The 144,179-nt window shown below is 33.6% G+C and overlaps 2 protein-coding genes across 2 annotated transcripts; one reads left to right on the top strand and one right to left on the bottom strand.

The window, feature by feature from the left end:
- Positions 1-1,394: 1,394 nt before the first annotated feature.
- LOC102806481 (nuclear receptor subfamily 1 group D member 2-like) lies at positions 1,395-36,609 on the top strand. Its single transcript, XM_078008837.2, has 8 exons — positions 1,395-1,555; positions 2,591-2,679; positions 27,322-27,466; positions 28,108-28,673; positions 29,386-29,544; positions 30,698-30,827; positions 31,375-31,485; positions 31,946-36,609. The coding sequence occupies exons 1-8, from the start codon at positions 1,531-1,533 to the stop codon at positions 32,617-32,619; spliced, it is 1,899 nt and encodes a 632-aa protein (XP_077864963.2). The 5' UTR covers positions 1,395-1,530; the 3' UTR covers positions 32,620-36,609.
- A 909-nt stretch (positions 36,610-37,518) lies between these two features.
- LOC100370954 (nuclear receptor subfamily 1 group D member 2-like) lies at positions 37,519-115,612 on the bottom strand. The gene is made up of 6 exons (XM_002734274.4): positions 114,801-115,612; positions 53,248-53,336; positions 51,399-51,540; positions 48,815-49,995; positions 47,263-47,719; positions 37,519-46,240 (listed from the first exon to the last, which is right to left on the bottom strand). The coding sequence occupies exons 1-6, from the start codon at positions 115,090-115,092 to the stop codon at positions 45,990-45,992; spliced, it is 2,412 nt and encodes an 803-aa protein (XP_002734320.1). The 5' UTR covers positions 115,093-115,612; the 3' UTR covers positions 37,519-45,989.
- Positions 115,613-144,179: the final 28,567 nt, after the last annotated feature.

Consider the following 144,179-nt stretch of genomic DNA (forward strand, 5'->3'; position numbering starts at 1 on the left):
CAAATTCAGTTAAATGGCAATGAAATGAATTATTCCTCTATGCAGTTTATCTTGTATTAATCTATACAACAAAGAAAACAAAATTCCAAAAAAAATTACTTATTTATATCCTACTGCAACCAGTAGTGAACAAAAGAACTGTTCCTTGAATTCTTCTTTGCTGTTCCTTTACGCGATGACTCATAATAAATACTGTAGTGATTTGTACACACTATTGATATGCTAATTAATGTACACCTGGTATGCCAGTACATCTGGCATGCGCTGTTATAAAAGATATGTAATTCAATAAACTGTTGTCAGTATTCTATAAGCCTTGGTCGTGTTTGTCACGGTGTCTTGTCATTATACTGTGTATGTGCGTGCTTTTGCTACGGGTCCACCCCAGAATACCACAAATACATAACAGCAAATGGATATGATTTCAATAAAGTAATTATGATTATTATCGTCATGTGCGGATTACAACTTTCCAACTCGATATTTCAGGATGTGCTGAGATCCCGTAACGTAAATTTCCCCGTGAATCGTTTCTACACCCCCCGCCTGCATCGAAACGACGCTGTAATCAGGTCACCAAGGTCAAATTCAGATATTACGTAATCACCGTATACAGTCAAATCGTGAACCTAAGTTCCATGGTCAACTTAAATAAAACGTACACATTTATTCATTTAATGAAACATAATACACATGCTATTAGTGATGGCGCTGTTCTCATTCAGTGGATTCAGTGCTCGCTTTTCTGCTTTCCATGAAGTAGGTCAAAATGTCACGGTATGTTTTATATGGAGGTCCACAACACTCAGTGTCCTTTGTGTTATATTTAGTTCCCGCCCATTTTTTTCATGACAACACCACCGATTGGTTGACCAATTCAATGTCCCCCGATTAACGATGCATATTTTTTACAGGTAGAATGATTGGCCTAGTTATAAAAGCAATCAAGGTCATAGAAACAACACATTCCGTTTCATTTTTCGTGTAAAACGTGTCAAAAATTTAAGAGTTTTAGGCAAGTTTTCACCAAATTTCTAGCTGTTGCGCTGGAAGTCTTGAAACGGTTGACCAATCACGAACGCTGTTTCGACGGGCGTCACTGTGTTTATTAGGTCATTGTGTCTGTATGCAAATTAGTCGTATAACGGAGGCAGTGGTTTAGTAGGCCAATGTCAAAGAAAGGTCGTTTATATCGAAACGTTCGTGTGCTGTTTTTTATTTCCTGGGGCCTATTCAACGAATCATTGCAACCATAGCCGTGTCAAAAACTTTGTTCACTGTGAGAAAAACGGGACGTTCTGTTTAATTTCACCTGCGTTTGACTACAAACGACCTATTTTCCAAGCGAGGGCTCCCCGGAAAAAAGTGTCGTATTATTTTTAGACGTGCATTGCCCTCGCTGACGTACATTGACCCGGATAAAGCCGACGACATAACTTAGCAAGTAAACAGTTCGTTCCCGGTGTGTGTACAGCGCCTACCTCTCCCAGAAACGGAGTCCGGTCGTTATCAAGCTAAGTAGTACACAGAATGGAGCACCGACCTGCAAAATTAGGTAAGTTTTATATGAAAAAACATTTATGTCATAAATTGGTACTATAGTTTTATCTCACCGTCGTATATCGTTCGCCACTGCGATCCAGTTGCTAGTATGTGAAACAGAGTTCTCCGACAATAGTTATCGACGGTATTTTCGTCGTCACAGCTGGCTTTCAAATATTTTGGAAAAGTACTTTTTTTTTCATGCGAAGATTTTTTCGAGCCGCTTTTAGTTGTCGGGGTGTTACCCTGAACTGCTTGGATACAAAATTTCAACGTTGTTTGTTATTGTGACGAGTCTTTTGCTTTTCCGACCGCCAAATCACACTTCGTTAGTTTTCAAAATTCCGCATAATTCTCTTAGAGTTTTGCCGAATTGAAAATATTTCAAAGATACCACTTTTGGGAAGATTTTTCACCCTCTGTTCAATGTTTAGGGGAATAAAGTGTATTTTTAGCACCTTTAAAATCGTACATTGTGTACGGCATAAGGAATGTGTTTGTGCATCCATTTACCAAAACGGCGTTGATGAGTCATTCGTTCCTAAAGGTCGAAATTTGAATTTCTTTTAATAGCGGACTGGGTGCAGAAAGTAGCAGTCCCACAGTACCAGCCACCGACCGTGTTGTTGATTTATTTTCTTTCTGTTTGAAATTGTCTGTGATTTTGTTTAGCGCAATTTGAAGAATACGCGAGATGCCCCGAAAATGCTTTGTTATTAGCGTTGAAAGCTTGGCGGCCGACTCGACGCGCAAATATCTCCGATCAATATTTGTTCTGAGAAACAAACATTTTTTTTTACGTTAATATATTTTTCAAATTATTATGTATCATCGTTGTTGTACTTAAAAAACTATGATAATTTTATATAAAAAAAACAAAGTAATACAAAAATTGTCAAGATTTCGCTTTCAAATTGCTGAATATACAGATCTTAATTTACAAGTTTATTCATACAAAAATGCAAACATGTTTGAAATATTGCTGTCAACAATATCTTTATAAATAATAGAACAGTTATGTTCAGAATTTGATTGTTTTTTTTTGTAGACTATGATGGCCAGCATATACTATGTCGGGTATGCGGGGACAAGGCATCAGGCTTCCATTATGGTGTTCATTCATGCGAGGGATGTAAGGTAAAAACAAACATTTTTTATCATTTTATTTGACATATTTCCTTTTACATGAATCATATGGACACAAAATTAAAAAAACAAAACAATATTATTATTTGATTTATCAATGATCATTCAATACTTTTAATTTGTCTCTTTTACCTGAGACATCACTTTCTGCTTTGATTTCAATTGTAAAAATTCCTTTTTGTTTAGTTTTTTTTAGTTAAGTTCCTTGATGGTCAGCAAAGGTTTGTATGAGAAAAATACTTTGTTTTTTAAAACTCTTGTATTTAAATAGTATGCGAGAATCTGAGTGGCAGCTCAAAACATAAATTACATTGAGTGTTTCTCCAAGATTATATTATATGTTATAAGAAACAATAAAAAAAAACTGTTGAATATATTTGGTTGGTATGTTTGTATGTATAAAACTTTATTTTTCAGCAGCAATTAACACAAATGTTAATTATTATTTGTTACCACAAGTGAGCACTCAAATATAACGAGGGACAGGGATTTTTGTCATAGTAAGCTGGTATAATTTAAATTTTTGAAGTACAAGGAAAAGTGTATCCTTAGTAACAGAAATAGGTTTAATTAAAATTCACAGAGTTAAGTCAAATAAAAAAAAAAATATCTGGATCTGATAACCTCGATTTTTTGTCTATGGTGGAACATGGAAAAATTATACAGAGTTGCACAATATTTCAATGAGACTTGAATCAAACTGACTCATTTATCCCGAATTTTGGTCAAATTGGGAAGATAGTAAAAATGATAAACATGATTCAACTAGGATTTTGTCAATTAAATATTAAAAATAATATGTGATGAAGGAAACAAATGTAAAACAAAATTTTATATTATAGGAACTTGACAAATTTTTTTTTGCCGAATAAATTGTTATCTTCACTCTAGAAAAAATTAGGTCTTTTGGTTTATTGAGCATGTGCAGTTTTATCAGACGGCTGATACATAATTAAATCTTATACCACAAAGGCAGTTTTATTTAAAAAAAAGCGGGTCACCTTTTTTATGTTTATGTCTTTGTTTGAGTGTGAAGTTAAAGGGCGGCAGTCATCGCGCCGCGTTCTGTTCGATATGGGACTCATAGCGACGTATACAACACGTGTAAAATACATTGTTTATTTACATGAAATTTAAACACGTGCTGCACGACGACCACCTCGCTTTAAATTGAATTAGCTGTATGTTTAACAAAAATGCATCTTTACTGTATACTTGTTGCGTGTTTGTGTTTACTGCTCTGTTATTATAGTATGTTTTCTGCATGTCAACTGAAAATCAGAATGCACATGAAATGAAGTCAAGCAGATCACATAGGTAATTGGATATCACTCAAATATTTGTATATCAACTATTATTACAAATAATGTTTCCTGTTTTGATGTTTAAACATTATATTTAGTCAAGAAGGGCATAAGCTTCATTCCATAAAATTTTTGATTTTTTAAAATGATTTGATAATAATTGGTGATAAACCAAACAGAATATAACTTTGTTGTTTAAAACTCTGGAGGGTCTTTTTTTTGTGAGAAGAAAAATCAGCATGGTAAAAAAATTGAAAGCAAAAAAGTTAGAAGAAAAATAACATGCATTTGGAAAACAATAAAAAATATTAAATTAAAATAATTGTCATCAAATATCAAGAAAAGAAAGTGAAGAAACTACATTTTTCTTCCAGCTTTCCTACTTTACAAAAATAAAGAAATCATGAATAAAATAAATTTGTTTTTTATTTTTCAACTGCAGCCTATTTCTCTAAAGTCATGCATCAACATATTGCGGCATCTATACTGTTATGGATCACAACAAATAATTCAAAAATAGATTATTGAACAGGGACACAATGAAGCTAAGAAAAATATATGGATTGGTTCAGTGTCTGAATCTGTTGCATTATTTGATACGTAAATAATAGCAATATTAACATGGAAATAAATAATACAGAATTCACCATTTGTTTGTTAGTTCTGCTTACTCCACAGTGTGTAAAGATTTTGTTATTTTGTAGACAGTTCAACAGTTTTATTTTGGTAATTTGAAAATATTACTGCATTTTGAAATGAAACCAGCATATTTTGTAAATGAAAAGAAATCTTTTTTTGTCAATTTGTAATTTCATATTTAAGTACTGTATTTGTATTTGTAAGAAAGTATTTCAAAATAAAAAAAAAAAGAATCAGCCTTAATACTCGGGCAGGGCAGACAAATGAATTATGCATCTATTTCCTTTCCAGGTGGGTGAGTATTAGAGATGTAACAGCCGAATTGTCTCCAGTCACGTTTTCTAGGGCAACTGAGCACTGTTAACCAGAGTGCACACACTGACCTTTATAATAATTCATGTAATGAACTCCTAATATCAGGTGACTATTTTTATTTAACTGGGTCAATGTCTCCTGCTTTAGATCTCCATATTACACAGGCTCAGTATTAATTTTAAAAAACACACTTAAATTGATAAAATTAAAAAATTAAATATTTTTCAATTAGTGTTCAAAAAGATATGTATCCTTTTTAATTCATTCTTGATATATTTCCTTTTAATAATCAAAGAGCGTTAATGGACTTGTGAATGGCCACCAGTGTTCTAGCTTCAAAATTAAATTAGTATTTTGAGCAACCATAATAAAAGCATTTATTGTCTAAAATTGTACTTGGGATCAATTGATTTTAAATCATAAATTTCCAAAAAAATAAATAAAAAAAAGCATAGAATATGTTCCATATGCTGTATTTACTATATGAGAAGCACATCTCCAATACAAGTGCATAAACCAAAATAAAAGCATTTATTGTCTAAAATTGTACTTGGGATCAATTGATTTTAAATCATAAATTTCCAAAAAAATAAATAAAAAAAAGCATAGAATATGTTCCATATGCTGTATTTACTATATGAGAAGCACATCTCCAATACAAGTGCATAAACCAAAATAAAAGCATTTATTGTCTAAATCGTACTTGGGATCAATTGTTTTTAAATCATGGATTTCCAAAAAATGAATGAAAAAAAAAGAAAGAATATGTTCCATATGCTGTATTTACTATATGAGAAGCACATCTCCAATACAAGTGCATAAACCAAAACAAGCAGCCTGTCGGCTGAGATGGCTCCGCTGTTAGCAATGCACATGGCAATTAAAGAACAGAAGATATCATTAGAAAATGAACAAATCTGGAAAAAGGTCCACATGTAGTACCTATATGTATAACATATCAAAGCAATTGGACTTGCGGTTTTTAACAAGAAGTTGAAAATATCACTTTTTACCGAAAATGACAAGAATATTCATCAAAATTAGAGAATTAAAGATATCATCATGAAATGAACAAATCTGAGAGAGGTCCACATGTAGTACCTATATATGTAATATCAAAGCAATTGGACTTGCGGTTTTTAACAAGAAGTTGAAAATATCACTTTTTACCAAAAATGACAAGAATATTCATCAAAATTAGAGAATTAAAGATATCATTACAAAATGAACAAATCTGAGAGAGGTCCACATGTAGTACCTATATATGTAATATCAAAGCAATTGGACTTGCGGTTTTCAACAAGAAGTCGAAAATATCACTTTTTACCAAAAATGACAAAAATATTCACCAAAATTAGAGAATTAAAGATATCATTACAAAATGAACAAATCTGAGAGAGGTCCACATGTAGTACCTATATATGTAATATTAACGCAATTGGACTTGCGGTTTTTAACAAGAAGTTGAAAATATCACTTTTTACCAAAAATTACAAAAATATTCACCAAAATTAGAGAATTGAAGATATCATGAAATGAACAAATCTGAGAGAGGTCCATGTGTAGTACCTATATATGTAATATCAACGCAATTGGACTTGCGGTTCTAACAAGAAGTTGAAAATATCACTTTTTACCGAAAATGACAAGAATATTCATCAAAATTAGAGAATTAAAGATATCGTCATGAAATGAACAAATCTGAGAGAGGTCCACATGTAGTACCTATATATGTAATATCAAAGCAATTGGACTTGCGGTTTTTAACAAGAAGTTGAAAATATCACTTTTTACCAAAAATGACAAGAATATTCATCAAAATTAGAGAATTAAAGATATCATTACAAAATGAACAAATCTGAGAGAGGTCCACATGTAGTACCTATATATGTAATATCAAAGCAATTGGACTTGCGGTTTTCAACAAGAAGTCGAAAATATCACTTTTTACCAAAAATGACAAAAATATTCACCAAAATTAGAGAATTAAAGATATCATTACAAAATGAACAAATCTGAGAGAGGTCCACATGTAGTACCTATATATGTAATATTAACGCAATTGGACTTGCGGTTTTTAACAAGAAGTTGAAAATATCACTTTTTACCAAAAATTACAAAAATATTCACCAAAATTAGAGAATTGAAGATATCATGAAATGAACAAATCTGAGAGAGGTCCATGTGTAGTACCTATATATGTAATATCAAAGCAATTGGACTTGCGGTTCTAACAAGAAGTTGAAAATATCACTTTTTACCAAAAATGACAAAAATATTCACCAAAATTAGAGAATTGAAGATATCGTCATGAAATGAACAAATCTGAGAGAGGTCCACATGTAGTACCTATATATGTAATATCAACGCAATTGGACTTGCATTTTTTAACAAGAAGTTGAAAATATCACTTTTTACCAAAAATGACAAAAATATTCACCAAAATTAGAGAATTGAAGATATCATCATGAAATGAACAAATCTGAGAGAGGTCTACCCAAAGGTACATATACACCAAGTATCAAAGCATTCAGACTTGTAGTTTTCAAGAAGAAGTCGAAAAAGTAAAACATTGATACGGACGACGACGGACAATCACTCATATGATAAGCTCCGCTCGACAAAGTCAACAGCGGAGCTAATAAAAGCATTTATTGTCTAAAATCATACTTGGCTCGTGGGTAGATGCTTGTTCGTAAACAATGACACGCTATGGCCATCTGAAGCATGCTCAGGTGACGACTCCCCTGCTTTAACTTTTAGAGACCTCAGCCTCTGTAAATATTCAAATGATAAAAAATACAGTGAATGGCAGAAACCTGTATCTTATTCTTAGTTTATAAATGTATTTATACGAATTTGTAAATGCAGATCCTTAGCTTTCATTCAAATTCAAATTCATTTGTATTTAATAGTGATTGGATTAGAAACTCAGCATTCTTGATACTTGCTTCTGATTGGTTGATTAGTATTTTATAGTATGTGCCAAATCTGCACCAGTTTAGATTGAAAATTTACAACTATGACACTGATATCATGTAACACCATTTTGTCTAGTGTAGAAATAGGTGCAGTGCTTAAAGGGGAACCGATACTATAAATAGAGGCAAGATGGCCACCGCAATTAGTATGCTAATCTGAACCAAGCCGCTCACATCGTGGCAGGAGCTCCGGGAAATATGCCATTTACAATGTTTTGAGATCAAGCTGTGATTCCAAATACATTTCTATAGGGGCATGAATACATGTATGTACGCTAGCGATTATACTCGTCTGGTTGGGCTTTTGATGTATAAAAGTTGTTGTTTTCGGTTGAAACGTGTAGCGACATGTAAATATCATGAGTTTAAAATGGCGGCTAATATATGCAAAATGCCTGTCAATCACAGTTTGAGTAAGCGAGCATAATAAGCATTCATTTTCTTAGTGAACAGAGGCGGAGTTAATTACCCATGAGCACATGGTGCAATCCATGGGATTGAGCGGTTCCCCTTTAACCTGCTGCATCAAGATGAACAAAAGAGAACATTATTTTTACTGGAAATGTAATTATTGCTTTCTTCTGTGAAAATATAATCTGTAAAAATTAGCCATTAAAATAAATTATTCTGCCAAGTGCCTTCTAAATTTTTAGGAATTTAACATTGAGCTAAGTGGCTGTTTGGGAATTTATATAAAACATATTAATTTACATTGACCTTGACATAAAACATGTTAATTTACATTGACCTAAGTGGTTATTGTGGGATTTGCATAAAACAAATTAACATTCATTAACATTTGCATAAGCATAAAAATTCAGCCAACCGGGATTTTTTTGGCACATGTTGACTATTTTTTATAAATCCTTCATGTTTGTAAAGAGATAATGCACATTTGTATTCATGTTTAATGGGACCCATCTGCTTGTGCCAAATTCATACCCTCATTCATTGACCTATTATCATAGTTGTCGTAAACCTAGTGGATGAAATACAATTTCTGTACTGCAAATATTAAGTCTGTTGGAATATTTTCGTTATGACTGACAAACATGATAAACATTTTTTAAATTTTATTTTGTGTTGAACATGATACAGAATGTTATCTTGCCAGATACCGAGAATCAATGCCCTTACCTCTGATTCAGACCATATTGTTTCATGAACAATAAACAAGTTTTGAGTTTTGCCTGGTGTCAAAACATTCAAATTTCATCTGTGTATATGTCAGGGGAGGGGGTAATTTCACCATATACAAAACTTTAATAGCTCAGGGAATCATCAAACAAATTTTGTGAGCTAGAAATCAACCCCCATTCTCAAACGGAAACAGACTGAAGGTGCTATAATTCAAAAATAGTTAGTAGTATTAGTTGTTAAATAGTTAGTTACAATGTAGTAGTATCAGTTGTTAATTAGTTAGTAGGAGTATTAGTTGTTAAATAGTTAGTTACAATGTAGTAGTATCAGTTGTTAATTAGTTAGTTAGTAGTATTAGTTGTTAAATAGTTAGTTACAATGTAGTAGTATCAGTTGTTAATTAGTTAGTTAGTAGTATTAGTTGTTAAATAGTTAGTTACAATGTAGTAGTATCAGTTGTTAATTAGTTAGTAGGAGTATTAGTTGTTAAATAGTTAGTTACAATGTAGTAGTATCAGTTGTTAATTAATTAGTAGGAGTATTAGTTGTTAAATAGTTAATAGTAGTATTAGTTGTTAAATAGTTAGTTACAACGTAGTAGTATCAGTTGTTAATTAGTTAGTAGGAGTATTAGTTGTTAAATAGTTAATAGTAGTATTAGTTGTTAAATAGTTAGTTACAATGTAGTAGTATCAGTTGTTAATTAGTTAGTAGGAGTATTAGTTGTTAAATAGTTAATAGTAGTATTAGTTGTTAAATAGTTAATAGTAGTATTAGTTGTGCTTGCATCCATCTATACTATTGCCTCTTAAAATTCACCACAAGATTATTATTTTGGCATGTGATGAGTGTTCACATACCTTAAATTTAGGCATGTGTCTTAAGTAGGATCCCAGCTCTCTGTTAGGCCATTGTATTCTTTTTTTAACACACTTCGCACGTTTTTGCGTATGCCAACTCAATCCTGATGCTATACACATGTTGAGGTCTGTAATGTGTCCAAGAATGTGTACACAACTAATACTATACCAGATGTGCTTTATTTGAGGCACATATGGACGAGTGCAAGGGACGAATGCATAAACCAACAATTGTATTTATTGTTTACTGGATAATTAATATATATGAAAATTATTTTTGACTCTCAATGTACAATTTATATGTACGCACTGCAAATAGAATAATCTATTCAAATCAGTCTGTGTATAGATTAAAATTTGAATAAATTCATTTTTACACTGACATATTGATAATTATAAATTCTTAAGTGAAACTTAGGTTAAAAAATAATTAAACTACCATACGTTAAACCAGCATACATTTTGTATGGTAATTCATGTATAAGTACCAGGATGTGTGACCTTTAGGGGTTACACACAGGACAGAAGACTCAGACGTTAGAAACTAAGGTAAATATATGTGGAGACCCTGTCTGGCCTTGGTTACTACTTGTGTCTGTATTGAATGACAGGTGACATTCATTGTCAGAATCACCTTGAAGTAATGATTTCTGGGTCACTTGTCGGATTTGCACAATTGTTGTATTTAGAAGCAGGACTATATTGTACATAGCCAATGAGTCCTGCATCATTTTAAACTATTGATAAGATCAAGTCATGTTTTTGTGATTTTTAAAAATCAAGCTATTGTTATTAAGCTGAAACAAGTCAGCTATACTGGTGCCAGCAATATTAGAAATTGACTTATGCTGTTTGAAATTATTTAGGTGGGGGAGGGGGATTTGTTAAAAAAAAGAAATTGAGAGCTAGACACTTTAAGAAAAAAATGTGCATGCACAATGTTGCAGGGAAAAATCTTGGCACATTCAAGAAAAATAAAAATGTACAGAAGTACATTGCAAAGATCATGCTCTTCCACTCACTTCAAGAGTTTAAGTCACCCATTGCACAAAATCTGAGGATTTATAAGTTGGATCACTAAAAATATACTTGACAACATGTACAATAAATTGCCATCTTTTGCTGTCTTGAAAGTAAATGAATGGCATTCTCATGTACTTTGTATTTGTATGTGTGACCTGGCTCCAAGGTACGAGTTCTATTGTGAATTCTTATACACACAAACAAATGTAGTGTCACCATGCAGTGTATACACTTCACAATTTCAGTGCTTTCATTCTACTTTCATAAATGTATCATTGATAAGATCTAGTAGTAATATTTAGATGATGTTAGTGACATTTGAATGAAAATATAAACATTCATGAGTGAGCAATCTGATACAAAGTATCAACTGAAGGCTACATAGTAGCTGTTATATCATGATTATCACCACTTAATTAAATTGTAGTCCTTATACTGTAAAATACTTTATTTTAGCTGGAATTAATTTTTGCTGAAAAGATTTTTTGAGTCTTTTGTATGGAATCTATTTTCATTGATTTTTGACGAGTTGAATGTAAAATATGGGAAAAAAGGTATATTCACTGGATTTTATTTTCACTGAATCACCCCTTCAGCGAAAATAGCGAAAATTAATTCCAAGCAAAAATAAAGTATTGCACGGTATATATATAGGAATGTGAATATCCATTTTAAATTTTTTCACATTTCACAAAATAAATCTGCATCAATATTTCCATCTGTGAATTAAAAAGGTGTATGAAAATTATGTCTTTTTTGTCTAAATTTAAAAATCCAATCAATTATGTAATATAAATATGACTGGCACTGAGCTTTTTGCAAATTCAGTTTGCCAAATGCCAAAATTTTATCAATTTTCTTTCAAAATAATGACCATCATATTGGGATTTAATATTTTAGGATAAATGAAAATAATTTTAATGCATCATTCTTGGCACAAGACCTTGAAAAAAATCATGTTTTGGTCTGAGTACATGTTAGTTGGAAATATGCATGTTTCAGCTTTTTTTAATTTTCAAAATTTTTCAAAAAAAGAAACAAAATTTCAATTTTATGATAACTCCAAATACGTCAATTTTAAACTAAACATTTTAAGGCATGTGTGCGCATCACTGTTTATAGAAATCAAATTCTATAAGGTTTTTTTTCTTGGCCTTAAATTTATGCAAAGTTATAAATAGATGCTCACGATTTGAACATGCATGTTTGTGCACAGTCTCTCTGACTTGCTCTTCAACTTTTGAACTCTGAAGTCAACCTACATATATTTAGGCAATTTTATATATTTGCCCTAAAATAAAATTATAGGAAAATGGAATTATGGAAAATGTTTCACTGGATTACTAATGCCCGAGTTGACATTTTCAAGCCTCTTAATAGTGCATTCTATCATGGCATTGCTTAAAATACATTCGATTGACATGTGCGTGGACTCGTGAGATTAGGAGATTTTCAACGCATATCATAAATACCAAAGTTGCATGCTTTTATCTTATAAATCCAGAGTTGAGACAATTACTATTGTTATTGGCAGCATTCTATCAAAGCTGGATGAACTATTCCTCCTCTTGCCAATTAACAGGAGATTATTTCTTATGTGTTAACTCGGTTGTGGACGAACATGGTCTGAAGTTTATTAGAGCTGAGCGTGACAGCAACAATGACTGGGGGGTTCTCGTTTAGACACTCGGGTCATTTTGGGGCTCAGTCCTATTAGAGGGGGGGGGCAAGGGGGTAGCTGGTACAGTTTTATGGGAAATAAAAAGGGCTTTTTACAATTTACAAGGAAAAAAAGATGTTTTTACTGTTTACAGTGAATCGTGTCATCTAGTCGTTTTACAGTTTGGAAAAAGTAATTTCCCTGGATTATTGGCTTGGGCTAAACATGATCATTTTTGCTGGTTTAAGTTGGCTCAACTGTTGGGCTCCATTAAAATTATGTCATGTAAATGAGGTAAATGATTCTAATTCTTATCAATAGCTTCCACTGTATCTGTTTCCCTCCATATCAGGCAACCCGAATACAGTCAGTCTTCAAACCTAGCTTTCAGTCAATGTCAGACACAAATCATTAGCCCTTAAAATCAGCTTTTGTCCAATTTCATAGACAAGCAACTTTTTGAATGCACAAAATAAATTCATAATGTAATTTTTCCATATTTTTCAAAACATTTTTGTCAAAAAATTATTAAGACTCATAGGGAATGAGCAATTAAATTCGTTCAGATCAAAATAAAAAAAAAATTACATGTATAGAAGAATTCATTAGGATCTGTAAAATGTTATCTGAATATGATTACTTGAAAGTTTTTATCGTAATCCGGAATAGCTCAACAGTAATTAACATTATTTAGCAGGCTCTGAAAAATAGGCCACTGTGCAAAAGTTCGTTTGCTAATCTTGCCTCTGTGGGTTTGATCAAGTACTTCATGTTTTATGTGTGGCAATCATCAGTAGTAAAGTGTACATAGATGATTTTCCTTGAAACAAACAATAAAATCTCTTTGGTGTTGTAAGCAATCTAATGCTGCTTCCAGTTTTTATAATCATAAATCAAAATCATTTTCAAATTATCAATTTATACATGAGGTTTCCATTAGGAGTTGATCAGTTTTTCTCATCAGACATGAAACTTGGAACATTTGCCCATGGTTTAATTTGTTGTCCCAGATTATTTACTCTCATGAGAGGAATTTTCTCACAAAAATGTAAGAAAAAACATGATGTCACAATTAATAAGTGCAGAATAAAATTCAAACATAATGATCATTATCGAGTAGGCTGCGTTCCCAGGGTATCTATTGCATTTGGTTGAATTTTGCATGGGCCGTTCTACCGAAAGTGTCAAACAAACGTGTGAGAGTGTTTTATCGTAACAATGGCCGTTGGCGAAAAATCACGTTTTAAACTCAAAGTAAATTAGGTGTAATTCAGTGACTGTGGTAAAGCTAGTGTCATGAAAATAACGCAACACGCCTGGATGGGACACCCTATGGTTAACATTACGATATTTGTTACTCATCTAACTAGTTTCAGTTTCGTGCAGCACTCATTTTTTAAAATAATATTGTATGTTTGTTTACTTAGCAGTCACGTGACTACCATTGAATTAGATCAAAATGACCCAGAATTTCAGGAAGAGTGAAGCAATAGCTTTAATAAAATATATAGTTTACTATAGTTCAGGACAATTCTTATATGAAAATATCAAGCCTAATTATAACATTCCTGTTAGGTCTACTGCATCCTTAAGTACACTGTCTCCAAGAGGAACCAAATAATTCATTTCTGTCTCTATAAGTTCCACATGGATGGGTAATTGTCTCATTCTTTCTGAATTGATTGAACATTTCTACCTCATGTAATAAATTCTGGTGAGAGCATTGAATTGATTAATAAGTTCTTTCAAATGTGTCAGGTGTTTTTTCTTGGGACAAACTTGCTTTGATAATGCTATTTTAATAAATTATCATTAAAAACAATGATTTTCACTAGTAATAATTTTACTGTACCAATTTTATCTATAAAAGCATACATGCACTACAAGTGTATACAAACCAACAAAATCAGATTTGTTTTATACTGCACCTATGTAATTTACATAATCATGTATGCTACTATTGATAATTCAAGCATATTCCACGCATTTTCCAGTAAAACAATAAGTTCTATGCTATAGAAGTCATTGGATGAGCTGCGAAATGGCTGTTAGAATTGTAGTGATTGGCAGATGGCAGTCCACTTTGATGTCCCCCAAGTCTGAAATTGTTTCAGATTTCCTGTTTTGTTTCATTTGTATTAAGTCAGCAGTTATGATTTTGAGTTTCCAGCGTGTATTTGACTATTTGACGACGTATATTTGTACTGTCATACTATTGGTCTGATGTATTACATATCACTGCACTGATTTCATTGTGTCAACTTTGATCTACATGTAGTGTTGGATATCAGTGATTTTGTGTTGGTGGACATGTTCAGAGAATTATGTCGTCATATTTTCTGCACTATGCGACTGATCAAGTTTGGAATCGAACACAACGAACTATATCTGAAATTTAGTGTTGATCCCTATGAAAAATCTAATAATTGCTGTGAGAAATGTTGCCTGACATACTGTAAACCATGTCTTTTTCGCGAGCATGTCTTTTTCGTGAATTTATCGAGAGAACTGATTCGCTTATTCAAGATGTTGCTAATGACTTTATTATCAATTCAAAATGGCTGCCAAACAAAGAAATCAACAATGACAAGAAAGATTTGCCAAATCAACATTTCACTATTACGTCATTTTACCACAATTCGTTAAAATTGCATGCCGTTTTTTCAACATGTTTTACAGTAGTTTTTTGAGTCAATTATGCATAAGAAAGAAACTTTCATTTATGCAGTCTTATATTTGGATCACAAAGCTGCCAAGCAATGAATGCATTTTGTTGCTTAATCCAGCTTGTAACATATTGTTGCAATAAATTTCTTTGTGTTTGCTGTTGTGTTGTTGCAAATATTGCATGGGTGTTGAACAGAGAATAAAAATTTATTCTGTGAATAAGTTTCCACCCACCACATAGATCTAAACATGTGATCGGAAAGCTAAGTCATGTGGGATTGACTTATAATGAAAATTTGCATATCACGTTGGTTTACCCATTAGTCAACGAAAATAGTAACAAAGCGAATGATTTATGTGTTTATAATATTCTTTAATTTTGATAACCAATAGAGTTAAATTATAATGTTGAAGAATGAACACAATAGATGCAATTAACCTAGTGTATTGTGTAGTGTTTTGATGTATAGCATTTCAACACCAGCATTGTAGTAAAAAATAAGCCCCTTATTGTAAAGTAAAACATGTTTACTTTATGAATAAAATAGCCAGTCTATTTTCTAGTCCATGCTGTATGTATACGTGAATTGACAAGAAAGTTAAAACATGTGAAACCTATCTATAGTAACCTCTCATTAATATCTTTCCTTACAACATGCATTTTAATCTTAACAAAAAAAATATATTTGTTGATTTATCAGCGTTATTTTATTTAGTTTATGATTTGTTTTACTGGAGATACCTTAAAATCAAAATGTTTGATATATTTTTATGAAGAATTCAAATTAAGAGACTATAGACGAAATTGAGGTGGTTGACAGGAGTCTGCAAGGCACCTGGATGGCTGAGTGCCAAAAATGCTGTGGCCTCCCGCCTTCCTTGTTTGGCTTAATTTGCATCATTGTGCCCAGAAGGCAGTGTGCTGTAGACCTTAAAATAAAAGTATTAAGGTAGTTCCAAAATCTGTAAACATCAGAAGATAAACAAAGAATTTAGTAACAAATCTGAAAACTTTAAATTTATATCAGTCACCATACAGATTAATCTAAGTTTAGTAAGAAGTTATTTTTTCGGTGGATGTTGTTTTCGATGTTTTTACAAAGGATACCAGTAGGTGTGGTAGGGTCAGCCATTTTCCAACATGAAACAGGACTTCAACGGAACAACTTGAAGATAGAAACTCACGAATCACTTAAATATTCCAATGTAAACTCCATTTATTGCTGAAACACTTCAACTGTATTTACTTCTGGTGAATACAGAGACTTGAAGAATGCCATAAAAGCACAAACGTTGCATACATAGAAGGATCTAAACATTTGAATATGTGATTTTCCGTACAATTGCGAGATCTCGCGAGATGCATGAAAGACGAGCGTCGAACGTCTGCCGCAAAAATCGAACGATTTGATTTTGAACTAGAATTTCTATATTTCGTAGCTCACATCGACCGACCGATCTTTGACAGAGGAATATTGCTTCCGAATACCCTTACTTAATCGAAATTGTCTATCATCAAATGTGGACAGCACATTATTAAGCATGGAAATGTCCCCCAAAATACTTTCGCGTTTGTTGAATCCCACGCGATGTTTGACGCGACTACGACGCTATGACCTTTGTTTGTCCTGTTTTTACGTTCGATTTCACGCAAAACGCGTGATTCTCGCAGTGAACGGAAAATGGTCTATTGACTGTAGATTACACCAGAGCAAAATGTACTGTTAACTTCAAAAGGGAGAAATGCAATACTATGGTGTCTTCCAAGCAGATAGAGGTTCACCAATCAGTGACTTTGTACTAGACTAATTATAGCAGGGTTCTTCTAAAGGCATTATAGAGTAGGGGTTCCTAACTGTTAAATTTTGGATAAACAATAGAACCAATTTAGCATAACACAATTACCGGTAATACAATAGCTGTGATATTAACATATCTTAGTGTGCAAATTTGCAGTGTTGCAAGGGAGAACACTGCATGAGACGTTAGCCAGAAAGCAGGATTGACATTTTTTGATCAATTTTTATGAAAGCTGGAGTGAAATATTTATGCATAACATCTATAAACATATAACTCAGAAATTACTCATTAAATTTGAAAAAACAGATCTGAAGTCTGAAAATATTCAGAAATTCAACAAACATCAAAAATACACAATGTACACCTACGAATTATTATTGTTTCAACAAGAGTAGGCAGTGTGTTTGGCTGAAATGAAATAAATAAATAAAACAAACTAATACTTGATCTTGTTCTCTCTAAATGACAAGAAATCTTTGAAGTTTAGTAGCAGAAGCAAAATCAGTTTAGTAAACATACTGTAAAATATTTTATTTAGCTGGAATTAATTTTCACCGAAAAGACTTTTTGGGTGTTTTGTATGGAATTTATTTTCACTGATTTTTGACGAGTTGAATGTTAAATATAGGAAAAGGGTGTATTCGTTGGATTTTATTTTCACTGAGTCTTTCCTTCAGCGAAAATAGTGAAAATAAAGTATTTCACAGTAGTAGTCATATACATATGAAATCTAGTTTATTCGAACACTATCCTATTTCAAGTTATGTTTTTGTTGAGTTCCATAAAAGTACATCAACATGCAAGCATAATTGGAATGCTTTTTAAAGTTTAATTGTCTGATTTATACTGCCTGGAAACTGAGCCGGATGTGCTTTACCATATGAGGTTAATAAATTATAATGTTTATTTATTTAAAATACAATAAATCTAAATATGCAAGAAGGTTATATAGAAACTAAATTCGAATAGAATAGAATAGAATAGAATAGAATAGAATAGAATAGAATAGATGTAGTTTAGAATGAGAGAATAGAATAGAATAGAATAGATGTACATGTAGTTTGGAATGAGAGAATAGAATAGAGTAGATGTAGATTGGAATGAGAGAAAGGAATAGAATAGAATAGAATAGAATAGAATAGAATAGAATAGAATAGATGTAGTTTGGAATGAGAGAGTAGAATAGTTTAGAAGAATGGAAATGTTTGCAAATGAATGGAATGAGATAGAATAGAATAGAAATTGCTTCATAAAATACAAAGAAACCAACACAGTAAATGTCTGCTATATGGCACTGTAACTACAAGTATTTTATTATCAGTAACAAAAGCTACAAACTTGCACACATTATTTCCAACTAAGTGATTTTTTTTTGACTTGCTTGCTAGTTACATTATATCGTGTTAATGATTTGGCATTTCCATATTAAAGAAATTAAACCACTATTGCGCTATAGGCTATAGGGTTAACTGATTGCTATAATGAGAGTAGGGGTTGAAGAAAAAAATCTACACAGTAAATGTTCAAGAAGAATTCTTACTTGGAAAATGAAAGAAGAAAAATGAAAAAATCTAAAAAAAGCTCAATAAGTAAAAAAAAAATTTACACATTCATGTTGTTCTGCCCTTCCAGAATTATTGATAGACAATTCCTGCATGCCTTATTTTGTTTTGAATATTAGGATATATTTGCAATGTTAAATGTTAAATGAACCGACAATATGACCTAGCTTTTTCTGTCGTGTTTCAACCGTTATCCGTTTTAGTTTGAACCTAGTCTGGCGCCTGTACAGAAAATCAGGTCAATCCTGCATTGTGTCTGATCCTTGAGGGCGCCCTTGCTACCTGTTTGCTTAATGCAGACCTTGATGTCATGCCTTGAAAGTTCATACAGAGGCATTGACTAGTTGTTTGTGCACAGCACATTGTAGGTAGTGGTATGATACACCCTGAAACAGCACGGATTTGACCTGGCTCTTACAATATGTGTACCTACTCAGCATACCAAATAAGGCAAGCAGCCTTGACTGAGTCATCCTCATCTGCATAAGATGATTCACATATTCAAATCACATAGTAGCACCTGAATATTGAAGTGAAGTGTAGGGGCTAGTAATTAATTAAACTCTGTGACGAGGGAGGGGGGGGGCAAGATGATAGAACTACTGACAGATATTTTATTTTGTGCTCATCAGTTTTGTGCTTTGTTTCCTCAGTGATGCTGTAATTTTTCACTGTAAAATATTTGCAGATTTTTTATTAAATGTAAAATTTTTCTTTTTCAAAATCTGAGTAGATTTTTTTTTTCAAAGTCTGTAAAGCAGTGTGCTCTGAGAATTGGGAATTATGCAGGTTTATTTCGTGGAACATGATAAAAGTTGACTTGGTTGTTGTACGAGGCTTAAAACTAAAGCTAGAAAAGAATTGTCTTCAAATACATTTGTAGTCGGTCAATCCACTCATTTAACTCAGAGGATTTAGAGGACAGCAGTGGTCTAGACTCAACACTTTTGTTCTGTCTTTTCTATTCACAATGATTCATTTTAATGTACCGGGTATTGTTACACAGACAAAGCAAGTCTTCAATTGGCTGAACTCACCTGTGTAAATAACAGTAGTTGTGCTTATTGACAGCAGGCCATGTAGTGATTTTGTCCAATTCAGTTGTTTTTTTCATTTCATTTAAATGCAGAAATTTATAAAGTTTTAGGCACACAGCCAAAATAAACGTGGTTTCAGTTCACCTTGGAAACCATTCACATATTTGTGTAGTTTCACACGATTTTCCAGGCAAACTCGTTTTTTATGAAAATTTAGGTTAATTGAAAATAGGTTATTTGAGAATGTTTAAGTTGAATTGAAGATTATATGTTCATCGTATTTTCATTATTATGGGTTCATGCCACCAGGATAGAAAACAATATCAGTTGGCTATGTGTTGAAAAGGCATTGAAAACACTAATTTATGTTCACTTTGTGGTGCCCTAAAATGATGAAAACTTCATCTGCTACTTTAAAATGCTTTATTTTAGCTGGAACTAATTTTGGCTGAAATGACATTTTAAGTGTTTTGTATGGAATTTATTTTCACTGATTTTTAACAAGTTGAATGTAAAATATAGGAAAAAAGGTATATTTGACGGATTTTATTTTCACTGAATCATTCCTTCAGCAAAAATTGATTCCAATCGAACATAAGTATTTTACAGTAAATGTTCTTTAATGGTAGGCTGTTCGCAAACAACTCCTAACCCGGATATCTTTCCAGGACCTAATAGTTACATCTGATATATGGTACATACTACTGCTTCATATGTCAAAGGCTGAAAATATCATACTGTCAAATCTGTATTAGAAGCTGCAGCTATTAAAATTGTACAATTGCAACAGAAGGGATGCGCTTTCTATTAGAGCATCTACACGTATGAGAAATTGTGAATATTTGGTACTCAACTGCTCAAAAAGAATGGGTGCAACTTATATTAAAGATGCGGCTTTTAATACAGATTTTACGGTATATCTGGAAATTAAGAATTTGTCAGAATTTGACAGCTGTATTTATTTTCCCCTTTAATTGAATTTTATAATACACACTACCCTGGTAATTCAAAGAAAATGTGCAGTATGTGAAATTGCATTGTCTGTCATTTATTGGCATATTGATTTCAACTGGAATAGACATAAAACCCACTTATATGTATGAATACGGCATGTTAATATTTAAATAAAAAACAGGAAGTATGTGTGTGCTAGCAACTGGCAGTAACAGAGAGCGTAGCGGTAACCGGGAGACCAAATAACATTCAGAATGTCTGCAACAACACTGATACATTGTTCGCTAGTCTCTAATTGCTTATGGGTGACCCATTTAGAATCTGGGGGGGGGGGGGGATTTGTCAATTGCATACATTACTATGGTAGGTTTTTTTTCCTGAAAGCATAATTTTTTTCTATACTATTGAGACTGTGAAATTCTTTCTCTTGATTTCAGCCCACATCAAATCCTACACCTCCCGACCCTCCAAGAATTTAAATGGGTTACCCCTTACCAATTTGTTCTAAAAATTTCATCATTTCAGGAACTTGTTACATTTAGTGAATTTACCATATATATTTTTTTAACTGGGTTTTTTAAATTCACTATCTACGCTGATAATTAAAATATAACTCGTTAAATAATCTTAAATATAAACATAGTGAAATTAAATACCGCTGAAAATAAATGCATTTACAGTAGTTGTGTATATAATTGAATGTACATGTTAAATAGTTTTAATAAGTTGATTTTCTGCTAATGTGACAAAGACAGACTACTAATGAGCCTTTACAGTGACACACATTTTTTCGTTTAGATGTAATAACAAGTCTTGCTTCATATCCGTCACTCTGCTCTCAGATTTATATAATCTGCTTTTGGCTGTTCTCTCCTTGACCCAGCTCCCCTCAAGGACGCCATTAAATGGAAGTAATACATATAATCAATTCATGCCAAATTAACTTCATCCTGACCTCCTTGTTTCCCGAATATCTACAAGGAGAATGGTATCCTCGTTAATGTTTTTCATTTTGATTAATTTTATTTCCTTGATTTGTTTTATCCTTGCAGAAGTAGCATGTTCTACATTTTTTGTATGTATATATTTTAATCCATCAAATGATGCATAATAAACATATTAATAATAATTAACAAGTTAACCTGCTGTTCATGCACATTTATTTGCATGACTTTATGAAGTGGTCCATCTTCATATTTTGGTATCAAACAGATGACAAATTATTTATTACACACTCTTATCATGAACATATACAATAAAAGGTAACTACCGTACCCTGAGTTTGCTGTCACATTTTGCTTCAGTATTGCATAGATTAACACAAATGAGCAAAAAACGCTGGTCAGTTATTTCATTGTATACTGTAAAGAGGTTAATTATTCACTGGGTTTTAATTTTGCTGATTTCGCTGACTGGAAAATGTGCTAAATTAAAACCCAGTGAATGTTTAAAATTTAGTATAGAACGCATTATCTAAATGATAAAACCGTGAATATAAAACCTACTGAATATGCCTCAAATGGTAAATCAGCGAAATTTAAAACCAGTGAAAATTAGTCAAATTCAACTATTAATTATTATAATGACATATTATAAAAAAAAAAATTCAGGAGAGACAACAGTGACACTCAATGTCCGGAACTGTCGCCTGGCAAAAAACATATTTAAAAAAAAAAAAAAGATAGAGAGAAAGTATCAGTAAATGCAATTTTTGTTTTAAGGGCTGCACTTCAAATTGAACAAATAAGATTATCTTTTTTCTTAGTACTAATCAAACATTATTGACAACCAACCAGGCAGCAAAAAAAATGGTTTCTCCTTCAATATTTGATCCTGTGTTCACATCCACCCATCTGTACTCAGATCCACGACCTCTGCCCTTTAAAAAAAGATAGTGTTGCATTTATATGAATAAATAATTAATATTTGGAGGCATAAAATTATATATACAATGTGAAATCAGAGTATTCTGGTACTGTAAAATACTTTATTTTCACTTGGAATAAATTTTCACTGTTTTCACTGAAGAAATGATTCAGTGAAAATCAAATCAAGTGAATATACTTTTTTTCCTATATTTTACATTCAACTCATCAAAAATCAGTGAAAATAAATTCCATACAAAACGCCCAAAAAGTCTTTTCAGTGAAAATTAATTCCAGCTAAAATAAAGTATTTTACAGTATATCCTATTGCCTGGTTACTTTGTGAGTATTTATTGTAGGCAGGCTACTTCAATATTGACATACTTTTTATTTTCGAGGTCATATGTTTCATGCATCTAAAACATGTTCATATGGGTCCCAGATGACAATATACAGCTGTGTAAAATACCCTCTTTGTGTGTTTACTTGCTAGGAGTCGCTTTATTTTGAGAATGTCATTATTTGTCTCTGTTAAATAAATCTTTTATTGCAATAAAGATTTATATATACAGAAAGTTTTAGAAATTTAGAAAGAATAATTCTAACAGTGATGAAATGTTCATGATTTCAGGTTTTATAATTTTTTTTAAGCTTTAATTTAATTAGCCATATGGACAAAAAAGAAATGTTTTTGTTTTTTCTTAACAGTGCTAATAAAGTAAATGTTCTATTCTATTCTATTCTATTCCATTCCATTCCATTCCATTCCATTCTATTCTATTCTATTCCATTCCATTCCATTCCATTCTATTCTATTCTAATAAACAACCACTTCCTGTTATGATGACATAGTGCCTCCTCCATACATGCTATTTCTCACAATTCATAGAAGATGTTCAGTGTACGGTTCATGGATGTTGGTTAAAACCAACAATCAGTATCGATACGATTATCCAGCAATTTGTAATATCCAATTTTCTAATCTGCTTGATTTTCCTGAATTAATCTACTAAATAAATATAGCAGATATTAAAGTTTCAGAATTTTGGTCAATTTATTTTCTAAAATTGATGCAGACATCTATATTTTTTTAAAATTTTGATTCCTTATTTAAATTGTCAATGTCATCTTGTTAAAAACTTTCTTTACATTTTTATAAAAATCAGAGGTAAACTTTAGAGAAACTTTAGACATTCATTTTTTAACTGAAGCATTGATTGACCAGAAACAAGAATTTGTTCTATTCTAAAAGTTGTAGGTTCTTCTTACTAGGCAAATAAGAAAGATTTATTGCTTAGATTTCAAATACTATGCTTCCATTAGAGCAACTATTGTGGTTTGAAAAACATGATCACTGCATGCGTGGTGGCATGTTTCTCTTGTGTTCTTTTGAATTCTATGCGTGTTTTCAGAATGACATCACCTATCGTCTATGCCACGCCCTACAAAACACAGGTGATGTTTTCCCCAGTGTTTGTAATATGTCATGCCTGCAGGAGTTTGTTAGCGATGCTTTACCTGCAGAGTATACACCCACGCTCAATATTGGCTGCTGTCCAGACCTTGTTTGTGCATTCAGTCTGATTGAATGCATGCCAGAAGAATTTACGCATCCACAAAGAATTGCATAATTTTAATTACCCGCTTGTAGCTCTAGACGTAAACAACTAAACAGGGTGATCTGGCTTGAGCCAGCAAAAATGATGGTGTAAACACATTCAGCCCAAGCTTACTCGAGCTGAATTTTGCTTTATAAAGTACCTGGTATTTCTTAGCTTTGAGGTTGATCTCTGTTTGGACTGAGCCCAGCCCAAAGTCTGAACAGTCAATTTTTTGATCAAAAACTAGAATCAGTTTCCTTTTTTGTCCATTTGGTCCGAAATTAATATTGAGTTCAGTGAAAATTACAGAGAATCTAAACAAATTTATTCAAATATTTGGCGGGAAAAAAAATTGGCACTCAAAGGGACTCCAGAAAAGTCCAGCTCAGTGACCCCTGTTTTATTAAAATGCATAAAAGATCTGGCTAAATGTTTACTACCAGTACTTTGAAATGCAGTGACCTTACTGATTTGTGGATTTCTAGATTAAACAAAGACATACTAAACTGAAATTGTGTTGGCTTTTAAAGCTGATATTCAGCTATATCCTTGGAAACACCTGATTTTTTATTTATTTTTAAACATATTGTACAAATACAGGGTTATAAAAGTGTTTTGTTATTTTTTTTTAGGAGTAGGATTAATTCTAGATAAAATAAAAATATGGAAATACTTAGCAGTTCATTGCCATCTATTTTTGTCCTTTTTATATTTCTACTGTATATCAGATTACCGCTACCCTACTGGTACTGTAGTAGCTTAGGTTGTTGATTATTTTGATGAAAGGATCAGATTCCATTGATGCTTACAGTATGATATTATTTTCTGCTTGAACCCTGAGAATATATGGTACCGAACTAATTTTTTCACTAAATATCCATGAATCTGGTGATTTTTTTAGTTATATACAATTTGTTATTTAATATGGTAAAATCATTATATACAACAAGTTTTTGTTGGTTACATATAGTTAAAAAAATCATATTTAGTTTCAAGATGGGTATTAATTTGTAGGAATCTGATGAATCCAATTTTCCAGGCTTTCGGCATGGATTCTCATAAAAAAGTCCATTTTTGAATTTTTTTCCCAGTTTTTTTTTTTTTTTTTTAAAAAAAGCTACCAAACTGAGTACTAGTAAAAAACCAAAAACAGTGTCTTAATCAATAATTGTATAACTTTTGAAGCAAAATCTATGATAAATTTTGGAGAGCAACCTTCAGTGTATAAATAAATATACATAAATCTATTCAGTAACTATAATATAGCTATAATATGCAGACTAATTATAAAAGTTGAGTATATGCAAAACTGCTTGCCTGAATGACTATACCCTAACACCTAACTAATCAATATATCAATTTGGCCTTGGCTAAAATCATGTTTTAGCTTGTGAAAGTCAAGGAAATTTGTCTTGTTTGTTATAGTGGTTTGCAGTATTAACCTAAAAATATATGCATGTTTTCAAACGTTACATCAATTAAAAACTGCAATTAAATTACTGCTTTCTTAAAAAAAAAATCCCAATATTTGAAAAATTCATATCCAAATTGATTTTAGAAGAGAAATAAACATTTTTTTCTTGGCGGGGGGGGGGGGGGGGGGGGGGGGGTAGTATGGGGGAAAAAAAACATTTCCATGGAAACAAGTGTGGTTATTTCCCCACAAGTGGAATTTGTTTTTGGATTTTTTTTACCATCATTCCTTCTTAACCATAGAATGTTACCTAATATGGTCTTGTTGTTTCTTTTCAAGCAAATTTCTTTGTTTATTTTCATGGCTAGATGTTTTCTTATTCCTGTATAAGTCTCTTATCATTTAATACTAGACGTTAAAAGTAAATAAAAGTGCGTCATTTGTTGTTTACTCCTAAATACACGTCATACATTCAGAGATGCCTGCATAAATTAGTTGTTCGTTCGGCCGTTGACACCAGACTCTGGGTTCGTAATCCATAGTACATGTACTAGTATTCAAGCGATCCTACAAAGCAGGGAGTGGTATTCACCATTTGACCTACTAACTGTTGTTGCACTCTGCTGCATAAAAAGTGGATCACTATGCTCTGTTCAGAATATCCAATCAAAACTGATATGTAAATTAGTCTGTAGCATAATAAGGACAGCCGTACCTTGACTCCAGAGGTTGAATCATTTCAGTAAACTGACTCTAGAGGGCGTTTATCACAAAGTATAAACATGTTTGCAATCTCAAATAACAAGTGTGTGTTAGGTTTTGTTGTTCCAATTCTACACTCATGTTTATATTGTTCTTCCATTTATTTAAACAATAATGAATTCCACGCAGTCTCATATTGGATGAGAAGAAGCAAAGCTGAACACATAATTGTGTTTTCATCCTCCTTTCAATCCAATATGCCGTTTCTAGGGATTTATTATACTGCTAACAGAACTAATTTTGTTACATTTTTTTTTTTTTTTTAATTTACATGCAAATAAAGGTTTACATAATTTGGACACTGTAAAGCTATGATGTCATAAATACCTCTTATTATGTTAGTTTATAATACTGGAAATTATATTTTTACTCAAGTTTATTTGTTGTTTATACATTTAAAGTCAGGACAAATTGCTTAGTAATCAATGCCCTGTATATACATTTTTTGGTATCAAAACCAAGTGACCACAAACAATGCCAATATTCTTTGTGCATGACATTTAAAAGGTCACACATTCTGGTACAAATTCACTCTCAAGGAGAATATCCAACAAAAATGCAAGCAGTTGTCATTGCTCAAAGTAAAAAGAAAAACAATTTATAAAGCAAAAATTGAGTTAGATAATATTGGATAACACTGTTACATTTGCTGTGATTGGTTGTCACGTGACATGGAATAATCTGGCATCATCAATATTGTAGTCATGACGACAATCCTTTTGGCAGGCAACAAATCGTGATATTGCCCTTGTGCGTTATTATTTAAATACTGTTGAATACTTTATTTGTGCTTGGAATTTATTTTTGCTATTTTCGCTGAAGGAATGATTCTGTGAAAATAAAATCCAGCGAATATACTTTTTTTTTCTATATTTCACATTAAACTCAACAAAAATCAGTGAAAAAGAAATTCCAAGCAAAACGCCCAAAAAACCTTTTCAGCGAAAAATTAATTCCAGCGAAAATAAAGTATTTTTAGGGGCCAATATGGAGGGTTTTTTTGTTATGGAAATTTTTAAACAATATCTTTGTTTGTTATTATTTTCCAGGGTTTCTTCAGAAGAAGCATACAACAGAAGATACAGTACAAACCGTGTATCAAATTAGGACAGTGTCCGATACTACGAGTGAACCGTAATCGATGCCAGGCATGTCGATTACGTAAATGTTTGGATGTTGGCATGTCCCGTGATGGTAAGAGCATTACTAGTATTGCAATTTTTTGTAAAAAAATTTCATCCCAATGTTTTGTTTTATAGTAATTGAATTGACTGATGAACATTTTTTTTTTTTCGCCGATTAATTATTTTTTTGGAAGAAAAATGTCTGAAAAATTTAGTTTTTGAGTTATTTCCATTTGAATCCAAGTTAACACATTGTTTATAAAAAAAAATATAATAAAGGTTAGTAATAATAAAAGAATGTTTCTGACAATTTCATTTTATAATTACATATGATTATTTCACTGTATGTATGTTTAGAGATATACCGGTATGAGAACTTTTAACCAATGGTAGAATGGCTGAAAAATCAGCATTTTCATTGAGGTTACCCTGTGTTTTGTTTAAAAAGTAGTTTGGTGAACATATATTTCTATCTAGGTTTTGTTTTTGAGCAATAGCATAAAATAAAACTATATTGTGAAAAGAGTTCTGATCATCTATTTTAATTGTAGCCAAACACCTGAAGCAAAAAGGTTTGAAATGAGAATAACAAATTTTGAGGGTTCATTCATTTTGATAAAATTGAACTAACTTGCTTTCTATTTACTTTTATTCTTTTAATATAATTTGAATTTGGTAGTAGTTAACATAATTTTATAATATTTGTTGTAGCTGTTAGGTTTGGCCGAGTACCTAAGAAAGAAAAGGCCAAGATAATGGCTGAGATAGAAAGAATAGTGGCCGAAAGACAGCAGCAGGATAGTCCAGTTGACTTAGATGCTAAAGGGGGTCTCTTAATTGGAATGGAGCAGAGAATGACAGTTAAGAGGAAATCTGATGAGATGGAAACAACATCTTTGCAGCAAAGCATACAAGTTCCACAGCAGTTTGAGCAGCGAACAGTACTGCAGCGTGAAAACCCACAATTATTGCTGCATCATGAAACGATGGACAGTCAGCTGCCACCTCCACAGATTACACACAAAAAATGTAGGCTGTCGCCTCCGCAGTTGCCAAGCAACCAGACGCCTACATTCACAACAGAGAAGCGTGCTTCTGCGTGTGTCAAACCTATGGCTACAAAATATAATTTCCAGATCAATGTAGATAAGCAGGCATCGTTTGTGAATACAATAACTGCAGCACACATAGAAACTAGCCTGACTTGTCCCGATGGTAGTCATGGCGACAGCAAGCATCCTCCATTGAATGGCAACATCAAAAACAGACCTTTTGTGGTATGTATTGTAGAGGTTATTTTGTTGTGCAGTCAAACTTGTGTTACCGTAGTAACCACCTTTATATAAAAACCACCTGACCTTGTAGTTGCCACCTTTGGTCATGTGACCATCAACATCCCGTTGGCACCAATTTGGACAATTTAAGGCCAAAATGATGGCAGATGATTGCATGGGTAGTATTTTTAATATAACTAGTCTTTACACTGACATTTTTAATAAATAATTATATTTTTTGTTTTATTTATTCTCCATCTTTAAGTATCTGTTGACTAAATGCTCTTTGAACTGAGAAATTGTCAAAAGTTCATTCACAAGATTGATCATTTATTCAATTATTTTTAATATTTTCTACAATAATAGGATTCATAACAATAATAATCTTCTTTTCATCCTAAGTTATCTAGCAAAGGTGGAAATAATGTCACCATGGAAGCCAGTGTGAAAATGCAAATTTTTGACCACTTTCTTTTCAGACTCATTTTTTTTTCAATATCCTATTGTCATGATCAATATATTATATATAATCAATCCATCATCTACATTTGAACTCAAATCTTCTTAATAATACTTAGAATCCTATACATATATTAGATTATTGTGCCTACTTGAGGTTGTGTAATAGTAATATTATTTAATCACTACACAAACTGTAAAGTCAACACAGAATAAAATAAAAACAGTTCCTAAAATTTGTTTCTGTCACTTTCAGCTGTGTCCTTTGGTGAGCAATGGAATCGTTGCTGATCCAACAAACTCTGCTGCAGATATCTGGGAAACATTCACTGACAGATTCACTCTAGCCATTAAAAAAGTGGTGGAGTTTGCCAAGAAAATACCTGGCTACTCTGAGCTAAACCCTGAAGATCAGGTGAGTGTTCCCTATTCTTACTTATGAAATCAACTTCTGTAAAATCTGTATTAGAAGCTGCAGCTTCTTTAAAATGCTACAATGCAACAGAGGGGATGCGCCTTCTATTAGAGCATCTACACATATGAGAAATAGTAAATGTTTGGTTCTCAATTGTTCAAAAGGAATGGGTGTGACTTACATTATATTAGGGATGCAGTATCAAATACAGATTTTATGGTAATGTTTTTCATCAATGAATTATATTTATGTTTATACCATGGAAAGTGACAGTGGTGACATTTTATGGTATAGCTAAACTTGCCAAAGCCAGGAAGAACTATTTTCCATCAATTCGTCAGGGAAATTTTGTTGTCATAGAAATAGACCTATTATAAGACCAAAAAAAAAAATTGTTTTGTTGTCCTCAACGACCAACCGAAAAATATGAAATATCAAGTCGCTGCTTGTTTTTTTGTTTTCTGTTTTTTTAATAGGCCCTAATATTAAAAACTCACAATTTTGAGCAGTAACAAATGTTTCCCCTAAAAATTAACGATCCAGGACCATTGTTTGATCACCAGGGTCCCCGGGGGGATTTTTTTTTGTTTTTTTTGGCCGAAATGGCTGTCAAGATTTCATTGGGATTGAGAGGGTCTTATCTTTTTCTTCTCAAATTGTGTTCCATTTTCTTCAGTCACATCCACAGTTTCAAATGCTTCAATTATTTGCTATTTTGCTAATGAGTAAAATTTGTTAAATTAAAACCCAAAATATGTTCAAAATAGTAAAATTAAATGCCAGTGAAAATAAATGGTTTTACAATACCATGGTTACACAGCTCAAAGAATCAAGTTGACATGATGAGTAATAAAAACAAGTCTTATGATTCTCTCTTGCTCTCTGGTCATTTGCGTCTATTGCCTGCAGTTGAAAAAATAAATAAAGATTATCCTATAATTCTTATAAAAACTAATATGTTGTATAATTTCTGGAAAACATATTGTTATATTAGAAAAATATAATTAATATGATTTCATCTATTGTAAATAGTACTCTAGAAATAAAAAAAAACCAATCATGAAGATTAGCAATAAAAACAAAAGAACTAATTCTTCAACTCTGATGGCGCTATATCAAAGAAGGTTACTGAATCATGTTGGTCTTTTCACAGGTGACATTACTAAAGGCAGGTTGTTTTGAAGTGTTGTTACTTCGACTGTGGAGGTTATTTGATGTGGAGAAACGGACTTTGACATTCCTCAGTGGGCAGCAGTTGACCCAGGATGAACTCCATAAATTAGGTGACTACAACTCTATGATTATACATAAAGTACACATAGAAAATGTCTTCAGTATCTAATAACTCCACTTCAGAAAATAATATGAAGGTTTTATCTGATTTTGATTATTGTAATTTTTTAATTTAATTGAGACAGCCTGATTTTTGTGAAACAATAAATTCTTTTTTTTCCCGGCATTCAGATTTCTTGTCAATCCACTTTTATATTTCTTCTTAGGGAAAACAAAAAAGATGTTACTACTTGCTATCACATGCATTAGTTTGAACCCCCCCCCCCCCACCTTGTTAATATGCACCATGTACAATGGAGATAAACCCTTGATTTCATCAATATGTTATTTCAGATAGAGCTTCTTAAAAAAATTAATATTTCATAAATTTTAATTTTAATGGTTTGGGGATTTAGAAATGGAAAGATGAAGTACACAGCAGCATTTTCTAAGCTTTCTTTTATTTATTTTAATTTGAATGGTTTGGGGATTTAGAAATGGAAGTATGTGGTACACAGCAGCACTTTCTAAGCTTTATTTTATTTATTTTTTACTTAGGCTTGGGTAGACTGCTGGACAACATGTTTGATTTTGCTAGTCTTCTTAACAAACTTGGTCTCCTGGATGCCGAGGTTGCCTTGTTCACAGCCGCAGTCTTGGTTTCCTCAGGTAAGTGAAAATGTCCATACCGTAATTGATATAAAGTCCTGCTCCCCCAAGTGAGTGAAAAAAATATTTGAAGTGCTGTTGAGTGAGTGAAAAAAGTGTGTAAAGTACTGATCTCCTCAAGTGAGTGAAAAAATGTGAAGTGCTGGTTTCCTTAAATGAGTAAAAAAGATCATGATTGATATAAAAGTCTGGTCTTTACAGGTGAGTTACTGTAAATCACAAAAATAACCAAATAAATGATCGCAATTGTCTCAATCTAAAATATTTTGACCTTTACAAACTGTTAAATCATTTTGCTCATATATAACTAATATAATTTGAGAAACATGTGAACAGTACAATAAATTTTACTGACTTTACAATCTGTTAACTTCTATTTGATTTAAAAGCATTCAGAAAAATATGCACACTTACAAATAGAATAAATGATGATTAATAATGAATCATTTTTTTTTCACAGATCGCAGTGGACTTAATAATCCTAAAGCAATATCTCAATTACAAGAGAAAATTGTGCATGGTTTAAAAGTCCTGATGGCAGAGAACCATCCCAATGACCCAACGGCATTTGCTAAACTACTAGTTCGTATACCGGATCTACGAAATATGAACCGGATACATTCTGAGAAACTTCTCCTATTTAGAATGGATCCTTTTGCAGCTAATGGGAATTCTGACTTGATGCACCTTTCAGAGGGTGCTTTCAGTAAAAACGTTGCTACAAAAATGAGTACGTCAATAGGAGTCACTCGTGCAGAGACCTTCACAGTGAACAGTTCACAAGCTTCCCGGTCGTCTGTGAAAAACTATTCACATTGTGAAAGTTCACAGGTTTCTCGGCCGACATTGAGCTGCTTGATCTCTCCATCTTTACTTACTTCAACAGCATCCTGTAACAACAGCTGTCCAATCAGTGTGTCCTCAATTTACTCCTCTGTTGCCATGACAACAGGACACTCTGTCAACATCAAGACAGAACCAAGAGATATCCCTACTGGATGTATTTGGGATACAAATGGAAGAAGCGTGAAGATGGAAAACGTTTCAAATGTTACATGGTCGACTATGTCGCCATCACTTCCCACCCAAATTATTAAGCAAGAACCTCTCAATCTTACAATAAGGAGGTCATAGTAAGGAATCATGTCGAAAGCGTGTTCCGTGGAGTTACCACTTCTGTAACTCTTGAATCTTGCAAACATTGCCCTCCGAACAATACAATTATATGCAAATCCTGGTTTTTTCCCATAGGAATATGTATGCATTTGTTTTGAACTCATCAGTCTCTGTCACTTATAGGAAATATGTGCACCTCAGAATAGCTTATCACTTAGATAGATTTGCAGTTGAGTTAAAGCATATATACACAAGGCAGAATTTGTTACAACAAATATGCTGCTCTCTGATTGGTTGTTAGGTGTTAGAGATGGCAATTAGACACAATCTTGTAAGTTGGCTCTAGACATTTGGGCAATCATTTTTCTGACGTAAATGCCTTTTTTCCCCTCTAGTTCTGTGTTGAGGTGTTTAATTTTCAACATGTAATTTATTTATTTTTGGTAAATATTCAAAGTACTAGACTTTATAATAATATTCCCGGCTAGACATATAGGGATACATTACTGTTATAGGATATAACCTCAATTGTTGATATCAGCAAAATAAGTTCCAGCTCAATTAGGAATATAAATATTTATATTTATTTATTTTTTATCAAAGACTTTATTCTCATCAAATGATGTCTGTGTAAGCTGTGGAAGTTTATGAGGATTGAATATGCTTAATGTTGATAGCAGATGAAGTTCTGTTAAAATATCATAATACAGTGCTTTAATAGAAGCACGCATGAATTAAAAAAGTGCATTTCTTTTAATATATGCTGAAACCTATAAAATATGACTTAATTTTTACGATACACATTCTCTCATTTTAACATTTTCCAGTCATTGTATAAATTGTAGTTTGATTATTCCAATATTTCTGAGTGGAAAATATGGTAGCCATTTTGACATCAGAATGAGGCTAACCAGCTTTGGTAGCCATTTTGACATCAGAATGAGGCTAACCAGCTTTGGTAGCCATTTTGACATCAGAATGAGGCTAACCAGCTTTGGTAGCCATTTTGACATCAGAATGAGGCTAACCAGCTTTGATAGCCATTTTGACATCAGAATGAGGCTAACCAGCTTTGTTCGCCATTTTGACATCAGAATGAGCCTAACCAGCTTTGGTAGCCATTTTGACATCAGAATGAGGCTAACCAGCTTTGGTAGCCATTTTGACATCAGAATGAGGCTAACCAGCTTTGATAGCCATTTTGACATCAGAATGAGGCTAACCAGCTTTGGTCGCCATTTTGACATCAGAATGAGCCTAACCAGCTTTGGTAGCCATTTTGACATCAGAATGAGGCTAACCAGCTTTGGTAGCCATTTTGACATCAGAATGAGCCTAACCAGTCTTGGTAGCCATTTTTACATCAGAATGAGCCTAACCAGTCTTGTTAGCCATTTTTACATCAGAATGAGGCTAACCAGCTTTGGTAGCCTTTTTGACACCAGAATGAGGCTAACCAGTCTTGGTAGCCATTTTGACATCAGAATAAGGCTAACCAATCTTGGTCGCCATTTCGACATCAGAATGAGGCTAACCAGCTTTGGTAGCCATTTTGACATCAGAATGAGCCTAACCAGTCTTGGTAGCCATTTTTACATCAGAATGAGGCTAACCAGCTTTGGTAGCCTTTTTGACACCAGAATGAGGCTAAACAGTCTTGGTAGCCATTTTGACATCAGAATGAGCCTAACCAGTCTTGGTAGCCATTTTTACATCAGAATGAGGCTAACCAGCTTTGGTAGCCTTTTTGACACCAGAATGAGCCTAACCAGTCTTGGTAGCCATTTTTACATCAGAATGAGGCTAACCAGCTTTGGTAGCCTTTTTGACACCAGAATGAGGCTAAACAGTCTTGGTAGCCATTTTGACATCAGAATGAGGCTAACCAATCTTGGTCGCCATTTCGACATCAGAATGAGGCTAACCAGCTTTGGTAGCCATTTTGACATCAGAATGAGGCTAACCAGCTTTGGTAGCCATTTTGACATCGGAATGAGGCTAACCAGCTTTGGTAGCCATTTTTACATCAGAATGAGGCTAACCAGCTTTGGTAGCCATTTTGACATCAGAATAAAGCTGGCTGGCATTTCGTTACCAACTTAGCTCCTTGTATTTTATTTGATAGACGAGTGTGACATCTAAGAATGCCTGTCTCCATAGAAGCTCGCTAGTTTTCTAGTATTTGTAAAAGTCAACTTTTAAAATGCTGTGATGAAATATGTGATTGTTAATTGTTTGGTCTGAGTGCTTCTAAGTTTTTTTATAAATTCCTGAAAATAAGAATTATCTTTATTGATGTGATTAACTGTAATGAGTTATTAATATTTGCAATTATACTTAAACTACGTTATTTATCTTAGTAGATTTATGTATATAGTTTTGAATGGAAACTGTAGAGTATTTGTGTTTATTTAAAAGAAAATTATACTTTTATGCAGAAGTTGTTTATATCAAAGTATATATTATAGACAATGGGACCAAACAATCCCTCCAATGTTAGCCTTTCCACCACTTTATACTGTGTGGAACAATCCATTCTTTGCCTTGTATCTGGATTTAAGTATTTAGACACTGGAGTTGTTATTGGGGTAGAGGATTGAACATGATGTAGAATAATAATTATGTAGAATTATTTGAGCTTTTTATATTGATCTGTGCTTCCAATTGACAAGCATATAAATTGAATGAATTGTTTTATTGTTGCTAAAATTTTATAATCAAAGTTTTAGTGACATTTCACACATTTATGGAATTCAGTGTTTCAAATTTCATCAAATTTGGTTTTAAAATGGACTTAAACTGCACTTTTTGTTGCCACTTATTTGGTATTTTCAATCAATGTCATAAAATGAACCAAAATGATTGATGTGTTTATGGTACATATGTATGGTAATTGTATGCCAATAGCTAAAAATGAATTGTTGGTCAAACACAAAATAATCTTTTCATTCTGTCTACATGCTGGCTGCTGCTGTGTAAATTTGCAGAGCTAGATGTCTAGGTGCTGTTTAATATGCAGAACTAGATGTCTAGGTACTGTTTAAATGTGCAGAGCTAGATGTCTAGGTGCTGTTTAAATGTGCAGAGCTAGATGTCTAGGTGCTGTTTAAATATGCAGAGCTAGATGTCTAGGTGCTGTTTAAATGTGCAGAGCTAGATGTCTAGGTGCTGTTTAAATGTGCAGAGCTAGATGTCTAGGTGCTGTTTAGATGTGCAGAGCTAGATGTCTAGATGCTGTTTAGATGTCCGGAGCTAGATGTCTAGGTGCTGTTTAAATGTGCAGAGCTAGATGTCTAGGTCCCGTTTAAATGTGCAGAGCTGGATGTCTAGGTGCTGTTTAAATGTGTAGAGCTAGATGTCTAGGTGTTATTTAAATGTGCAGTGCTAGATGTCTAGGTGCTGTTTAAATGTGCAGAGCTGGATGTCTAGGTGCTGTTTAAATGTGTAGAGCTAGATGTCTAGGTGTTATTTAAATGTGCAGTGCTAGATGTCTAGGTGCTGTTTAAATGTGCAGAGCTGGATGTCTAGGTGCTGTTTACATGTGCAAAGCCAGATATCTAGGTGCTGTTTGAATTTGCAGAGCTAGATGTCTAGGTGCTGTTTAAATGTGCAGAGCTAGATGTCTAGGTGCCGTTTAAATTTACATAGCCAGCTGTCCAGTACGTAAAATGTTAAAAAACCCCACAACTTTGATAATTTAAATATCTCTCAAATACACATCAATGTTTTTTACATCAGTGTTCTCTATTTGTGACAAAATCTTTAGTTTAACAGGTAATTTTTTTGAGCCAATTCAATTGTTTATGCAGCATTTAGTGTTTCTAAAAGTATAGTTTTTGGACAACTCTGAATAATTGGAGGATTTTGAGTATTGTACATTTTATAATTTAACATAAATTGATTATTTATCGTTTTTCCTTGCTATTGATGAGAAATATAATCCATCTAGGCTGTTGTTCAAATGCTTAGTGAATGCTTTATTTGCTTTTAAATAAATTTGTAAACAGATTTTTTGTAGTTTATCATGGAAGTTATTCCCATTAGGAGATCTGATGTAGCTGGTATTCAGCTCATTGTACCCTGCATCTCAACCAAATCTATCTCATATCTGACGATAAATTTAAGAACAAAGCATTCAGCAACTGATAAATTATGTATGAGGCAGGTAGCCTTGCAAACTTTTTCAAAAAAGAAAAAAAAAATCTCCAGTCAAAATTCTGCCCCAAAATATAAACAATATTTGGTGTGATAAACATTTTATCAGTTTGGATGGATGGATGGGTGGGTTTGGTTTCTATACCTGCTCATTCTTTGCCTCGTCTTAGATTTAAGTATTTAGACACTGAAATTATGGCGGTAGAAGATTGAAAATGATGTAAAATTGTTTCAGTATTTTTATTTATATGTGCTTCCAATTTACAAGCATACAAATTGAATGAATTGTTTTATTGTTGCTCAAATTTTATAATCAAAATTTAATCAAATTTTTGGAATCAGTGTTTCAAAACAATCTCCAACGCTTTCAAAATTTGGCCCCAAAATACAAACAACATTGGAAAACATTTTACCAGGCTTTTGAAGTTTTGGTTTGTTTAAAAATTTACTGTTATTATGCAAATTAGGTAATTAATAAGCATTGGTTTAAACAAAAAAAATTGAATCAGGGTTTTTGCATTGTCCCATCTACGTACCAAGTTTTATTAAAATATGATTAGTACTTGAGATATTGATGGAGATGCTGAAAATTTACTAATCATTATCCAAATTGGGTAATTTAATAAACATTGATTTTAACCCCAAACTAGGCAGGTCTTTGCATTGTCCCAGAGCACTTGTGTACCAGGTTTCATTGAAACATGATATGTGTAAAACACAAATTTACATCCATTCATTTGTTTACATGAAATTCAACAAAAAGACAGAATAATTGGTAATTTTTATTCAGTTTTACCAATCTACACCAATAAAATCATTTTTAAAAGTCACATGATTCCATTTTGCCAATCTACATCAATGAAATCAGTTCTAAAAGTCACATAAGTGTATAGCATGAAAATATGACACACTGAAATTCACTGAAAGCGCACTTACATATTTGAATGACTTCCCTCAAAGAGATATTTATACAACACCCTTAGTCCACTCTAAACAAACAAGACTGAGGTTTCAAGACCCTCTAGTCCATTCAAAATAAACAAATCTTAGGTTTCAAAAACCCCTTTAGTTCACTACAAATGAACAAGTCTGGGATTTCAAGATCCCTTAGTCCACATAAAATGAACTAGACTGAGATTTCAAGACCCCCTTAGTTCATTCCTAATAAGCAAGACTGAGGCTTTAAGACCTTTTGTCCACTCTAAATGAATAAGACCGAGGATTCATAGTCTAAGCTTAAAATACCTGTATTCAATAGTTCAAAATATACTAAATCAGTGAACTCATTTTAATAAGAAATTTAAAGTAATATACACTTGTGAGCAAAAGCACAGATATTTTATAATACAATTTACAATAACTTATATAGCCCATTCCATAGCAAAGTTTACAAAGATAGAGATCTATAAGTGCGCACAAACAATATTAAAAACAAAAATACAGTTAAATTAATCTAAGTATGCTCTGTTTTAATAGAATAACCTAACTGGTTCTTATCATAATCTCAAAAACAAAGTGGTTCTAATTTTCTAGCCTAAAGTGTATGAACTTATTATAAACAAACATACAAATGTTTTAATGCTAAAAAAAACTCACAACAAATAAAAGAATTAAAATTAGTTTATCATTATTTTGATAATCATGCAATATAGTAATTAAAACCAAGTCACAATTTAAGTGTTTAATTGTAGTAACCTAAGTGGCTTCACAGACATGACCACCTGAGTTAGGTAACACAATTGCAATACAAATACTAGTATGTAAATCCACCAATTAAAATATTAGGTGTAATATTACAGGCACATGAAGTATTCAGTTAGGGAGAGCTTTTATTCATGCAAATTTACACCCATTAAAATAAACTTATATACATATTAGGGCAATATTAATATGGTTCTGATTTTTTTTTTAACTTTTAATTTTATTTTTTAAATTGTTTGTACACGATACACATAACAAATAAGTTCTATAAAAACAAAGTAAACTTTACACTTCAGCTGCAGAGGGAAATGATGAAAATCTCTATTACCTGTTTTGGAAAATGACAGTTATTATGTCAATAACAACAATATTATATTGATTATGTATATTTTGATTATAATTATGCACTATAAACATTTTTTTTTTTTATAATTACACTGCCATACATTAGGCTCAATAATCAAACAATATCTTAAAGCGGGAGTGTCGTCACCTGCTTACGCGCGGGAATTGAGTCCCAAGCGAAGATAACAACGCACGCTACAAAACGCAAAGGCTCATGGATAGACGCTTGTTTGTAAACAATGACACGCTATGGCCATCTGACGTATGCGCAGATGACGACTCCCCCGCTTTAACAACATGCTTTAAACAATTAAACTTGAATCATATTCTTTCATTTTTTACAGCATATCTATCATACATTATGTTAATTTTGATTAAAAATATGTTTAACGAAATCATATAAACACACAAATATATAGATACATTTGAGTTACATTAAAACATTTACAGTTTCTCAGTCAACAAGGTTAGATTTTAAATCCCAACAAACTGCGTTTTTTAGCACAGTAGCAGAATTTCACTCACTATATGCCATTCCACTAATGCCTAGGTACCAGGCTTGTATTATCTCATTATCTATTCAGATTTATGCAATCTGGAAATAAACCCTTTTGATAACCAAAAAGGTCAACTTTGCCACCTTTCACGAAAAAAAATAACATTTTTTGACTCCCATGTGCGAAGCACAAAATGGGAGTCTTTGCAGTTAGTGTGTCTGTATGTGTGTATGTGTGTATGTGTGTATGTGTGTATGTGTGTATGTGTGTATGTGTGTATGTGTGTCCGACTGTTCCACTGCTATCTCAAGAACCATACATCGGTTTTTGATGAAACTTGGTGCATAGATGCTCTGGGCCAATGCGCAGATTTGATTAGGTTTTGGTAAAAATCCATGCTCGTTAATTACCTAATTTGCATGATAATTAGCTAATTTTTAGCTGTTCTATGACTGTTCCACTGATATCTAAAGAACCACTCATTGGATTTTGATGAAACTTGGTACATAGATGCTCTGAACATATGCGCAGATTTGATTAATTTTTGGTAAAAATCTGTGCATATTAATTACCTAATTTGCATGATAATTAGCTATTTTTTTAGTGGTTCCATGACTGTTCCACTGATATCTAAACAACCACTCATTGGATTTTGATAAAACTTGGTACATAGATGCTCTGAACTAATGCTAGGTTTTGATTAGTTTTTGGTAATAATCCGTGGATACTAATTACCTAATTTGCATAATGATTAGTCAATTTTCGTTTTTTTCACTGATATCTCGAGTACTAATCATCACATTTCAATGAAACTTGGTACATAGATGTCATACGACACTGCACAGACCTGATAGTTTTTATGGTAATATCAGTACATATTAATTACCTAATTTGCATAATTAATTAATTTTCAGCATTTGATATAAGTAGTTAGCATTACATTTCAATGAAACTTGGTACTTACATACTCAAGGACTATGCAGAGATTGATTGTTTTCGATAAATATTTGTGCATATTAATCACCTAATTTGCATAATTAGTTAATTTTCAGCTTTTCCACAGGTATTTCAAGTACTAATCATCTCATTTCAATGAAACTTGGTACATAGATCCTTTAGGACTATGCAGAGACCTGATTAGTTTTAGGGTAAATAATTGTGCATATTAATTACCTAATTTGCATAATTAATTTTCAGCTTTTCTACTGATATCTAAAGTACTAATCATCACATTTCAATGAATCTAGAATTATGCAGACCCAATTAGTTTCCAGTAAATATTTGTGCATATTAATCACCTAATTTGCATAATTAACCAACTTTCACACTGATATCTCAGGTACTAAACATCACATATCAATGAATGTACATGGATGCTGTAGGACAATAGACAGACCTGAATAATTGTGGGTTAAAATCTGTACATATTAATTACCTAATTTGCATAATTAACCAATTATAAGCTTTCACACTGATATCTAAAGTACCGTAAAAACTCCAAAATTTCGACCGGTTTTAAATAATTGGTGTTAGAAATGTGACGTGTTTTTAGAGTCAAAATTAAGGTGCATTTTTGGACGGTCGAATTTTTCAGAATAGAAATCAGCAAATGAAAAAATTGGGATGATAGACAGTGTGCTTCATTAGTTTTTAAAAAATGCAATGTCCGTCAATTGACGTAAACTTCCTCATGTTTCACGGTAAAAGCAAAGGTCGTGGCCGAGTTGTAACTCAAAATCTAAACAAAGTCATCAATCAGTGAGTATTATGACAAGCAAAACAAAACATCAAGACGCGGAGAAGAGGTCAGCACAAAACTAATAGGTCAAAAGACAAAGCTGTCTCGCACTACCTCGGAAAACTTGCGAATGTTCGAAGTACAGGTACCCATTGGACAAAAGATACATGGAAGTTTAGTAAACTATCTCCCCGACCCAGTGCAATGTATCCGGTTAGAATCAAAGCTCACGTGTCCCTTATTTGAGGGACCAAATTCTGCCGTAAATTCGCCCTTGGATTAAAAAATAAAATGGGATTTAAGAAAATAAAATGGGACTTTTAAGGTGTATTTTGGCGTCATTTTTCGGACATTTCAATCAATCCTGCCGGCTAAAATAGAGTAAGTTTTACCGTAGTCATTGACGTCTGTCTATTCAAGAGTACACGTGTATGATTTTTATCGTGACTAGCGTGAGCGGGTAAGCTTCGTTTCGAGAATGAGCTGTTATCACTGTGAACAATGTTAAATTATTCTTCAGATGACCAGTTTATTTTTTAAAAACAACTAATTTTTTTATTTAAAAAAAATCATGCCGTTTTCGCATCAAAATCCAAGCCAAAATATCGTACTACAACATCAATCTCTTCCACATTGCGTTCAATAACATTAACATATTTAAATAAGCTATGGTAATTTGAACACGTTGGCATCATCCAGCTTTTTGATTGGTTAATTAGCGATTTGACCTATTTGACCTAAGAGAACATGGCGGATATCCTACAGCATCAAACGTTTATACGAGACCGGAATCATTCGCTTACGATGAAACTAAGTTGACTTTTATTTGTATTTCATAACCATTCAACAAATTTATTTTGTGTATATTATTATAATCACTACTGAGTACAGTAATAATCAACAATTCAGAAACGCAGCATGCCGAGATTTTTATGTTCGTTTTTATTTGAAACTTCGTTTATTTAGAATATATTTTCGTTACCAATAAAATAAAAATCTCTCAGTCAATCAGAAACTCGGATTCATGCCTTCGAGGAAGGTCCCGTTTGAACGCTCACATCGGTTTTTTTTTCGTTTGGGGGAAAACTAAAACTGGTCGCAATTTTCGAATAAGAATGAGTCGGCAATTTTTAGTGGAGTCGAAAATTTGGAGGTAAATAAAACACCGAAACCCGGCAAACAAATAGGCGGTCGAATTTTTAGAGGGGTCGAAATTTTGGAGTTTTCACGGTACTAATTATTCCATTTCAATGAAACTTAGTACAAAGATGCTCTAGGACAATGTACAAACCTAATTAGTTGGGGGTAAAAATCTGTTCATATTAATTCCCTAATAGTAATAAGCATAATAATTCATAATTTTTTGGTTCTAATCACATTTCAATTAAACTTGGAGACATAGATTTTCTGTTACATTGCGCAGACCTCATTAGTTTTACACTCAAATCTGGTCATATTAATTTTCTGATTTGCTTAATTAGTTTTCAGCTAAGTAACTTCGAATTATATTTAATGTGTCTCCAATACTCTCAGCACATGGGAGTTCTTTCTAAGCTTTCTTTGATTTTTCATGTTTTTCAAAATTTTGATGAAGAACTGTAAATGATATGTCCATTTGATGCAAAATTATGAAATTTGGCAGGACATATTACAGTGCTTAATAGAATAAAAACTATGTGCAGGAAATTCCACATTTGACCACTGAACAAACCTAACATTTATGCCATTGTTAATCAACCAATCAAAATTAAGGTCAATACAGATCAAAAGATTTTATTAGCATTGTAGCTAGGAATAAGTTGCATGTAATATAGTGAGTGGAATGCTGCATAGATTACCTTGCAGTTTAAAATAAACTTCTGACCTTTGACCCTTTGGATGCCAAAGTTCTTTTCAACCAAATAAACACGCATAATTTGTTACCATATTTTTATTGCCAAAAGTTTTGATCAAGATGTGCTGAGTAATAAGGTCTATTTGGCCCCAAATTAATTACTTTTTAAAAGAAATCATTAAGAAAAACATAACCATCATATGTTTTTTGATACAATAGAAAAAGGTATACAGAGTGAACGAGCCTGTGCAGTAAAAAAAAGATTTCCCTTATTTCTGACTTAAAACCATTTTAAGACATTTAGACATTTGCACAAGTCCTGAATTTGGTCAAAATGTACAATGAAAACCTCATTTTTTTGTTGAACTAAAATAACATAACTGTTAAATTATTGAAACATGCTTTTGTAAACGAAATATAATGAAAGTCAAATTTAACTTAAACCTGAATATTTTAACAAGAGTAATGATGCCCTGGAACCTGAATAATCTTTACAAAATTCTGGTTATGAATAATAAAATCAACTGTTAAAGACTAGAGTATGAAAATTGATGGCTGAAAGATTTTTTTTGAAGCAGAATTGATATACCGTACTCGACCGTGTTAGCGCCCATGTTCAGCCTCAGGACATTTTCATTTTCTAATTCACGTTCGGCTAAGCACCCATCCCTTTCAAAATATCCCTGATTTGACGTTTAATCATAACACCTTGATCTTTGTTTAATTTTTCTGAATACTGGTAATCGTTTTTATATCATACAGTGTCCATATTGACCGCCGTGAATGTGTAGACCACGGTAACCATGCGTAAACTACGCTTCAACAATGACCTGTTAATGAATGTGAAGTGTGGTAAATACTACATGTCACATTCAGTTTACCTAACAAAAATCGGACTTTGCGTCAAGAGACTGGTTAGTAACAGGTCCCACAAACACATTAGAATAGGTGCATACATTGTAGTTGTTCCGTATGTTTGTTTCACATATTTCGGTCTTGGTCCAAACGCAAGTAGTCTTTGCGAATCATAATTAATTTTAAGTAGCGTATTTACAACAGAGATAGGCACTAGTCACTTCATGCCCTTGTATGTATTATTACCCCAACAAATGTGGTTAGTTTGATCGTGAAAAGTATTCTATTGTCTGTTTCATGTATTCACACCACACTACTACTGCGTTCTACAACTACGAGATACTATGATTATAGTTTCTGGCTTGGTTTCAAGAACCCACACAAGTTGGAATATCTGCATTATTTGGCATTAATTGGTTCACACTAGTCTCATCACAATTTACTGGCCAGTTTATGCAAACTAATGCAGTGACCTCTTGACAGCTAGTTACCAGTTTTTAATAAAAAAACATGCCATTTTTAACCGAAAACAATTCCAACAGATCAAACTGTGACAACGATAATTCACTTCCGCATTGCGTTACCAGAATTTGCTCGGGTAAACGCCCTGAGTTGAGGGCACTGGGCGCTAAAGTGGTCCAGTATGGCAATATTGGTATAGTAACAATGAAATATAATACACCAATCAGCCTTTGGTACAGCACTCCACTCAGTAGAATAGATATACATTGTAATCACGCACGGAAATATCTGTATTATACAACCATTCATTTACATCATTAATGATTAACCTATAACATACTTGATGCCTAGATACAATGCTTGAAACATCTAATTATTCATCTTATGCAAATGTCACACAGTATTGGATGTCAAAAGCTATTTGCTCAGTTTGAAAGCGGCATACGAGAGATTCCTCGTAGTCATAGAATCTGAATATAGTGGACAGTGCCAACATTGACGCCATTTTTGATCCCCAGATCAAATTTACAAGTAGCTTACAGTAAATTATAAAAACTAGCAGCATAACTAGGCTTCAGAGAAGTTAGTAAGGTAATTAGTGAATATAATTTCAATACGCAGTGCTCCACAACAAAATACCTAGTAGTTCTTTCGATTGCCAATTATAATTGAATGTGATGAATACTGACGCCTTATTTGTGAAAAGAAACCTGATACCCACGAAAAATAACAGTGATATATATAGTTCAAGAAATTATAAAATGATATTCTAGTTGTACTAGAGTATTTTCAATAAATATGAACAAGTGAAATAATGATAGCAAGTACTGGTATGTCAATATGAATTCTGCGACAGTTTTTAAGACTAAAATGACAACTTTAAAATATGACTAAAATAACAGTTTTCTGATTTGCTGAATATCTGACCATTAAAAAAATTAACGAGTTTTGGTTTAAGAACATTGATCTTGGATGTTTTTGTGTTTTTTCCACTTTGATAAGCCCCACCTCCGCCATGAGTTGATATTTTCTTTAAATCCAACTTGCAAAGTTGGCTTCGTGTTTGAAACGAGTTTGGTGCAGTATTAAAAATGTCAGAAATGTTCCACACTACTTTGTCATCTGGGATATGAAAATATATTTGAATATAACTGACAAATATTGCGGATTTGCAACATTACATGTACCATCGTTTGTGTTCCCATAAAAAAAAAAATCCTTTTCATAATAATTTATTTACTCTCCTGTAACTTGCAATAACTTAGTATTTGAAACCAAAATTGTCATCTAACTGTAAGACCCTCGCTGATTTGATCCTGAATTGAATGACGATGTTTTTCATATAATTAGGTGTTTGTATGCAAGGATAAACAACAAACAAAAACATCAAATTGAGCTGAATTTTGTTAGCGGTTGGCTTAATATTACCCCATCAGATTGTTTGTCTGTGAAAGATTGGTATTTTTTCCTGATTTGAAGGAATCTGAAAATCGTGTTACATAACTTGTCTCTTTATTTAGTTCATGCCATAATCAAGATGGCGGCCCCCATATAGTAAATATCGCATTTATTTTATTATTACTTGTGCGCCAGCTGACTGTGCACACAACGACCAATGACTCGGAAGGCTCTTCCCTGTATCCAAGTAAGCACTGAGGTGTTCGTATACATGTGAAACTAATAAAGAATAAAAATATTTTATGGTTTTATAATGTTACCGATAGTGTCGTAATCTATATAAAATTAATGAATTTTCGTTTCAAAAATAACGCTGGAAAAAGTTTTCATCTCAGTGTTTTAATCATTCAACAAGATCAAAGACCTCGGCGTGCAAAGCAGACAGTTTTGGTACTTTCGGATTTTGAATCTTCAACTCCATCAGTCGTCGTGTGTGTTCTGGGCCAATCTCGCGTAACTTTGGGATGATGGTAAGTACTTGCGTAAACAAGTCAGGTCTGTCTGGATGCGTTCTCTTGAGCTCTAACTGAAGCACTTTGAGAAGTCGGGTTTGAAGTACAAGTACATCTTCTCTCTTTTTTAGACCTGGACGATCTGACAAAAAAATAACCGAAAGTCAGGTTTATTATATATTTGAGAAATCAAATCTAAGTTAAACAGCTAGATTCATTCAGGAATTTATACATTACGAGTATGCAACAGACATGTACATGTATGCATGGTTACTTTTAGTATCCGTGATGTATGTGATGAAGAACTCAATATGAAATCACACGAATTGCGAGATGTTTGCAACATTGCAAGCATACATTTCAACTAATGTAAACGAATATGTGAAAGAATTGGTTTGCATTTGTCTCAGATTATGTTGATAACACACATCTTGATTTATTTGCGAGTGCGTATTACATGCATTTTTCATTCTTGAATTTGGGGATAATCTCATTCAGATCTGATTACGCAATTGAATTCTTCCATGGTTTTGTGTTACAATGTTGCAATTTAAAAAAAAAGTATTTTCATTCATGATCTAAAGACAGTTTAAATAACAATAAATTCAGTTTGGAAAATTAAAATCACTGCCAACTCATCTTAGAATCATAAATCATCCGAACAACACCTTCCAATGCAGGGAGCCTTTTTGGCAATATTTGCCTCCAGCTAGGGTGCCAGCTTTACGATTTTAGTGAATTTAAACCCTTTTGACTTCTTCGCTCACTCTTTATCAAGCCATGAGGGCTGCATGACACTAATGGCACATTCTCTTTCATGTTTTATTGTTACAAGATATGGTAAAACCATTTTTTTTTGGACAGATTTTGACAGATTCACGAGTTGGATTTCTCAACATGAGGAGGGGGGGTTGTAATCACGATGCAGTTAATAATAAGATGTTAAGGGTAAATTAAAAGGTGGTTGTTGTTGCGCAGCGTATAGTCAAACTTCATTTACCGTAAACAAACAATGCATTCCACAAGCATTACGAGTCTCATATCGAACAGAATGTAGTGCGACAACCAATGCCCTTTATTATAAAACGAGTACTAATTAAAAATAGTTTTGACAGATGTCATAATGACAAAATGTATTCTACTCATTCGCACAAGAAAACTTACCGGCAGCAACCATGATGACCGCATTCAAACATCCAACTTCGTCATCAGTCAATTCAAGTTCATTGAACCACCCAGCTAATTCAAAAAGGAGATCTATCACTTTACCCAGGTGGCCCTGTCGGGCTAGCTCCCGTGAGAATCGGTCGCCTGTTGTCCAATAATTTACCATGTTGGAATTAGTGTCAATGACGGTCGTAAACCGGACAGCTGAAACTTCAAACAGTCCAGCCTTAATCAAGATAATTTGGTCTTCCTTGTCGAGCATTCGGAATCCGGGTATCTGTTTTGTGAACACTACGATTCGAGTTATTAGACCCGTGAATTTATCAGCAAAAAAGCGAATCATATGAGTGGCTGTTATCTTGTCTTCACTCATTGTCAGTTCTCGTGGCGGCAATTCTGATGTTGGGAAATCAGGCGGTGGAGGACAGTTGCTGCAATCATGAAGTTTTCTTCCCTACAAACAATTGCAAAAAGTTACGGTTAAATCGTCATGTAACTATCATGTGCGATTACACAACTACCTTATATGGATATGTGTATACCTTATATGGTCAGATATGCTTTGGACCATATATTGAAAACATCAGATGCTACTTATTAAGTTCTATTCAGACTGAAATGAAGTTGTAATCTCATGTCTACATGTACAGTTTGTACAGCTCTCAGAAGAAATTGAAAATGGGCAACATTTGATGTCCTGTCAGTTATACACTAAGGAAAGAGAATGTTTGTTCAGAAACCACAACATTACTGTAGATAAAAAAAAAATTAACAGACAGTTTTTTTCAATATTTTAAATAATACTGGGTGAGGATGAAAACATTATAAATGATGTGGCAAAACACATTTATAACTGTTTTTAGTGTACGAGATATTTCAATTACAATTGAAATGCTTGAAACAGCTGCAAAAATACTAACTAACTAACTAACTAACTAACTAACTAACTAACTAACTAACTAACTAACTAACTAACTAACTAACTAACTAACTAACTAACTAACTAACTAACTAACTAACTAACTAACTAACAGTCTAGTCTAGTCTAGTCTAGTCTAGTCTAGTCTAGTCTAGTCTAGTCTAGTCTAGTCTAGTCTAGTCTAGTCTAGTCTAGTCTAGTCTAGTCTAGTCTAGTCTAGTCTAGTCTAGTCTAGTCTAGTCTAGTCTAGTCTAGTCTAGTCTAGTCTAGTCTAGTCTAGTCTAGTCTAGTCTAGTCTAGTCTAGTCTAGTCTAGTCTAGTCTAGTCTAGTCTAGTCTAGTCTAGTCTAGTCTAGTCTAGTCTAGTCTAGTCTAGTCTAGTCTAGTCTAGTCTAGTCTAGTCTAGTCTAGTCTAGTCTAGTCTAGTCTAGTCTAGTCTAGTCTAGTCTAGTCTAGTCTAGTCTAGTCTAGTCTAGTCTAGTCTAGTCTAGTCTAGTCTAGTCTAGTCTAGTCTAGTCTAGTCTAGTCTAGTCTAGTCTAGTCTAGTCTAGTCTAGTCTAGTCTAGTCTAGTCTAGTCTAGTCTAGTCTAGTCTAGTCTAGTCTAGTCTAGTCTAGTAGGAGAAGACGTACCCTACTACTGTACTCCGACTCTTCAATTCCAAAATACCTCTTCTTCAAAATTCGTATCCTGGCGTAAGTAAAATGACAATTATCATGGTGTGACTTTGCAATGCTATGTAAAAGCACTTCCAGCTGCTCCACTTCTTCACTGCTAAGCGTGCTAGTATTGATGTCTGGGAAGTTAATGACTACGGGTGACTTAGTAGACGCTGACTCGTCAGGGCTTGGCGTTGGGGTGTCAAATAGGAAGTTTTTCCCAGGCGAGCTTATTGGCGATGATAGAAAGGGAGATAGTTGAAAGCTGCTGCCCAAACTGCCACACGGTGATGGCTGTTGTGCTGACTGCTGTTTTAACACTGACTCTGTTGTTGCCTGGTTTCTAAGAGAGGGTGTCAGTTGCTGTGGTGATCCTATAGATTGGGGAGATGGCTTAGGTTTGGTGTACTCTGGTTCAATACTATTAAGTGAAGTGTAATTTGTCATTTCAGTCATAGTTTGCCTTTGTGAGGAATGATATCCGGAAGAGGTTGCCGCACAATCGGACGATTTTTGTTCTTTGTTTATGAATCCTGAAAGCTCACTGAAAGGTGAAACTGGTGACGGGCAGACCTGCTGCTTCAATGGTTCCGATGGTTTCACAACAACGACAGCGGGAGGAATCTGACCCTGGACTGACATTCCCAAAGCAGGTGACTTCCCTATTTGCTGAGGAATAAGAATCACTGGCTGTCCTGCCGACAACATCTCGTTTATAGCCGTTACTGATATCCCATTGATATCAGACAGACTAGAACTTGAAATAAACCCAGCTTGTTTAGGCGACATTGGCAGACCAGATTTGGAATCTTCGTCAGTTGGAGACTTGTCACTAGGTTGTTTAAAACCACCCAGTATTTGTTTTATCCCCATATTCTCATAAAGACACGTAGATAACCCCCCGATTTGCTCAGATTTTACATTCACCATGTCCTTGAAGTTACAGTTGTACTGTGGTACAGACTGCTTTCCAGTGTTTTCAATCACATTGTCAAACAGTTCCTGTGAACCCCACGATTGGTGCATGTACTCATTCCTTTGGAGACCTCCTCTGGCTGTCTTTATCCTTTTATCTGGCTCATCTTTGGGTGTCTTGGTGATCATGTCTTGCATTCTTTCAATCATCCTCTTTGACCGACGCCCTAATCTAGATGCTGATGATAAATGAAAAGATATGTAGTTAATAAACATTTATTGTGTATTTTTATATCTGTATCTGTATCTGTTGCACCTGACCTTGTATATATTCTGAAACCGGGAAATATTTACCCATCCCCAATGCTCATACAAATTATATAGCATAACGATTATAGCACCTATTGTATGTGTAAGTATAGACATATGCATAATTTCAGCAGATACAAAGACAAAAGTTTTGCTAAATGTTCTCTTTGTTACACAAAATTTTCACCATTTTTCATTTTGGTGAGGGGGGGGGGGGTAGCTAAATTTCAAGTTAAATAAAATTTTCTGTTAATATAATGGTGCAAACAACCTGTGGAATCTGTGTCGATAGGTCACTTTCATGGTCCCTATATTAGTCGTGCATCCTGGTACTTTTGTTGGTGCACATCATAAAAATACACAGTTGGGTCATTCTGTATTTTTGATCCTTACAGAAACATTTTACTCACTGAAGCAGCTATATTAAACAGTCAAATCACGGAAATTGTTCTGAAATACCAACAAAATAAACACATTTTTCGTTTTTAAATGTGACCTATTATAGACACTCCTGCAATGGGAATTTTAGACTTTTTGGTTTGGGGGTTCTATGCATTGGGTTAATTTGATAATTCACTGACTACATTTAAGATTTTGTTCACAGACCAGAATTCTAGAGTGTGCAGTACAATATGCTCTTGTAGTTACCCCGGTACAAGTAGTTGGGGATAGCACCCTCTAGTGTTAAGTTTTGCTTCTACTGGTATAAACTGTAATGTACACTGCTTTTACTTTGAATTCATTTTCGATGAAGAGATGAATCAATGAAAATAAATTTTTTCCTACATTTTACATTTAACTCATCAAAATAAAGCCACAATGTCTTTTCAGACAAATATTTTACAGTATTCCAAATATTCAAGCTGTAGTTTGTCACTGATCACTTGGCGTGCTATATGCTCGCTAAAAAAAAAATCAAACAGAAATGACCATTTCATTCACTGTAATTTTTGAAACACAAGAAATTCAAATTAGAGCAAATTTGTTTACATTTCTGTAATTTTCAATTAACTCAATCTTAATTTTGGACCAAACAGACAAAATGTGACACTGCTTTCAATTTTTGATCAAACAAATTGAAGAATTTAAAAAAAAAACCATTTGGAGATTATAAATTTATGATTTTGTGGATCAAAGGATAAAATCAAAAAAATTTTACCAGATATTGCCTGGTCAATGACGTAATTACAGCTCTCTGAACTAAGTATGGAAAATTAAATATTTCAATTATAACCACCAAACCGCCCTCTAGTGGTGATTTCTAACACTAAAAGGCCCTCGAGTGGTGATTCTTGACCTAAAGCGCCCTCTATTGGTGTAACCCGTAACCTACCATCTTTTGACATTCCAACTGAACAGCACTTTCTCCATCTACATAACTGACACTGGTTGCGGGTATAGATTGATATGTCACACATTTCCTTATTTGTACATGTGTAACTTGTGTGTTGTGAGATACTGCGTCGAAAGAAGCCCTGAAACAAAATAATTCAGTTCTACATCAATATTTTATTTTGCATCAGTATTTATTCATTGATAGGAACTCAAACTCTTGTTTTTCTTTCAGGCAGATTTTGTTTAATCCCATTTTTTTTCAATCACAATACATTCTAGCCCCCCTTCTATCCTAATAATGTTCCGTTCCTTAAATCCAATTTTATGTCTACCGGGTGAGTAAGATTTTAATATTAAACAAATTGTTATAAATTTGTACATACACAGAGATGAGATGAGGTAAGATACACCACCATTTTGATCCACAGACATGAAACCCCTTTGCCCCTGTATTTTTACAAAATTGCATGGAATGGACTTTACTTAGGGAGGCCATCAAAATAAAACCAGCGGCTTCTGGCCGCGTACAAATTAAGGAGCTCCTTGGAGCTACTTGGTCTTCTGCGCTATATGCAAATTTATGTAAGAATATTCATGAGCTGAGAGTTCAGTGCAATGCCTCTATTTCGCAAGTGGATTAAATTGATTGAAATCCCATTGTTTTTTCTCTAAAAGGATGTAAAGTACTGTAAAATAAGACAACTAAACATAAACGAACATCCTGAACGAACATACATTTAAACATTTTTAAGGTTTTGAGCACTTAATAACATCATTTCTTTAATAATACTTTTTTTAATTTCTGATTATTTTCTCTGAAGAATAGGTATTCTTGCAGCAACATTTATGTTTATGTTTGCACTTCAATCAGGGAAGACCGCCCTCCTCTCTGAAGAAGCTGGGAAATTGTACTATGTTATCTTTTGTTCAGCTGGGTTTTAACGCTGCCTTTAATATTGAAATGACACAACACATGCCCTAATTTGAATGGGCAATAGTCCGTGTGCAGCAAATGTATGAATTCCATGTACCGCATTATATTTTACGCATGTAGAACATGACATAGCACAGTGGATATCACACTTCAAAAAGTGACAAATCCAAACCATGATGTAACATACATGGTCTCAAGCTCTTTCCAATAACCCAACAGTTTGGGTAAGCTTAAAGCATATATAACTATAATACTGTAAAATACTTTATTTTCGCTTGGAATTAATTTTCGCTGAAGGAATGATTCAGTGAAAATAAAATCCATCGAATATACCGGTACCTTTTTTTTCTATATTTTACATTCAAGTTGTCAAAAATCAGTGAAAATAAATTCCATACAAAACACCCAAAATGTCTTTTCAACGAAAATAAAGTATTTTACAGTAAGTATAAGATCCAAGTATGCACAGATGGGTGAAGTACTTGTAGCAATAGGTACGAGAAAAATCAGCATAGTTCGACAAGTGGGTATTGACACCATTTGTATTTTTAATAAAATGAGCCATGTCTAGACATAACGCACACTGACAAGAAAGTCAGAGAAATTGTAGATGATGATTAGTATAAATATGGTTGACACTTATTACTGTAAATGTCACACCATAGCAGTCATTAGTGTTGATCGGTAATGACAGATTCTTATTGATTACAGTATCATATCAGCTGTACGTTGATAATAAGCTACTGATTAATGTTTCACTAAATCACCAAACAAAATAAACAGATGCATGGTGCTCATGTTAGACTGTAGAGCTGTATTGATTTCTGCTGTATATATCTCACAATTTATATATCAAGTGACAACTCCCCCCCCCCCTCCAACGCAATAATCAGTGTAGTAGGTTTAGTCTTACCTTACATCCTTCGCAGGAATGGACACCATAATGAAAACCTGTTGAAGTGTCTCCACAGATCTGACACGATATCAATTCATTCAACTGATCTGTAAAATTAATAAAGTCACAGTTATCACTAAGTCAAACGAAAGCAGCATGGTTACACAACACAGACATTCTGAGGATTTCTGAAATTGATACATGCCTAGTCAAACACACAAGAGAATACAGGTACATGTAACTAGTCTTTTTTTAATTTAACACTTTTGGAATTAAAATCAGATTTCAAGCCGTTGACCAAAATGATTATGTTCCAATAATCCAAGTCAAGTTACATCACACATATAAAATCCAAGTAAATATTAATTACGTTTATGGATTTATGAACTTAAAAACAATAACATGCCTTGCAAGACATCATGTGACAGGAAATTGATAAATAAATCTAAGAACCAGTACTGATCTTTCTTGTAAGATGTGATATAATAAACTTCATTTTTTAATTGCGATGATTTTTATTTCAGGTAATTAAATTTGTGGTCCTCATTATGTCTGCTTATTTAAAGCCTAGTTTTCATTGAGACATTTTGAAATGGATTACTTAAACTACAGGGGAAAGTGTGACATGGCACATTCACATGTGTACGTGATACTACGTGGCACACCAAGAGACATCAATTCAGTGAACTTTGTGTTTGCAAATAAGGTTGTATGGCTGCCTTTAATTAGAACAAATGATCAGACTTCCTTGACATTCACACGATAGTTTGAACGAAATGTGAAGCACACAGAGATCGATGAATCCTAAGCAGGTACCAGCACGGATTTGAACTGCAATGAATTAGGAGCAGATCACGTATAGTACAAACCAGACGTGAAGCACACCAGAACGAATCCTGTGTGCACCCGAGCAGAGAGCATGTACTTTGGATGTTGAGAACATCAGCATGGCACTCAACCGCACAGAATATATAATAGAGGGAATGCAAAGCAATTAATCAAACGAGGTGAATCCATTACTTGATAATTTAAATTTAATGCTTCATCTACAACTTCATCTATTTAAACAGAAATGATGATTATTGAATAAATAATCATTGCATGCATTCACCATTGTTGTTGTTTTTGCAAAAACAAAAGAAACCTTTTAATGTGAATTAGTTTTTATTGCAAATTGATTAATATTGAAGAGGTTTAATGGCATGAATCCCACAAGTTTTGACTTGCATTTATACCCAATTATTTTACATTCATCGTTTAACGATGAGTGTTTTATACAACCCTGGACCAAGTTTATTGTTACACTCAATACACATTATAATATACCACTGCCCATATAAGGACAATATGTGATGTTATTGCTTATTTGAGTATTGTCTTGTGGGTCGTGTATGTCGTTTTTGTCAACTGTTTGACAGTTGTTTGTTTGTGATGAATAAATAACAAGTTAGGGATATCAAATTGTATAAATAGTAAGTTAGGGATATCAAGATGAATAAATAGCAAGTTTGGGATATTAAGATGAATAAATAGCAAGTTAGGGATATCAAGATGAATGAATAACAAGTTAGGGATATCAAGATGAATAAATAACAAGTTAGGGATATCAAGATGAATGAATAAGTTAGGGATATCAAGATGAATGAATAAGTTAGGGATATCAAGATGAATTAATAACAAGTTAGGGATATCAAAGTAAATAAATAGTAAGTTAGGGATATCAAGATGAATGAATAAGTTAGGGATATCAAGATGAATAAATAACAAGTTAGGGATATCAAGATGAATGAATAAGTTAGGAATATCAAGATGAATAAATAACAAGTTAGGGATATCAAGATGAATAAATAACAAGTTAGGGATATCAAGATGAATGAATAAGTTAGGAATATCAAGATGAATAAATAACAAGTTAGGGATATCAAGATGAATAAATAACAAGTTAGGGATATCAAGATGAATAAATAACAAGTTAGGGATATCAAGATGAATGAATAAGTTAGGAATATCAAGATGAATTAATAGCAAGTTAGGGATATCAAGATGAATAAATAACAAGTTAGGGATATCAAGATGAATAAATAACAAGTTAGGGATATCAAGATGAATGAATAAGTTAGGGATATCAAGATGAATTAATAACAAGTTAAGGATATCAAAGTAAATAAATAGTAAGTTAGGGATATCAAGATGAATGAATAAGTTAGGGATATCAAGATGAATAAATAACAAGTTAGGGATATCAAGATGAATGAATAAGTTAGGAATATCAAGATGAATAAATAACAAGTTAGGGATATCAAAGTGAATAAATAACAAGTTAAGAATATCAAAGTAAATAAATAGTAAGTTAGGGATATCAAGATGAATGAATAAGTTAGGGATATCAAGATGAATAAATAGCAAGTTAGGGATATCAAGATGAATAAATAACAAGTTAGGAATATCAAAGTAAATAAATAGTAAGTTAGGGATATCAAGATGAATAAATAGCAAGTTAGGGATATCAAGATGAATGAATAAGTTAGGAATATCAAGATGAATAAATAACAAGTTAGAGATATCAAAGTGAATAAATAGTAAATTAGGGATACCAAGATGAATAAATAGCAAATTGGGGATATCAAGATGAATAAATAGCAAGTTAGGGATATCAATATGAATAAATAAGTTAGAGATATCAAGATGAATTAATAGCAAGTTAGTGATATCAAGATGAATGAATAAGTTAGGGATATCAAGATGAATAAATAACAAGTTAGGGATATCAAGATGAATGAATAAGTTCGGGATATCAAGATGAATAAATAACAAGTTAGGGATATCAATATGAATAAATAAGTTCGGGATATCAAGATGAATAAATAACAAGTTAGGGATATCAAGATGAATGAATAAGTTAGGGATATCAAGATGAATAAATAACAAGTTAGGGATATCAAGATGAATGAATAACAAGTTAGGGATATCAAAGTAAATAAATAGTAAGTTAGGGATATCAAGATGAATGAATAAGTTAGGGATATCAAGATGAATAAATAACAAGTTAGGGATATCAAGATGAATGAATAAGTTAGGGATATCAAGATGAATAAATAACAAGTTAGGGATATCAAGATGAATGAATAAGTTAGGGATATCAAGATGAATAAATAACAAGTTAGGGATATCAAAGTAAATAAATAGTAAGTTAGGGATATCAAGATGAATGAATAAGTTAGGGATATCAAGATGAATAAATAACAAGTTAGGGATATCAAGATGAATGAATAAGTTAGGGATATCAAGATGAATAAATAACAAGTTAGGGATATCAAAGTAAATAAATAGTAAGTTATGGATATCAAGATGAATGAATCAGTTAGGAATATCAAGATGAATGAATAAGTTGGGGATATCAAGATGAATGAATAAGTTAGGGATATCAAGATGAATAAATAACAAGTTAGGGATATCAAAATGAATAAATAACAAGTTAGGGTTATCAAAGTAAATAAATAGCAAGTTAGAGATATCAAGATGAATAAATAACAAGTTAGGAATATCAAAGTAAATAAATAGTAAGTTAGGGATATCAAGATGAATTAATAGCAAGTTAGGGATATCAAGATGAATGAATAAGTTAGGGATATCAAGATGAATAAATAACAAGTTAGGGATATCAAAGTAAATAAATAGTAAGTTACGGATATCAAGATGAATAAATAACAAGTTTGGGTTATCAAAGTAAATAAATAGTAAGTTAGGGATATCAAGATGAATGAATAAGTTAGGGATATCAAGATGAATAAATAACAAGTTAGGAATATCAAAGTAAATAAATAGTAAGTTAGGGATATCAAGATGATTAAATAGTAAGTTGGGGATATCAAGATGAATAAATAGCAAGTTAAGGATATCAACATGAATGAACAGAATGTGTTTTTTTTTTTGCGTAATACCATAGAATACTATCCTATGTTTTATTTCCCCAGAAAATATACAATAATAACATACACAAGATAGAGATATCAAGATGAATAGATACCAAGTTAGGGAAATCAACATGAATAAACAGCAAGTTAGGGATACCAAAATATAGTTGATTATGACATGGGTGCAATAAGATTCAATGTGTGACAGACAGATGACATGACAAGCAAGGAGCGCTGGAGCACAGCCATAAATAAGTGACCTTGTCATTGCTCCACAGTGACAGTTCGTTGAACTGCGAATAAAGTAGGCGAACATTACAGTGCAGCTACATGTAGCCAAGAGCTGTCTGTACCAAACGATAAAAATAAATCAAAAAATCCCTGTATACATGTATATATGAATGCATTTTCTATTTAGCTGAAGGGCTGTATTTCTTTGACTAAAGTGCATTTTCCTATACATTGTACGTAAGCAAAAAATGCTACGAATCTTTAAACTAGGGGTTTTTCTAGAAAAAAACTGCAAGAGAGAACACTGCAATTCAGCGGCGCCACCAAGTGGGGGAGATAGGGTTCTCCCTACCAGGGTGTGGAGTTTTTGATAATTCTAAGTTAAAATCGAGCATTCTATGGCTTCCTTGGGGCCAAAATTACTATCAGACAGGTCACAGTTGAAGACTGTGGTCACATGTGATCTTTGGTCAATAAGAATTTTATGGTTGCCAGAGGATTTGCTCCCCAGAGTAAGGGGACACATGGCCATGGCAAGAGGGCGCTGCGCCCCTTGTTTAAAAAAAAATCCCTGTTTAAACGTCATGATATTAGTTTCAGTAAAAGTCATTTGATTTTTTAACTGCCAGAGTAGCCACAATTTAATGTGAAATATGCTCGATTTCCCAGAAAGTGCTCGCAAAAAAAAGTAGAAAAGAAAACTGACAATAAATACACATATGAGCATAGTAAATGAGCGTAGCTATGTTTGCCATTCCATGATATTACCACATCTCCAAAGCTGGAAATTTTTTCACTGTAGACCTTTACTGGTGCAATTCATGAAACAGAGAAGTGAAACGAACAAAGTCGCACATTTTCATATTGAGATACTTGAGATATAATTTTGCGCTGTCAAACGTATACGTATTGTATTTACTCCATTGTGAAAATATACATGTAGAAGCGCATAAAAACCGCATGACTATTCTACAAAGCATAATTACTATACAACTTATTTTGATCACACAGATGCATTTCTCAGTTATGTCTATAAGCGAACTCATGTACAGTACTAATAAAGCCAATATAGTTATGTTTTTTTAACACCGTGCACATCCAATGAAAGTATTGTAATATCTTAGCTGGCTACCATTGACACAGATACTGTATAAACCCCAAAATAATAATTGACAACTAAAGAAGTTGATATGCTCAAATCAATAGTTATGATAATTTTTTTTAAATTAAACAGTTGAATGCCCATAAACAACCTTAAAGCACAGCTGGTTAGTGTGTTTACCTCGCACTGTAACGTTGCACGTTCGATTTCTGGAGCCGACTGTTCACTCAGCAATATAAATCTGATTTCAGTCTGAGGTTATTAGGTACGAGAGACTTGTTTGCACAAAGAAAAATAACAAAAAAACTTGAAAGCACTCATGCTAATAAATGATAAAATTGTGCGTTACTTTGAAAATAAAATAAAATAACTAATGAATTTAGATGTTAATTTAGGACTGGTTTATTGAATGAAATAAAATACATAGACAGTGAAAAAAAAAAAACGTATATTTTATTGTTGAAATGAAATTTTGTCTTTTATTGCTACCATAAATGCAAGGCACAAAATTCATCACGTATACTTTTGTTGGTTTCTAATTTCACGCTGACAAAATAAATTACATTTTCAAAATAAAATGTGTTTTCTGTGAACGTTAATAATACTCAATTATGTAGCTGAATAAGTACTGCTTGAATTGATAATAAACAAGAATTTTTTTTTCAAAATTATCCAAAAAAATACTTAAAAATAACAACATGGAATATAATTAGGCTATTTCAGTTTAATTCGCTCTACTGACTGTTTGCATTTTCTATAAATTCACAAAATTATAATAATTGTTATTTCTGTCTGCAGTTTCATTTCTGATTGTTCATACTTTCTGTCATTGTGAGAATCTAAGCAATATAACTTCATACCCTATAAAAACAAAAGTCAAATTTAATAATTAATTTTCCTCAAAATATTTAAACCAGAATATTTTTTTTCAAAAATGTTGCTCAAGACTAGTACCCAATGAGAGAAAAATCAATGTTTATCAACACAAATGTCGGCACATAACAGGAAATTTCTACCACAGAGGGCGCACTTATGTTCTACACTAAACTCAATAAGATTATTCAGAAGTATTCATGCAACTGTCACAAACTGAAAAATTATAAAATTTATAATATTAACCAATTATTATTAATATTATCAGCAATTAACATATTAATCTTCAGCAAGAGCCAATTACTAGGAAGACCACAAAAGTTGAGAATGTAAACTTTCTTACACAACCATTAACTTAACTTTTATAAGTCTGTGAATTTCAAGAGTAAATGCCATTTGTCATATTTGCACATAATGTATTTAAAGCAGGAGTAGATGTGTAGATGCTCTAATAGAAACCGCAGCCCCTCTGTTGCATTGTACCATTTTTAATAGAAGCTGCAGTTTCTGTTACAGATTATATAGCACATAGTACAGTGCAATCGCTCTATAACCATGTCACACAGTTAAGTTAGCACAAGAAATTAGTTATATTTACAACCAAAAAATATATTGTAGTCAACAAATTAGACTTTTTAGAAGCAGTTTCTAATGTTGGGGTTTCATTTTGGGGTCCTGGAGAATGCATTTACCATTGCTTTATTGTTATTACAAGTAAAATGTAACACATGGCTTATTGGGAAAAAATTATGACATAATACATGACGTGCAATCATTCATGTGCACCACAGATGGCAAAAATATAAAGCTCATTCATCACATACAGCAAGTTGTTTCCTATGAAATATCATGATAGCATTTCCACAATAATGCTTACCAGTGACTGATCACAGATGACTGATTATTAGGGTAAACATGCACTTTCAGAAACAAATTTCAGTTACGGATACTATAGCTATTATCCACAGTCAGCCAGTGTACAAGTGGTAACATAATAAACGCAAATCATTTAATATAACATAAAGCAGCCATCTTGAATCTCCTTCCGGGATATTAGAAACAGTGAGGTGTTAAAAAAACTAGCAGCCTATCCGCTGAGATAGCTCCGCTGTTAGCAATGCACATTTCAATTAAAGAACAGAAGATATCACCAGAAAATGAACAATATGTATAGCATCAAAGCAATCAGACTTGTGATGTGAAAATGTGAAAATATAACTTTTAATCAAAAATATTCATTAAATTAGATAATTGATGAACAAAATCATCACGAAATGAACAAATCTGAGAGAGGTCTACCTGTAGTACCTTTGTAGTATATCTAATATCAAAGCAATTAGACTTGCGGTTTTTAACAAGAAGTCGAAAATATTACTTTTTACCAAAAATGACAAAAATATTTATAAAAATTAGAGAATTAAAGATATCATCCCGAAATGAACAAATCTGAGAGAGATCCACATGTAGTACCTAGATATGTAATATCAAAGCAATCAGACTTGCGATTTTTAACAAGAAGTCAAAAATATCACTTTTTACCAAAAAATGTCAAAATTATTCATCAAAATTAGAGAATTGAAGATATCATCACAAAATTATCAAATCTGAGAGAGGTCCACCCACGGTACCTACATACCAAGTACCAAAGCATTTGGGTTAGCAGTTTTCAAAAAGAAGTCGAAAATAGCAAAAAATATTCGCTATAAATAAGACAATTGAACATATCCACACGAAATGAACAAATCTGAGAAAGAACCACCCAAGGTATCTTCCTAGAAAGTTTCACAGCTATACAGTTTGTGGTTTTCAAGAAGGAGTTGAAAATGTAAAGTTGACAACGGCGACGACGAAGGACGCCAGACGCCGACGGGCAATCAATAATACTATAAGCTTCGCTCATTTCTTATATTATCATTTGTACACAAGCTGACAGTGCTCTTATTAGTAAGGAACCATATCATTCCCCTGGTTATCTGCTACACTTTCCAAGGACAGTTTTATATTACCCAGTAGTGATGACAGAAACAGTTAAGACACAAGGCACCAATAGATTACTTTGTCTTCATCTGATAGGAAAACATTCTGTCGTACTCAATACAGTGTGTTTGGTTATTCAAGCTTAATTAATGTACATGTACTCTAGTTTATATGGCTGAGTGAGTAGTCAGTTGAAGAAACACACGTGTATATAGTCTGGTAAGACACCACCAGACTTTCTCGCTCAAATGTTTTTGCACTTTTTTCTTATATTCTTCAAAATTTCTGAAAATAAACTCTAATTTTGGAACCGACAGATAAAATTTGAGTCAATTTTCAGTTTTTGCTCAAAAACTAGGCTATTTTTGTCCCAATCTTGTGAACAAAATTGCAGACTATAAACAGGTCACTTTTGTGAATTTGTAATAAAAAGAGGGAAAGCGTGGTGGTTGTCGCGCAGCGCGTGTTCGAATTTCATGTAAATAAACAATGTATTTTACACATGTGGTATACATCGCTATGAGTCCCATATCGAACAGGACGCGGCGTGACAACTGCCACCTTACAATGTATATTGTAAGCTGTTTAATTTTCGCTGCAAAAAATGTCATGAGATTCATGGGGACAACATTTCGCGAAAGTCACTGACTGACACGTGGCGTAGAACGTACAGCAAAGACAATTTCTCTGCTACAAAATTTTGCAATTTTTACTGACTTGTAAATTTTGTCTCTTGCAAAATTTACAGAGATTTGAACCATCTGCCTTCAATTCCACAACATGAAATACGGAATACTTTTATGTACATTAAATAGATCCCCAAGCTAAAATAAAATACTAAAGAGTTGCATGTGCTACCTGTGTAACCTCGTAAGAAGTCCAACGTATAAAACTTATATTTACCTGAATTTAGGTAACCTTGAAACTGCAATTACTGTATAATCTTACCGATATTTTAAATGGAAGGAATAGGGGACATTATACACACTGCTATGAGGTGAAGATTCCGCTATTTGCCTACAATACATAAAGTCACTGTACGAATGAGATTGACTATCTCTAGGCACTTAAAAAACAATTTTGTAAAGCCGCACTGTAAGTGATTAGCTGGGTGCTGAAGCAAAAAAAATATTGTTGATTAATATCTTGAATATTCTCATAGTAGTAAAAAAAAATATTATTATTCAGTGTGCATTGTTGGTTTCACATTACATTTAGAATTTGTTTCAAGGCGTGGGCAAAAAATAGATACCTAATATGTGATTCCATACAATTTTAAATATTGATTATTACAAGAGATGCATTGCTTAAAATTCATGATGCCAGAGTAAAATATGGAGATGTAGCAAAATCCAATAAGTCTAAAGGTAGAACTCAACTGAGTTAGCTCATATTAATAGTACAAGGGTGTAGTACAACAATACTACAGGTTGTTGTATTTTTTTAATTTTTATTTTTTTTCATCATCATATATATATTAGTTTGAAACCTACATCTCACATTTTTATCTGCAATGTTGTGTATTCGTAAAAAGCACTACATACAGTACACTGACACAAAGTTTGTTTTGTTTTTTTAATGAATGCAATCAAAGGACATTTAGTGCCCATTCAGACGCAGTCTACAAACAAGGACTTTTAGTTTAGTCTCTGTGTGTGCATTGACTCATTTGTTCTTGCTTTCCTAGACCAATTAATTATCTTCAAATTTTACACATAGTACCTTATCTGTCCATTAGCGCATGCTTTGATTTTGTGATCTCATCAAAACTGGCTGATTTCCGATGCGAATCGTGATGGACTGGTGGTGGCCATCTTGTTTCTTGCATAGTTTTTTTTTTAACCAATGAGAGATAATCTTGCAAGACTTTGCTGATTAACTGATGTTAAAGCATTTCTTTAAACATTTTTAGCAATATCTGAAGCATGTCTGATCGACTTGCATTCTTGAAAAATAGTTGCTTTTCAAAATTTTCTTTGATTTATAGAAGTGTTGGTAAAATAGCTTGACCCTATTTGTCATATGTATATCATTTTTGAAATTGAACACAGAATAAAGTTTTTTGAGAATACGTTGAAACATTATGATAATGAATTGGGAATTATGCATAATACTAAAGCATAATTGTACTTACCAATTAGTGTATGTTTTTGTAACAAATTATGTAACATGCTGCACGCCTGAGAGCAACACAATATGTTCTCCCCAACGGCAACTATAACATGCTGCACGTCTAACACCAGCCCGATGTGTTACCGCCAACGGAGACTATGTAACATGCTGCTTGTCTTAGAGCAACACGATGTGTTACCGCCAACGGAGACTATGTAACATGCTGCACGTCTAACACCAGCCCGATGTGTTACCGCCAACGGAGACTATGTAACATGCTGCTTGTCTTAGAGCAACACGATGTGTTACCGCCAACGGAGACTATGTAACATGCTGCACGTCGGACACCAGCCCGATGTGTTACCGCCAACGGCGACTATGTAACATGCTGCACGTCTGACACCAGCCCATAGTGTTACAACCAACGGCGACTATGTAACATGCTGCACGTTTGACAGCAGCCCAATGTGTTTCTGCCAATGATGACTACCGTATGTAACATGCTGCCAGACTAACATTTTTGAAAGTTATAGCAGCTTCGGCTGCATGTTGTATATTTAATTATTAAAGCAGTATTTCTATGTTTTCTGTATTAAATAAGCAGTATTTTTAAGTATGTAATTTGAAGTACTGTTTTACAGTTTCCATTTTTAGTTATCTATTGCAGACCAGTGTTTTTAGCAGTTTAGCGAGTTTAAGAAGCACTTTTCTAATGTTGGGGTTTCATTGTGGGGTCCTGGCAGAGGCAGTAACCAGTGCTCTCTGTGTGTGCTCTTACTCCCCAGAATTATTGGCCATAGTTGCTCGTTTGAACGTGCTTTGACCAATTTGATACTATGATTAAACATGCAGGGTTACTTTTTTCATGTTTTGCTTCAAAATTGTCAACTGCATGGGGGCAATTTTTTTTCTTGTGATTTTGAAGAATGTACTTTCTGGTTCATAATATTTCAGACATGGTTAGATATCATAGTATATGCACATGCAGTCAGTTTATCGTCCAATTAAAGAACCCTGCTGGCACCATATTGTTTTTTTTAAATGCACCGTCATCAGCTATTTTGAAATGGCTGGGAAAGGTTGAATATCTTGTTGTCGTGTTATTGAATAATCTTGATACAAAAAAAAAATTTTTAAAAAATTTTTCCTACATAATACATGTTAACATAATAATACGAAAAAATACACAGAATTCTCGGAACAATCGTTGAAGGCCACATATGTGACCAGTTATCTTGAATACTACATGTATGACTGGTATCGACTGCTCTCATAACTCAATGTAAATGCATTTATTATTCACTGACTTTTAATTTTGCTATTTTCGCGATGTGACCTATGCTAATTGGTTAAATGTGTAAAATTTCCCGCATTGTTATTGATGGAAAGGTTAATTGTATTAAAATGGTGTCAAATACAGTGTGCACACATAGTTGGAACTGCAACTTGCGAGACTGAACACAGTCTGCTTTTGTTGTCAGAAAATCAGAAGTACGTAATTTTGTTCACGTCTGAGTAAACTGTTTATAATGCCAAGGGTGTAATACTTAAAGCAGTCTGTAGTGTTTTAATTAACGTAAACAAGAAAAATATGGTTAAAAAATGAGTCATTTATTTTAACCCCCTCCCCCCCACCAATATGCCAGTTTCTGGGAAGTTTGCTTATGAATACATATTTACATATTTGTGAATGCACACCACTCAAAAGTAGAGTAAAAAATACATATTTTATTGCAAACAAGTAGGACCAGAAAACTGAATAAAACTTGCACTAAATACAAAATACAAAAAACTATAAAAAATACGAGACTGTAAAAAGATTGGACTAGGGGGCCCTTCGATCTGGGGGTGGGTGGGGGGTTATACCAAGGTCACGCAGGACCAGGGTCACACAAGGTCAAGGATTTCCTGCAAGAGCCAAAATGGGGGAGGGGGTGGCCATGAAAATGGACGCCCGGTCCTTTAATGGGGGCAGGATGGAATCCTTAGCCCAGCCACTCGAGAAAAGGAGCCACACAGGCAGGATGAAGAGGTTGGTGGTGGGATAGCGAAATAGAGCCAGCGAAGCGTAGCAAACTATGAATGAATGGGGAACAAAGAAATTCGAAGAAAAGAGGTGACGCTACGTGCTGAGTGCAAAATAAAGACTGATTGGCTAAACAATGTTGACCAAAAGGAACAACTCGCTGGTGGACAAAGGTCAAAGGTGACTAAAATCGAGGGGCATGTAGCTCAGTGCAAAATTTACAAAAATAGATTTGATACTTTACAAATCTCCACATAGTACAAAAAATACACAGAATTCCAGGAACAATCGTTGAAGGCCACATATGTGACCAGCTATCTTGTAAACAAACACTGAAAATACTATAACCCAGATTACAAAGTGTTTTTACCACTGAATAATAATCCATCAATATTTTATAGTTCAATTTATTGCATGATGATAATAAATTACCATAAATGTAGTACCAGTTGTTTAACCTTTTTACCACAAAATAGTCCTGTTTGTAGTCTGCACTTTCCTTCTGAAGTTTGGGACAAAAAAAGCAAAATTTTTTTAGTAAAAACTTAAAATTGACTAAAAATTTTTCTGTTGGCTCCAAAATTAGGATTCATTTCCAAAAATATTGAAGAATTACATGTATGAGAAAAATTGCAGAAAAGTTTGGGTGAGAAAGTGTGGTAGTGAAAAGAATAATATTGTGTAACAGCATATGCATACATTATTATTATAAGTTTGAGAAAAAGATGTAATTTTGAGAAAAGGGTATATTACAAGTTTTTGAAGATTGAGCTGTGATTGTTATTAGAAATTTAGCCATTTTTGAATTGTTCCAGGTACGTCCAGAGATAAGATTGAATGAATGACAGACCAGAAGAATGAAAGAATGAATACAAATGCCAACTGTGAAATAAATTGTTCAGGAAACACTAGTCACACAATATCAAATTCTTCTCAACCGAAATTTACTGTTTTTTTCCCTTCCTCATATAGCTTTACCCCTACAGAAAAAGTAGTACGTTCCTATCAATTCAATACCCAGACATAAAATTGCCAAAGGTGCAGTAAAACGAACCATGGCTAATTATTTTGAAAAAGTAAACCAACCAATAAAGTTGTACAGTGTATGTGACTGAGTAAATGTCAGAGTAAGTCTCAATTGCCATGGCAATACCATAATTTCACATAATTGTACTTCACATAATAAAGAAAAATATGAACTCAATTTAAATTGTTTGATGATGCATGTATGATTTTCATTGGTATTAATTTAGTACATTTACCCATGTTTTCTAGTAACCGTGATTTACCTATGTCTTCTCTGTAACACAAATCCTATTGCAGATGAACAACGTTTTGTTATGTCTGGCACTGTCTATTCCCAACACAGAAACATTCTTTTAATTAGGGAAGCAAAAAGAATATCCACAAATTTCAATAAACCATGACAAATTCAGAACTTATCTTGACCAATAAATCCTGCCGGTCAAATCCTTTAGGCAAATATTTGTGAATCTGTTTGAATAAATTCAGACAGACAGCAACACCTCCTAGATATTAGTGTCACCTTTCAAAATTCTTGGATTTTCTACCATTTTCATTTATAATTGTTTTGTTTGTTTCTGTGTGTGTTTTTGCTTTGTCACGTTACTTTTGTCTTTTTGTCTTGTTTTTTGTGCATTGTATTCATTATCAATGATTCCAATGGATATTAAGGTAGAGATGCAGTTTACCTGACAGGTATTTTAATTAGTTAATTAGGAAACCAAGATGACCTCCCTTGTCCACAAAACTATATATTTTTGGAAAGCTTATTGTATGAATTTTAAAATGTTATTATTTTTTTTTTATGGACACTGTAGTTTGAAATTTGCACAAAAATGTGCTTTTTTGGTCAAAAGTGATTTAAAAAAAATTAGCTTATAAACCAGGCTTCTATTGCCTGTCAAAATTGGTTTATGGGTACATCTGTTTACTATGAAGAAAGTGCTGTCTTGAAAACTGTCTACCAGTTGTCAATTTTGCAGGGCAGCAGCTCAAATTTCACTACTTCAAGTTTATGCATAAATTAACACCCAGGCTAGTTGTCTGTACGATTGTTGTAACACTGTTCAACAAAAAACAATGCCTGATGGCGTTTTGAAGATAAACACATTGTCAATCATTTGTGAAAATTTCAAAACAAAAGGTCAAAGCGTCTAGGAGCTTTTTTTTTTTAAAGTTCTGGGATGTGCACTAAAAAGAAGCTGAGATATAACATGCTGCTAATTTGCATAACAATTCACTCAGTTAGAAGTTTGCTAATGTTCATACTTAAAATGGCTGTAACAGTTCCAAATTTAAATGTATTATTGTTTTGTTAAAAGTTGAATACAGTGCATAATATTGAGATCCTGTCATTTCTTTTTTTCACCATGTTTCTTTTTTATTATTTATGTACAGCCTTGCTAAATCTTGCTAAGCATTCAAAAGAGAGAATGTTTGCACCTGTTATCTATATTAAAATCGTTTTTTTGAGTATGTTCCACTATTCACAATTCTACAAAATTTTAACAGTCCATAGCCAAGACTGTTTGGATAATAAAAAGCAAAAAAAAAAAAAAAATTTCACTCCCAAGTGCCCACAAACCTGCATCTCTACCTTAAGTGATTAAATAAAATCCCAGCTTAGTCCTTATACAGAACATCTTGTATGAGAATCAGACAGAAATTGAGTGAAAAAGCAAAGGTTAACTTTTATTAACATGTGATGCTTTAGAGACTATGGATAAACACATGGACAGTTTGTTTAATTACTGCGTGCAAAAATTGCACAGTGTTTTTCACTTAGTTTAGGAGGGGTGAATGTTCCACGAAGAGATTAAATTTGTCGTACACAGGCTTTTATTATCTACAGTGCCATGATTTGTGAGTGTTACAAGTTAACAAACAAGTGTGAGAGTAATGAAAAAGGGTCAATTTCTCACAGTGTCACTTTCTCAGTGTCACTTTCTCACAGTGCCGCTTTCGCAGTGTCACTTTCTCACAGTGTCATTTTCTCAGTGTCACTTTCTCATAGTGTCACTTTCTCAGTGTCACTGTCTTTACAGTGCCTATTATGAAGCAAACTGACATGGACATATATTCCAATATGTATAATGTATGTACCAAATTTGAACAAAAACTGACAAAGCATGCATAAGATACCCCATTTCCAAAAAACAAAATGACTTCCAGTCAGCCATCTTGGATTGAATCAGTAAACCACTGCATGTGCATATGTCTTAGATAAAGTACTAGACACATGCAAAGAATGAACAGATTTGGTCCACAGGGTTCTGAAAATTTAATTCCGAATGAACAGAAGAACGGAGACCGAATTATAAGGGATTAGCTAATAAAGTACAAAGTTAAGCTCAAAATTCATATCATTATTAGACTTGCTCACAAGTCTTTTTCCCCTCAAAAATGTTAAATAAAACCCTCAAAATAACAAAAATGCCAAACAATGGAATGATCTGGAAAAATTATTTGTACCCTTTGCATGTGATTTCTAAACAGTGATGTTGATATAACAAGACCTGTTGCTGGAATAACCAGATTTTTATTTCTCATTATTATTTTTTATTCACAGTTTTATTGTTTTGCAACGTTAATTGATATTGAAAAGATTCAACTACACAGAATTCCGTGACTATCAGTGACATGCAGAGTCATTGAAAAGTATGATTCATTGGATCAGAATGACAACCTTATTCCATCTACCCGGACAGTTGATATGCAAATTGCAGTACATGAATATTAATAACTCAAAACTCCACAAGAGACACAAGTCAGTTGTTTTTTTCACAAGCACTCAGACACCTTTTTTGCAAACACTGCATTATTTGGTATTTGAACAGCGGTTTTCAAGAAGATGTACATAAATTATGAATACACGTAGTGTCTTCAATAAAAGACGACGACTGAAAATCAGTCAAACCTATTAAATTATGTAATCGTCTGTCATATATTTTATATTTGACGGATCTGCAAGATGGATACACTGTCGTTACTGTTATTAGTAGAGAAACCTGATTCCATACGTTCTTGTGGGATATCAAAATAGTTTATACAACAAGATTGATTTCTAAATAATTGAAGCAACGTAACACTTTTATTATAATATCTTAACACAAGTACATAGAATCCAGCTTTGGGCCAATCAGGTGTTACTCAGCTTTTGGACTGAAATATGATGAAATATGGTATGTGTCGAAAGAAATACATGCATGCATGCCAGAAGCCATGTTAATTTTTATCTCAGTATACCAGGACCTTCAGGGCATGGATCCATATAACTTAACATACTATAAAAAACACTTTAAAAAAAAAACGTCAATCTGCTTCATATTATTTTTATATATTTTACTCCACACTTTTATTTTTCTGTAAAGCTACTCCAATTTAATGTAGAATGATTTTCTAGTCATTTTTGATAAAATCCATGAAATTATAATACAGCCTGTCTAAAAAGCTATTCTAAAACTTTTTAAATACTATAAAATATGTTTAAATAGCTACATGCCATTTTAGAGAATTTGACTCAATGCATGAATTAACTGAATCTTAATTTAGCAAAAGTGCCAATAATCTCTTTGTGAGAATATACTTTATTATAAATTAGCAACAATTTGAATTAGCAAAATTACAGATTAGCTAAATTAGCTGAAATAGCATGCTAGCTAAAAAGACATGTTTTACAGTATACATAAGTGAGGCAATGTATAGGCATGACATTTTTTATCAGACATCCACCTGATGGTTGGTAAAAATGTAAACAAATAATGTCACCGTTCTATGACAATATTTCTGTTCACAGCTGCAGTACGAAAGTCAATGTGATACAGAGATTAGAGTGAGAATTGATGGGATTATGAAAAGAATTAAATAGTTTTAACAGTGGCAGCTAATACTAAATTAATATTATTTTTAGGCAATTACCTGTATCAAGATGTCTAGCCATTTGACGAATGAGCAGAAAATGGCACTCAATGACAAGTTGCAATCTTATTCAGATTAATGAAGCATTTATTTTAAAATTTCATTCTGTAACATAAACTTATTATTAAAACAATGTGTTTTCATAATGTTTTTTTCCATGCTGACTGTTTTTAAAAAGTAATACTATGCAATTAGATTCCCTGTTGGGGATTGATGAAGGGTTGGAACCTGAACTTCTATTATGGCAATTTAATGGCATTAAAAAATGAAGTGATGCATTATGGGTACCTACATGAAGAAGCAGTGCAAAGATATCACTTTCACTTTTTGTTTCGCTGAAAAAAAAATTATGCAAATCTATTTCTCAAAATTTGACTTAATAACAAGAGCTGATTTGAAAACTGTCATACTTTGATTTTTAAATTTACAAAGCAATCATTTGTCAGATACATGTATTGATAAGAAGCATAGTAAGTGGTTATCAAGTCTTAAGCCTAGCACATACAAGAACTATCATCTCGGGCAAAATTCAGTCATAGCTGTTAAGCTTATAGCTTCCATGTGGGAACAGCTTTACACTCGTGGCAAAAAGATGAATAAATACATCTATATCTGTATATTCAATTTGTTAGGGACGACGTCAAAAGATCGATGTCGGATAAAAAACTTTAGTTTGGAGGTGGGGGGTGGTGTTTGACCTCAAAAAGTTTCCATCCTATAAAAACGATTTTATTTTTTAATGAAGTCAAAAAAATCTTGGAGTATTTGTAGCTCGTTTTTTTTCTCTATCCAATCATGGACAGAAATAACAGAAAATGAAAAAAAAAAACATCCAAGCTGAGAAAATGGTTTGGTCCGAGTGTAAATATGTGCGTCAAATGAGGTGCATTTGTAAAATCTTTTTACACCCACTCGACAACCAACTGCTATGCCATACTAATCCGATTATTAATTTGCATTTAATGGTGAATGTAGTCTGACGCCATGACCAATATTTATCAATTAAGTTTCAGTGGGGGGTGGTCGGGTTTTGAAAAAAACTGAAGGAATTAAGTTTTTTATCCGACATCGATCTTTTGACGTCGTCCCTTATTACATTAACACGCATACACACACAAGTACAAGTAAGCAGATGACTCTTTTCACCTCACACAGTAAAATTATGCCACTCATGGTGAAAATAGATAGACACGATAGAAAAACACCTTTTTTGCCACAAGCAACCAAAATCTCATGTAAGATGATAGCTCAAGATCTCTTTCACGCTAGGTTTTAACAATAAAAACAATATGTTGCTATAACACTGTGGAATCTATACCCACAATGCAACATTATACAACAAATTTTCAGGTTTCCATATTTCTTTTAGTGCCATTGTTAGCTAAAAATTACCATATTGGTTTTTATAGCGTTATTAAAATACAAGTCGCACGTATTCATTGTATTTTCTAACATGTCATAATGCCATAATTGACATACAGATCAAACAATATTCTTTTCAACTCCAAATAGCCAGGTATTCCGACAACACATCGCCATAACGTTGGTTACATTTGCTTTTATTATTTGCAGCATAGAATAGATAGATAAAGTTATCGGATGGCCATTAAAAAGTCGGGGAAGGGGGAGGGGGTACATGGAATTTAAAATAAATAATCTGCCAAATAAAAACATTTTATTGAGAAGGTTACAAACAGAAAAATATTTAAAGAAAAAAAATCTTGAAATAAAAAAAACAAAAAAAAATGTAGTGAAAGTTTCTAAGTATCTACATTTGTATCTGGTCAACCATTTACATAAATTATGTGATACAGTAAACTATTCCTGTCAAAAGTTTTATATATATAGCCTTTATAGTTGACATACACATCACAAATGCTTTTATAGATTTTGTGATGGGATGTATATATAAATATAGACTTTACAGTACCACTATGTCTCCAGGGCACTGTTTCAATAACGAAGCATCGCCATTCATATGCAAATCTGACTATTTACAATCAAACCTTTGCTAGTCCGACAGTGTGTGCTGTTTTTTTACGTGCTGGATATTTTCTTTTCAACACGTTTGACTTGCCGAAGGATATATATAAGCTGTCTGTTTCGTGCTGTATATTTCATTGTAAAATATTGAAAGCACATTTTTATCTTTAATGTTTATTATCCATCTTCAGCAGAGCAATGTAGCTTGCTGGAGTTCACAGATGGGCTGCTGCCACGCAATTCGTCGGAAAGGCACAGTTTTGAAATGACCTGGTGCCATGATATAGATCACAATCACATAGTGTTCTTGAATGCTTTTTAATAACTCATATTTCCCAAAGTAGATAAAAAAAAGGTCATACATAAGAAAACAAACAAAGAAAATAAAAGAAACTACAACAAAACACAAGCTTCAAACTCATTCAAGACTCAGGTCTTAATGATATGAGCTATGGGAAGTGACATATGTTTGTTGCTTATAATGGAAATTAATTTGTCACTCTTACTACTGGTTATAAAATTATTAATATTAATTTCAGTCTATGTGCTCTGTATGCTGGGCAATTCATAACAAAGAGTTGAATGATACACACGTCCCTGTATCTATGTACCTATGTACTGTAAAATACTTTATTTTCGCGTGCAACTATTTTCTATTTTTGCTGAAGGAATGATTCAGTGAAAATAAAATCCAGCAAATATATCTTTTTCCCCATATTTTACATTCAACTAACAAAAATCAGTGAAAATAAATTTCATACAAAACACCCAAAAAGTCTTTTCAGCGAAAATTACTTCTAGCTAAAATAAAGTATTTTACAGTATATACATTGCATGTAGTTCCAGAACCCACTTATCTAAAACAAAAATACTTTCTTATTTGTGTTGAAATCTTCTGTCACCCACTCATTCCCCCCAAATAAGCTTATGCACATATGCAAACATGCTACAACTATTGAGTAAAACAAGGCCTTAACTCTGTGACTACCAGATATCTTCCTCACCCTGAATTCAGTGCAAATATTATCACATTTTGTAAAACTTTCACAAAATTTCATCACCATTTTGGACCATACAGGCAGTTTATAAAATTGCTTTTAGTTTTTGACCAAAGGGTTTGTCAATTTTTATCAACATTTCATGGAGGCAGGAGCAGACTACACAATAATTTATTTGTAGATGGTGCAAAAAGTAGGCAATGTCACTCAGTCACTCAAAGTGTTAAACATGTACTTTTCACTTTCATTTCACTTTACCTATTAGTTTGTCTAATTCATAATTTCAGCTTAACGGTCGTTAAAAGCACTGCACATATTCGCAATATACTACTGTAGAATACTTTATTTTCGCTTGGAATTTATTTTCCCTATTTTCGCTGAAGGGATGTTTCCGTGAAAATAAAATCCAGCAAGTATACTTTTTTCCCTATATTTCACATTAAACTCATAAAAAATCAGTGAAAATAAATTCCACACAAAACGCCTAAAAAACCTTTTCAGCAAAAATTAATTCCATAGAAAATAAAGTATTCCACAGTATCAGGCCATTCCTAAAATATCATTGGGAATATTATACTGTGTTCACATGTGTGTCACATAATCGGATTGACTAACAATCATTATCAGTGGTTTTAATTGGTTTCGTGTTCATACGTGTATAAAGACTAAACTGAGCTCGCATGACATTAATGGCGTGCTTTTAAGGTGAATTTATTGTTTACATGTGCTAAACCTGTTTCTGTAAGAACGGGATGCCAGTCAAGACTTGCCATTTTAGGGCCGCTTAGATTAAATTGGCGTGGAGCAGGCTCATCTTTTTCACACGTGTTTCAACGTCAGCTTTACTATAAAGCTGGCCTCCAAACCTGCTTTATGCCACACGTGTGAACACGGAACTAGATTACTGTAAGAATACTTTATTTTCGCTTGGAATTAATTTTCCCTATTTTCGCTGAAGGGATGATTCAGTGAAAATAAAATCCAGCGAATATACATTTTTTCCTATGTTTTACATTCAACTTGTCATAAATCAGTGAAAATAAATCCTATACAAAATGCTTAAAAAGTGGTTTCAGCAAAAATTTATTTCAGCTAAAATAAAGTATTCTACAGTATATGTAATATATGATGGTCAGGACAATATTTAGAATGTGTAAACTGAATGGCTTCACAGTTGACATTTTATTTAAATTCCATCTGCTAAGGTTTATGACTTGTATTCCAGTGCCATTAGATTGACATATCTGCTGGGCGACGTGATCATTAGGATGATTATTTAGTCTTTCATTCCTTATATATAATACTAAAAAATCGCTGCGGGTGAATAAATGATGTGACATTATAAACACCAAGAATAACAACTGTCAGTTTGAACATTTAGTTAATTCTCCGTTAAAATACTGATTGAACTTTCACAGACGTACAAAGCAATTTATATTTGTTTCAATTTTATATATACCATACCACGATAAAAATGATAAAATTGCAAGATTAAGCAGTATTATTACACCATGCATGGATGGTGTTGAATTGAGGTTAATTATCATACATACAAAAGGTCAATTTGTGTTCCAATCCTCTATGTTTTTAAAAAAAAGATATTGTACAATACAAGGTGATTTATCCCATAATGCATTGCACAAATTCCAAGAGAAATGCCACTTTCAAACAGTTTTATATGTATTCATTTCCATTCTAAGTTTTTTCAAAAGCGAGAGGGTCGTCATATGTGCACCCACTGGAAACTAGTCCCAAGCGACCATAACAACACATGCTAAAAACGCAAAGGCTTATGGGTAGACGCTTGTTTGTAAACAATGACACGCTATACATACAACAGATTCTGAAAGGATAGAATGTTACATCACCATGCAATTTTTTTTTCTCTACCCTCGTTAAAGAAACAGCAGTCAAGGATAAAGAGCTCCTCATCTTCAATATCATTTGTTCTACATTTTAATAGCCTGTATTTTAAGGTTATTCTCCTTCCTAATTCAATTTCCAGATTGTGATCATTTAGGAGGAGCTTTGATAACATTTTACGTGAATTAAAATCATGTTTTTAGACACTTAGGTATTTTATATGCAGTTTGTTTTAAATAATTTATATGTTTGTAATTTATGTCCCTTGTTTTCATTATCAAGACTATTATTAAGTCGTTCTTTTGATGACTGAATGTATTCATTACTTAATTTTGTTTTCCTACTTTTGAGAGTTTAGTAACGCTATTTGTTAACTTTTTTTTCTATCAGAATGACCCAAGATTTTGTAAACATTTTTTATCCAGTTTGAGCTCAGAGATACTGCTTCCTCACTTTTAGTATACTTTTATAATATTTAATTTGAGCAATTTTGACTCTAATTTTTATTGGAAATCTTCGAATCTTCCAATAATGGTGAGCGTGCAATCAATCAATACCTGCTATGGAATCCTCACCAACAGAAGTGGTTTGTTTATTCATTTATTTATTTATTTCCACCATGAACTAAATTAAACATAATACATCATTAAAAGTACAACATTTAGGTGGGAAATAATAGATCTATTTCTGAAAATAAAACATTATATCTACCATTATAATAACATAAAAATGCAGTCGGCTATTCGTAAAAAAATAATGTAGAGGTGAGAATATTTGTTAGAGGAGAGTAAGGGACGACGTCAAAAGATCGATGTCGGATAAAAAACTTAATTCCCCCACTGAAACTTAATTGATGAATATTGGTCATGGCGTCAGACTACATTCACCATTAAATACAAATTGATAATCGAACAGTAGTATTGCATAGCAGTTGGTTGTCGGGTGGGTGTAAACAGATTTTACAAATGCACTTCATTTGACGCACAGATTTACACTCGAACCAAACCATTTTTCTGTTGTTTTTTTCCCTTTTCGGTCATTTCTGTCCATGATTGGATAGAAAAAAAACGAACTACAAATACTCCAAGATTTTTTTGACTTCAATAAAAAATAAAATCGTTTTTGTAGGATGGAAACTTTTTGAGGTTAACCCCCCCCCCCCCACCCCTAAACAAAAGGAAATAAGTTTTTTATCCGACATCGACCTTTTGACGTCGTCCCTAAACGCACTAGAAATGACATGGGAGACTGATATGCGGATATCATTGATAATAATTATTATGCTTTTTCTTCTCATCAGTTCTCTAAATGAGAATACAGTAATAAGGCTAAACACTCACTGATTTATTGTGTTAATTCTCCCCAACACTAGAATCAGTGAAACCGATCGCGACCATATAAATAATGCAGGTGTACCTCCTATATTTTCATTGGCTCTAGGGGAGGAGGGGGGTGTGAACAGAGGGGTTCGATCCAATTGCTCTGAAATATTTTGTTTTTCAAAGATATATACATCACTAATCAAATTCTGCTGCAATGTCTGGCTACGCTGTGTGGCAAGTATCGTGTAGACGGGTTTCATGTTCTCTGCACGTAACAAGCTCGGTTATTAAGCATCCTTTTTTGGGGATGCTTGGTGCCCGAAGAGAAGACGTGTAGTGGCATGAAGCTAGGCAATTACGTGCCACGCGTGAGCGCTGGTTCGAGTCACGAATGCAGTACGTACGTGTTTACTTTAATTTGTTGTAGTATTTACCATGCCGTTTATTCAGAGATATATGCTTACTTCACTTTCTATGTCAGCAGCATCTATGAGTTTACAATGATCAAACTTGTTTGTTAGCTTTCCATCAATGGGTACTCAACGTCACCGAAGATCAATTACAATGACATCAGTGACTGTCGGCTTTATGGAAGATGTCTCATATAGCCATTCTAACTGACTCTTTATGAACAAGACAAAACTTCAACTGACAACTAGTAAAGCATTAATCAATCAATCAAGACAAAAAAAAGCAGTATATGGAAAGTCACGGTGAATAGACATCTTAATAGTTACAAAGGTATTCAATACTGAATGTTACATTTCATGCCAGCTGCAGTCTGATATGCACAACTAAATTTCTCCCACGGCTGCTTAGTGGTTCAAGACAGCACGTTTGTTCAATCCAGCAGTGACTACGTGAATTTTAAACATGCAGACCCAACACATTTAGAGTACGTTCTACAGCAGTAACCAGATACCTCGCACATTGCATGAATGCAATTTTTGGTGTATGGGTATAATAGAATAAAATAGAATAGAATAGAATAGAATAGAATAGAATAGAATAGAATAGAATAGAATAGAATAGAATAGAATAGAATAGAATAGAATAGAATAGAATAGAAATTATAAAATAATACTAATAGTCTAAGAATAGATTTGGATGTGTTACCATGATTAAGTAATAAGCGAAAAAAACTTAAATTGTACTTAAAATTAGTTTAAAATATAAGATTGATCTTTTTAAAAAATAAACAAGATTTCTGCCAGCTAATATAGCTCAGCTTTTCAAGATGCACTATGATGGACAAATCTAGTTCACTGCAATGGTGATGGTACTAAAAGAAAAATATTTGCTATTATCACAATGTGTTTCTTACACAAGAGTATGTCAATTACCGACATACTTCTGTCTTAATAAACAATAAAAGTTTACGACATTTAAAGTGTGTACAACTGTAGTGTATGAAATGTTACTACTACATATATTAGCCATCTAAAAAATACAGTCAGCTGACACACAAGTGATAATAAAATAAATGTAATATTTGCTATATTCACTTGAATATGGCGGCCCAAAAATATAATAAATATCGCATTTATTTTATTATCACTTGTGTTGCAGCTGACTGTGCTATAAAACTACAAGTAGCTTCCAGCGTGGAAAGACTTAACTCCAAAGTTAAAAATCAACGTATGAAATATTATACACTGTTTTCTGATTGTATAGTGGCATAGTAATATTTTAATGCATATTTAGAAAATGCACATTTCAATCGGTTGTTATATGGGTAACAAAAACTAAAAAGTAGTACATGTACAAGTAACATCAAAAGAAAAATGATGCCAATTCATTTCGTGTTGTGGAATATGTATATTAATAACAGAAGTAGTACAATAGGCTGTGGACTTGAAACTAACGGGCTATCTTTAACTTCAAGGATTCAAATTCAAGCCGGTGGTCTTATTCATTTCACCTACCATGAGGTTGAACTTGAGAACCACTGCTATAAGGGCTCATCGTTAGAAGACATTATTAACAAAATTAAAGACCTGTACAATATTAGTTTTTTGACTTCTTTTAGTAATGTATTCTAAAAACCAAAAAAACTAATATACAAACATGTGGATTAATAATATCAAGAGACAAGATGCCAAACTCAGATCTTACAATCTTAAAAGTGATATTAGTCCAGCTAAATACCTTCAAGTGTTAAATAATATTCAAGATATTAAATTACTGTCTCAATTGAGACTTAGTTGTTGCAAACTCTAAATAGAAGCAGGCAGACATAAAGAACCTAAAATCCCTGTAGAGAACAGGATTTGTGATAAGCGTAGAAGTTAATTTCCACTGCCTGATCTTATGTTATTTTAACGTTATGTTTTTTACTTTTACTTTTATTACTTTAAACCAAAAATGAATTTGTAATTTCATAACGGTTTGAAACATGTAATAATAATGTAACTAAATACCCGTATCACAAAATGAATTTGATAAGATAGACTATATAACCTTTCAGTTTTTATCCTTCACCTGGTTATGATCATATGCAGACTGCTTGTGGAGCAAAATAATCAACGCTTTACATTGCTGCATGGCTATTACCGGTATAATAATTGCATCTCTCCCGCACTCTTATTGGATTGAATGCGACGTTTATTAAAGAAAAAAACAAACATATTTTTATAAGTTTTAGAATTATATAAACTATGTAGACGTATACAGCTCAGATTCATCATAAATATTCACAACATCTGCACGGTTTTTGGTTCATGTATTCGTGATATTTACGAATCAAAGATCTCTATCAAATGATCACCCGTAGCATACTGATTTTTGCATTTTATGAATGTTAACCAGAACTCAAATCCTACCTACTTTTAATAACCACCACAAAAAAAAATACACCACCACCCCTCCCACCACTGAGTGAGTGTGCCACATACTCAATTGGAAGGCCATTCATTATTAATGAATGCGACTGTGGGGGAACCTAGGTTACAACCCACAGGTGGTTGTGTTTGACAGGGCATGGTTGATAACAAAATAGTACATTAAATGCTCACTATGAAAAAAGGATGGTCACACAATATCATTACAAAGTCCCTAACATGGAATATGGGTTTTGTGGCAAAACAGATATCAGCACTCATACTTTGTGAATAAAAGAACAGTCACAAGAGACAACAGTAAAATTCAATGTTCAAAACTGTCGCCTGGCACAAAAATATTTAAAAAACAAAATTAGGTTTGTATCAAGTTCTAACCTACTGAAACATGATAGCTTTTTTCTTATATAAACCTAACATATGTAATGTATCCTGTTGGTAACTTGTGTATTACAGTACTGCATTTCAGAATATGTAGAGAACCTAAAACATCAGGTCAGAGTGTCATGTCTCAAAATGACCCAGCAATACACATAAAGACACAATAAAGGTGAATTGAAATAAAAACCTACCTCGTTTTTTCATCTTTAGTGATTATACCTATACACATACATGTACAAGTAAGACATATGCTGCAACCTACATCAACTCATTGGCAGTTTATCGATAAGTGGTTTGTAAAGAAAGGCAAGTAAATTAAACAGCGCCCTCACACCTAAGTATGCTGTATTTTATACTGTGAGCTGGGTGGAGCTGATTACATGTTTAAATAGTTTTATACTGCACTGAAATAAACCCAGTTAACTGAATCTATGCTGTGAAATAGATTTGTTTATTGGCATTGATCACAAATATATGTATAATTGGGCACCAGTGGTCATAGAACAATGATCAATAAGTTCAGAGTTTAAATCCTACTTGGGGTTGAATAACTCAATCAAAGGGATTGAGGCTAAAACCACTGAGTTTCATTCACTATTATGTGATATTAAAGATGCTTGTGTTTGACCAGTTAATGCCAAGAAAGAGCAGTAAAATTGCCACGATAATGCCAATATAATAGAAAGCAGGCCACACGACCATGTCACAAATAGTTCCATACAAACATAGAATACACTTTCTTTGGCATAATGAACTGTCTATTTATACGTATATGCATATACATTCATTTTCCAAATTTAGAAAAAAAGACAAAAACACAATTAGTGTGAAAATATTGGCTAGAATTAAAAATTAGCAAATAAACTGATCTATTATCTTAAAATCTGAAACACATACCTAATTAAGCTTTGGGTTTTTGATCAAGTTATCAAGTAGCTTAAAACCTTTAACAAACTTTTTATACAAGAATGATCTACCAAACTTAAATCCTGTTGGGTGCTTCAAAGTGCGGTGGTCGTCAATCTGTGTGCGTTCCGCTTGATAGGAATCCCAAAGCGATGTACAGAACAATGTAAAATTCTCTCGTAGTTTACACATACATAATTCTTTTTTTTAAGTAGTCACACTATCAAATATTTATGCCGTAAGAAAACCCCAGCAATGTATCTGTTGACAAGGTGTTATAAAATATGTAACGTTCCACCTAATTCAAGAACCACTTCTTAAAATTAATTATTAAATTCAGAAATTCAGAACACATCTTATTTACATGTTTTCATATCAATGATTGTGAACATTTATTTGTTCAACCTTTAAATATTTTATGTCATTTTATTTGTTGACATCATATTCTGACATATACGTTATTACATTAGGTGTTAACATCATTTGTTTTTTTATTGTGGCGTGATGTAGCATATTATTATTACATGTATTATTATTATTATTATCAGTCAGGAAGATTTAAATTTTACTTATAATTTTAAAATAATAATCATTATTATCTGTCACCGTAATGCCATAAGTTACAGCATGCCATAATTTTGCGGTATTTTACCTGGTATTTTCATCCTACCATATAAGGAAATGCATATTCCAAATATGATATGATTACGCGCATAAGCGTCCTCTAATAAAAAAAGCAAACATGCCACCAGAGTTTGACCGGAATCCACACAAAGAAGTTCGCTGATTCTGTTCTAAACTTTTTGGATCTCGGCATTCCCATGATGTATCCTTGGTAGGAAAAGATGTATAATAATAACTCAGACAGTACGCCGTTGCATCAACCTTCGCTGCACATCAGTCGATACTCTTGCTGTACTGTCTTCGTGCATACTTTGAGGTATTTTTGTAATAACCTCATATAATACCTCTATAACCATGTATTTTATAAAAAAATCGGTACTTGCAGTTTGTCTGAAACAAATATAGACTTATCAGTGGGGTCCAGACATACACGCAATTTAATACACCCATACAATGATAAAATTTGGCAGAAAGTACAAGACCGTGTTTTATCCAGTATTTTTGTGATAACCTAACATTTCTTTAGATCACAAGAAAGCAGTTCACACAATTCCAGTTGAAATGTTTACTAATTGCTGCCAGTCAAGTACGTGACTGAGGTAACATATACACTGAACTTCTATTTATGTGAAAAACACACACACATTTCTAGAATTCGTAGAATTGTCACCCACACAATAGGTCCGAGAAATAATTTTAATGAAAAAAAAAATTGCCTTAAGTTATAAAAATAACAATTAAAGATTACACGTTTCTTTTTATTTTTTAATGAATATGACATTTTCTTTGTATTTTCATTACTGTTAAGTGAAATGAATAAGAGTGTGAAATGTCACAGTAAATGTCAAATATTCCCCTGTCTCCTAATTTCTGCATTAGTTGCTAGACAGTGGAAGTGCAATGCTTTATCGACATCACAAATTTTTTGAAAAATTTACATTCAATTAAGTTGCCGTTGTGATAATAATGTAACGTACATTTTGAAGTTATCTCCCATAATGCTTTGCGCATATGCTCAGTAGTGCAAAATTTGAATTTCTCTTCCATAATGCTTTATTGAAAAATTATTGAATTCTGGGTATTTTGCATTTATGAGCAGGCTTCCACCTTAAAGCGAAGAGGTCGGCAGCTGCGCTTACGGAAGAAGGCCTTAGTGTTTCGTTGTTTGTAAACAAGTGTCAACCCATGCGCCTTTGCGTTTTTTGGTATGCATTGTTATTGTTGCTTTATAGGACTCAATTCCTGTACATGCAGGTGACAAATCCTTGTATTAGATGCCTAATGGAACTGGGAATACCCAGAATTTATGAATTTTCCCATTCCCATGTGGTTAGTTATTAGACAGGTTTCACTGTGTTCGGTTTAGACAGATTCATTCTGGTTAGTATTAGACCGGTTTCACTGTGGTTAGTGTTAATAGACAGATTTCACGGTGTTCAGTTTAGGCAGATTTCACTGTGTTCGGTTTAGACTGGTTTCTCTGTGTTCGGTTTAGACTGGTTTCATTGTGTTCAGTTTAGACTGGTTTCACTGTGTTCGGCTTAGACAGGTTAAAATTTCACTGTGTTCATTTTAGACTAGTTTCACTGTGTTCGGTTTAGACAGGTTTCACTATGTTTAGTTTAGACAGGTTTCACTATGTTCAGTTTAGACAGGTTTCACTGTGTTCATTTTAGACTAGTTTCACTGTGTTCGGTTTAGACAGGTTTCACTATGTTTAGTTTAGAAAGGTTTCACTGTGTTCATTTTGGACTAGTTTCACTGTGTTCGGTTTAGACAGGTTTCACTATGTTCGGTTTAGACAGGTTTCACTATGTTCATTTTAGACAGGTTTCACTGTGGTTATTATTAGACAGATTTAACTGTGTTGGGTTTATGGCTTCACTTTGGTTAGGTTTACACCAGTTTTACTGTGTTCGTTTTAGAACACTTTAACATTCATTCTATTCAATCAATAGGTTACAAATTCATTTTGATCTTAGCATTTTCAAGTAATTGGTTTTTATGAGCATACAAATGTTTTCTTAAACTGGTCACGATTAACTCCTTAAGATCAACACTCGGCAATAAAATGGCTCACTAACTTGATGAATGACAAGTCAACAATGTAGCATGTACTGTTATATACATGTGAGTTCACATGAGATTCTCAAAAACTTCAACATTTAAAAACAGTTTTGATGGATATACATGTAAATAAACAAAGTCTGTAGACTGTAGAATACTTTATTTTAGCTGGAATAAATTTTTTGCTGAAAACAATTGTGTGTTTGTATGGAATTTATTTTCACTCATTTTTGATAAGGGAACTGATCATTACCACCAAGCCGGTTTCCTGTGAGTCTCCTGCGGCATGCGTTTCTTTACCGTACCGGCCGTTGCTTTACCGTACCGGCCGTTGCTTTACCGTACCGGCCGCTGCTTTACCGTACCGGCCGCTGCTTTACCGTACCCGAAGGTCATTAGCCGTACCGGCAAGGCCGTTACCGTACTGGCAGGAGGCAATTCACACTTCTGACAAGTTAATTTATGCATTGATTTTCCGGTTTACCGGTAAAATGCCGACCTGTTTAAATTTCAGTTTTATGCACAGGATCGCCTGAGAAAGCAAAACTGTAGAATTAATTTGAGTAGAATTTGTTTAGTTTGTAGTTATAGTCTGTTTATAAATCATTTTGTTCATGTTTGCTATGCAGTAGCTTTCGAGGTCAAATACACCACCAGGTCAATTTGTTGCGTCTTTTTATTTGTCAGAGATTAAACTTTACCATTATTATTGCATAATATTTACATTCAAGTTGCGCGTGATAATGCTACACATGATTTTTTTGAGACCATGGAGCTCCCATGTGAACTGTTGGATACGACTACAGACGGAACTGCGTCTTTATTTTATACGATATTTTTATTTTTTTTAAATTGGGATCAGTGCTCCCAAATCAACTGAGCCGACAAAGTGGGTTACAAAAATAACAGTTCCATGAAAGTGGCTATATTTGTGTATGATGAATCCTGAGTCGGTAGTTTTGGCATGTAACCTAATGGTTTTGGTTATTGTTAAAAATGCACAGTGCAGACGTAATTTTGTTTTCATTTTTTCACTTTATCTGGCGCCAGTGCACGTGTGCTTGGATGTTTTTTTATTCAGTGATTGGGCTAAATATTTGACGACGTTGCCAACGTATTCAACGTACGAAAATAGCATGTGTGTGTGCGTTTGCGTGAATGATAGATGCAGACGAGATTTCTCGTCGCAACGCGTTTTATTAGTTTATTTCCAACGCGAGTGGTCGGCGCCTTTGATTGCGTTTAGTTTGTTCTTTCATTCGCAAATTAAATCTATCGCTGGCACCGTTTATTTTGTTATGTCTCGCAACTGAATGTCCAAGCTGACTTTGTATTGGCTGTAATTATATTTTTTTTGTAAAACAAAAAAAAGTCCCGACCTTTCCAGTCTAAATCGTATTCTGCCCCAAACCAAACAGCCCTTTTCAGGGCCAATCACATGTTCCAAAAAGAGATATACCGGCACACTTGCACACTCTGTTTTGTTATAATAAAGTTACATTGGGGATTGTTGGAGGAGGTGTGTAAATATCGGGTAAATATGTTTGGACAATTCCATAAGCAAACTCACAAAATGAGGTCGAAAAGCAATAGAAAAATGTTGACCTAGAGCAAGGTCAAATTCCGTTTTACGCACTTGAATTTTATCTGGACTACGTGCACGCGTTGCGCGTGTTATTGTCAACAAAGTATCAAAACAGATTTTCGAACGCCCAAGCCCGAATTTAAATACATGTGAGCTCGGCCAAGCGAGTCACGCTGACACATTATGCAAGTATCATCGAATTCATGCGACAGGTTGAGACGTTTTATTCAACGTCGTGGGTAAGCTACGATGTAGGACTGTCGTTTTATAGCGTTACAGGCGATCATGAATATGTGAATAACACACATATATTGAAAAAAAACATGAAATTTCAGAAAGACTTTTTTATTTAATTTATTTATTTGTATTTCGACGGTTGTCCGACTTTCTTTCCACTGTGTGAGCTACTGACAAATATAAACAAATAATTAACCCATCGAGTCCTCTAGTCGACTGGGACGTAACACTCTGTTGTACAAGTTATGTCCTTTTCAAATTATTCACTTTCAATGGGTGGGTGAAAAAAAAATTCTTATTGTTTGCAAAATGCCCAATTAATTCATGCATGACTCACGGTTACCGGCAGGGCGCCGATCAGTTACCGGGGCTTTGTTTACCATGCATTCATTAATCGAAGGTGATAAATAGTCGGTATTGGTCCTATCAGTACGGTAATTGTCCGGCCGGTACGGTAACGCAACGGTCGGTACGGTAAAGCAACGGTCGGTACGGTAAAGCAACGGTCGGTACGGTAAAGCAACGACCGGTACGGTAAAGCAACGACCGGTACGGTAAACCGAGTCAAACTCACAGGAAACCGGCTGGGTGGTAATGATCAGTTCCCTAAGTTGAATGTAAAGGGGAAAAAAGGTATATTGATTCATACTAGTATGACAGAAGGATGGAGGAAAGTGCAGCTATATATGCTCGGATGCTGTAGTAGTGAATGAAATGAATGATGACAGCGAAGCATTTTTATATACTGCTGCAATCGTTTTGTTGTTTTTTTTGCAATGCTATATCAACAAGTGGGTCCTGACTAACATGAACCCAACTGCTGTAATTCCTCTGCAAACACAACGGTTTAGAAATTTCAGAATGTGCGGAGATCCCATAATGTGAATGTAGCAATAGCCTGGTACGCACATCTGTGCATTCGATAAAAAGCTTAAATCCCAAAATAAATAATTTTTTTTTTTTTTTTTTTTTTTCTGTGCTGTTAATTAAAAAATTATGTAGTGACATGAATTTTTATTTTATTTTTAAATAATAAAGATTGTTAATATATCTGGCAAACATCCACACATGCATGTATGGATCATGCATGTCAAGAAATGTATTTACAAGCATTTTTGCTGTTGCATGGGACCCACATCTCACGTCTTTTAAGTCCTCCACAATGTGAAAATGGTTTTGACACAATTATTCTTTATGAGGAAGCTGTACGAGTTTTTATTCAAAATAACGTATAGAGTTTTTATCCAAAATAACGTATAGAGTTTTTATCCAAAATAACGTATAGAGTTTTTATCCAAAATAACGTATAGTATTTTTATCCAAAATAACGTATAGAGTTTTTATCCAAAATAACGTATAGTATTTTTATCCAAAATAACGTATAGTATTTTTATCCAAAATAACGTATAGAGTTTTTATCCAAACTAACATATAGAATTTTTATCCAAAATAACATATAGTTTTTACACAAAATAACGTATAGAGTTTTTACCCAAAATAACGTATAGAGTTTTTACACAAAATAACGTATAGAGTTTTTACCCAAAATAATGTATAGAGTTTTTATCCAAAATAACGTATGGAGTTTTTACCCAAAATAACGTATAGAGTTTTTACCCAAAATAACGTATAGAGTTTTTACCCAAAATAATGTATAGTATTTTTATCCAAAATAACGTATAGTATTTTTATCCAAAATAACGTATAGAGTTTTTATTCAAAATAACGTATAGAGTTTTTATCCAAAATAACGTATAGTATTTTTATCCAAAATAACGTATAGAGTTTTTATCCAAAATAACGTATAGAGTTTTTATCCAAAATAACGTATAGTATTTTTATTCAAAATAACGTATAGAGTTTTTATCCAAAATAACGTATAGTATTTTTACCCAAAATAACGTATAGAGTTTTTATCCAAAATAACGTATAGAGTTTTTATCCAAAATAACGTATAGTATTTTTACCCAAAATAACGTATAGAGTTTTTATCCAAAATAACGTATAGAGTTTTTATCCAAAATAACGTATAGAGTTTTTACCCAAAATAACGTATAGAGTTTTTACCCAAAATAACATATAGAGTTTTTACCCAAAATAACGTAGAGTTTTTATCCAAAATAACGTATAGAGTTTTTACACAAAATAACGTATAGAGTTTTTACCCAAAATAACGTATAGAGTTTTTACCCAAAATAATGTATAAAGTTTTTATCCAAAATAACGTATAGAGTTTTTACCCAAAATAACGTATAGAGTTTTTACCCAAAATAATGTATAAAGTTTTTACCCAAAATAACGTATAGTTAATCTGAAATGCACATTGGGGGTAGCCAGATTTATACTGGTATTATAATCACATGACCAAAACATTGTTTATCACAGAAAGTAATCCTTGTTGTAACTGAACGAAACATAAATGGAGCACCTGTTCCAGGTGGAATAATAGCGTCCAATAATAGCAGTTAACACATTTGACAGTGAAAAAACAGTTTTAGAATTAGTTTTAAAAGTTGACAATATAGTAACATACAAATAATTTACTACTGGTAACACCTGAGCAGAGCAAAACGACTACTCCACGTAGTCACCTAAAAATGAATACAGTGAGCGTAAAGTAATAACAATATGATTTTGATGTGTACAATAGTGCAAATGTTTGTACCGGTATTTTCAATGAAAAACTGTCGCTATATCTACTAGGCACAGGCCAGGCATGTTTGGTCTGAGGTTCGATCAGAACACACTTTGTTTTGAAAAACGAACCAGTACGTGTCCTCCACTCCCTGCTATAGTCATGAAGTATATTTTTTTCCACAGTGATCGTGATCCAGACATTGTGGGCGAGTTCATTTTCAATGACCTGTATTTGAACTAGTGTAAATTTAACTAGTTAATTTGTTTTATGGTGGGTTCTTTTCAATCTAATTTCTATGACTGGGTTTTGTCTTGTACTGATTATACATAGCTGCATCAGTTCCTCAGCTGATACCAGGTAATCCCACTAGTAAAATGAAAAATATTAAATTAACAGGATTTACTATATTTTGTTAAATTTACCAATATTTTCTCAAAATAAATTTTCCATGAGTTATTATTGTTATCCAGGCTGAAATTCTCATATTGCTTATTATTATACATCTGTCACTATAACGCCATAAGTTACAGCATGCCATAATTTTGCTGTATTTAAGGGGTATTTTCATCCCACCACGCGAATTTCAAATATGGAATGATTATGCGCGTAAGCATGCTCTAATAATGAAAACAAACATGGCTGCCACCAGAGTGTGACCCGACTTCAAACAAAGAAGTTCACTGATTCTGTTCTAAACTTTTTTGATTTCGACATTCCCATGATGTATTCATTGGAGGAAAAGATGTATAATAATAAGGTTAATACGAGGATGCACTCAGACAGTATGCCGTGCATCGACCTCTGCTGCACGCCGGTCGATACTCCAGATGTGCTGTCACGGTCTTCGTGCATACTTTGAGGTATCTTCGTAATAACCTAATATTATATATACTTTAGTTTTAAAAAAATATGCTAAAAGAGATATCGGTAAAATTTTTGCCCATTATCGAAAGTCATGGATGTAGCTGCAAATGTGTCTGCATCAGTTTCTCACCACAACTTTGTTTACATCATTTCGCAAATTTCTTTTTTTTAAATTATTGTCAATTTTGTTGTCAAATAAAAATCGTCAAAAAAATATGATCAAAATTTATATTTTATGATTTGAAAGCAAGAAGATAAATGTTGATGTTCAAGTAGATAGATTTGCATTTTGAAGTGTCTTGACTAAGTTTACTCAGACTGCAAATGTTCGACAGTGAATTAAAAAGATTTCACTATGCAGTAAAAGTATGGATGCTGTTTCTGTTCTATTGAAACAATAATCTGTAGTTTACGTCTCAAGTATAGCCACTAATAAAACAAGTCTGTTTTAAATCTCATGACTCCCATTGACTCTTATTCCTTTACACAGAATCAGAAATGATGGCGTTAAATTTTATTGAGGGTAAATCGAGTTTCTGTCGTAACGACTATCAAGGCACACATTGAATTGGATCTCGATAACACAATACAACAGAAGACGGGAAATAAAAGTGTACACAGCAGGAGAAAAACAAACTCTCAAAGCAGAATACAGAAAACTTTACTTTCTGTAACCGTCGCCACCTATAAAAGGAATTACGTCGAGTTTTATTTTCAGTATGAAGAAAAAAACTGTTAAAACCTTTCACTATCAATGAAGTCACACATACCTATACATATAAATGTAGATAATATCAAGGAGTTAAACAATGAAAGTAGGCAAGTGTTGTGCGATGAAGATTCTTGTGAATTGTGAGACGATCACAAAATCACAAAACAGACATTTCAACATTTTTAGAAAGAATGCATACAAGTGAGTCTGTAAAAGAACTGATTATTTAATATGTTTGAATCTCAGAACATCTTTGGTAGTGCCTGATTATTTGAAAAGTGTCTTACGTACATTTTATGTTTTTTTGAAAGCAATGATAAATGGTACTCACTTCTAATGATGTAATTCAACATTTTGAAAAAACCACAAGACTTCTGACACCCTACTGATTAGAAATGCCATATGTTCAATTGACAGACTTAATGGGGATTGCATTTAAATCAAAAACAATGTCAAAATTAAAAAAACAGTTAAAACAAGTCATTGTTAATGACACAGTCCCCATCCCAAATTTTGTAATCTGACATATCAATTTGATGCTGATGAAGTCATTGAGATTAGATTAAAACCATTAATAGGAGATGGATTTGTAAAAAACTATGATTTAGTGCTTTTACACAAGAATTGGACATTGGGCAGTCATATTGAATCAAATTACAAAAAACAAGTGGCGTATACAACAGATTGTTTATTTACATCAAAACACGTGTTCTGTGTAGTAGTAATATGGCCAAAAATAAAAACAGCCATTATTTGGCCATCCTTGACTAGATTTTGAAACAAATTGTTATGGACATGCATCCTAACATGTATAAAGTACATGTATGTGCCAAATTTGAATGAAAACTGACAGAGCACTTCCAAGATACCGCATAAAAAAACAAAAACAAGATGCTTGCCAGATGACTATCTTTGATCCACTTGCGAAATAAATTGTACTGGACATGTATCCTAACATGTATAATCTATGTACCAAGTTTGAATGACAACTGACAAAGCATGTCCAAAATACAACATTTTCAAAAAACAAGATGGCTGCCAGTCGGCCATTTTGAATCGAATCGCTAAACCACTGCAATTGCATATGTCCCACATAAGGTACTAGGCACATGCAAAGAATGAACGGAATCGGTCCAAGGGATTCTGAGATATGACTCCGGACGGACGCACGGATGCACGGACGCACAGATGCACAGACCGAATTATAAGTCTCCGTTTTCGGACTTCGTCCGAATGGGAACTAACAAGAATATGTACCAGGATGTGTGACATTTACATGTAGGGGTCAAATATAAAACCTAAACAGAAAGTCCATGCTTTTTAATTATTCATACTTGCCAACAGTTTCAATCCTCCCTCATCAGGATAAATATATTATTTAAAGAAACTTTCATGAATATTTATAATATAACAATATCCTGTCACTGGTAGCATAGTGGTTGTTGCACCAGACTCATGATTGGTAGACCCAAGTTCAAATCCTACCTTAGGCTGAACAATAAAGGGTCAACCTCTACCCTGGGTGAGAGTGCCACAGACTCAATGGGCAGGCCAATTCCACTGGCCGAGATTCATTCACTAACGAATGCGACTTTGGGGGAACCTTGGTTAAGGTTCGCAGGTGCTTGTGTTCGACCGGGCCTGGTTGACAGTATAGCGCACTACAAATTGCCATTTGACAGAGAGATGGCCACACAGCCCTGTCATGTAGTCCCAAACATAAATATGACTTCTGTGGCAAAATGCACTATGTGTCGTCACTAGCACTTTCAATTTGCACATACAGAAAAAAAGTCAGGAGAGACAACAGTGACACTCAATGTTCGCAACTGTCGCCTGGCACAAAAAAACAATAAAACAAAAACAATATCCTGATGATTATGATATTTTTTTTTTGAGAGAGAAAAACCAACGCATTGCTGCAGTAGTGAGTAAGCTTTCTGCATGCACCAAATTTCAAAACTATTATTACTAAAAGAGCCTAGACTGATTGGAATAGAAAAGAACGTTGTGAAGGGCAATAGTCTCCATGGCCTTTAGGAAATTCTGAACTCTGTGTTAATGTATTCATAGTATGGGACTCTCATCGCGACAACACCCACCAGTGTGCTCTTTAACAGGACTCCTATTAATTAAAGAATCGCGAGTCAAAACAAAATCCTCTGAGTCGGCCTGATGGAGAGGTCAGTCTTCAGAAATAAATTCATACAAGGACAGTAAGATTACTCGAGTCACAAACAAGAATATTGTGGTCGCTGATTTCCTTTGTTTCTAACACTTATTTTGTTTAAAAAACTTGAATTTCTTTTTTACCAAATTACAATTTAACTATGAGGGTAGGTTGTTTATCAAGACTACTATTATAACAATGTACAATTTTCTGTTGTGTCAATGACACGTCAGTGAATTAGTAAAACCACCGGTAGTTGTGTCCTTTGTGTTCCTTTGGTGCTTCATATCGTCTTAGAGGGCACACTGACCTTTGAATGACTGTGAAATATATGTACACGCATAATTTGTTTCTTTTGCAAACGAAAACATAATAATGTCAGTCCCCTAAGCACTATAATGATATAAGACTAGTATTCCACGTACACTAGAGATGTTGCAAAGGAATAAAACCATAAAATCAAAACAACTAAGCTGTGCTACTCACAAAACAAGTATGTAATGATACAGTTAGCTAGGTCAAAACACTTTAGGAAAAAAACAAGCGATATAACGATCATATATTTTTGTAGTTATGTCACAGAGGGAACTAATTATAATATAATAGAGGTCCATCCAAGGTACACATATATCAAGTATCAAAGCAATGAACCACAAATAAAAGAAATATTTGCTAAAAATAGAGAATTTAATATTTTCACGAAATGAACAAATCTGACTGAGGTCCATCCAAGGTACCTACATATCAAGTATCAAAGCAATTGAGCTAGTAGTTTCAAAGAAAAAGTTGAAAACAGATTTTTTTACCCAAAATGGCAAAAATATTTGTCAAAAATAGAGAATTGAAGATATTGTCTCATCATGAAATAAACAAATCACACAGTGACCACCTAAAGTACCTACATACCATGTATCATAGCAATTAATAATATAACGTTGATCATAAAAAATGTGGAGCTGCTAGAATTCGCAACTGTTTCAAATTTTAAGCATGAACCAACACTATACATTTAAAGATTACTGTCGCTGACCTGCACGTCACTTATTTCTCCCAGTTCGTCTTGTGCATGTCCGGACATTCCCATGCATTAATTAGTAGGACTGCCCTAAATTATAGGTATGTAGAGTTACCAGAAACACCAGAATTTATTTGGTTTTGGCCCTTATAAATTATCTTATTGCCTTAAAAAAAGAGCAATTTACGAATAGGGGGGCATAAAAAAAAGAAAGCTTACTTTTGACAAAAGTGACTAGGACTCAACTTGATTTATTTTTTCTAACATATTTAATCCCAAATACATTGGCACAAAATATACAAAACGTTACACATACATGTAATAACAAAAAGAAAAATGTTATGATGTGAAGAACCTGAACAAAAACAAGGCGACCAGACATTTAACATAACCCTTAAGTAACAAAGTCAACTTTTGTCACCATTCACAAAATAGTTCTATATACCGTATATGCATATTAATTAGGTAATTTGCATATCATTAAACCCTTTTAGTAACAAAGTCAACTTTTGTCACCATTCACAAAATAGTTCTATATACTGTATATGCATATTAATTAGGTAATTTGCATATCATTAACCCTTTTAGTAACAAAGTCAACTTTTGTCACCATTCACAAAATAGTTCTATATACCGTATATGCATATTAATTAGGTAATTTGCATATCATTAACCCTTTTAATTAACAAAGTCAACTTTTGTCACCATTCACAAAATAGTTCTATATACGGTATATGCATATTAATTAGGTAATTTGCATATCATTAACCATTTGAGCCCAAAAAGTCAACTTTTGTCATTTATCAAAAAAATATACTCATAATTTTTTCATATTTGTTTCAAAATTTTAATCAAGACCTGTAACCATAGCAAACAATGTCCATTTCAACCAAAATTATCCCAAAAAATTTTGAAAAATACATCAAAATTTTAGTAGGTTACCAAGCATCTTGAAACATCACTAATACAAATCATAATCCGATAAAAAGATCAAACAATGCATTATTCATTTTTAGATAGATTTCTGCATCTTGCGGGTACAATATATATTTATTTCAGCAAAGCAAGGTGCCTTTTGAAGACTTAATCTCACACTCGAAGCATAGTATGGCGTGGATAATCATCTTTGCGTAGTATTAGGAAGATAAAACTGAGTACAAAGATTCCCGCTAGTAAAATGTACATCAATTTACGTCTTACTTGTCATGCTAACGGCATTTCTAGACAAGAGAATGAGACAGGGAGGGTATAAATGGTATGTCTGGAGCACTGTTAGTGATGTCACTATGACATGTATACAGTTACAATTAGAACTTGCAGTGTTCTGAAAAGCAATAAAAATTGCCTAATTTTATGCAAACGTACAAAAGATTGTCTGTCACATGTCCTGATCAGAGAACATGAAAACATATGCTGCAACATTGATATAGAATAAAAAAGTAGATTACTAAAGTTGACGAGAACTTCTTCTAAAAAAAAAAAAAATGTTGTAGTGATTTTACCAAACTGTCAGAATTTGGGAGAATATTTGTCTCTAGCAAGGTCAAAACAGTCAGTTATCCAAGGTCATACAGTACTTAAATCAAATGTTACATATTTTATGAGTGTTTTCCCAAAAAGCAAAGACTGTGTGTCAGCTGCATTTTAATCATCGTACATGTTGCTTTTGTCAATATTTCAACCAGTGAACACAAACAAACAATAGTCAGCTGTATATTACGTGTAATCGCAATGATACGTTTTGTCAGAGGTTGAAGAAAGCACGTACATGATATACTGCAGCGCAAAACGACATCAAAAAGTACGACCAGCTGTGTACTAAACAAGTTTCACAATGGTACATAGAAATCACACAGTGGTTAGTCCTTGTCCTTTGAAAGTGGCCTGGGAGCTAAAAATGGTTCTTGTGAATACAGTAAAGTGATAGATGGTATAAACACAGAGGGTAATAATTACCTTGTCTGGGACATATTTGGGGCGAGTAATAGATTAGTGGAGTGATTACACACCTTAGAAATCAGTGAATACCATGCAATATATATGTGGGTGCATCCTGAGTGTTATTCTGAGATTCTAGAAGCATGGAGACTAAGAATGGATCATAAACTCACTTTTGATTTACTTGTGATTGCCGGTAGTTATTTGAAAATCCAAGAAAATCAAAGAAGGCTTCGAAAGGACTCCCATTTGTTGAAGGTATTGGCGGCATGAAGTACAAATAGGGAATACATAGATATTTACAGTATTAAAGCACATGTGCTTCTAATAGCGCAAAGTACACCATTTAAAAATTATAGCACCAGTTGCATGTTCCTATCTGCAACAGGTCACATGATCATATAGAGTCTTCAAAACATTAGTTATATCACATCCTGGAGCATCTGTGTACCAAGTTTCATTGAAATCCGTTGAATCATATCAGAGGTAAAGCCAAAACAATACTAATTATGCAAATTAGGGAATTATTATGCATGGATATAAACCAAAAACATATCAGGTCTATGCATTATCATGTGACATCTTTTTTAATAATTTCTCATTATGCATTGTTTTATTTTTTTGTCCGTAAAATGTATATTATGTTTTGTGCTTACCATACAGTACCCTTAGAAAGTACTGTGAAATACTTTTAGCTGGTTTTGTATGGAATTTATTTTCACTGCTTTTTGCGTTTTTAGCGTGTGTTGTTATCGTCACTTGTGACTCAAATCCCACATGTGCGCAGGTGAAGACACTTCCGCTTTAAACTCACATGTAAAAAATCTTAGTAATCTTAGGAACTCATCAAGAAATATCTGCTAAAATCATGCAGTCACAACAAGAATTCGAACATGGCATGGTACACCCACAGTGGAATAACCGTATTTTCATACAAGATAATTGATTTCAGGCTATTTTCAAGGCCTCGTACTTTGAAGAGTGCACATACATATATAAAGTAAGTGTCTCAGTCGGATGTGGTGAGTTTCAAGCTAATTTCTGGGGACTTGTATGTCAAAATACAAAAATCAGAATCAGAATGTTTGCTGTTTCATTACTTTCTCAATTATAAATTTTACTAACACTTTTAATTAACAATGCAGCGAAAGACCAGTTACTGTAAGTCCCCTTCTCGGCATTTTTTTTTTTCAACTGGTTATCACAAATCGATATGCATACACTGAATTTAATTTTGACATAACTGTTTTTAGATCTGAAAAAATTTATAAATTGCAACTGACATTTGGAAGCAGCAGGACCAATCAAAATGACTTAACTGATGAATACCGACATTTAAACTCCACAATAGCGCCAGTTTGACCTTTGACCAATCACAACAATGGATCTTAATACGTTTACTACAATTTAAACCTTTAGTACAAAACTGTAGTGAAGATGCTATCAATTGTATCACCCATAAATTGGAAGCATTTTGAGAACATTTTATAAACTCTATGCTACATTAAATCGGTTGGGACCACAGAAACTATACGATTTAAAATGACATAACCAAAAGTTCTTGCCAATGAAAAGGCTGAAGGTCTTCCATGGAAGTGTTTTAGTCCTTAGTTCTTTAGACACCATCAATTTTGCCGCCAAGAATTTGGTACAACATTTTTATGTAACTCTCTATATTTTTCTTTCTTATCATAATTTTGGACCAAAACGACACATTTTTTGGGGGGGGCTATTGGTTTGATGAAAATTTTAGAAAAAAAATATGGTAATCATGAAAAAAGATGACTTTGGCAGTCAAATATTTAAAAATGACAACACAGGAATCATGGTGACGCAAGAATGATGAAGACATTTGATCCAGCAATCAACTAAAGTAGCGATTCAAGTGAGAAAATTTGCCTACTAAAGGAAAAAATAATTGGATAATTCTATACTTGAAAATCGTTAGGATATGTGCTGATCACCGCAATTCACTAGAGTTGCACAGAATCCACCGTAGTTGATGTCAGAGATGATAGGTACACAGTATGAATCAGACAATCACACACTGTGACGCACTGCACGAACCGCAATAGGGAGTTAAGGGAGTCGTGCAGACGTAATGGTCAATAGGCTAGCAATACCCAATTTGGGCTGTTTTTGTTCACAAAACTAGACCGAAATCATGGATTCATCGAATGTTTGTTTTTTCAAAGCGTTCAACACAAGCATTCAAATCTGCTATCAATATGTCTATTCTGTGTTGTCTGGCATTTTCAGTAAATGTAGTGAACATTTTTTTAAAACTTTACAAAAATCTGAATTTGAAATCTAAAAAGATGAATTTATTAATAGTGAAATTTACATTAATATTGAAAATGTTTGCTGTTTTTTCATTACTTTCTCAATTATAAATTTGACTGACACTTTAAACAATGCAGCGAAAGACCAGTTACTGCAAGTCCCCGCCTCGGCAGAACTAATGCTTGACTTTCTGTTTATTCCTAAACTTTTTTTTAAATTTATTTTTGAAACATAACATTACAGCCCCTATAATGAAAAAAATATTTAGCATAAAAGCTAGGTCATCAAATGTGAGTAAAATGAAAATAATAGACCACCAGTCCTATTTATGTAATAATTACATAGATGCCCTGTAAAGTCAGTTTAACCTGACAATTGTTAATTATTCAACTTGGGTCAAACAAAATTATTCATAATTTCGATATTCTGAACCTACGTAGCTTTGTATCGTTAGGATATGTGCTGATCACCGCAATTCACTAGAGTTGCACAGAATCCACCGTAGTTGATGTCAGAGATGATAGGTACACAGTATGAATCAGACAATCACACACTGTGACGCACTGCACGAACCGCAATAGGGAATTAAGGGAATCGTGCAGACATAATGGTCAATAGGCTAGCAATACCCAATTTGGGCTGTTTTTGTTCACAAAACTAGACGGAAATCATGGATTCATCGAATGTTTGTTTTTTCAAAGCGCTCAACACAAGCATTCAAATCTCCTATCAATATATCGATTCTGTGTTGTCTGTCATTTTTAGTAAATGTAGTGAAAAATTGAATGAAAAAAATATTTAGCGTAAAAGCTAGGTCATCAAATGTGAGTAAAATGAAAATAATAGACCACCAGTCCTATTTATGTAATAATTACATAGATGCCCTGTAAAGTCAGTTTAACCTGACAATCGTTAATTATTCAACTTGGGTCAAACAAAAATATTCATAATTTCGATATTCTGAACCTACGTAGCTTTGTACACCTGACCCTAAATTGTTTTACCAAACGTGAGAAAATTAAGCTGATTTGACCAATTATTTTGACTGAGGGCGCCCTCTTGAAAAGATCTATGTTGCTGCATACCAGTGTAAATACCACATGGTGTAACATGCCGTAGGGTCACATGAAACCCATGACGAAAAACACTATATAACTGCAATTTACCAAATTGTTTGTCTTAAATTAGTGAAATAGTTTTATTGATTGTATTTGAACACAAGTTGTCAATTTTATTTGTCACTCAACATGGAAAATTTTGGAATTCTATGTAATTTGTGCTAAAAAAGAAAAAATCATCATTTTCATGCATGTTAATTTATTTTGTTTTTATTGCAGGAGTATGATCGTTATAGTACAAACACATTTCAAAAGTTTTTGTAATAAAATAAATAAATTTTGATAAATATAACAAATAAAATTAATAATTTGTATATCATATTTATTTATTTTTTCTCAGGTCGACATTTTGGTAGTTTTCATACCTGTACATTGTTTTCACTTTTTTAATAAATTTTTAGTTTTCGTTTGTGCCCGGAATAATTATATTTATAAATATTTTTTATAAATATTTAAGTACCGTATATCGGCCCATTTAAATTCCAATTATGTAATCATGACAGGCTCAAGAGCTCAATATTGTTTATACCAATACTGTTCACGTTTTCAATCATATCGTATTGTGACTTAGCATCAGCGACCACCCACTTATTCAAATTATTTAAAGTGTTTGCTGATTGGACAATGTCACTAACCCGTTATTATCAACCATAACTGGATTTTAACGACCATTGAAATTATAATTTTATGACAATATCTTCACGTTTTAGTCACGTACTGTACAATACTTGTTTACTGTCTACTGACCTTGATGAGTTCATCTGAAGGTTATCAGTTCAATAAACGTTGTGTCCTCATGAAGTAATAGAGGGCACTAGACTCTATAAGATTGATTACTTAATTGGTTGCGTTGCCATGGTTTTTTGGGTTTTTTTTTCAGCTTAGCATTGTTTGTTTGGTGTTTTTCTGAATTATATCTATAATAAATAAGTAATAGTCAAAGTAATTAATTAATCTTCAATAATTCATCAATTATTATCTGACGTTTATCATACATGTTTATTTTGACCTCTGACCTAAATGTTTTTAAAAATATTTTTAATCTTAGTTTTTTATTGATTTTTATGGATGTTGTTGCGCATGAGCAAATATAGTATTACGTTCGAAAAAAAAATAATTTTCATCATCTTGCAGGTTCCCTCATCTGACTAAGTATGCAAACGTGTTAATTATTATAATTTCGTGCACTGCTCGGAGGACATACATCTACATTAGTGCCCACATCCCTGACCTTGCCCTGATGTCTCGGAATGATGGTTGATAGTCAATACTCCACGCTGCCTTCATGCATTCTTCGCAGTACTCGTAAGATCCCAATGGAATACAGTGATAATTTATTAACCATGATAAAACTGATATACCAATAGAAAGTTTACAAAATGCCAATAAAAGTGCAACATACTATCAATAATAACATGCAACACTGTATGTTAAGGCTCTCCTAGTGTGTGATAAATTAATACACAATTATTCAACCAAATTAAAAATTATGCTGATTACTTGCCAGAATGTGCGACTTTGTTTCATGGGTCAAAGGTCATCTAAAAGGTCTCTTGGGTAATGAGATGTAATTTATAATAACAGATAAGAATGAAAACATCCACAGTATTCAGGTCACAGTGACTAGACTAGATATTGTCTATGAGTAGGAGAGAATCTATGAAGTGTAATAATGCAAAACTGTCTGGAGTGTTGTTGGCGGATCCTTTACCTACTGTACTGTTGTCATAGATACGGACAATCAGTGATAACAAAGAATTTTGTGTTCACTGTACAGTTAATTCACCAGGCTGTTCTTGGTTTACACAAAACTGCTGGATTGCAGGCTGTATTATGTATGACCTACATTAATACAATATTAAATATCAGATTAGATGTTAAATACCACAATATCAAAATACCGCAGATACCTTTAAAAAAAAAACTCCATATACAGTTAAGGGCACATAGGCAGGGCCAAAAAATGATCTGGTCACGATGCCGGAAAATTTGAGGCAATTTTTGTCTTTTTTTAAATTCAGATGCATCAAAAGATTTTTTTGTTTTTTTGGTCAAAGCTCTGATCACATAAACATTACATGTTTACCAGGTCATTTGACCTTTCTATTGAGGACACCCGGTTATTGCACTAACGCACCAACCTACATACATACATATAATACACATGTAGATAAGTTTGTGCATATTATGGGAATAAAAGACAGTTTCATTGCCAATAGTCTAGGAAAGTTTATTAACATAATTTTACAATGTAATACCTAATAGTTGTTAGTGTTATCTGTTTTAACATTTTATTTTATTTTTTATATCTGTATTTCTTGTTATTGAGTTGTTGTTTTTTTGTGTATGATTATTGACCATGGTTAATGCATCTCCAATTCATTAATTTGAGTCAAACAAAATATACTATACTTTACTATACTATACTATACTTTACTATACTATACTATATCAGTATTATGACCACATATTGCACAAGGGCACACACAGTTGACTTTCAGAGACTCAAGGGATCAAAGAACAGTATATCATTGTCGTTTGAATAACTTGAATCCACAGTATACGCTATTGTTTGATTCGCTACTAACCATGGTAATACCTATCATATTTGGCATGTACAGTGTAGATCTGCTCCAAGAGATGTTGGCGATTAACAGATTAATTATTTAAGTGGGATTTATATCCAGCTACAGATAATGTCAAATGTCAGAGGTTTTAATTATTTTTTATTTATTTATTACTAATGGCACTGTAACTTGTTTGTCAAATTCTACAGTACATGTTCAACAACACAGTTGGTCGACTTTAATAGCATTCCATAATGTGGGTATGTGTAGATGGATCTATCATACGATCGATTGACAAGTCCAACAGAGATGAAAACATTGTGCATCAGTCTTGCGCAACCACAAATTGATTACTATTTGCAATTATGAGCCCCATAAAGCAGAAGACATCCAAAATATGGAGGGAATCTAAAGGCACTGCACCAACAGAAACATCAGTACGAGACACATAAATTACTGAACACACAGATGAATAGAAATATATAAAATCATTTATATGTGGATATTAATTGAAAACAAACTTCTTTATAATCTACAAATTGTTTGCTTATGCCTATGATATTGCTACTTTTACACGGCAGCATTCTATCGGAGTTGAACTACTGCTTCTCCCACCGATTACCAGGAGGTTATCTCCAATGCGTTACATGGTCGGGCCGACGAGAGCTGAGATCTACCAGAGTTCAATTCAGTTCAATCAGTGTTGAATGGAACAGCGAATACAGGGTCAAAGCCATATCAGGGTCCAACCCTATCAGAGTTCAACCCCAAGGGTTTATTGGAGCTGAACTTGGCTCTAGCCAAACGCGTATATATTGCCATTATTGCTGGCTCGAGCCAGGGGCTCCGATAAAATGCTGTCGTGTAAACGTAGCAAACATTTTAGGCAAGCTATTAAATTCACTAAAGCATGCAGGCTTTATGTGAATGGACCTGCAGAATTCAAATACAGACTGGGTGAATACTTGAGTGAAATGACAATCAACCACAAGTCTACGGATATACCAATCAATTGATATTGACGTGATCAAATATCCTAGCAGCTGAACATTGCAGACTTTCAGGTGGAATCAATGACTTGAGTTCAGCACTTTGTGTTAAAATTTTTAACAATTAAGTTGAGTTTTTCTCTCACTCTTGAGATCTCGACAGCCATTCGAAAATACGGTCTTTGGGAAAAACTAATAAAAACAAAAAGACATGTGGAGGAATGCTAGAGACAAACTAGTTTTTTTTTAATTTCAGTTCTTGTTGGTGTGCTTATTTGCTGTATAATATCAAAAAAATTTGATTGAACATTTTCACTAGAAGAGAAAAAATATTAAATGCACCCAAAGCAATAACACATTTAAATGTATTTTTATCACCAGCAGAATAAAAATAGCAATATCTATTATGAAAAATAATTTAATATATTCACTAAATTTCAAATATTTCATTATAAAGCAAATCAGGTTATATGTTACCAGTACTGGTCACTGAGTATAGAGGGTTATTAAGGTTAAGTCAGTATGAGGTTATATTTAAAATCAAAGAAAGCTTAGTAAGAACTCCTATGTGTGAAGATATTGGAGGCATGAAGTTAGCACATGTTCTTCTATTAGAACAAATACAGCATTTAAAAATATAAGTGCAAGCATTTACACTTACTAATTATGCAATTTAGGTAATTAATATGCAAGGATATTAACCCAAAACTTATTTGGCTTGTATGTGCATTGTCCAATTAGTCGTTATTTAGATATCAGAGAAACAATCATAGAACAGCCGAAAATCAGCTGATTATCATGCAAATTAGGTAATTAATATGCATGGTTTGGACCTAATCAAATCTGCGTATTAGCCCAGAGCATCTATGCATCAAGTTTCATCAAAAAACAACATATGGTTCTTGAGATATTATAAACAAAATATAAAGAGAATAGGAAACAATATTAAACAAAAATATATTGAATTCTGGAAGGAGACAATTATGGATAAACCTAAGTTGAGAACATATACTCAATTCAAAACAAACTACAACTTTGAAAGTTACTTAATTATACTGAATCTAAAACATAGAATTTCTGTCTCTAGATTCCGAACAAGTAATCACAGCCTAGCAATAGAAAAGGGTAGACATACCCAACCTAAAATTTCTTTGGAAAACAGGATTTGTAAACAATGTACTTTAGCAGACATAGAAGATGAAATGCATCTCCTCATCAAATGCCCAAAATATCACACACTGCGAATGGATATATTCTCAAATATACAGTTTCCTGATGAAACAAAAACTGACCAACAGAAATTTACATACTTAATGAAACATTCTAACACAAATGTAATCAAACTTGTTGGAGAATTTATACACAGCTCGTTCTTAATGAGAAACGAGAAAGATACTTAACAAAAACACTAAAATCTATCATTTATTATTTGCTATAGTTTTTTTGTTATTTTGTTTTTTAATATCTTACTTTTGTTGCTATAAACTGATGGAAACACTGTATTTCTAAGGATGCAATAAATTATCTTTATTATTTATTATTTATCAGTGGAAAAGATGGACAAACACACACACATACAGACAGACAGTCTAACTGCAAAGACTCCCAATGTGTGCTTTGCAAAACAAGAGTCAAAAAGAAGTTAACACGGTAATGCAAGTGAAGCTGTGTTATTAAAAATTCTTCAAAATAGTATAAATTTGGAGAGTTATAATTAGCTCTTGTGGACACATAGACCCGAAACAGCTACTGGTGGCCCTGTTTACAATTTACAAACCTATTTAGGCTTGCTAAACACTCACATCGGTAAACAGTATAAAAAGAACAGACACGTGCGTGTACAGTCTTGAAATAACCACAATAGACAGAGTGGGAATCAAGACTGAATATACTGTAAAACATGTTGAAAAAGCGACATACTATTTTAGCAAATTGTGGTAAAATGACATAATAGCGAAATGTTGATTTAGCGAACTTCTCTTGTCTTTGTTGATTTCCTGTTTTCACAAACTTCTCTGTCACCTGCCAAAAAAATGCCCAGTTATCACCTCCTTAAAAACAAAAAAAACTGTCGAGCGCTCCAGATTATTACGTTTTATGTGTTGTTTACAAAGTGTGTGTGTGGAGAAAAAGACGTCGTTTGGCTGCCATTTTGAATTATAATATGAAGTCATTAGTGACATCTTAAATTACCGAATTAAATTCGCTAAAAAAACATGCTCACGATTTGGGTGAGTAATAGGTGAAGTGGAGTGGACACTTTCTTTAGAAAGTGAGATTTCCATGTGAGAGTGCCAGGCAAGGTAATTGCGTACAAACTTGAAATATGTGAGAAGCAATTAACCCAATTTTGAGTCACATATGGATTTTGTGATAGACAGAAGTATTGACCAGTCATATTGAGACTTTCAGTTTTCTAGAAGCAATAAAAAGTCCCCTTTCCATACTACAGTAGGATAGGATATTTTATTTGGCACATACACAGTACAGAGCTAGTGTAAAGTCCCAAATAACACAAACAAAATAAGCTAAAACAATTCTAAAACATGAAAAACAAATTTTGCTAGACTACTACAAATAAAAAGATCAAAACTTGAAAAAATCAAAACAAAAATATTCTCTCTAGCTAATAGTTGTAGAATAGGGGCATAAACATAGATTGCTGTAAATAATGCATTTCTTAATTCCCTAATTTTGTCATGGTTACATCTGAAAAGGTAATGTCTTCTCTTTTAATGCCTCTATGTCGACCTTTTTCGACTGGTAGCTGATTGGCTGAAATCCTGAATTTGGTTAGAGCATTTCTAAATTTCCTGTTCTTGTACGTTACATGTACACCAACAAATGGGGTGGAGAGTGCTATATAGGTATCTACATAGTCCACACACATTTTGGTTTCATTACTGAATGCATGGGTGCCTCCATGACTTCAGTACATTGCCATTGGAGCACAAGCATGCAGACAGACACATACATGAAAGGTCTTGAACGACACTTCAGATTAATTCGTAATTCATCGTTTTTTCAAAGTCTAACAACAACAAGAGTATTACTATTAAACGAGGCAGGCACAGTGCTTACTTCTATATATAAACATTCTATTCTATTCTATTCTATTATAAAACAAACAGGTCTATACACAATGTTTTATACATCCATGATTTTGTTGAATGGGTGTGGACAGCCTGCGGTTCATGCTCTGTCAGACCTTGTTTTCAAAAGTCACTAAAGGTTATCAAACCCTTATAATTCAAATATAGGGTGACAGCAATATTTAACAGAGCATTAATACAGGGGGAAGAAATATGGTTAAGAATTGAGGGAAAAAATCAAGAAGCCTAGACTTGTATAACATTTTCGAGATGTCAAAACAAAGCAGGATTGGACGGGAACTGGAGAATTATTCATAAATTAACAAGAAACAAGCAGCCTCTCGGCTGAGATAGCTCCGCTGTTAGCAATGCACATTTCAATTAAAGAACAGAAGATATCATTAGAAAATGAACAATATGCATAGTATCATTGCAATGGGACTTGCTGTTGTCAACAAAAATTCAAAAATATCATTTTTCAACATAAATGATTGTGGTTTTTAACAAGAAGAAAATATCACTTTTTACCAAAAATGCCAAAAATATTCATCAAAATTAGAGAATTGAAGATATCATCATGAAATGAACAAATTTGAGAGTGGTTCACATGTAGTACCTATATATGTAATATCAAAGCAATTGGACTTGTGGTTTTTAACAAGAAGTCGAAAATATCACTTTTTACCAAAAATTACAAAAATATTCACCAAAATTAGAGAATTGAAGATATGATCATGAAATGAACAAATCTGAGAGCGGTCTACCCAAGGTACATATACACCAAGTATCAAAGCATTCAGGCTTGTAGTTTTTAAGAAGAAGTAAAAAAAGTAAAACATTGACACGGACGATGACGAACAATCACTCATATGATAAGCTTCGCTCGACAAAGTCAACAGCGAAGCTAAAAAGGGGAGGTCTGCATGATGTAGCAATCACTGTTGAATATGATTGGGAAAAAAAGATCTTGTGAAGTACATAGTACATGTTTAAAGATAAGCATTCAGAAAACGTTATGACAGTTATCAGTGCAAAGTTTGATTGCAATCAGTCAAAACATGTCAAATACATGGCTCTAGAACAGGCTAATTGTTATTAATATTAAATTTCTGTCATTCAGCCATTTTTAATATCTGCCTAAAACGCCATATTCATGCTGGCTAGAAAGAAATGAGCAATGCCCTAAACTCGACCGTGCACATGGTTGCTAAGCAACCAGAGACCCTATATCCCTCTGCCACTGAATATTGTCACACACATGTAATACTAGTAAGTATGATTGTATACAATAGTTTTCAAGATGGTATGAGCAAAATTCATGGAAATTGTCAAAATATATATAGATACATAGAAAAAAATATAATTTGTTGATATGAAAATGAATTCAAACATTAAATATCTAGACTGGGGGATTTACAGCACACTAAAATAACATTGTTGCTGTAATATATATATATATACATGTATACATGGGAGTAAAATGCACTTAGGGATATTTGAAAGAGAAACATATGTCACCACTGTCTGAGGATGGGTGAAGAGTTGTGATTTCATTCAATATTAGTTAATATTAATAATGGATATACTCCTACCAGTGCACATTATTAAAAACTAATCGTTCAGAGTAGAAGCTAATCATAAATTTTGAGAAAATTAGTCATCAAAAACTAAAAAATTAAACATAACTAAAACGACAGAAATGTAACTACGAGCCACCAAATATCTGAATTTCAATTATGACAAAACATAAAGAGAAAGTCCAATAGAACTCTAATAAAACACTGTATCCAATTTATAAAATAATAATTACAATATTTAACACTGATATTTGAAAACATCAGGTATACAATATAATTTAAAAAAACATTTTGCCAATCATATAATTATTGATCAAAAATATTTGTTATTTATAGCTGCTAATAATAAGCATTCTATTCTATTCTATTCTATTCTATTCTATTCTATTCTATTCTATTCTATTCTATTCTATTCTATTCTATTCTATTCTATATTCTATTCTATTATATTCTATTCTGTTGTATGGAATTTATTTACAGGGATTTTTGATGAGGTGAATGTGAAATATAGGAAAAAAAAGTATATTCGCTGGATTTTATTTTCACAGAATCATCCCTTCAGAGAAAAGAGCGGAAATAAATTCCAAGCGAAATTAAAGTATTCTACAGTATTCTATTCCATTCTTAGACTATTGATGTCCAAAGTACTATGATTAGCACTGGATAGGAAGAAAAAAAAGAAACAATTCTCATGATTTGAACCCTGTTTCTTTAAGGTTACGATGTAAGAGCCGACTGAATACAAATATTACAAATTTTCACAGTTTCATATCCGAAAGAAATCTGCAAAACTAATATTTAATTCAAGAGGCATGAATTAAGTTGACATAGGTCACCAACCTTATATATGTCACATTATAACACTTGTAAAACTTAACTACATTGTTCTCAGTATTTTCAACTCCCATGCTCTCAAGGTCTTCACATAAAAAAACACGGTGCAAGGTGTGTTTACAATCACTGAATTATACCTCTGTAAGTACACAGCGAAGTTACCGTCTTCCCCCAATAATTTACATATATATGAGAGAAGAAGGCCATGTGAAATCCATGATTGTAACAAGATTGGAAATGAAAAACATTATCTATTTCATTTTCAATATAACATTATCAAAAAATGTAGACAGAAATTTCTTTCAGCTCTCTTTATTTATGAGCCACTTTTTCAAAATTTAAGTATTGATGATCTATTCATTGAAACTCTCTCCAGTTGTGACAAGTATATCCTTTCCAATTTTGCTTTGTTTTAGTCTTGTAGTAATGTCTTTTGTCCTTTTGAACATTACCTTACTTTTGTTTGTGTACGTTCCAAATATCATATCATATCATATTTCAAATATGATTAATAATGAAATAAATAATGAGTGCAGACCAAACAGAAATCAATCAATCACAATTTAATACAGTACATATAAATATTCAACCATTGAAACAAACAAATATTAATCAGTTTAAATTTCACAGTGAACACAAGTATACATTTTAATTATTTATAGTCACATGTACATCATGTGATTTGTCACATGACTTAAGTGTTAACAGAGACAGCCAATCAACGCTAGATATGCTGTGAATCCAGACACATAGCACTGTTTTGTGTGGCAGCTTTCACATATAAGAACAGCTGTTATATAGTACATGGTGGCCTACATTGTACAGCCAGCTCAGCTAGACAAAGGCATTTCCTGGCATCTGGCTGCATGGCAATTCTATTGGTTTGTCATTTATTGGTTTGACCCAAGTCATCGCACATTACCCTACTAATTTTCGGTGCTAGAAATTTTCACGATTTAATTATTTGCGTGAATACAAAATTTGTTGAAAGTCACGTATATAAAATTGTATTACCACAAAATTAAAACATGATAATTTAAATGACAAATATGAGCAGTTAAATACAGGTAGAGGCAGAGTGACTGCAATGATATGAACTACGAGATATGAACTAGTAGTGGGTGCTTACTTTGCTTATCTTGGGGGTGGGGGGGGGGGGGGATTGTCCACCTAAAAGGTGAACCCCCTAAACGATGCAGTAGACAAACTGCAGAGGGGCCGCCAAGATGGAGTAAATACAGTAAAGAACCAAATAACAAAAAACACTTAAATCTAACCTGGAAATACAAGAGGGAAAGTGAAAAATTAACACAAAATTAGCACACAAAAAAAAGATAGAAGGCTACACTACTCTATAAAAACTCCCATTCTCCACCAAAGGTACATTAGGGCAAAAAAAATAAATTGTTTTGTTGCCCTCAACGACCGACCGAAAAATATGAAATATCGGGTCAGGACCAAGTGTTTTAATTGCGTGATCTGAAATGCCAACTTTGGCTGCCATTGTTGCCGACCCAAAATGTATATAGAGTGGCATCCAAACATAACAATTACGGTTAAAAACTGACGCAAATACTGTAAGAAAACTGTTCATGTCAAAGAACAATTGCCAGGTTAAATGATTCGGCACAGTAAAAATATCTACAGACATTTTTTATGCCCGCACGTTTATATGTGCATGGATTGGACAGAACGATTCCAAGGTCACACGTTTCAGGCAGTGTTTGATATGGGACCGCGCTTGCATACGTACATGTATATCTAGAAATAAAGAGGGGCTTTCTGCAGGTCCTCAAATCTGTCATTAGAGAGCAGTCAATTACGACTGACCTGGTTTCTAATAAAGAGGGAGTCTACAACTTTTGTTCTCAGCTTACAATATTGCACACCGAGGTCATGCAATTATTGTGTAGTACATAGTACGCATAACATATATTCAAATATGTTGCTATGAAATTTGAAAATCTAAAAGAACTACACTCACTCCATATTTTACACCAAACGAAATTTTGTGTAAATGATAGGGGTTATTCTGAACTTGTTTCCATAGAAACAATGAATTTGTTATTTCACCTACAGCCTTAAGCTTGACTCCAATTGCGAATTAAAAATGTTGGTGAATAGTTTTGGATAAGAAAATGAGCAATATGCATACAGTTTGGGTTAATAAGTCAAAAAAAAACAAGTTCTGATCCCCAAAGTGTTTTTCTTTCAATTCAAAACAGGCATTCACAGAGGATAATTTAGCGAAGTTTTAGGAAATCCCTGCCACGAAAGTGTGTGATCAGTCTTTTTTTTATTAAGTTCTATGAGTCACCTCACAGGTTCATGTTACAAAACTGTAGTTCGTAGTTTTGAAAACTAATAAATTTATCAATTTTCTGATACTTCTTTGTAAGAAAGATTATGGCATAATGCGAAACTGTATTTTTTGAGAGACACTTGTTGCCCGGGACAACACATCTCCCTGCAGACACAAGGATTCTGAAACAAGGTACCCGTATGTATTCAAATGAGACGAGAATAAACTGCTCATTCAAGCTGTTCATGCATGCAGTAAAAACCAGGGCGCCTTTCATTTCTCAGTTTGTCGGATAGCGCTTACACAAAACATCAGGGAGCATGCGACTTTCAAGGTCAACAAATTTACCAAAAGCACCTTGTTTTTCAAGGATGTTAATAATCGTTAACATGTATTTTAATAATAATAATAACTTTATTACACAACCAAAACCTTCGGCTTAAGACTAAAATGATAAAATTAACTAAATAAAAATAAAACATTAATAGGACAAAATAGAAAAAATAAAGTATAAAATACTAAAACTGACATTGCATAGAAAAGACATTGGTTCTCTCATAAATGCGTATTTACATAATCAAGTATTTCCATTGAATAATGTATTTTTCAAAAATTTGAGAAGGGCAAGATCATGTTTCATTATTTTAAGAAAAACATCTCCATTTTGCTGGCCTGCGATTTTATTAGTAATGTTACACTCTAGAAATTAAGATTGTCTTTCAATTTAAAAACATGTACATTACAGAGTGAAATGTATCTCATCCTCCATCACATCATTATTACATTTCTTACACTTTCTATCCTCAAGTTGGATTTTTGGATTTTTTCTGAGACCTAATGTGAAGTGTTTTCCATTAAGATAAGTCTGAGACGCACACCAGACTTAACAGCGTGTGTCACTCTGTGCACCATATTGTGTTTCAACTGATGAATTATAGCACTAATTACGTATCTAGAGTCTGTTTGTCTTCCACGTACCCATGTTCCCATGACCTACAAACATTTCAAAGTCACACATGTTTTGTAAAAGAAGTAAAACAAAATGAGTTGGCTTCATAAAGTAAAATTCTGTGTAACTTCATTCTAACAATGTCAATGTCACTTTTTGTTACCTTTCACACAAAAAAAAATATTTTTTACAAATTTTTATCAAGAAATATAGCTGATTGGAAATGATGTCCATTCGGATGAAAATTTAAAAAAGAAATTATTGTAGAACGCATAAAAATTTAAAAGGGTTTTTACCTTTTCCCACCTTATGTCTATACCTCATTTCAACCTCTGAAAACCACAATTTTTCCCACTAAAACATTTTATGTTTTTTTTTTTTCAACAATTTCATCACAACCAATAATTGACATGATTTTCGCTGCGGGATTGACGATTTTTTTTTGGAAATTTAAAAAAAAAAATGTTGAAATGCTCCACTTGTTACCATCATGTATAATGTACACAAGTAAACAAATTAAAAAGGAATTGGTCAATATAGAAACAAAACTACTACTGTAAAATAATATTATTAATAAACAATAATTCTTTCATGTGATAACTATCAAAACATTGTACAGCTTTTTTTAATATACTACAAAAATATTTGTCATAGATCAATTGGTTTTTCTGTGTTTTTTTTGTAAATAAAATCTGATGAAAAAGCATTATTATGTATAATCTGATTAAAAGCAGGTATAGCGCTGTTTTTTGTGTGTGTACATTTGCAAATCACATATCGGCATATTTGATGCAACATACGTTCTATGGAAATTGCATTCTGGGAGCTGTCTATTGATGTCAACCAATCAGATATTCCCTTACTGAATCATCAACCAATCAGATATTCCCTTACTGAATCATCAGCACAGGTTGCCATTAGAATTAGCATGTTGTTATCGAGGGCACTTTCAGAGGGCTTGGTAAAATGGGCAAGTATAATGTGAATGTTGAAGTGCATTGGGCAAAGTTTTGCTCACCAAAACAGATTAGGATTCTTTATCGAAATTTTTTCAGATTAGGGGTTGATCATTCAACACATGCTGCTTCCAGAGCTGTTCAATCACATATTTAGTTTTTAAAATAGCAGTACGGGTATTTACAAAATCAACTTAAGTACCATTGGTAAATGCAGGGTTGAATGAATCATTTATACATGTATTTTCAGTAAGGAGAAAAATCAGTTAAAAGCGAAGTAATTGCTACAAGTTGTGAAATCATTTGAATATGTTAAAAATCCCTACATCTATGGTTGTTCTAATTGCCAAACAAAAAAAAAATCTCAATTGCTAGGATGTGCAACCTGCCATACCACCCACCCACTGACTCTAGTGTGAACGAACTGGAATTGCAGGATATTTCTAGTTCTATTTCCAGCCCCCAAATTGTAACACTTGTTACCACTCAGACATTTTGAAGCATACTGTTTTATATATGAAAAATACCATCTGTTCACATCTAATTTTACGGTGGCGTGAGAGTAACTGAATATTTATAGGATACCTTCTTACTTTGAAAGGGGTTTTAAATTCTTGTTATTTATAAGTCTTTATACTCTGTTTCTTTTGTATTATTCTCACGCTGGTATTCTTTACACCTGCGTATTGTACAACGCATGCGGTGACACAAAAATGAAATGAATGAAGTGCCAATGAAAGATATTTTAATTGAAAAACAAGCTCACAAAGAAAAACATGCATAAAGCTATATCCGTAATATATATATCAGTCTCTTATCATAATATGACACACCTACGATATGCACAGATGCTCTACTTTTGGTATTCGTAATGTTGTGCCACGCACCACTCAAATACGACAGAAAAATGACTCTACAAGCAATGACCTGACTTTCAACTATGGTCTTTACCTGGAAGGTCGAAATACCAAAGATCAATATCCACATGTTGCTTAAACACAATATTTATGATAATGTTGTTTTCAGCTGTCATCGTTTTTTACAGCTACATGTAAGAGCCGACATAATTGGTGAGCGACAAATAAATACTGAACGGAGTCTGGCGTGCATCTCAGACTAATCTTAATGGAAAATGCTTCACATTAAAATACAGTAATTTCTCAATTTGACTAGCGCATGTAAATTAGCACCTGTCTATGGTCAAAATAAGTAATATTTTAATTAATGACAAAGGAGAGCAAAGTAAACACACAATCTTCATGATATGTCTAAAACCTGTTCTTCTCCCAGAACGTACAAATTTGTATGCAATGACTATAGTTAATTAAGACTTCGAACAATAAGAGTCAGGGTGGTTTTTGCACACACGTATTAACTACCCTGGTTAAAATATCAGGCATCGACAAATACTTGCACTTAATGATATCGCCGCCATCTTGAAATATAGAAATGAAAAATAAACTCGCTGTAAATTGCCATACTTCGTGAACAAGGTGGACAAGACCAATGGAAAAGAATTGTGTACATCCCTGCTACATTTTGTCAATATATTGCAATGACAGAAATTCAACCTGTCAGAGAGACATACAGTGGCATAGTAACTTGTACCCTCAGTTACGTGACCATCCATATCCATCTCAATGCTGCAGCGTAGATGGGTTTACAGGTAATGAGCACAGAAATGCACAACATGTTTTTGTGAAATGTAGCAGGAAGTCAAAAATGTAGCATGAAAGTCATCAGTGATAGTAGATCCCATCCCACTCCCACCCCACCCCGAGCAGTCTGATGTGACTGTAAAGTAATTGTGTTGGGTATTTATTTACTTGCTTTTTGTAATTTGGGGCTAGTGCCTTATTATGCATTTCTTCTAATTTATAAATTTATTTCGTGTGACGCTTCCATGTACATGCTTTTTTCGTTTGTATTATGTAATGTATATTATTTAGTTCTCTCATACCTCTATCGGAGGAAGCAAAGGGAAATAAATTATTATTATTATTATTATTATGTAAACATCAAATAGCATACAAGTATGAACTCAAGCTCTCAGCAGAGGAGTCTACTAAGTAAGTACTTGCACATTTTTAACAACCAAATATGGAGATAATATATGTTGATCAGATTATGAGCTCAATGTACTCAATAAAGCAGTGGTTGAAAGCCTCTACCTGCAATAGTGATCAAAATGTGACATTTATACATTTTCAATAGGTGACATGGCCATATATGGTCATGTCATATGTTGATCTGATCTAGTGTGCAATGTCTTCAATAAAACACTACAATTGTCTCTATCTGCAATAGTACTCCAGATATGACATTTATGCATTTTTAATGAGGTCACATGATCATAGATGACCATATATGGTCATGTCATATCTTGATCTGATCTAGTATACAATGTTTTCAGTAAAACACTGCAATTGTTTCCATCTGCAATAGTACTCCAGATATGACATGCATTTTAATGAGGTCACATGATCATAGATGACCATATATGGTCATGTCATATCTTGATCTGATCTAGTGTGTAATGTTTTCAATAAAACACTACAATTGTCTCTATCTGCAATAGTACTCCAGATATATTTATGCATTTTTAATGAGGTCACATGATCATATATGACCATATATGGTCATGTCATATCTTGATCTGATCTAGTGTGCAATGTCTTCAATAAAACACTCAAATGACTCTATCTGCATTAGTACTTCAGATATGACATTTATGCATTTTTAATGAGGTCACATAATCATACAAGACCATATATGGTCATATGTTGATCTGATCTAGTGTGCAATTTCCTCCATACAGATGGATACAGGTCATTTCCATATCCCCCACTGGCAACAAGCCAGAGAATAAAAAGTCCACAAAGAAAATAACAGACAATTAGTGATATGATTAACTCCGCTCAACTTGTTCGACATCAGAGCCAAAAATGATAATTTGTTTTTCTCCCAACAATCAGAATGAAGTTTGGGGTATCCTACACATATGAATATTAATGAATGCAAATAAGAGACATTCCACATATGGAGTCATTTTGGCACTCCACATAAATTGTTAAGTTAGTCTCATAAAAGGTTGTCCATTCATATGCAAATTTCCCTTGTCATATCTACAAACACGCAGGTCATTGGTCAAATTTTTGTTTTAAATATTATAGGTTTAGATTTATAGAATAATAACTCACTACCGCCCAAACGAAATGATGAATGAAGTTGGATATATCCCACGCATACCCATAACGGGATGTTTATTGAACAGCGCCCTCACATAAGAAGGTGCAAGGACATATGAAGTCAATAACCATATAAATAAATCATCACACACTGACATGCGTTATATTTTGAGGTTCAACTATTTAATAAAATGGTTTGTAACTTTCTTTGAATGGTTCATAACTTTATTTATAGCCATGGAGATATCATTTCACCTTCAAGCTATTTTGCAAATAGGTCACTTTAAGGTTACTGTTTTTCAAGGTCAAAGCTTCAGTGATCAGGTGGCCAAAATGTTTGATGTTAAAAAGAAAATTATCAACACAACACAACACGCAACAGGCTTTTCACATCTCCTACCTTTATGTCTAGGTTTAACGGACTTTGACTCAGAACTAGTCCCAGGCAGCATTTTCTGGTTTGCGCCACTGCCTCCATCTGACGGCTGATGTGTTGACGACGAAATATGCTGTCGCTGTGAACCCAACGACGTCAATTGTGGCGATAACAGAGATGTGGACGACGATGGGGTCGATGTTGTTGTCAGCTCGACGCCGTTTCGAGATATGGTCGAAAGTGGATCAAAACTGCTAGTCGTCGGCGATGACGATGTCGACTTACTTCTCCGTATATGTGTCAAACTGAAGTCCATGTTGAAGAATGTATATCACACAATAAAAATATAATTATTGAAATAACTACTTTGTTCGATCAACACACGGTACGTGGTCTGGTCATCGATACCGCCACAGAAAAGCGGGAGCCACGAATGAAGGAGAGGCTTCACTGGGGTGACAACCTGAGCGAAGGTCCGGTGCGGTTTGAATCTTTTCAACCGGAGATCAATACGAAACGAAATTGTTTTGGTGTATTATTCAACAACAAGCGCAATAGTAGTATCATAGAGCGTCTGCATAAACGCCAACATACAGAAGCCTGCTCGTAGATCAGGAGATGGTTCTGGAGACACTGTCACTGGTGTTTTCTGTCGATACGAAGCTGTTTCGGGATCCACGACCGAGATAGGATAAAAAAATAACACTCAGTATAACTGTATGACGGCAAGCTTAACTACACACTCCGGGTTGTTTTAAATAAACGAACCGCCATGAGCAGCAACATCGAACTCAACGTATTTTCCGCACATAATATGCTAATTTGAGTATATGAGACTGGGGTCACAAGAGTCACATGAGGACACACCTGGCACCCCTAACTCTACAGATATAGTGTAGAGCATTATACTATGGTGGTTGACTGCATCTACTGAAAGTACGTCGTGCTCTGTGAAAATCTTAAACTCTCTACTAAGTACGGGTTAAATCTGATCTGTTTTTAAGACCCGGTGCAGATCCTTATATGGGCTAACGAAGTGTGCGCGAAAGCTTAGCTCGGGCTAAGCGCCCAGTACGCAACTGCATTCGATTCTCATCTGGAAGATTTACTACTAATTCATTTCGGTATGCGAACACGCATGAACACGACTAGTGATCTATCTCTTTGTTCTCGCGGTCATTATCTGACCAATTGCAGGGCATTATCTAGATTATGCCCACCCGCGACATTTACTCACAGATTTTTATCACATATACACATAGAATATCAGTGCTTGGATGGTTATGTTATGATCTTTAATTAATTAATTAATTAATTATTAATTAATTAATTAATTAATTAATTATCTAATTTATTTATTTATTTATTTATTTATTTATTTATTTATTTATTTATTTATTTATTTATTTATTTATTTATTTATTTATATTTCGTTTGGTGAAATTGATGATTTTCATTGGTGAATTTACAAAGGTAACCTTTTCTATTAATGTCTTCTATGACAAAACACGTTTATCATGTTGAAGTAAGGTTTCAATTTCAATTGAGTCTTGAATCGATCATTTACTCATGTTCTGACTGACGATGTTGAAGAATCCTCCAATAAAAATGTTGTCTCCATGACAACCGAAACCAGATCTCTCATAAAATCTAATCGATTGGTACTCAAGTCAAGGCTAACCCCCCTCTGAACGTTTACTGACAATTCGCGAAGATTTACTTCTGAGAATCTATGCATAAATTCTTCCATAATGCATTACGCAATGACGTAGTTTTAAGGACCCCTACTCCGCCGCCGCAAATCAAATTTCCTGCATCTATTCATGATTTTGTAAACAAGTGCGGCGACCTAATGTCCATATACACGTATATAGGTCAGTGTGAGGGCAATAACCGCGAGCCAACATTCCAAAAGGTCGCCGTGTACCCAAGTGGTACATAGCTCGATTTGTACTGACCTTTATAATGGGGGTGGGGGTGGAGAGAGGGGTCGGAATATTGGGATGATGAGAGAGGGTGTTGTGTCAGACTAAACAAAATAGTGAAATTTGGTTGAGTATAGTAATGAAGTATTGTATTTACGACAGCCTATATCAGTACAAACAGACTGGAATGGAACCAGCAAGCGACATAATACAAAGTTGTATAGCCTTATAGGTCTTATATAGGACTGACTCGACGAAATAACCCGTACTAAGCGCTTATATGTCAACATATAACCATATATGGTCTTGTATGATTATGTGATCTCATTAAAAATGCATAAATGTCATATCTGAAGTACAAGGATGTGTCTTCTTCCAGGTTCGCACACGAAGGCAGAAATGGCTTCAATGATTGCAGGCGTGACTGTTTGCAATTGAAATAGGTGCAAATGTAACGATAAATATACAACATAGTAATTAAGCGAGTGATTACAAAGTTTTCAACAATATGGAGTACACGAAGATATTATCGTGAGCAACATTTTGCAAGTCATAATTTTGCCCTCACTATAAAAAATCCTTGTAAATATTAATAGTGAGCAAAATTGTATCTTGAAACAGACAATGGTCCATACTTTGAACTGAATGGAGTTGGGTAGAAAACCAATTGCTATATAACATTTATATTTAAAAGTCACTTGTATGGAAATACATTCACTACATATTAAAAAAATATGTAATTAAAGAGTTATTCAGGTGTAAAATGTATTAAAGCTAAATACAAGCAACTTGATTAGTGATGCGATGAGTTCACATCTGCAAAGAATGTGTCATCCTATTGGATGAGGTAATATGTCAAAGGTCAGGGATCAAATGACACAACAAATGAAAATAGAATTTCAAATTGGAATCTGAAGTGAAATTGCAAATCAAAAAGTAAAATTGAAATGCAAATCCGTTTTGAAATGAATATTAGGAATGTAAATGTAAATTCATTTTCAAATAAAAGTGAAGTCTTAATTATGACATCAATTAAAACATGGATAATGAGACAATAATGAAAAATACGAAGTCCATGCCCTATTTTCACACGTTCAGCCCTTAATCTATTTCAGGATTTATTGCTGCTCGCAATTTATGACATAGATTTTTTGTCTGATTTACTTTTTGTTCACCAAATTTGGAAAGACTCCTTTAGGGCCCATCACCCATAACCCTAACCCTGTATATGACCCTGTTCAGGTCAGGGGGCTTGAGGAAGGCTTTACAATCAATGTGAAGATACTTGCAAGACTGTGCCCGATTGGCTACCTAACCCAGACCAATCAGAGATCAGCTTGTTTGTTGAACGATTTTCTCATGCGACGTATTGGTACATATCTAGTAGTAGGGTAATTTAGGGTAGTATACTAGAGAGTGCAATTCATAAATAAATAAATGAAAATAAACTCATAGAATAGAATATGTATCTGATAGCATTTTGTAAATCACGTTGATTTAATAATACATCTAGTAGAAAGGAATCATGTAAACGCCACACTTAATACTAAGTAATCATGTAAACGCAACGTCTAGTAAAAAGGAATCATGAAAACATTACTTAGTAGAAAGGAATCATGTAAACGCTACACTTAATAGAAAGGAATCATGTAAACGCTACACTTAATATAAAGGAGTCATGTAAACGCAGCATCTAGTAAAAAAGAATCATGAAAACATTACTTAGTAGAAAGAAATCATGTAAACGCTACACTAAGTACAAAGGAATCATGTAAATGCCACACTTAGTAGAAAGGAATCATGTAAACACCACACTTGATAGAAAAGAATCATGTAAACACCTTACATAGTAGGAATGAATCATGTAAACACCAAACTTAGTAGAAAGGATTCATGTAAACACAACACTTAGTACAAAGGAATCATGTAAATGCCACACTTAGTAGAAAGGTATCATGTAAACACCACACTTGATAGAAAGGAATCTTGTAAACGCCACATCTAGTAAGAAAGAATCGTGTAAACGCCACATCCTATACGAATAAATCATGTAAACGTTACACTTAGTACAAACGAATCATGAAAACGCCACACTTAGTACAAAGGAGACATATAAAGACCAGGCTTAGTACAATTGAACCACATGTAAACCCCACACTTTGTAAAAAAAGAAAGAATCATTTAAACACCCCATCAGTTCAAAGAAATCACGTAAAAGCCACACTTTACACAAGCTGCTTCAACTATTTCTTATTCAACTCTCAAATACTTATTACACAACTTTCACCTCTTCACATAGATTCTCTATTCCCTAATAACTCAACACTGTGCACTGTGCACAAACAATCCCACCCTGGAAAAACATACTAAAGAAGCACTCGGACCTCTCGAATCAGTAAATTCATTCTCGCAATATAATATAAAAGAACTTTTCTAAAAACAACACAATCATTGACAGTACACCCTCCATTTATCCTATCGTCAAATTCCTGATGATTGGGAGATTGGGATTTGGTTTTTGCAGTTTCTCTCTATAGAAATATACAAGAATATAACCTGACGTACATCTAGTACATTAATAGTGAAACAGATTGCCCTTGTGCAACATCCTAAGAAAGAACACATGGCCCAGAAACAAGGGTACGAGAAGATACATTTGAGTGAGTTGTTACATATTGCTTACCTGTCCAATTGCAATTGGTGGTACTGAAACCACACTCTGTACAATTAAAAAAATTAGATTAAAAGTGGTTGATAAAATACTGATGCTTTTGAGGAGGTTACTTGAAAAACAAATCTAGAAAATTGCACAGGAAAGAGCGGTGGCACGAAATTTTGCATGTGGGGGTCGAGATCTGTTCACCATCCCTTGCGCATAGGCTCAAGTAGTCGCTCATTTTTTCGAGGGAGCAACTGCAGGAGTACCTTAAGTTTAATTGCGTTGTGGAGTAAAGACAAAATATATGACATGTGACATTTTTGTTTATAACTACCCAAATAAACTTCCGTTGCACGAAATCTTTCTCGATTTCACTCAATATTGATGTGTCCTTCCCATTTCTTATGTATGTACGCTTTTACTGATTTTGTTTCAATTATGCACAATGGTGTACATATGTTATGATTCAATGTCTGGGTAGGTTTCTCTTCTTCTTCTGAAATGAATAAAACTTTTTTTTCAGTGATAATATACCATCAAACTGACCACTTTCATTTAATCATATATGACATCTAAGGCCATATATTTCTTATCATGTCTTGCCTGGTCCCGGTGTGGGGCACCAACATCCGATAACAGCAGGAAAACTTGTCAGATAAATTCAGCTGAATGCTGCTCAGTTTAAGTGTAGTGACGAGCTCTGGTGGCATGCCAGAAGGAGAAGCCATAAATTCAAGCTTTGAACATACAAAGTATTAGCTTTTGGACCATAACTCGCCTTGTATCGGTCTTTAGTCTTTGTGGTGGTATTTTCGTCATTTATGAGACACAAGACACAAGACCTAGGGGCCCATAGCGAAGATTCCAAAACCGGGTCACTTCAGTTGTGAGTGGGGTGTTGTATCGGCCCTTAATCTAATGAACTTTGGAGTTTTTCCTGAGGCTGAAAAACAGTGTTGAATTTAAGAGTGATTGGAAGACTAGAAAATGTGATGGCAAGCATTGAATAAGTCATTCGGCACTGCTATTCAATTATTACACAATAGGTGAAATATGCCATCAGTCAGACCGAATTTGACAGACTTCACAGATGGAAGACCAGGTGGTAATGTAATTAATCATTATATTTAATTTTGATGTGCAGCGTTGGTTACTTTTTGCGTGTTTGCAGATCTCGCGGTGACCCATGTTAAAATGGCGCTAAAAGGCCCAAAAATGTCATTGCACATGATTTAGTTGATGAAGCATTATTTTTTCTTCTTTGCCATACAGGTGACAAAAATGAAATACACTGATATTGATTTTGACACGAATATATTATTTATTTTCGTCCATTCAGAACTTCATGCATCGATGTGGGAGCGGGTTCATCAATAAACGAACACAGGCCCAATATCTCGGTTTTATTCGAGTCTTTCCATTTTGCTCCGCAACATCTTCACTGAAGCATACTTACCACAGCTCAAATGAGTGTGCAGAACACAGTGAAAGAACATCTGAAGTTTGGACTTTGGGAATTAGGATGGAAGTAAGCAGTGATTATATTCGTGTATTCGAACGATGCATGCTATGTAACGTTGTATGTATTGAATTATACACATTCGGCCTCAGGCGTTTACAGGACTGTGAGACACTCATAAACACATTCTAACTAGTGCGATTATCTGTACTTTTCTTGAGTTTTCAAAATCTGTATGAAATTCACACTATAGACAGTTCTCTGAAAGATAGGTTGGGTATACACCGAATATTTTTTAATTTAATTACACACAAGCAATGCTGAGCCTCACGACGCCTATCATGATAGAACAAAATAAAATAACAAAATAGAAACGTCCGCTTGAAGTAGACTACTAGAAAATAACTTGACAAAAATACAAAATACCAACGCCACCGCTGCTAAAATCGCACAAATAGACAAGAAAATTGCCATGGCAATAGAAATTAACGGCCGAATAGTAATATATCGATATTGTCAATTTATTGTATGATGGAGCTGTGAACAACCTTTTCAAATGTTATGTTTTTGTAAATTTTCAATCGCAAGCATTAAAACCGCGAAAAAAAATGATATCGCTAATAGATGAAAATTGATGTACTTCCAAAATATATTTCATGATTGAATTTGAATCGGAAACCCTAACAGTGGGCAACCATTATATATAATGGGGGAGGTACTGAAATAAGTGCCCAGGGTAGTTTGTTTGTGTGACGTCTTATCTGTACATTTTTATTTTTCTTGAATGTACAATAAATGTCGTCTATGTAATACCATGCATGCACATTTTTTAAACAAATCTTCCAGCCCTCCTCCCCCATGATTTAAAATGGTTTACCCCTAACCGAGTAGCAAGTTGATATAGGTCGCGCGTCACTAAAACTATTGGTGCTGGTCGACATGCTTGCAAATAATATTAAGAGGATGTGTGGGGGCAGCTGGTCGTTAAAACAAAAGTACTGGGAACGCAAGGAACGACAGAGGGCGCAAATGCGAATAGTTTTGCGTGAACATTAGTGTCGGAGCTATAAAAATACTTATTATTTACGAGCGAATTTCATCAATGCTCCCTATTTTACCTGAAATAACCATGCTATATCCTTATACTTAGGAAAAACAGATCGACACACTGCTCATTGTTGCATGGTAACAGGGCAAGGATGTGCGGGAAGCAATCGAGAACACACCCTGCAGAAAATACGTGAAGCGGTAGCATGAGAAGAAATAGACAGCGTGATTAGCGCGATCTGAACGCAAGTATTTCAATTACGCGTAGAAGTTTACGAGTAAGCAACATTCTAACATACGCACATGGGTATTTCTTTCAGATAGGCACGCTGCTTTTCAATAATAGTGGGCACAATGTATTATAATCACATAGGCATTGTGCAGGCATTGTACATGTCTAGCCTAAAAAATAAATATCAACACACAAATATATTTATAATATATACAAATGATACAAGCGTAGTTTAAAAAAAAATGTCATTAGTATATTAAAGCGAAATATGCTGTTAATACATATACTTTAATATGTTAATACGGTTTGCTATTAAAGGATTATGCTACACCAGACGGTATTGATTCAACCACCGTATGCAGTCTCACAGAGTAAACATGATACAGACGAGGAGCATAATATTTATACAATTATTTATTATTATAATAGCTAAAAATAACCTCATAGTTTTATACATTTGTCGCCGTAACGCCATAAGTTACAGCGTGCCGTAATTTTGCGGTATTCTACGGGGTATTTCATCCTACCATATTAGGAAATGCGAATTTCAAATATGGACTGATTACACGCGTAAGCGTCCACTAATAATAAAAAACAAACATGGCTGCCACCAGGGTTTGACCGGACTCCACCCAAAGACGTACGCTGATTCTGTTCTAAACATTTTGGATTTCGGCATTCCCATGATGTATCCTTTGCGCTAAATTAAAACTCAGTGAAAATTAGTCACAATACAGTAATAAGGTTATTACGAGGATACCTCAAAGTATGCACTCAAACACTACACCGTCGCATCGACCTTCTATGCGCGTCGGTCGATACTACCGCTGTACTGTCTTCGTGCATACTTTGAGGTATCCTCGTAATAATTTCATATTATACACAGTGACTTCTTGCAAACCCAATTGAGAACGAGTATGTATAATATATGCAAATTACATACGAATTACGCGAATGACTTGTAACACATACTGACATTTTAAAAGCTCAGCACGTGTTATTCGCTATTACGTAGTCGTAAATAGAAAAAATACATAGAGGCTCGTCATTCAAAGCGTAAACCAGGGGAACCTAATTTTTTTCTTACAAGCAATCACAAAGAACATTTAATCAAACATTTCAGGAAATTCATAAAATTTGATTGGGTACAAATAAATACCCAGCATGCCCCATTTATCATTTACTGAATAAACGCATATACTTCACATGTGAATAATCCGGTGAAAGAGAACGCTTAAACGTGCACCCGCTACGTTCGAAGTGGTATGTCCTTTAGGACCAGGATCATCCACTAAAACACGGTGTCGTTCCTTGTTCACACGCCTTCTTCAAGTTAAACACAATTAAAAGCAATGCTATATTTGTCGGAGAGGGGGGGTGTTTATCAATTTGTTCCAAGGCCGTTTCGTCCCAGAAGGTACCGTCCCATCGCTGTTTTTGTTTTGTATCAACACTATTACGTCAATGATTACCTACACACACATATATATATATATATATATATGTATTGTTTAGTTATGCTTTTGGGACATGCTCGCTCAAATATATAGCCCTTTGGCAAGGCGTTGGACCTTGAGTTTGTTTAAATTTTAATATAACACGAATGGAACTTGTGGTCAAGCCTAGTCGAGCCTAGATTTTACCCAACGGGCTTGGTGAATTTGTTGGTTTTGCCTTGTACTTCACGGCAGATAATCAAAATGTACCTCCATTTTCCCTTGTGAATATATTTCATATTTGGACATATGTTGTGTGTTGTATTACTGACATGACACCATGGCCAATTCAGTCAGACTGCTTTGTCACACGCAACGTAATATTACCGTAATTGGTATAGTACAGGTGTGATGGTTCAAATACCAAAATGGCAACAGTAACAGAAAGACTTCCCTGGCGGCGATGATGACATACGAACACGGAGCCAACAGATAAGGTTTCGACTGGTACTGGTATTATTATACTCTGCAAACATCAAGTACAATAACGCGGTAAAACTCCACTACTCTAATAACTAGATACTTAAACCCCAATACAATTCAATGAGATCTTCGATCTGATCTCAGTGCTGAACAACTTCCCTATATATACCCCCACTGTCTATAAATAGACCATTACATCAGCATACATAATGAGTCTGGAACTTACTACAAATTCTAGAATGTTCCATTACCCTCTATTGCCTTCTACAGTGTTCTATTACCTATTCAACCAGTTTCTAAAAAAAAAATCTAGAATATTCCACCCAGACACAGTACGGTTCTAGAACATTCTCAGTGACACGGAAGTGGTAAATAAGTCGTATGCGACATGCTTAGACTATATATTTGAGATGGTTCTGGCATTTTTCGCTAATTGTATGAGCTCCTTTACGTTTTACGCAAGCTGTTTTAGTTATAAACATTTTACTCCGTAGGAATATGTTTCCAGATTTACCCATTAATTTAACATTTTAACCTTAAAGAATGATTTCGGCTGATAAATGTATCGTTTATTTCAAAACAGTTTTATAATCCTTCCTTTACTCGGGAGAGTAACAACATAAATTGATTTAGAATTAAAAGACCCGCTTTGATAGCAATTAATAAAATAAATTGGCCATTTGAATGTCAAAGTTTTGTTTCACCATGTGAACATGTGCTGAGCAAATTTAAATCTGTCCCTCTGCTATTTAATTACAGATAAGCATACAGGAAATAAAACTGATCTAAAGGCAGGTGGGTAAGTAGAATCCATGATGACTGCAATGTGGAAGTGGAATCGTTGTTCATAGAAGACCGGAAATATTATATAAAATTACACAAATGAAAGAAATATGGTAATTGACATTATTTTCAAACGTTTGATTGTAAAAACGTTTGTGAAAATAAGTGTGTATAGAACATTTACAATAAATGATCGAAAAGCATATATATTTAATGATATTTTATTGATTAAAACCTAATTTATCTAAAAAAAAAAACTTCTTAACATTTTTTACATTGAAAAAAAGGACGTTTTTAAAACGCTTACAAATGTTTAAATAAAAAATCAATTTAAAAAATCGTTAATATTACGTTGGAAAAACGTAGGCAAAAATACACGTATAACAACTATATTTAAAATGAAATTAAAACGTTCCACCCCCAAATATGTTTTTTAAACGTTAGAAAAAATGCAGCTGTGTATTGTCATTCACTAGTTGATTATTTTTCGTACACTGCGAGATCCCACGTTGTGCGTGAAATTGAACGTAAAAACAGTTCAAACAAAGGTCACATTGCTGGATTGGATTCGATTAATGCAAAACTATTTTAGGTATTTACACGCTAAATAATATGCTACACACCTATGCTATGGTCAATTTCAATGAAGTTAAATATACCTCAACGCTACATTCCTCTCTGAAAATTATGAATTTCGACATTGAACATTAAAAAAAGAAATTCAAGTTCAAAATCAAATCATTCGATATGGCAGCAGACGTTCAACAAATTACGTGGGATCGCGCAGTTAACGAAACAAATATATTATTCTATAACCCATACTTGAAGATGAATTCTTCTATTTTTTAGTGTACTTCCAACATTGAACGTACATGTAACAACAACCTAAACTCCTATTACAGATCACATGTCAATATATTAAGAACGTATCTGTAGCCGTATAGAGAATACACAGTGATATTAAAATAATATTTTTATGACCCGACAAAAAATCCGCGCCACAAAAAAAAAAAAAAAAAAAAAAAAAAAAAAAAAACGTTTGACTCAGTATGGTAGGGTGAACATTGGTTGTTATGTACTTCATTCTAAGACAATCAAATATAACATGAGGTTATTACGAGGATACCGAAAAGTATGCACGAAGACAGTACAGTATCGACCGACGCAAAGCGGATGTCGATGCGATGGCGTACTGTCTGAGTGCATACTTCGAAGTATCCTCGTAATGACCTCATTGTTATACATCTATTCCATCCAACGATACATCATGGGAATGCCGAACGGACTTATTTGTGTGCAGTTCGATCAAACCCTAGTGGCGCCATGTTTGTTTTTATTATTAGAGGACGCTCACGCGCGTAATCTTTTTAAAAGATGTTTTGCATTTATCAATACTTTGACGTATCCTAGTAACTAACATACGTGCATTTATTAAATGTAAGATGAGTTTTCTACTCACTACAAACATCTTGGCATTTACGCTATGGTTACGCGTTTGTCAGTATACATAATACATTACAGTTAACATAATTAAACATTTAGAATTATACGTGCATAAATAAATATCAATAAGAAAAACATTGTATTTTTCTAATGTTTAGGGACTGTTTCGTGACATATTTGATGGGATGAACATTCGTATATTGTGGGTAATATTTAAGAATTCGTAAATATTCTCTATCGTGGAAATCTTTGTAAATCCACGAGCATTTGAATGTTTAAAAGTGCTAGCAAATGAAAATCGAAACTATAGTTCTAACGCCTCGAAAATCATTGACAAATGCATACCATTAAATATTGTACACAATAGACCCTCATTAACACCTAGGTGGGCTTAATTAAAAAATGCAATTATCTTGTAGTTCTTTTATGCAGATGAAAATATATTGTCGTTTTAGTAATAAAAAAAATGGCGACACGCCAATTTGGTTTTAAGATGATCATAGTGACCTAATTTCAACAGTTCAAACGAGTTTTGTTAGATATTTAGTGTTATTGCTTAAATAGTGTCACGTCACTGTTATTATGACGTCATAGCAAATCATCGAGAAAGAATCCGTTAGATTAGACTTCAGTGTCTTCCTCGTCCAATCTCGCATTAGCTCTTTGTGCCTGTGAACATTGAACAAAATAATGAATAATTAGACTTTTATGAGACATAAACAGAAACGATAAACATTTCTGCGTTTCAAGCACAAAAATAAACTTTTTATTTATAAACTTGTAAAATTATAAACTTGAGTAAAAACTTGTCTCTTTTGTCGATGACCATGTTTACTGTACCAGAATTTGCATTTTCCTCACTTGAACATATATGCATAATGTATGTGTGTAGATTGACAACAATCGAAGTATTGATTAGGTATGATGCTTTCTCTACTTTTCGACACTAACACGTGACTTACTGTCAAGAATAACTTATTTATTGCTTGTGATCTCTCTGCTGTTTTTCGTGCTTTTCTTTCACGCCCTTTCTTCTGTTTACCGCGATATTCATCAATGGTCCCTTGATTTTCTTTGGTGATTTTGAGTCTCTCGGCTTCAATATCCTGAACTTGTACCCATGCGTGTTTGTAATCGTTATCATTCACGAATAACTTGATATTGATACCTTGTAGAAGCTGGATAGTAATGTAGTGACGTCATTATTAACATATTTATATCACTTAATGTAAATAATATATAATTTGATACCAAAGAGAATATAGTGAACAAGTCATACACTGTAGTCTGGTGAATAAGAAGTGAGCAATAGTTAGTGGGCATAGTTTTGGTGAACTTTGCAAGACTGTAACCACACCAGATATGACATTCCTGTCGTGAGCAGTGGGAAACCAGCTGTGAATTATTCAAGAAAAAAATGAAAAGTTACATCATTAGGACATTCAAAGTGTAGTTGGAAAATGAAACTAAAAAACAATATTGTGTATATAGTGGCTTACCTCACGATTGGTGGCAAAAAAACAAAGAAATAAAATGGATCCCTATAAAAGAATCAAAAAAACAATTGTTAATTTTTAACACATGGCAATCTATAAATCCATATTTATAGCAATATTTACAATACCTAATAGTGTTATCACAGTTACCTCGATGAGCACAGCGCCAGCATACGTGTATTTGGTTAGTAGTGAAGCGTCTCCATCTAATACAAGGAATCCAGGCACAAAACAAAGTATATGCGCTGACGTCACAAGCAAACTTGACCGTATTTCTATCCTGGTTTAATGAACAGAAATAACAGATATACATAATAGTACGATTAGATTACAATGCTTTCAGAAAAACCGTTTACAAATTTAACAACTAATTTATAACATATTCACCGAACGTTTCATTTCAAATCCATTTGAGGCAATTGGATTGGCTATAATAGTTTGCGCGGTGTTCCACGATGTGCCACAAAACCAAGCATATTCTGGTCGATGCGCCTACGCACATGCGCAGACTGGGTTTACCATTTCAAATCGTTCTGATTGGTCAACAAAAGTTTTCAAAATTATAAATGTTTTATGTTTATAAACCGTAAATATTGGAAAAGACTTTTCTGAAAGCGCTATATATAAACTAAAAAAAAAATAATATAATATCTTGTATAAATATTCATTCATTTATTATCTACAATTTTCCAATTTCACAATTTACAATGAATGATAAACTGCTTCGTAATAATGTCACATTGTAAGTTTATTTAGATGAACCACACTTATAGTCTCACCATAATTTCTTGTCTTGAGAATTCCAAGGCTCATTAGTAGATTGATTGAAATGGTACCACGCATATACCAGTAACATCACTGTTACCTGTAACAAAAGTTACAAACAGAATGATTATTCTCCAATGCAGCTAACCAGTGCATCAATTGACGGGGCTTATTGTATTGCTACACAAGATATCGTATCCACTGAACAATCGTCCAGAGACAATGAAATTAATTCATTTGTATTGGTTAGTTGGTTGAAAAACTACATTCATTTAACAATATATATAAGTTGTCATCTTACCATGACGTACTATAACTTACTACGACTTATGATTACTTACTATGACTTACCATGACGTACTATGACTTACCATGACGTACTATGACTTACTACAACTTGTGATTACTTACTATGACTTACCACGACGTACTATGACTTAATACGACCTATGATTATATATTATGACTTACCATGACGTACTATGACTTACTACAACTTGTGATTACTTCCTATGACTTACCATAACGTACTATGACTTACTACGACCTATGATTATATACTATGACTTACCATGACGTACTATGACTTACTACGACTTATGATTACTTACTATGACTTACCACGACGTACTATGACTTACCATGACGTACTATGACTTACTACAACTTGTGATTACTTACTATGACTTACCACGACGTACTATGACTTACTACGACCTATGATTATATACTATGACTTACCATGACGTACTATGACTTACAACGATCTGTGATAACCTACTATTACTTACCATGACGTACTATAACTTACTACGACCTATGATTACTCACTATGACTTACCAATGAGATCAGTACTGCAAGGATCACTGTGATATTACCGATTACCACACACCTGAAATGAACAAAAACGAACAAAGATAAGTCTCATTATGGGATGGTTGAAAAACAGGAGAACAGAGACACGCCTCCAAATACATAACAGGATATACTTAATCAAATTAAACATTTCTGCATGCGTGAATTGTACTGATGAACACATACGGCAAACTACACGACTTGTAGAGATGAAACAATTATTATTATTTACTTACGTGGTGTGTGTTTCATAAGCGGAAAGATCGCTAAATAGGCATACCAATACAATAAGTAATGGAATGATCCACCCGGAGATAAAATAATACAGTCTGAAAATAAAAAATAAAAATATCACATTTCCAACCCAAATGCTGTTTTGTTATAGTGGTACAAATATGCAAATTAGGTTAAATAAAATCGTTGGGTATTTTACCTTGCTTTCAGTGATCCATAAATAAGTAACTTGACACGTGTATACAACTGTATGCTCATGTTTAGTATCCACATCGAGATTACTTGTAAACAGAAATCCATTAAAAATGACATTACTCTGCAATACATCTGAAATACAGTGACGTAATTACTTGTTACCTACACAGTATGTGCCCAACATATTGAAGGTAAGTAAGGTAGAAAAGCAACTGATTTGTTTGATATTCATGAGTGACAAAAGCAGACGTTTGGCGAAAAGACATGAGATGATGCCACCAATTCTCCAACTGATCTGTTTGGCGTTAAAAATACTCATACGACAGTCACGTAATACATAATTTTTTTTTTCAGGGTTAAAAGGCGGTAGTCGTTGCACCGCGCATGTGCGACATTTATGTTGATGGACATTGATTTTCCCACAATCCAATGCTCTATTCTAATAGAAATCACAGGTATGAGGTTTGACCTGGGCGCGACTTGCACTAATTACCGCCGCTGACTTTTTCGATACCTCCCAATTACATAAAAAATAGTTTGTACCCGTTGATCTGCTCAACAGCCAAAGTCGCCATCTTTGTTTATATGAGACCCCATATATCTCGCGCATGCGTGACAGGACGACTACCGCCCATTCAAATATTCCTTAGTTATCTTGTTATATTAGAGCATGATTATCCTACCATACCTTATCACGGTTATATTGAAGACTCAGAACCAAAATCATTAACACAGGGTGTATGCACAATGCACACAGCATTTGGCGAAGAACAAAATATCGATCCGATTTTAATCTGCAAGACAATTTGACACGAGGTTTAAGAGACGCAGAGCTTATGTATTGGTTATTGTAGTTGCGCACGTTAAATCATCACGTCATTGCAGCAACGCACACCTTACCTTGGGATGTTTAGCATGATACTTGTTATAACCATCAGAACCACTGCTATGGCACAGCTAATAGTGGTGATAATGTCAACAGAATCTTCAAGAAATGGCTGCATTTGAAACATGATAGTCGACAGTCATAACATAATTATATCAGAAAAAAAGACACACCGCAATTTGAATTATACGTCGACACTGTTGGTGAACATTTTAGCATATAAAAACATACCAATAAGGGTTTTCCAATCGTCATAATCACAGCAAAACTAGCTAACAGATTGCATCTGCATTTTATAAATGAACCCAATGAATCAATTCCCTCTTCCACCAACCTGCAACCAACGGTAGTCCAGATCCTTCAAACCAAACAAAACATTTTTACAAAGACATGTGCAATAATGTCCGGGTCTGCAAGTTCTCGAATTGTGATATGGAAAATGACATCAGAAGTTAATTATTAATAGGTTCACTCAGACAAACAATGGTACTGTTGTATGGGAACGAAGGCGGTTATTACCACAATATGAGCTGGTTAAATATATAAAACTTAAGCTTTCGTAAATTGTACATACATCTAAATAAGTTCAATTATATGGGTAATTCTGTTTAAAATGTCACCTACCCATGACGTGCTTCGAGGTTAATGTAAGAACACTGTGGATCATATCCCTCCTACAAGACATAACATAATGACACACAGTTAGCGATCACCTCACATATGCACACACACAACGACATGCAGTTATCCATTATCACAGCGATATACACAGTGATACAAGTGCGAGAAAAAGACACTAGCATATACACGTGTCTAGTTGATTTCGAACCAATACTAAAATATACCACACGATAGAAGGAGTTCAATATATTCCATTATGATACCTTGTTCTTATACAGTTTCAATTGGATGACGTCATCATGACTATCAAGATTTTCTAGCACATATGTTGGATGTAATGACACTGATAACACGGCGGTGTTTACTTCAATGACTTTCTCGACTGCTGTGACAGACTTCACCCACGTTCTTTGTGTAGGTCTTAAAACAAGAAATAGAGGGAAAGCCACACTTTAATAAAATATATTCGTTTAAAATAACATGTTATAGCGAAATCAACTTCTAGTAATGTAGTGTAATTTAGTGTTTGATAATTCAATAGTGCAAACCTGTTTGAAGCCTCATTTGTCGGTAGGATATCATTTGGATGTTTGTGAATGTAAGCCAACACTGCCAACGGCGTATCTGCGGGTGATATATAAAAATGTAATTAATAAAAATGTAAAGCTTCAAACGTATTTAATATGTGAAATATATCTTGCTGTTATTTCGTTGGCAACTCCTATCTATTCATATGCTATGACTAGACTTAGAATTTCCTGTCATCCCCTAGAAATTGAAAATGGTAGAACATTGGGTATTCCACGTGACCAAAGATTATGTCCATTTGGTTGCAGGGTCACAGAGGACGAATACCTATACCATGGTTTGTCCAAAATATGAAGCACTTGGACAAAAATTCTTACCAAAATATTATTTTTCACCACCAACCAAGATGAAATTCATTGCATTGCTACAGAGTACTAACTCGTATATTTTATTAAGTTTGGGTAAATATTTGTTTAAAAGTTTTCATTACAGAGAAACTGAAATGGAAGTATAATTTGAAGTATATGTATCTTGTAATTTTAAAGCGACCGCGTGTAATTTTAGTTTTGAAATGTAACAGTACTTTAGGCCGGTGGTCATATAGTGCGGAATAAAGAAAAAATAATATACCAGAACAAATGAGAGACAAATATAGAATAGGATAAATTTGACAAAATAATAAGCTCTATAAAGTTTTTCTTGTTTCGAATATTTGGAAGGTTCTAAAAGTGCCTTGATTAACTCGGTTAAACAAGCTTTACAGTAACTTATAGGCGGCAGTCGTCGTGCCGCGTCCTGTTCGATATGAGACTCATAGCGACGTATACAACGCGTGTAAAATACATTGTTTAATTACATGAAATTCGAACACGCGCTGCGCGACGAACACCGCGCTTTAAGTGACAATTACCACCCATGTTGCCCTAGATTAAATATGCATGTATCGTTTTTTTTTTCCGTTCATCATTCCATTGTTCACCTACACAGAAACTTACAATATTTAAATGCAAACAGCAGCCGTAATGAATTGGATCAGGGATTTCTAGTAACCCTTCTTTATCGTGGCATCGTCTATTTTGGTAAAATGGGGTATGATTTTAAAAATAAACAAAAATAAATGTATATTTCAAGTAATATCGTGGTTTGAGAAGCGGTTCTTCTACACATAATGTGAGTTGTCTAAAAAGGTAAAAACTGTATTATTTGTGAGAAAACATGTAAATGATGCCATTTTTCGTGTTTACTACTGTCTTTGACCTCACCGGTTTTTGATTTAGTTAATTTTTCCAACACAGGATATGATATTATTAAATCGAGCGTTGGTACATCGAGTTGCACTGGTCCTCTATTTCTTGTAATATCATACACGCTGCTATCGTTGTCGTAACTCATAAACCTTCCGATTAACTCTGCAATGAATGAATACGTAATACGTTCTTTTTATATTTTGTGATATAATTATTTTTTGAATTATACATTTTCGTATTATCCGAACAACACGCCATTAAAGAAGGTATTGATTGTACTGACTAATACGTTTATAGTACATGGCGTGTAATTGGCTATTTGACCAAGAACACGGACTACTATAACCCTTTCACCACCAGTTTTGTCATCACATGTTCACAAAATAGTTCTGTTTATAGTATGCACTTTCATTCAGACGATTGATACTAAAATATTCAATTTTTTGGGGGTAAATTGTTTCAAATTTAACCTGTTGGCTCCAAAATTAGGGCTCATATCCAGATATATTGAAGAATATGAGAACAAAAATGCTGAAAAATTTGGGCGAGAAAGTCAGGTGGTGAAAAGACTAAGGTACATGCTTTATTAGAAGCATGCTTAATTAGAAAGTATTGCGAGAACATTATGTTTTATGTCGGGAACACAAGCGATAGTGCGCCATCAGCGGTGATTATTTGCGTAGTGTGGTGTAACTCCTTGGTGTGCGTGGTATGACGTCAATCCTCTTCGAAAGAGATGCCGCATAAATGTAAGCGGTGTTTCTTAGTGTGGTAAATTATTGGAATAATACTCATTCTTTAATACCTTTCTCTTATATTCAAGCAGTTTGTTCACTTAACCAAAATAGTTAGGGCCAAATGATGTTTGATTGTGGGCCTGCAAAACAATTACACTGATTCCTTCAAGATAAATGTTGTTTGATTGGGTTTTTCGAACAATGATACCTGATTGTGTAAAGAACATGTTAAATGATTGGTATTTTTAGAACAATAACACGGTGACCATAGGGCTTTATTTGTAAATATAGTTCAGATACACGTTTTTTATTAATTTCTTACCTATATGTTCACCAGATAGATGCACATTTTCCCCAGTCTTGACCATATAGTCATAAACAGAATCAGCAAAATTATTCATTATATTGAAAAGGCTGGCAACTCCTTCATTTGAACCATATCGCTGAAAAAGAATTCGTGATGAAATACAATGAGTCTTAATCTAACATTCCACTACTATCCTTCCGTCAATTCGTCCAATCAGTGTCTGGTACCTTATACAAATATGGTAATTAGATGGGAGCAATACCTCTGAAAGGCTAAACGTCATACAATTTATTAAAATATTGAAGACTTTGACTTGCCTGTTGTAAACTTTGCCATGATTCTTTCAAGTCGGGACTCAATAAAAAATCTATGATGTTAACCAGATTCTACAAACAAGAGAATATATTCTATTATTATACATCTGTCACCGTGACGTCATAAGTTACAGCTTGCCGTAATTTTGCGGGATTGCACTGGGAATTTTCATCCTACCATATTAGAAAACGCAAATTCCAAATATGGAACGATTACGCGCGTACGCGTCCTCCAAGAATAATAAACAAACATGGCTGCCCCCAGAGTTTGAGGACTGCGAATTGTGTCTACTTGAGGGAGTTCTACGCATGCGCAGTGGTATCTGGTATCACAAGACACAACAGAAATTGTCAAATTTCGTCATAAATGTTTGAAATCTTGATTATATGATTTCTATGTAATCGGACGACATTTTGCAAGAACCCAGTATCTCATTAGCACTCATAACTGGTTTGGACAAGGTATTTTGTATTTTGAAGTATGATTTTCGGCAGCTAAAAAAAGTGTGCATATTTTTTTTCCTCCCTTGTCATATATATATATAGTGCAGGCTGTTCGGTCGGAAACAAGTATTAGTGATTTTCGGGGTTTCTGAGCGTTTAATGAAGTATGCTTGCTTTGCATTACCAAACTGTATTAATTATATATTATCCATTCTTTTGAGCAAGGGTAACCCCTGTACTGGTCGTCCCGCCCCATATACGTCATAGTACTAAGCACTCAATACCTTTCTACCATTACAAATGAGATTCATGTGTCTATTTTCACTGTATATTGCAGAATGTATACTGCCGTGTGCTAGGTAGAATGTTTTTTTGTGTGGGTGGGGTAGGGGTGTGGTGGGATTGTGGATTCTTAAAGGAACAATACGATATGTTCCTTTACCAACCACGAGAATTTTCGGGACAACTACTCGAATTTTCTTTCAATAAAAAATGTTACCGTCTTTTAAAAAAATAATTGCAATGGTGCGATTTGATGACCGTTGTTGAACATAGCTGCAAATGTGATTTATACACTGGAATATCGACGAATGAACAGCATTGACAATGATGAAAAACTGCAAAACTGCGACGCAATTATTGGTTGCGTACATCGATTGTAGGATGTTCGGCAAAGTGATATGTATTATATAGTAAAATGTTATTAAATGTCAAATTCGACTATACCTGTAAAGTTCCCCCAATGCCCTCTACTGCCAAATCATTGTCAGACAAAATAGAAAGCATATTTTTTACTATGAACACATCACCACTCAATGGTTGGTCCACGGGAACCATGTGTGTGAGGTTGTCCAACATGGCTGCTGCCTGGCGGGGATCAGTAATGTCCATCACCTGTGCACGAATCGAGGAATAAATCAAATGACATCTGATATATTATAAGATATATGTATGCTATGGTCAACTAGATCGTCTATTTTAAACATTGTATCAAATTGAGTTTCTCAGCTTACTCGTTTAACGTACTAGATATTCGCATGCATGTAACACTGTTGAGTTGGACGCGGTCATATATTGATTACAATTGATCGATTTCAGCTGTTTAGGAAGCCCAGGGTTGGGAGACATCTACTATCAACATTATAGTCTGTGTTAAACCCTTCATTATCTATTAAAAAACGATAAACATTATCAACCTATATTTGAATACTAATATGAAAGCTCTCCCCTATTATAATATGAATGTCAGTTACATTTTGTAACATCTCTTGCAGTACTTTCGAAGTGCAATCTGATGTGTCTGGAACGCGCCATTCCCCATATGCATTACAGTATCTTCTCATTACCCCTGGAAAAATATAAACCAAATATTATATCATTTTTACCGAAGACTATAGTTTAATTTGATCTACAGATTGAAATATAAATAACATAACATTACGATCCGAAGCAAGACAAATATGGTTCAAATAATACGAGAAATGACAGCATGGCAAAATATTTGACCACCCGACTGGTAACTGACCACTGATGAAATTGTTTACGTACCGTTTGTACCAATGGGGCATAATATCCATTCGCTGTAGTACAAAGCAGGCGTTTCCAGCCACTCAGTTTGAAAATCGTCATCAATAAATCCGGGGCAGAATAACGTGTTTTCTAAAAGAATACAATACAGTAATATTATCTCAACTGTACTATTATTTATTTATTTATTTATTTATTTATTTATTTATTTATTTATTTATTTATTTATTTATTTATTTATTTATTTATTTATTTATTTATTTATTTATTTATTTATTTATTTATTTATTTATTTATTTATTTATTTATTTATTTATTTATTTATTTATTTATTTATTTATTTATTTATTTATTTATTTATTTATTTATTTATTTATTTATTTATTTATTTATTTATTTAAAGAGGGTAGGTCAATATACAATAAAGTAATTTTCATTGGCCCCTCTGTAAATACAAAATACACAATATACACACTATAGGCTTGAGCCATTAACAACAAATTTTTCACTAAGATATATTTTGTAAGTTTTCTTAAAAGTGCCTAATGAGGCTGAATTTCTGATATGGGAAGGTAAGTTATTCCATAGGGTTACCCCCTTTATACTGAAACGTCCTCTGGCCCATGTATGTTTTTCATTTAGTAATGCATACATTATTTCTAAGAGAGGAACGTGTACAATACTTGTGGGTTTTGGAGTTAGAATTGAAAATTTCGTTTATATATAAAGGCGCCAAGCCGTTGGTTGCCATATACATTACGATACCCAGAAAATATGAAATTCTGTAATCGACTGGCAAGATACTATGTTTTTTAAACAGATCAAACGACGATTGGCTAAAGTTGTCAGAGGAAATCACACGAACTGCCCTTTTCTGAAGCTTATACACCCGACATAAATTTCTTTGACTTGTATTGCCCCACACTATACAGCACTAGTCCAATAACGACTGAATAAATGAAAAATACAGTGTTCTTCTGATAGAAATAGGTAAGAAGTTGCGAACTCTCATAAGAACACCAATTATTTGGCTAAGCTTTTTACAAAGCATATCAACATGATGATCCCATGATAGAGTTTTATCTACTACCACCCCGAGCGACTTTTCGAAACTGACTGTTTTAATTATTTCACCATTAAAGTTAACCAGAAAATCTTCACCAACATTACTTAGCCTTTGACGGGATCCAACGAGCATAGATTTTGATTTACATCTGTTGATTGACATGTAATTGCAATTAATCCAAAGCAAAATGTCCATTCATCATTAATGCACTTTGTGACTACATTGATACTTGGTCCAGACGATAACAGAGTTTGATCGTCCGCATACATATCTATGGAACTATTTTCAAGAAATAATGGCAGGTCATTAATAAATAGAAGGAATAATAAAGATCCTAAAATTTCTCGTACATTCATAAACGTAGATCTTATTACCTTGTAAGGCTTGTTGTTGTTGTTGTTGTTGTTGTGGGTAGTGTTGTATTTTTGGAACACATATCTCTTCTTCCTTCGTATACCCATCCTGGCATTCGCATCTGAAACTACCCACAGTGTTGATACATCGTTCGTGAAATCCACACATATGTCTAAATGAACATTCATTTATATCTGAAGAATAAGAACATTATAAAGATATTGAGACATGCCGAAATGTTTTTTGTTGTTGTATGCTACATGTTTAGTATTCCTGACTGAAACTACAGTGGATTCATTAAAACCCTAGAATAGCATGCAATTGTCTTCATAGTCATGTAGGCCAACAATTTCCCCACTATCACGCCAAAGTTGTTTTCCCTTATATAGAGAGGTATATGTCGAACTTTACAAATACATGTCTGCCATCATCGTTTGAAATAAGGAAATAAATAAACAAATCTATCAGCTTTGTTGTGAGTGATATTACATCCATGGCGATTGGGATGTTTGTGGAATACTTTCACCTAGATGTATTATTTGTGACATAAATAACACGACTAGGGTTACAGTTATTATAATAGAATGGCGAACATTTGTTTACGACAAGCTCAATTACAATTATATAATTCAAATTATGAAATACAAAGTTGGTAACAATACACAATGCAACAATGAAAGAGCTAATCACGCTCACCTTTGCACTCAGATACACCGGGAATCCATTCACGACCTCGACATTCAATAACACCGCTACCTGCTATTTCAAACCCTGTTTGACATGTTAATATTAGTTTTGTTGAATTTTTGACAGTGATTGATCCCCCGTTTAGACCATAACTTGTAGAACAGGTTCCTGTTTATATAGAATACAATTCTCCATTTATTTTATTATAATGTGTATTTGAGGTAAATCAATCGTGTTTGGCCAGTATAATAAGTTGATTTATAACTACAGTTGCCATGAGTTCGCTAATCAATTACTCCTGTGATATGTCGATTGCAATCTCATTTGTACAATTCCCATTATTTGAGCTTGTATCAATGACACATTCATGTATTTCTGTAACATATAAATAAATATTCATGGATGTAATTGTTAATGATGTGAATGATAATGAAATAATCAAGATAGTTTCTACTAGTCATACATAGTTTATGGAATTACCCATTGCACAGTTTGTTCCTTCGTATCCTGTGTTGGCGCAGTCACAAGTATATGATCCATCAGTATTCGTACACAAGCCGTTGTTTTGGCATGGATTACCAATGGCACATTCATCAATATCTGCAACATAGACAGGTACAGTGGTGTGATATATTTTGACAAATGTCAACCATAAACCTATTGAACTATTTTATTACGAACACATACACATACAGTTTTACCTGTTGCACAGTGTGTTCCATTATATACAGTGTTGTCACAGTCACAAGTATATGATCCATCAGTATTCGTACACAAGCCGTTGTTTTGGCATGGATTACCAATGGTACATTCATCAATATCTGCAACATAGACAGGTACAGTGGTGTGACATAGGGGAGGGGGGGGGTCACTTAATGCAAATCACATTATAGGGGCATGCCGCCTTTTGGGTCGTAATTCTTAGAATGTAGTATACATTTGTTTGCCTTAAGGTCCAATATCAGGTTTCCTTGTCGAGGGATGGGGTCTGTTTTTTTTTAATTTCCATTTAATTTAGTGCTTTTATTGATGAGTCCCGGTGATGAGTAGAATCAACCTATAACTGGATAAATTTAGTAATAAACTTGATCTCTGGTTTGATATACAAAATCACTATTTTGTCTACAATGGGGTATGATTTTTGAGATAAAAATAGTTTGTGATGGAGTCTGGGGTTTTACTTCCCGGCCGAACACCTCTATCAAACTGAAAGGCCAGTTCCCACAGGGAGTTTTACCTATTTCACAGTTTGTTCCATTATACCCAGTATTGTCACAGTCACAATTATATGATCCATCGGTATTTATACATACACCGTTATTGTCGCATGGATTGTCAGTCCCACATTCGTTTATGTCTGAAACATAAAAATATTGTTTAATATCTCTGTTGAAGATAATAATAACTTAATTCAAAAAACTTAATTGTAAATCACAAGTCATCCATCATTTTACCTGTACCACAAATAATTCCATTGTATCCAGTGTTGTTGCAATTACATGTATACGAACCAATGATATTTATACATGCACCATTATTCTGACAAGGATTGTCAATGTCACATTCATCTATGTCTGAAATACACAAGTTCAATATTGTGTTTACCTCTGGACGAAGTAATCGGTATATAGAACATATGACGTCATCTGATACGTTATTATGCACGTACGTGAGCACGTCGAAGGTATCGTGCTTGTGGCCTATGACGTATGGTTTCTAGTGCACACTATGAGTTCAACATCCACGTTTATGCATATATGTTTATCACTTGTTAAAAGCCACAACATGTTCGAATGTAACGAAAATTAAACAAGATATATTTTGCATTAATACATTAGGTATGTTGATTATCAACAGCAAGTAATATAAATTTAATTACGATAGAAAATTATATTATAATGTGTTTTACCTGCTTCACAACTTATTCCTGCATAACCAGTGCCATGACAGTTACAAAAGTATGTGACATCCAGTTGACATACACCATTGTTCCTACATAGACAGTCTTGTATATCTGCACATACAGAACATACATGAGGACATATGATTTGTTATTTGTTTTTCAATTATTTCCCGAACTTGAATTTGTAGTAATTTATTTCTATTTGTTTAAAGATCGGTCACTGATACAACTTGATAACTGTTCTAGTTAGTAACTGGTTTATATCATTCAACACATTTCCATAATCTGTGACCATTTAGACCTATGCGGCGCTTTAGTCGGAACTGAAATCATTGACTGGAACTATTTCTGACAGTTTGGTATGTGTTGTTTCCCGATTTAGAGTGCGTACTTCGTGTGATTGGCTGAATTATTGAAGGCTACGCTTATAGTCTTTATACTCCCTTGTAATTGGCTAAGAGTTGAGAAGTGAATAAAGCTAGTCATGGTCAGGTTTGGCAAGCTCATCACGAGGCAGTCAGTCTTGGGTCAGCCGTGAGACGGCCATGGAGGACTTTTCCCCGGAGCATTCAGTCTTGGTGAGTTCTTGGCGAGCTATGGAGGTTATTAAGAACATTGACGTAAAAAGAATGAGGAAAAGCTCAATATAATAAATTTTACACTTTCTCTTCAGGAGGAATATGAAAATAATAGAACACATGTTACTTACCACATTGGGTTGAAATCCAGTCATTGCTTACTCCTACACTATGTTTATACATCTTTGTATTTTGCCACGAAACAAGATTACCTTCAAGCGAACCTTTGTCACATTTGACATTAAACACTTCAACAGCTGCAATGGGTCGATTCCACATGTGTAGATCGGTAACTTGTCCATCGTATCTATCGAAACGTTCTAATAGTCCGGTCGTTACATTGACTTTTCTTCCAATAACAAGTTTGCCGTCGGATCGGATAATTTGTGTTTCCAACGTAGATTTTCCTACCAAGAGGCCATCTTTATAAAACAGCATACTGTTTTGGTTCTCGCGTACGATGCACACATGATGCCATGTCCCGTCCATTAATACAATGCTCGGAAAGTTACGTCTATCTCCACGGATGATAGCAGAAACACTTTCGTGTCTAGTGTTGAACCGTACAATCATCTCCTGCAAATCTAATTCGCCTACGATCACATAAGACAGCAGAACCCCACCTTTGGCAAATCCTTTCAACCACATGCATAGAGAGAATTCAAGAACCTCTTCAAAAATCATATGTTCAACATGCAAATATCCATAATCATCAAAATCCACAACTTGATGTGCACCAATTGGCCCTGAATCTGCATTAATATAAAATATAATGAAGCAACAAGTATGTATAATCTCTCTCAAATCTCAGAGAGCCCGGTAAACATCATACAGATTTTGGGGTTTTTGCTGTTGTTAATAAATTCAAATGTCCTTGAGTGATTATAACAATGCAATTATTATTATTGATTTGACGATGAAACATCTCCAAAAGTATGTGCAGGCAGCTTAATTTCACAATGCGTTGCCATATCAACTAATTTTATCATTTCGCATAGATATCACACTAATCGTGTATCCTGTGTATAAATACCGATGCAACTTTACCAAGAACACTTCCACATGTTTTCCTAGAGCTGATTTAACATGCATGATAGAAAACATTTGGACATTAAATATTTACATACGCATACCTGAGACGAATGGACAGTTACTTACTACGATCTACTGTATCAGACACTCTGATCGACGATCCAGTTAATTTGTTTATTGTGTGTTTGAACCAGCATTCCTTATCGGGCTTACTATATACCCATGCGACACAATTAATTATTTGCAAGCACGCCTCGTGGCAATCACATGGTCTCTCAGTTACCACGAAACTGATGTCTCCGGATTGCATCCAAGTACCATCAATGCCACAACCTGTGAACACGTGATAGTTTATGAGAGATATACCGACTTAATGTCGAAGTAAAATATATACACTTCGCACATGGCTGTGGTGCATATCTTTTGTAGTTGTGAAGTTTATTGTGGAATAGTTCAAGCTGACGGGATACGATTGACGTCACGACATTCCCGTTAAACGCCATCAGATTTCGAGTGTTCTAACAGTACTCAGGCAAAACGTTCGCCGTAATGCGCCCATACGAGAAATTCGGCACTGAAAACCACACTTTTTTCTCAAAGGTCATTCAAAACTATAAATTCCATAGGTATATCTAATTAGCTTCAACCATTTTTAAAACATTAGTTAAAAATGAAAGCCCGCATTGCTACGATGACTTAATTCGTATATTTGCATTCATATTTAACAGTTATGTGAACAAATACAAATAAAGTCAATACACATTCTAATATAAACTACGAGATATATATTTTGACTTATTCGGATTTCATTACAACATGTGCGACACACATATTTTAAAAGGATTTGAAATATTCCCCTACAACTAGGACTGTTGAGTTATGCACTTTTCTGTATTTACCGAAAGTGTAAACAAGAGGTTTATTTTGTATGGGCTTTGTGCGTGGGTTCACGGTATGCCTGAAAGTGGGGTTTTGTACGATTGATTAAGAATAAAGCTTGTTCTCGCAGATATTCTGTTAAGTATCAAAGACGTAATACAATATATTTCCAATAAACTCTTATACAAAACCAGGTGTTCTTTCATTGGATAATTCATTAAAATATCACATGAACATCGATTGATCAATATGACGGACAGATGGTCACCAATGGTCTTGTAAATTTGAAATCAAATGATAAGAAGTCCTATTTGATTTTATAGTTTATCCGAGTGAATACCATTTGCCAAGCATGATTTTTTCAAACGTCAAATAGTTTTAATATAACAGTAGGTTATTTCGTTAACGTGGTAAACAACGAATCACGATAGACTCATACTGGATATGACATTATATTCCTTAGACATTAGGATATTAACATTGTCCTTCATTATACTGTTAAACTGTAAGGTATATCTAAAATACAGAAAATTAATTGTCAAAATGCACCATGTTTTGCCTGATTTGGTCATGCTTGTGCTTGTCATTTTCTGCCTCAATATATATAATGTAAAGTCACTTTCGATTAAAATCAAGATAATACTTTTGAAGTAAGGACGAAAAACATTTATTCGTGCATATATGTTCAAATCGGGTCAAACTGTAGGTGACGTGATAATTATTAGAAAGATGTTAATTGTTTTATAGTTTATTCCAAAGTGTTTAAGGTATCTAGTAGAATAATTATGCCCACAAATTAAAATATACAAGTGGACATAATCAAGAAAATCCAATATATATTTTCCAGTGAACTTCCATTTCTCTAAAAATTAATAAGCTGTTGATTTGACATGTCCAGCAAACATTTTTCAAAAATACACACCAGAAGCTTTATAAAGATATCCTACATGAGTATTACCCTTTGTTTGTACCAGTATGTCGAATGGCTCATGGACTAACTCGTTTGAATCGTCAGTGAAAGATTTATTAATGTTGCAGTCACGTGATCATGTGAAATTTACGTCTAACAATTTTACAATGTACTACTACACCTTCAGTTCTTTAATTTCGTGAGTAATACTACTGTGACGTCACTTCTATCAACCAAAGTTAGGAACACGAGATATCACGTGCGTGCCTCATAATATGATATGTACCTATATTGAGGTTGTTACGAGGATACATTGCGGTTAAACGAAGACAGTACAGCTGAAGTATCGACCGACGCGCAGCTGTACTGT

Source organism: Saccoglossus kowalevskii, chromosome 22 (genome assembly GCF_978046115.1).
Source record: "Saccoglossus kowalevskii chromosome 22, keSacKowa6.1, whole genome shotgun sequence".
Taxonomy (NCBI): Eukaryota; Metazoa; Hemichordata; class Enteropneusta; family Harrimaniidae; genus Saccoglossus; species Saccoglossus kowalevskii.

Coding starts and splice junctions, on each gene's coding strand:
- LOC102806481 (XM_078008837.2), top strand. CDS start 1,531: ATGGAGCACCGACCTGCAAAATTAG. Junction 29,545..30,697: donor AGCTAAACCCTGAAGATCAG/GTGAGTGTTCCC, acceptor GTCTTTTCACAG/GTGACATTACTAAAGGCAGG. Junction 30,828..31,374: donor GGATGAACTCCATAAATTAG/GTGACTACAACT, acceptor TTTTTTACTTAG/GCTTGGGTAGACTGCTGGAC.
- LOC100370954 (XM_002734274.4), bottom strand. CDS start 115,092: ATGGACTTCAGTTTGACACATATACGGAGAAGTAAGTCGACATCGTCA. Junction 51,541..53,247: donor ATTCCTGCGAAGGATGTAAG/GTAAGACTAAAC, acceptor ATTTTGTTTCAG/GGCTTCTTTCGACGCAGTAT. Junction 49,996..51,398: donor AGTTGGAATGTCAAAAGATG/GTAGGTTACGGG, acceptor ATTTATCATCAG/CATCTAGATTAGGGCGTCGG.